The following is a 109794-nucleotide window of genomic DNA, read 5'->3' on the forward strand; positions in this document are numbered from 1 at the left end:
TATGTATTATTTATAATAAATATCACATGATATTTATTTTTTATATTTAAAATAGTGTATATTTTAAGGACCTAATACACATGTCACTAAAAATTTAAAATCATTCAATATGTAAAATCATTTTGATTTGGGGATAACTTAATTAAACAAAAATTTAAAAAAAATATCATCAAAAAGTAAATCTAGTCTATTTGTTTTCGCAAATAATAGAGGGTCCGAATTTTACAAATAATAGAGGTAATTGCAATTCGGACCCCCTACTATTTACCTCTATTAAAATAGGCTAGATTTACTTTTTGATTAAACGACAAGAGACTTATATAAAAAGCACATTATACCTAACTTACGTTCAAAAACGATATTATACCTGTACTTTTGGAAACACAAATCTCACCACCTATCTTTACAACGATACGCATCTCCTCCGTTGAATTCCGTTACCTTCCGTTAAAATATTCCTCCGTCTCAATTTACATGTCCCTTGTCAAATTGACTAATTTTTGACCAACTATTAAAAAAATATTTATTTATTATTTTAGGAAATAGAAAGTTACATATTAAAATATACTTTCTAGCCTGTTTTAATAGAGGTATCTAGTCTATTTTAATATGTAAATTTTTATTTTCTAAAATTATAAATACATATTTTCAACTAGTTGGTAAAAAATTAGTCAATTTAACTCCTCAAAAAGCAAAAGGGAGTAAATTGAGACGGGGGAGAATTTTAGCGGAAGGTAGCGGAATTTAATGGAGGGGGTGCGTATCGTTCCTGAGATGTAAAAATAGGTGGTGCGATTCGAGTTTTCAAAAATATGGATACAATATCGTTTTTGAACGTAAGTTAGGGGGTCCGAATTGCAATTATATATATACTGACTTAACGGAGTGGACTGAGTTAACGGAAGTTAACGGCAGGGGGTGCATATCGGTTTTGAGAAGTAAAGATAAGGGGTGCGAGTTGAGTTTCTTAAAGTATCGGTACTCTATCGTTTTTGAACGATACTTAGGGGGTGCGATATGCAATTACCTCTATATATTATCAAACATTACCTTTCATTTCGAAACTCATTTGTGTATCGAGAGTAGATTACCTCCATATTTAGAAAATAACATTGTCATCATGTTTATAATTAAATGACGACGTGTTAGATGAACCAAAAACGATCGTATATTATTCTAACAAATGATACGGTTTTGAAGCTCAAGAAATTATATTAAAATTGGATTATAATGTTATTTATATAATTTATATATTTTTAAAATTTTCATATAAACTTAAGTTATTAGATTATCTTTTTGATTAATATAGACTATACCCTTACAATTGAGCATGTGTTCCTAGACATTCTCGAATTGAGGCACAATGGAATCCAAGATATGAGAAGATAAATCTTAGTCATTTTTATTATCCAATTATCAGACCATTAGTATTGTTGATAACATATTATCAATAATGGACCCGAAAAATAATCTAGAGAACATAAGTTAGACAACTAATTCTGATATTGAGTTGACAATTAATTTTTCGTATTCATATCTTATTCAATTAATTGTAGCTTCTTGCTTTGTTATAAACATAACCCGAAAGAAAAATCAGATAATTATGTGGCCGTTGTATAGACAAGTGTCTATCTCGTTTACTTTAAAATGAATGCGACGGGGAAGGATTAGAAGAAGTTGCTTCCAGAATTGCCTAGCAAATATGAAGCTCGTGTTTTGACCAATGACTAGCAAGTCGTTTACGTAGCAATTTGCTTGATTATCAGTCTTTTCTTTCCTCCACAATTTGTGGACAATATATAAAATTTAGCTATAAAAACAATTAGGGGTCGTTTGGTTCATGGGCATGTGGAATCAGGTATGGGGTTTGTTCATTCCAAACCCATACCTGGTGTTTGGTTGGTAAAAATATAATCTCAAACCCATACCTTAAACCCCCAAGGTATGAGTTTTTGATACCTAGGTGGGGAGGTGGGTATGAGATGGAGGTATGAGTATCCATTCATTTTTGATTTTTTTGTCTCTATTTAAGTAATCAAATATTAATGTTTTATACAAAATTAAATCAATGATGCAAAAATATATAACAATAATAATTTTATTAATTTTTTCAATTAATATAAATTAATAACTTATTTTTTACAAAAATTGCATATATTGATTCCAGCACTCAACCAAACACATGATATCATATATGATACCTCAAACCCATATCAGCTTAACCCGATTCCTCATTCCAACCCGATACCACTCTTCGAACCAAACGACCCCTTAGGAGTTTCAGTTTTATCAGATGTCTATGCAAATAGCTAATAGGGAGGCCTTCTAAACAACATAACGGAGAAATATGATTAAGGAATTACTAGTTTACGAGATATTTACTTAACAGCTAGATATCGATTGAATTGTATTGATGTTCGGGATAGTGAGTTTAAGTACACCATAATACTGTACCACACTACTCCCACCGTTTTTGAATATTATCTTTTTTATTCTTTTTAGTACACATTTTATGGCTACATAGTTAGAAATATTATTTTCAAATATTTTTTAATGAAAATATTAATATAAACTTTTTCCAGGGAAAGAAAATTTTAAGAATGATATTTTTAACTGTACGGTTAAAAATATCATTTTTTTTCTATTAAAAAAAAGAATGATATTTTTAACTGTATAGTCAAAACACTTTAATATATGTGTCAAAAATCAAAAAAACGGATATTTAAGAACGGAGGGAATATTGTTTAACGAGTCGAGTGTTCCTAAAAAGTTTTAGTAGATTAAAAATGTTCCGAATAATTTTTAAAATTCAGATTTACCCATTCTTTGATTTGAAAACCAATGTTGGTGTTGAGAAAATCTTATGTGAATTCTCAATCGACAGGTTAACCAATTAATTTCGATTTCTGATATTTATAATCATCAACGAGTGTGATAATTCTTGTTTTTTTCTTCCGGGGAAATAGGATTTAGCAACGTAAATCATGAAAATAATTATAGTAATTCTATTTAAGAAATTAAAGAATGTCAAACGAGTATGGGCCAAATCTATCGACGTCGGCATGCTTCTTATTGAAGCCTATTTAAATTTGGGCTAAACAACTATCAACCACTGGCCCATTAGAATCGGTCATCAAGCATTTGTTCATACTTTCTCGGAATCAACACGTTTTGCAATCCGAACTTTTTTTTGGTCAGGGTTTTGCAATCCGATTTAGTTTTATAAAAATCGGAAATAATTAAACAATCTGAAATTATGATTTCATTATCTTTAATTTTTTTTTTTTTATGGTCTACACAATCGTAGATGAATTGTATCAAAATACAATAAACCGCAACCGGGATTTCTTTCTTTCAAGAAAGTTTATCATCATCTAACCGAAAGCCATGCAAGCATAACTCCGGACGTTTAGACAATAAAGCTTAAATGAATGAGAAAAGAATACCCATACAGCTCGCTTCCACAGTATCCTGAGAAAAAACAATCAAACAAAATATAAATTAATATACAAGAAAATCTAATAAAAACAAAAACAAAAGAGTTTATATATATAAAAAAAATAGAGAGGAAATATATATATATATATATATATATATATATATATATATATATATATAATATGTAGAATTATTAGTAAATATCTAACCAAAGGAAAATCCTTTGGTTAGACACATTAAAATATAATAATTTAACTGAAGAATAAAAATTGAGTTTAACACGTAATTAAATATATTAAATGCAATAACCATCAAAATGGTAAAATAAGCCATAAAAATGGCACTAAAAGCCATTAAAGGCATAAAATGTCATCAATAATGACCTCCATAAATGGTACTAAATATTCATAAAGAATATTTATTCAATCACAATTTAAAACGTAACTAATACAATTAAAACTAATAAAGATAAATAATGAACAGCCAATAAGAGAGATCCCGTAATTAAAGTCAGTCCAAATTAAAATTAAATACTCCCTCTGTTTTTTTTTATATGACGCTTTGACTTTTGGCACACACTTTTAAGTGTTTTGACCGGGTAGTTAAAAATATTATTTTTTGAATTTTCTTTTTCTGAATAATAATATATAATCAAAATTTTTATTCAGAAAAAGAAAATTTAAAAAATAATATTTTTAACTACCCAGTCAAAGCACTTAAAAATGTGTGCCAAAAGTCAAAGCGTCATATAAAAAAAACAGAGGGAGTATTTGCCTAAAAATCAAACAATCATGATAAATTGTGAATTCATAAAATTTAAAATTTAAACCTTAAGAAGATAAATAAAGACCATCATAAATGTTATTATCTTTAATTTTAACATTCGATTTCATCTATTTTTAACTCAGAACAAAATTTATCGACACGAACCCAGCGTTTATGTCGTGCATGCAAAATACGGGTAAGGATGAACAGTGGTTCTTGATAATTTACGATTAGGATTTGGTAAGCTCTCAATTCTTGTTTCTTGTTTGATATCTCTTCATAATTGTACTATAATTCCAGCTGTTTTTCGATTAGGATTTGGGAGTACAATTTGCTGTTATACATGATTAAGATTTCGTAGTACATTTTATTGTTACAGAAGGATGTTTTTCCGCAACTCGACTAATTCAGGAGAACTGGTCCCTTGGACAATGACACTTAAGACTTGGTGCCTTGAGCTCACGTGTTCGATTTCCTTGGGCTAGTATGCTCATCCAGATTAGTCGAGGTGCGCGCAAGTTTGAAACAAAATTATAAGATGATTATGATAATCTTGATCTTAATTTACAATAGAAGTATAATTTCACAAATTAATGCTTAATTATAGCTGGTAGAATACAATGAATTGTTAACATGATTCTTCACTACATTATAGTGTGATTACTAAGCTTTGTTGCACTCTGCTGGTAGGACTTTGTATCTAGAAGTATCTTTGCAATAAGAATAAAACATGTGTTTCCTCCTTGCCCAATCCAGCCCTGTTGTCTGTTGTTTCGATAGCTTAGCAAACTCTTGGCCTTCGACAGGGTCTAATGTTGAAGGGCCAGTGGAACATGATTGAGTTGAGTCTGTTTTTTGTTGGATGCAGCCTCCCATTTCGATTTGGCCCAGAGAGGCAACAAATGGTGCGTACTTGTAATTGACTGCGTATTTTCCTCCATGAGTAGCCCACTCTGATGCATCCCATATAGTTGCATAGACTGACATCGGCTTTGATGGATAAGCAGATGCAATGGCGGCATTGTGAACTACTTCTCTGACTGGCACGTTATCTACCAAGAATCTGCAGAAGTTCATTGACAATTTCGGAACTACGAGTAGGAAATCTAAAAGACCGTTTGACTGAGTTTAAAATTGTGACTTATAGACTTAACGTGACTTGATGTGATAAACGGGGAGCTTAAAACTTTTGTTTGGGTAATTATGACTTATTTCTGGCTTTAAGTCAGTTTTTTGGCTTAATTCTGACAATAACTCAGTTTCTGACTTATTACATAAACAAACATTTTTCAACTTAAAGTTAGAAACAAATTTAAGCCACTGACTTAAAGCCTAGACAAACAGGCTTCTAGTGTCGTACTGCTGTTAGTATGTAGCTTAAGTACTTCAGTTTGCGATTATTAATCTTACACGGTGTGATGATTGTTCCAGAGGATGCTGTATTGATGGGATTCGGCAGTTGGATCAAACCAGAGGTAAAATTTCTCCTCTCTTCCTGTTTTGACACTTCCATTTCCGTATATGTTTGTTTGCAGCACCCAATCTCTTCTTTTTTCATGTCCAAGTAATTCGAAGTCTATCTCATCATGGTTATGGGGATAAATATCTGAATTCGACAACTGAATATGGCGTAATATTAGTACTAAATTTATCTGGACATCATAAGCACAAAAGAATATCACAACAGCATAAGAATGTATCATACTGTGCATGAAAATTGCTTACATAAAAGGCTAGGACAACTCCTGATGTAAAACCAGCAGGCAGTTTTATAGCCGCGCTGAAAAATCCATAATAGTATCTGTTCTTGGAAATCAAACCTGAACCTGTAAAAATCAAATAAGCATTCAGAGTTCTGCAATTTTGCTTAAACAGATTTAAGCAGTTGCTAGGAACATAAGTACCTGAGGATTTATCCAAAATGATATTGACACTCGAACCATTATTGAGTTGATGAATGTTCTTGTCTCCATACAAGTTAGAGAAGGCTGCATCAACTGATTTATGAGCAAAACGATCTGTTAATCGCTCTACAGGTGGCGGTTTATAAACCGGACCACGAGAGGAAACTGCAACTACAAAGCTGCAGATAAAGAGAACTAGTAAGAATGATCTCATTGGCAAAATGCTCATAGTCTGATACTTTCTGCACTGGATAATTAAGATTGTTGTGTGTAGTAAAGGTGTTAAATTAGAGGTATTTATTTGTGGAAAAAACATGAGAATAATCCATGATTTCTAATTTGCTTAGTTGTTGCAAGCTGGCTGTATCTACCTAGAATCTTAGTAATGTTTGTTGATGGAGATTAATGATTTGAAATTCATGTGGGGTTGAGTTGGACATATTAGGAGAAAGCTCTTTACTCCTGTCTGGTGGAGGTTCAGGAGGGTAGTTTACTAGTTCTACACTTTAAGATTCATGGGACCAAATTGCAAATTGCAACTTGTAATGTGTAAAGTTGACTCTTCACAAAATATGGTAAAAGTCATCATAAAACCAAAATTTGTAAATTTTAACCAAAATAGACATATTTCACACTATTTCAGCTGTCTCAACCCCTATTACGGTCTGCCCCTGTCACGAAATATGTCTTCTACGAAAACAACCTCGAGAACGTGACATACTAAAATCCGCGTGTGTCCCTGCCAGGACTCTACTTCGGAATGTGACATAATGTGTTTTATTGATTTAATTGATTTAGGCTTATATACATTTTATCGCAAGTTGCAACTCCATTATTCATGCAATAAGACAACATTATTTGTGGTGTAAACTTGATCAAGTTCCATAATCCGGGTGTCGATTTCATGATCTAATGTGTTCAAGCATACCTACAGGCTACAGCTGCAAGATTCGAATGCAAGTAGCACCTAAAACTGTCAAATACTAAGTATGAAGGGAGCCCTGTATTAGCAAGCATTTATGCAAGGCCAGCTTAGTCTCATGCGCTGGATTGGAAACAAGTCACTATTCATTTCATTCATAGACATCTGACAGTTGGGCGCCACCTTCCTGCTCTTGTCATCACTATAGCCTATAGGTAGTCCACCCGACTACTTAATTAGTCACTTTAATCGACTCGTACTAACATCTTAAGATTTTAAAACAGACTTCGTTCATGTGATTTCAGATTTAGAGCGTATTTTCTCGGGTTCAAGCCAAAAATTAACTTAAAATCAGAAATAAGTTGGAAAGGAACTTAAAGCCGGAAGTTTGTTAAAACTACTTTTTCACTGACTTAATTTTTTTAATTTTTTTTATAAAAATTACCTGTAAGTCATAAGTTACTCATAAGTCATATTTATTATAGTTTTAATAACTTATAAATCATTAATAAGTGAAAATTATCCAAACAAATATTTTAAACTCCCAATTTATCATATTGAATCACGTGAAGTCATAAGTGACGGTTTTAGTCCCCAGGCAGTGAGCTGAGTTCTGGTGCTTAATGATCTTGATATAGTTTTTCTAGGAAATCTGTTGATAACATATTATTTTTGCAACACTATAAGACAAATATAAACATGCCAGATTATCAGAAACAAGCATGTAGCAGGAGAATATTGAAATTCCTAAGAAGATTGTGACCAGAGTGTTTGCATTTTTAAATTATTTCATGTTGCTGCAACTTATAGACATGATATCTACATAGAAGATCGGAAGGTGGAGCCTTATATGAATAGATGGGCTCCGGGCTCGCCCAATATTCACAAAACTGGGCTGTTTTGATGGATGTTAAATTGGGTATCTGTATGTGCAGCCCATTCAGAACCCTCTTGTTTATGATGAACTTGTATTTGGAGACCTTAAAATTTTCAGTTATCCTCCTCAACTCAAATGACTATCAGCAATAATTATAAAAAGAGCCCATTCATGGAGCTTGTTGGTGAATAGTTGATGGGCTTTTAGAAGGAGAATGGGCCTGTGATTTGCTCAGAACTTGGTTGATTACATGGTCTATTTAAGTGTCTGCATATATGGGTTTATTTTTCAGTGATTTATTTATGTTTTGTCTAAATTTACGTTTTGTTTTGAATTATGTGATAAATAGAATTAAACACACTTTTATGTATCGTGCTACATATTTATTAACATTACTTATATTATTTCAAGAGTAATAATATACGAATAAATATCTAATCTAATTTTATTACTTACTCCCTCCGTTCCACAATACATGTCTCTTTTGGAAAAAAAATTTGTCCCACAATACATGTCTACTTTTAGTTTCCAATGCAAATATATTGCAAATATTTCAAAATTACCCTTCTTGAAAGTTGTATAACAATTAATGGAGGTTGAATAAGAGTTTACATTCATGCATTTATTAGCGGTAGAGGTGAGAAAATTTTATCTAATCAATGCTTTCTTAATATGCGTAATTTTTTCAAAAGAGACATGTATTGTGGGACGGAGGGAGTACATCTTACATGATATATAATAAATTATATCGCTCATGAAATAAACGAAATAATAAGCTAGTTCGATTCATTCAATAGACGGGTTAAGTAAGTGTCAACATTTCTTAAATTTTAAGTTGTTAAGTTGGTTTGGATTAACCGTTTTATGTTAAATATTTAATCAAAAATATGATCTTGATGTTGATTGCTACTATTATTCGTAATTCAAAATCGACAATCCTAAATTATTTATTATTTATTTGATATCGAAAATGACAAATATCAAGCACAATGGAGATCTCAATCGATAATCGTAAATTTAAAGTGAGACAAGCCTTCTATACAAAAACTCATAATCTTTTGAATATCTTTAATTAATCATTTAAAAGACACTATTCATCCATAGACTCTATTTCACTAAAGAAAAATCCCATTGCATGTTGTGCTAGCATTGTTGACCATAAATCCATAATTGATCCACCAATAATGAACAAAAAAGAAAATACCAAAAAAAAAAAAACTAGTGGTTAATTAAGCACCCCTCTTCATCATTCACAGGAACCTACATCCCACTCCACATTAAAATTCCAAAAACAGTCGGCTGCAAAAATTCAAACCTCATTTATTCCCACGCTTAATAATTGTCCCAAAACTAACTTAGTACTCCCTCGGTCCCACCAGAATGCTTGCACGCATTTTGAGACTCTCGTAAAGTATAGTTCTATGACGTATTTTTAAAAATTTTTTTGAATAAAAGTTTAAACGTCAAATTTTTTTCTGAAGATTTTTTCAAAAATAATATATAATGTAAGTATACTTTATAAGAACATTAAAATGCGTGCCAAAAAATAATGTAAAAAATCTGGTGGGACGGGGAGAGTACAAAATAAATAAATTTACCCAATTTTATACTCCCTCCGTCCCACTGGATTGTATACAGTTTCCTTTTTGGGACGTCCCATCAATTGTATACATACCAAAAATAGTAAAATTTTATAATATAAAAAACTTAACTACATCCACTACCTTCTTCCACTACACCCACTTTATACATTAAATATTAGGAGGTCCCACCATTTTACTAACACCACACTCATTTTACACATTAAATATTAATGAGTCCCACCACTTCACCCACTTTTCTTACTTTTCATCACCAAATTACACTTTTTCTTAACCTCCGTGCCACTTCCCATACGTATACTAATCACTGGGACGGAGAGAGTAGAATTCATGTAATTTCACGTCTGCAAGTCGGCTACGCCAGGTCACGTACCACGAGCCCCACCCGCATTCAACGCCTTACGTGTCACCCCACCATTCGCTTCATGTAACTTCCCATGAAGCCGCCTTTTTCACCTCCCCAGATCTCTCCACGTTCTTCACTTCTCAGCCGTCCGATCCTTCTCTTACAGATTTAACTCCTAGATCCTCACTCGTGTGTACATCTACTATCTCCCCGTTCTATAAATCTAAAATCTCGCATATCAAATCTTCACAAAAACCAAATCTTCCTCCCTTTCTCTCAAAAAAATCTCGAAATATTATTTTCCGTTGCATCTTTTATAACGAGATAACAAAAGCCTTCTTTCTGAAAAATTATTCGAAAAGTTATTTCCGCTTCATTTGTTATCGGTTTATCTCGTGTATTTGAAAAAATATTCGAAAAATTGTTAAGTTTCATAAATTGTTACCCGTTTATCCAGTACATTTGTACAAATTTATAGATAACGATTTTATTTTTTTTTGATTTTTTTTACATTTTTCGGATCATGATCAACAATTCCGATGTTTATACACGCCGGATGTTAAGAACACCGGCGATTCGTCCCTGCGAGTCTGTAAATCCATCGACTCTTTTGTCCTCTCTGATCAATCTTGCTCAAAAAATAACATGCAACTACAAATCAAGCACCATTTCGAGTAACAAGCGAAATTTCAAAGAAGTTACTAGACTCATCACTAATCTTCTCATGTTTTTCGAGGAAATTAAAGAGGGTTCATCGAGATTTTCGGATGCATTGGTCTTGAGCTTCTCGGAGCTGCATTTTGTTTTGCAAAAGATTGAGTTTTTGTTGAGGGATTGTGGGAATGATGAGGCTAGGGTTTGGATGTTGATGAAGTGTGAGTATGTTTATGATCAGCTGAGAATGCTGATGAGGGGAGTTGGTGTGGCCTTGGAGGTTTTCGAGCTCGAAAGAGTGGAGGTTTCGGTTGAAAGTAAGGAATTGGTGGAATTGGTTAAGAGGCAGGCATTGGGAGGGAAATTTGGAGTTGAGGAGGAGGATAGGGAAAAATTTGATGAGGTTTTGGAGATTTTGAGGGGTTTTGAGGCTGGATTGGCTCCGGGATCGGGTGAATTGAGAAGGGTAGTTGAGTATTTGGGGATTGAGGAGTGGAGGGAGTGTGATCAGGGGATTAGGTTCTTGGAATCTGAGGTTTTGGTGGAGAGTCAGAGTGTTGAGAAGAAGGATTTGGGGCTTTTGAGTAGTTTGGTTGGGCTTATGACTTATGTTCGATGTGTTTGTTTCGTGTCTGTGGGAGATGCTAGAGTGGTGAAAGTGTCTGGTAGTGGTAGAGGTTGTGACAGAGAAGGGATTAGTGGTTTGAATTTGGGTAATTTGGATGATTTTCAGTGTCCGATTTCTCTGGAGGTTATGGTTGATCCGGTGACTATTGCCACAGGGCATACTTATGAGAGAGGGTCGATTTTGAAATGGTTCAGAGCTGGGAATTCAACTTGTCCGAAGACTGGGAAGAAGCTGATGTGTAGAGATTTGGTTTCTAATCTGGCTATGAAGCAGCTTATTGGAGAGTATGGCCTGGGAGGCGGCGTTGCAATGGGGGAAACAGGGAGACAGAATCGACAGAAAATGAAGACCGTTGGTGCTGGAAGTGTGGCAGCTGAAGGGGCTTTGAAATTGGTTGCTAATTTTGTTAATGGCAGGCTTAAGAGTGGTACTAATGAGGAGCAGAGGAAAGCTGCTTATGAGATCCGCTTGCTCGCCAAATCAAGCAGTTTTAATAGATCTTGTTTGGTTGAGGCTGGTGTGATCCCGAGTCTGATGAATCTTCTTTGTTCAAGAGATTCAGTAAAGCAAGAGGATGCTAGCGCGGCACTGTTGAATCTTTCAAAGTATTCTCAGACAAAGAGGATACTGGTTGAGAGCGGAGGCTTGGAACTGGTTCTTGATGTCATACAGAATGGGCTAAAGATGGAGGCTCGCCAGCACGCTGCTGGTATCCTGTTCTACCTTTCTTCTGTGGAGGAGTATCGTGTTCTGATTGGGGAAATTCCATGGACTGTCCCAGTTCTAATGGAGTTGCTCCTGGAGGGAACTTTTCGTGCCAAAAAGAATGCACTGGTGACGATCTTAGGTCTCCTCGTGTACCCTGACAACCATTGGAGGGTATTGTCAGCTGGAGTCGTCCCTTTGCTGCTTAATCTCCTGAGATCCCTTCAAAGGGAAGATCTCATTACTGATTGTCTCGCGGTTCTGGCAACTCTGGCAGAGAATCAAGAAGGAGCCATGGCCATTTTAAGCGCCAGGGCATTACCTCAAATTGTGGAAGTTTTTGGTTCTTCCACTACAAGATCAGTGAAAGAACACTGTGTTTCATTGTTACTATATTTGTGCATCAATGGCGGAGCAGATGTGGTTCGCGTTTTAGTAAAGAACCAGGCTCTCATGGTACCATTGTATGATGTATTGGCTGATGGATCTCCGAGAGCAGGCAGAAAAGCCGGTTCACTCATCAGAATCATACATGAATTCGATGAGAAGACCTCCTCTGGCTTGATGAATCTACCTCTTCAACGTGATCGGTTTGTCCATGTCTGATTACAACTCTTGTCAATTTCTATCATGTTCATAGATTTTCCTCTGTAGATACGCTTAGGCAGAAATTGCCATTTGATTTTGGTTGTGTTAGCTCGTCTTTTTAAGAGCTAATCACTTGAGACAGCTTCTGTTTTTTGGAATGAAGCTGTCAACATGTATGTATAGCTATATAATTTCATGGTAATGACAATAAATTTCCGGGTTTGATATATTCATGGTAATGACGATACAATGTATCGGGTTTTATATCAAAATGGTCACTCGTTACGTAAAACTGTCCACCAAGATTCCCCGTCTCACTGAGACCTGTAAGACCATCCTTCCCAAGGGGAGGGGGTTACTTTGTCTACTATCAGTCTCTTATATAAGCATTAGCAACAAGATTTCTTAGAACAAGATACCTATAAGCTTTGGTACATGGTAAACAAGACAGTTTTGCTGTTACATTTCCTGTATATATTGATAGAATAAGCAACTCCTACCCCCTAAATATAAAAACCGAAAACCAAACTGAAATTGTCAACCTCTCTTTAATTCCAATGCGAAGAATTGCATTCGTCCAGAAAAATGAAAGATCTATGATTACAAACTGCCACGGCAGTTGCACCTCATGAAGGTGGTGTTATGTAAATTGCTTAAAAAGGAAATTCCAAAAATTCAATTGTGCAACAGATTGTATTAAGCCTTCGGCCTTGCAGCAAGCCCTGTCTCTACTTTCTTGATTTCAAATATAAGCATCCTCCACATCTTCAGCACAAACATCTCAGCTTCGTCGTCAAGAATAGTCTGAAGTCTGTCTAGCACCTCAGATGCGTTCACGTGTTCCTGGGTGGTGGACACGATGTAGTTTACTAGTGACGTTTCTTCTTCACCCAAAAACTCGGTAATTTTCTTAGAGATCCATGGTCTCATCCTCTCATGTAGTTGATTCTGCAAGTGAAGATATAATTAGAAAATGATAAGTCCAATTAAACCAGAAACCGAATTGTTACTTGTAATTTTGAAACTTTTTAACCCTATTAATCCACAACAAAATGCAAACTGGCTCAAATACCAACTTACAACCCACCCAAACTTCATATAAATTTATAATCACTTGTTCTTATAGTTATAGCATATTATCCACCAAAACTGAACATCAAGTGTATAAGGATCAGGTGGACAAATTGTATACAGCTATAAAATTTCTACATTCCTCCTATGTCAAAGATACCAAATTGTAGTTTTAGGTATATTGATAGCATTGCTAATAAGGGCTCAACTTGCTTTATAGTGATAACATGCTAGATTAGTTAGTCTGGGTGGCTGCTAATAGGTGCACCTGAATCAATAAAGCTCTAATGCAGGTGGAGACGATACCTAGGCACCTAGATATTGACATTAAAATTTACAAATATAAATAAGTGTGTGCCTGAAGCTTAAAGAACACTGCTATACAGACTGGGTCCTCTACCATGATCCTATGACTTATGCAAAGTAACACATCTGTAACAAAAAAACTTACGGAGAACCATAGTCAACCCTATGATTGAACCAGGGAACCAAATTAAATTCATCTGATCCAGTCACAACACATTATATCTAGTTGCTTAAAGCCCTAGGTTCATGTCTAATCAGGTATGTATAAGCAATTAAGCACTCCTAAACAGTAAACAGAACACAATTTAATGATCCAATATTTGCAGAACACACACACACACACACACATATTCAAGTTATTCAAGTTCAATATTAGGAATTAAAAAATGTCACCTTATCATAAATGGCCCAATTGATCTTATACGAGAACAACTCATCCTTTGTCTTCGGAATTGTATCAATCAACTGCTTTGCATCAAGAAGCTTCCGGTTTTCTTGTGTTTTTACTTTATCTGATTGTCGTTCCTGGTCCTTGTCATGGTCAACAGTATCCTTTCTGTAATCATCTCTAGTGCGATTGCCCCCATGAGCATTCCACTCTTGGCCACGGTGGCTAGATTTTTCATGTGAACGTCTACTTCTATCCTTTTCAGCCTCAGGCTTCTCTTCTTTTGAGTTGACACCTGTAATGCGCTTGGCAAATTCGGCTGCTGCAGCCAAGTCTGGAGACAATGACCCAGAAGGACCACGTTGGACAGCCTGTAGTTCCTCATGTGAGTAGTCAATGGGAATCAGGGGCCGCATCTTTTTCTCCTTCTGTGCATCCTCATCTTCCTCATTGAAAACAGAGGGAACTGTGGTTCGTTTTCCAGATGCTACAAGACCAAAACCCAATTTTCTACTTTGAACATTGCTGCTCAGCTGTGTATCTACCGCACCAATAGAGTTTGTACATATTTCATCACCAGTGCCATTTTGTTGGATCCTGTCAGCTGTCATATACAAGTACAGATTAATAACTTAAGCAAATGACCAACAATAATGGAAGGTTATAGGAACTTACTAGTACGATTTTCATGCCCCATATCATTGTTGGGAGACCGACCAATGACTTCTTTGCATTCAGCAGCGACTTCATCAACAGCCTCTTCAGTTTTTTTAGTTGCAGAAGCAGACAAAAGCCTCATAGCGTCTTCTTGCTCTTGTTTCTGCTTTTTTAGAACCTCTTCCTCTCTCATCTTGGCCTCAGCAATTTCTTCTTCTTCTTTTAACCTGTCAGCCAAGTCCTCTTCCTTCTCTCTCAGCCTCCTTTTCCTCTCCTCCCCACTACTTCTGTGTTTCCGCTTCTTGTTATAATCATCATAACTTTCATGCTCTTGATCTATAATGTCATACTTCCGATCATCTGCCCTTTCTTCCTCTTTTTCTCTCTCCAGCCTCCGCATTTGATCCTTTTGTTTTTCTCGAAGTTCCCAATCATCAAGACGCAGCCTGTATCGACGCTCCTCCTCTCTAGTCTTGTACTGTCTTTCTCTGTCTCTTTTAGCCCGTTCTTGTTCCCTTTCTAACTCGTTCCTTTCAAGTTCTTTTTCCCTTTCCCTTTTAGCATCCCGTTCGCGATCTCTACTCCTATCACTTTTTCTGCTCCTGTGAGGTGAACTTGTATCTTGTTTATCATGCTCACTAGGAGTTCTGTTTGCACTTCTCATATCATCCTCATTTTTGTCATCTGCTGCATCTGCTTAGAATCAAGGAATAGAAGAGTAAGATGCGTCAACACATGGTTATAAATCATCAATTAAACAGTGCGACATCATCCTACAGTTCACATCATCAAGGTATCTCCAGAAAATTCAGCATATGTCAACAGTATATTGCAGAAGTATACTAATTACAAATACAACAAGACTTACCATTTTTCATTATATCCACATCCATGTCGCCTTCCTTTAATCCAACATGACCTTCTGGGGTTGAAGTATCAAAAACAGTGGTATCCACTGATGGGGGTGGGGGTGGTAATGGATGCGTCTTCAATCTTTCTTCAATCATGCCATTGAGTTTCTCTAAAGCACCTCGGTCAGCTTCCTTGTCTTCATCAGTCACAAGACCAAACTTAGTAACATCTTGATCTTTTTGGTCAGTAATGTTGTCATCTTTAGACTCCTCTTGAGTGGACTCTGGAGGAACACCTTTCTCACTACCTGTTCCATTTCTTTCCTCTTTCTCAGTCACTTGACCACCTTCAGCGCCAACTTTTTCAGAACTTTTTGCATTTTCCCTTTTCTTTTGAACATATCGCTCCAAGTACTCTTTAGTTGCTGAGTTAAAATTTAACTGTAAAGGCAATATTAGAGCCAATTATACAAATGAAAGATCAACTCAATATATAAACTAATATAGTGACTCTGGTAAGTAGCATGCAAAAGGCTGTAAGTAAGACCAATTATATATTTATATCTGCTAACAAAAAAGCTCAAACAGAGTGTGAAGCCTATATATCAATCTAAAAAATATATCTGCAAGGAGCCTAATATGTCATTTTAAAGCAAACATCATTTCTAATCGAGAAAATTTAATATTTGGCAAATTAATATAAATTAATACCATCAGTTCTTGTCCATCAATATTTAATTTGCTCAGCAGCCTAATTGCACGAAGAATCCCCTCTGCAGAATCGAACTCACAAAATCCATAGCCTTTCAGAGTCCCAGACGTTGGATCTTGAGGACGTTTCCAGCTCTTTACAGGCCCGCAGAGCTGCACCAAATGTAGACACTTATAAAGTTAAAATTCGTGTGTCTATTTGATTCATAGATAAGTGTAAAAAAGAGAAAAGATATGAATCAGTCGCCTGGAAAAATACTTACTTGCAGGACTGAGAGGATGAAATCATTGTCTACTGTTGATGCTATCTTGCCCACATAAACTGTTGTTTGCGGCTTCTCTGTAGGTGTAACACTTGGAATTCCACCTGGTCTGATAGCAGGAGGGATTATTGGCGGACCACGCACTCCAGGAACAGGAGGTCGTGCCAGTGTAAGATTGGTGCCAACTATTCCCAACGGACGTGGAGGAAATACTGGTCGAGCCATTACTGGGTAGACGCTGGGATAACGAGGAATTCCTGCACAACAGTAATGCAGATACTATGCAAATTTGTTAGAACATAATCAAAGCAAATTTCAATAGTAAATCTTTAAGAAAAAAGGCACAAGTATTTAATCATATTATGAAGTTTAAAGTATAATTAATCGCTCTTACGACATGGCACAATCAATTTGAATAGCAGCAAAGGCATGTCAAAACGCACCAGTTGAACATAAAGCCTGAAGTAAAACAATGAAACATGGAATTCTGGAAAGAAAAATGGAAACACAAATTGCGAGTAAGGTTACCTCCATTTCCACAGCATATCAGTAGTCTTCTTAGACTATCCAATGCACCAATTGAATGATTGGAATGAAGTAATATGAGACCCCTTGTGTCCCACTCAAACTGACGACATAAACATTCTATTTCTACCCACAAACTTTAGTGTAATTATACTTTTTTATTTTATCTTTCTTATTAATAAGGAAGGAAGATACATGCTTAGCATAGAAAAGAAATACTGGATATTAAAAGATTGCAATACCTTGGTATACAAAGGCAAGGAGCAGTCAGTTGCAAGCATGGTTCTGCTGCCGCAAAATAAAGTAACGAAAACCGAAGGGCAAGTCCACTTAGGACTACATTACAAGCCCTACTAAAATGAACATGGCACAAACCAGGTATTATTTAGCATAAAAAGTGGCAATAGATTATAGTCGGCTCACTTCAAGTCAACATAATCTACAGAAATTCTATCTTTTTCCACTTCAAAAACTATTGAACAACGACAATCAAGAAGTACGTATATGCATACCAAAAGCTTTGTTGATAGTGGTAGTCTCTAAATTGGAGCCTTCCAAACCATTCTCATCGTTATCTCAATCAAGTAGACACTGTAGGAGAAAACATCTGGTCACAGATATCCCTGAAACCGACCGACCCCACTCTCCTCGCCAAACACTCGCACTCTTTGTCGCAAAAACCATATAAAAAGTACAACTCATGCATCCTAATCCTATAATTCATTTATTTAAAACCACATTCATCTCCATCAACATATTAACATCAAAGTTCCGATTTTTGTCATACATCTACCATCAAAATTTTAATAACAAAGTTTCGATTTTTTATGACATTCCCATCACTAAAAACCCCAATGCACAAGAAATAACATACAGAAACTTATATAATCATAACAAAAATTCAGCAATATACAAATAACTCAAAAAATCTTAAAAAACTGAAATTAAAATTTAAACCCACCAGGAGGCGGCAAGGGCAAGTACCCATTAGGCATCGGCATATACGGAGGCCTCTGATTAGGCAGCTGTGCATAAACCAACCCACCGGGTACGGGTCCTGACCCGGTTCCGGATCCGGGTACAGGCGGAACGCCAGGAGGCTGAACCGGCGAAAACTGCGGCGGTAACGGCAATGGAACCGGCGGCGCTGGTGGCCGGAAAGACGGGGGTAGCTGAAGCAGCGGCCCGGTGGGCGCAATTGACGGTGGTGCAATTTGGGGTAAATTAGGGGTAGGGTTTGAAGGAGGGGCTGCCGAAGAAGATGGGTCGGGTTGCGAGATGGGGTTATCCGGGCCGGGTTTTTGAGGAATCGGGTCAATTGGTTTTTCAGGAGATGATGCAATTTCCGCCATTGAAGCTGAATCAAGAAATTGAGATTGAGATTGAGTTTGAATTTTTTGTTAAACTACACCAACTTCGAGCAGTGTTCTAGTTCTATTTGTTTTGGTAAATTTCAGGCTTTCGGGGGAGTCTGTAAACCCTCCTCTAGTATTTATAGATTTCTCGTCCAGCGTCCGGTATCATTCTCTATGGTTTAAATCCTGGTTCGTCGAAGTGATTAAATTTCCGATCTCTGATCAGTTTTTCGATTAAAATTTAATTTATCAAACACTTTTCTGTAATTCATCGGACTGATACTTCCAATCATCTAATAATCATCTCATAAAAATTTAATTTATTATTTTCCGTTATTTCATCGAACTGATTATATTTACGATCATTCAATGAATTTTCTGATTCGTCTTTGTTCTGTTCTTAGTCAATCATATCTAATTCGCGCTTTTTATGTCCAATTCGCGCTATTTACATATATCAAACTTTCACATAATTTAATTGAATACGAATCTAAACTTCTTTAACTTGTATATGATTTTTTCTTCCTCTTTTACATTTTGATATTTATAAAATTACCAGTTTCTTCGATTTGGATAAGAGCGATGATCGGATTTTGACAAATGAGTGTATTTTCGTGTTGTTTTAAAATTGAGAGGGTTTTTTCCTTCGATCGAATGTTGATACAAATGAGGATATTCCCGCAAAATTTTAAAATTGAGTGAGTATTTAATATTATTTTCTCTATTGAATATTTATTTTTTCAACAAAAATTAATTTTCATTTTGATCTATTTGATCTTAAAAAGAAAAAACCCTAATGCCCTTTACATGATGTAGCACTTTTATATGATATTTGAGTTCATATTTTCAGGTTGATATATCTAAGACATTTTAACTTCAAATGAGATACTAGGGCATATCTTACAAATTTTACTTACACTTGCTTTAATTACAGACTCGTGTGAATTGACCTAATTGTAATGTACCATAATATATGAGTTCAAAATCTTTGATTTCGATATAGTTAAATGTTATATTTGGTATGTCATATGTATAATATTTGTTCTTTATAGTGTAACTAGAGATACAAAATTGTGTATCTTTCGTTTATATTAGTTTCTTCCTTTTGGGTAGTTCTATGGTTAATGGCTTTTTCATATATGACAATTTTATTTTGTTCTTAATCAACGATCGTGTCATTGTAGATGAATTTGCTTCGGTGCCTGACATAAGCCTCTGTGCTTGGTTCCATCTATATCCCTCCTTTCCTTCTTCGTCATTCTTTTTTTCCTTTTTGAGGATCATACACCTTTAATTAGTCAGTAATTTTTTTGATAAAACTTCTCTTTTCCTTTCTTATATCTGCGGATTTTGCTCTTTCTTTTTCAAGTATTTTTTCCAAATATCATAAAAAAATATCCAATTTTTCTTTCTTTTCATAATTGTATTTCTGTAGAATACATACCCCTGAAAGTCTTATGACAAAAAACAAAAACGATTGATGGCAAGAAATTTAAATATAACTGCACACACTTAGCTTAAGTCAAGAGAGGCATACTTTTACGCGACCAAGACTTGGCTTTCTCTCGTATCTGATGTAGGTTGATGCAAAAAAGATGAATGAATTTGGATCACTCAGCTCCCCTGCTCCACTCAGTCCTCGGTTTAAATCATGCAGGTTCGAAACTATGGTTTACTCTTTATCAAGTTTCGCAAGTTTTGTGGCAAAAAAAATTAATCAGACACATGATTCAGTTTTAGTTATCAATACAACTCTGCTAAGTCACATATCAAACATGCATTGAGATATTACTGATGTTGTGGTCCTGTCTGATTCACGATACAGGGGAACGTATAATTGCACAATTTTTCTAATCGAATTTGCTGCAGTTTTTGCTTTCTATTTAAATCAAGGAATTTATTGGTTTTGATGGACAAAGAAAAGTATCATCACAATTCTAGATAAGCTTAGCCAGCAGGAGCTTGATACGAAACTGGTTTGCATTCTGCTTAGTATTAAGCTGACTGGAACCGCGATAACCAAATCAGCCACTCGATGATAGGAGATAAATAAGACATAAGAGCTATAAAGCTGGGGAAGGGTGGAATGATGTATGTTAATAAAAGCTATCAGGCTATCGATAAACATCTGAAATTCTACGCAGTTTTTGGCCAATTGCATTTTCAATACAGGTTCTTTCGGAAGAAAGGTTCTGGTAACAAATAGAATTGATGACCAGAACTTTTTGCAGACTTCTCCGAGCCATGTGTAATAACACGAGAGAGTGGTATAATTAATGCGGTATTCGGAAGGTGTCATAAATTTGCTTCAGAGTGATTGTCATCTTTGTCAGTTGCTGATCCTTTCATGCACAGTATTGAATCAGGACAGGACTAGTTTCTGGTCCAGGCTCTTAAATGACACAGATATGTATGTATAATGTAGTATTGTTAAAACTGAAACAAAAAACATCACCAAGCGTTTGTAGTCCAACGGTTAGGATAATTGCCTTCCAAGCAATAGACCCGGGTTCGACTCCCGGCAAACGCATCCTTTTCTCAGTCACTGATTTATCTTTTTTGCATTTTGACACAACATTTGTTAAGTAGCTTCAGAAATGTAAGCAAAAGTTTTTTTTTTTTTTTTTTTGACAGAAGAAATGTAAGCAAAGTTGTAAATATGAGAAACATCAGAAAGTCATTGAACCAACACAATGCTGGTCTGTTATAGGTAACAATTATTTCATAATTAAAATGAGGTGGATTCAGCAGAAACCTATATTTTCAGTTCGAAAATATAATATTCTTGCACCAAAAAGAAAAGCTAAATTGACCCATCTTTACAATTGTGATCCTAAATATATTATTTTGCTCAAAATATATATTCACATTTGCAATCGGATCGGATTCTGCAAATGGACCATTGTGTCAGCACTAGATCAATCAGCAATAGCCCAGTTCATGTCATTCTGGAAAATCCAATGGCAAACCTCAATTTTTCCGGGAGCTGAGCCTAAGGCTGCAAATGCGCCATGACTGGCACTCCAGTCCGACGTGTCCACGTGACAGATTGCTACGCCATGGTTGATCTTGGCCTTAGATTTTGAGTCCAGAATATCAGCTTCATAAACGCGAACCTTAGGAACTGAATGACAGTAATACATCAAATAAGGATACAAGCTCTGATGGCATGAGACTGACTTGGTGACTTTGCCACCATTGATCCCCTTGACTTCTCCAATCATGATATCTGCCTTTGACCCCTCTGTGTTCTCTGTTGTCCGGACAACAACGTTTCGTCCCAACACCGATGTCGCGAAGTCAAGCATATCTTCAATTGAACCAACACATCGCTTTGTCTCACCCCGGCTTGGTGCCCTCTCACACTCAGTCAGAGTGTTGGCTATCATCGCAGCCATGCTAGAGTTATCACCCGCGTGAAACAACTTCTTCAAGTCATCAAGTTTTGCTGTCGAAAATGGTAATTTTGACGACAATACACGAGGCAAAAAGGCCCTCTCAGGCATCTTGTCTTTAATATCAGGCATTGGCATAACCGTCCCGCTCTTAAGCATCTTCTCCCTGAAAAATTTGCCAGGCTCGACCCATTTATTTACAATTTTGGCATTCCCCTCTTTCAAAGAAGCCAGCTCTGCAGAACCTTTGGTCGCATATGTACTAAATTTAACATCCTTCTTGTTAGCATAATCTTTGAAAGTATTATTAACACCATACTTCTTGAATCCAATATCAGAAAACGAGCCCTTTTTACCATATCCAGTAAATTTATCAGTACCTTCATTGAACGAATTACCATAATTCGTGAAAGTAGCCTTAGCAGCATTTGAGTTTTTAGCATACGATTCAAAAGAATCATCACCCACATTGGACTGATCTCTATAACTTGTAAATGTTTCGACAGCACCATTACCTGCAGAAGCATAGCCACAGAAAAAATAAATTAACAAATACATCGATGTCGACTTAATTAATATATATAATTGCAAGTTCCACAAGTCAATTGAATTACCTGTATCACCATAATTCTTGAATTTGTTCTGAGGAACATTGCTATCAAAGGCATAAGAAGTGAAATTATCCGCGACACCATTAGCATTTTGTCCGTAGCCAGAGAAGGTGGAGCCAATTACATTAGAATCTCTACCGTAATTTTCAAAATTGTTGGGCTGACCATTCCCATCTTTTCCATAGCTTGCAAAGCTCTGACTCCCCGAATTAGCTTCTTCGCTATACGCCTTAAATGTCTGCGATTGACCATTACTTTCCGCTGAGTAAGAATTGAAGTTCAGATTAGGCACATTGGTGTCTTTGTTATAAGCACTAAAGCCACTAGCTCCACCAGTTGATCCCGCGGCATAAGAATTAAAACTCTGGTCAGCCACATTGGCATCGGTAGCATAAGTATTAAAATCCGTGTCGTGTCCAACCGAGTCTCGCCCATAACGGCGAAACGTGTTGACAGGGATATTTTCCTCGTTAGCATAATTCTGAAAAGAGTCCTTGTCACCGCCTTTCAGTGTTCCGTAATTTGTGAAATTCTTGTCCTGGTACGAGGAAAACGCGACATTTTGGTCGTGTTTCTCCAGGCTTGGCGATAAATCAGGGAAACACAGGAGTTTCGCCGAGGAACAGAATGCTGGGAGCTGTGCTGACAGGGTGTTTTTGTCAGCGAGTTTCGAGAAACTCGCTGACTGAACAGCTGTCAGTGGAGATGCCTTCTTTAGAAGGAAATCTGGTTGAGGCAAGTCATTAGATACTTGCCTTTTCCAGTACCGGAGCAGTGACCCTTTCGGCGAAAATGGGCTTTCTCCGGTGGCTGATTCCAGCAGATTCCGGCGAGCTCCGACCACACCTAACTGCAATAATAATTACAACAATGTACACAATTATTAAATGAAGAATCTCCATAGGTCATTTAAACATTTCATAAAACCGTAAAACCAAACCAAACATGCACAGTATATCTGACTCGTACTCGAAAACATAACCAAACATACACAACATACAAAATGTACAAAATTTATTGATATGTAATAAGATCAAAGGACGGAACCAAAACCAAACATAGTCGGTATATCTCACTCGGAACTCGTAAATTAATCAAACACAAACACATATATTACTAGGAATATCATAATGTACATGCTATAACGTAAATGCAAGTAAAAGTAGGAATCAAGACATGAAACTTACATTGAGGAAGAAGAATATGGATGAAAACAAGATGAAGAGATGAGTGATAAGCTTGAGTTCATTCATATTGAGAGAGAGAGAGATAAAGAATGTTGGTGGATTTTTCGTATGGTTGGGAGGTGAGAATTATATACTAGAAAGCTTGTGACTTGTTGGGCCCGATTTATATTATATTTTCCTTTATTTCGATACCTTTTTATTCTTATCATACTCCGTAATAAATTAAATTTCTTCTACATGTTTGCCAAAGTAAACTTGGCAAGTGAGAGCTTGTAGCATCACTGCCAAGAGGCATGTCATGAGATTTCTACGGCAATGGCAATAAGTTTTCTGTGATTCTGGAAAAATAGGTGATAGATGAGCAGTCATATTTATGAGGTATTGACTTTTACTACGTTTTGGCTAAAATTAGAATTCGGCTTTATCTTTGCGAGTAACAACTTAAGATGAGTTGGCTAAAATTAAAACCCGCGTCTTGTGTCAGTACTTGACTTTTCAGGTAACAACGTAAGACGAGTTGGCTAAAATCAAAATCTGAAACTTATCTTTCTGATTGACAATCCCAGATGAATTGGCTAAAAATAAAATCCGAATCTTATAGTAATTATGTCAGCGCTTGACTTTCCAGATAACAACGGAAGACGAGTTGGTTAAAATCAAAATCTGAACGTTATCATTCCAAGTAATAGCGTACGAATGTTCTAAAAATCAACGATTTATAAAATATTTTACCAATTTAACCATCATACTCTGATTTATCGAAAAAATTTCCGCCGAATCATCAATATATCATGAATCAATAAGCTAAATGATTAATTCCTATTTCCAATTTCTATAACCACAAGTGAGATGAGTCGGCTAAAATCGAGTCACGAATTTTATCATCTTATCACAAAAGTGTGAAATCGAACCTCGATCGAAACCATAGAAATGTCCCTATTAAACATTCAGTTACCATGTAAAATACCAAACAATTAGACGAGAAAAAGAAAGGAGTGAAGTTAAACGAAGAATGACAGACAGGTAAGTGTAAGAAGCCGCGTAACGAGCAACAAAGGAAATATCACATGTCCTTATCGTATAATATAGTTGGCTAGCTAGCTGAGCTGGGCTCAATGTTAAGTGTTTGTGCTAAAAAGATTGGATTCTAACGCGTTTACAAGTTTGTTTTATTTTGTTTTACTTCGTGAATTTATGTGCAGAAAATAAAATAAAAAATAAACGAAAAACTTTTCGTGAACCACTCTTCTCCACTCACTCTCATGAGAGTAACTCGCTTTCCAACATTTCTTTTCTGCTATTATTTGTCAACAAGATGATAAAAACATCTCTTGTCCTCGACAAAGTCCGTGATTATATATGTCAAGTTCTTCGTATATCTATTATGAATGTGTATTTGTTGTTTTCTTCACAAGTTTTGTACACACCGTTTAGTTTGCATGTTTTCTGTGTTTTTTAACTTTTCGCACTTTTCGGCTTATAAGTAACAAGTTCAACCGGAGTATATTCAGGTCGGTCTGGTTTCTTGTAGTATCATAATCGAAATTGAAATCATAATATAATTCGAGTTCAGTTTTAGAAATTTTGGATTAGTTTCAGTTTTAGAATTTAAAGAAATAAAAATATAAAAAATATTGGAACCTGGTTTCCGGTTATCATGTGGTGGGAACTCTTTAATCAACGCACATCTTTTTCGATTGTTAGACGGTCAGATTGAAATATTTTGTTTTTAACACGTTCCGCGATTATAAAGCGTTAAACATGTTAAAAAGATATAATAATCACGATTGCTGGATATTCATCTAATTTTTGAAAAAGATGTGGGTTGATTAAAGCGTCACAGCATGCCATGCTCGGGGACAAGATTCATCAACTTTAAAATTTGTTATTTCGTGATTATAAAATAAATTTTAATAATAAGATATTTTCTTATTTTTGAGCAAGCATCAGTTTCTTTGAATTCGGAAAAAGAGTAAGATTTTGATTTCCCGAACTGAAAATCAAGTTTCACGTGAAGGCCTGGACAATCCTCACCTTTCTCCCTACCACCATCTTGAGTGATATTCTTTACTTTCAACATCGACCGTTTGAATTTGCTAAAAATATAATGATGGCATGAAAGGTTTAAAACATGTTTTACGATTTATAAGCATGCACATGAACACATAAGTAGAGATCTTGAAGACTACTACTGTATATTCTGCTCCTCGAGCATCAAAAGTTTGTTTATTTTATACCGACTAGCTCAAGGAATAAAGAACTATGGGGCTAGAATGCTTTTAAATATGTTATATGCTTATCTTCATCCTGTCTACAAGGACCATTCGTGGACATCAATGCTTTTCTCATATATACTCTTGTGAGTGTAAACCCAACTTGAGTTGTGCTTTTCTAATGTGCTTTTCTTTTGGATGGCATTTTCCAGAATTTTTTTTTACAATACAGACTTATATGTATTACAAATTAGTATCTGTTCTAATAATTTTCGGATTGAGCCAAAGTCGAACCTGGGTGTATACCTGGGTGTAGGGATGAGCGTGGTTCGGTTTGGTTCGGTTTCGACTGAAAACCAAACCGTAACCATATTTATTCGGTTTCTAAAATGAAAAACCAAAACCAAACCATACACCGTTGGTGCGGTTTCGGTTTTTAATCATGGTTTCGGTTTGAAAATGGTTTGGTTTCGGTTTTAAACCAAATTAAAAAAATTCTTGTATTGTTTTTCTAATTTAATTTTTTTCTTGTTATTTTTTTTTAATATTAGACGATGTTAGAATTTGAGTACAAGAAAGCAAGATGCAACCAATAAATAAATGAATAAGCTTTATCAGATTGATAATACAGATTGATAATACAGTTGACAAATTGGGGGAGAGTAAAACAGACTTAAAAATATTAGCAAGCATGATTGTTTGGTTTAGCATAGGTAAGAACATCAGTACAGAATTTAAAAGATTAGTAGATGACATAAACCTTGAATAAAGTAAGTTAAGACCCAGTAGATCAATAACTAAAAGCACAGAATAGAACAGCAGACTCCAAGGATCAGAAATAAAAGCATAGAACAGAAAAGCAAACAAACACTAGCCAGAAACATAAATAAAAAAATTATAATATAATTTATAAATTTAAATTAAGATATTATTATTATATATATAATTTAATATATATATATAATTTAATATATATATATATATATAATTAATTCTATTCGGTTCGGTTCGGTTTTTATTCGGTTTGGTTATTAAATGGTTCGGTTTTTAATGGTGCGGTTTTGTTCGGTTTTTTATGGTTTCGGTTTCGGTTTTTGGTTCAGTTTTGCTCATCCCAACTTGGGTGTATACGTGTAAAAATTAAACATATTATAAAATCAATAAAAAAAATTGTGTGTATACGTGTCACTTCAAATCTTACACTTACATTAATTTGTTAAAAACACCTCATCTCCCCATATTATATTTAAAAACTTTTATGCATTTAAATTATATATAGGAAAAGAAGATTGAAAAAATGGCATGGAAGTATTTTCCCTACCTCAGAATACATGCACAAAGTCAAAATAGAACAATGCTGGTTATTCCGAATTCTATCCCAATTCTTTTTTTTCAAATGACGTGATAGACGAAATGTTGATATTAGTTGACTCGTTTATATCCGATACTGGGAGGTCTCATTGTTATTTATGTAAGCAAAATCAATCATACATTAATAATTAAAATTTGAGAATAATTTAATAGTTAACATTTTTTGTGAAATACATTATAATAAAATATTATGTTTAATAGTGACTTCTAATATTTTTGTTATGGATTGGAAATGACAAATGAAAAAGACAAAGCACAAGGAATGACACCAAGCATGGGAATAACATAGGATTGTGTGGAACACTGCACTATGAGTATACAACCATATATATGCAGCTATTGTTAAACCACTAGCAGGTGAAGTGGAGTTGATGGTAAGGCTGAATTCCATTCTGCACCATATTTTACAAAATTTAACATATAATGGGATAATTCATAATAGAATGTGGGGTTGACAATGATATATATTCGAGATTGTTAAATCGTGTAAAGAGTCGAAGTGGATAGGGATGTCATGCATTGTCGGCAAATGGGCAAGTCTGATGTTTCGAGTATTTTCGTTTATTATTTGTGCTGAATGATTATTTCATAATGGAATGAAGTAAATACAATGATAAGTTGACAAAAATTTGAACTAGAAAACAGGGAACTACAGATGGCAAAGTGGTTTGCTGATTGATCTTGAATCATCTAGCTTGAGTCTTGATCGGTAGATTAAAAGAAAGATGGTTGCTTATCCCGCTTCAAGGACAGAAAATAAAGTCGGATGGGGGTCCTTTCCCACACTCTAGTACGAAATCTCGATCCTATTCTCGGAGAACAAGGGATTTTGGGGAGTATGTCGAAGAATGATGAGAATTTTAATGGATCATATATTGTTTTAATTTTATACAGATTTTGGATAAAACATTATAGGACAGTCAATGAGATTTGAACATAATAATTCAAAATACTGTGGATTATACTTTCAAAAAAAAAAAAATATCGTGGATTATGGTATGATTTCACAAAACATGAAATGTATCGGACAATCTTAGAAAGATCTATCGTATGAAGTTCAAAAACATAATATTTGAATAGCATCGTATTTTAATTTTAAATAATCTCAATTGAATATTATAGGATTTTTTAAGTATAATTTAGAATAGTACTATTAAATATTATCAAAATTTATAGAATAATTTAAAATTTTAATTAAATATTTTTATATTTTTTAAAATCCAAATTAAATATATTTAAACGAAAAATAATAAACTAATTTCTGATCAGGGGATGAGATGGACTGGGGCAAATTGTGAAGACATTGATATTCCCTCCGTCTTAATTTATCAGTATTGTTTGACTTTTTGTAGTCAAACTGACTGAACTTGATTGAAATTTACCCATATAAAATAATTAAAAAAATCATGAAAAATATTTTACTAGAATCTATATATATTCTACTTTAAAATGTATTTTTTTTCAATTTCAACATCATGTAAGAATAATTATTAATTACAAGTCAAGGTCAATTTAATTATAAAAAATCAAGCAACAGATAATTTGAGACGGAGGATTAGTAAAATAATAAAATGCACGTATAATTTATTGACATTTGACTTGTGAGTCGCACCTATAAATTTTTGATATTCGAAATTCTCAGATACACCACAAAAGGTCAATTTTAGCCGACCTTTATTTTTATATAATCCGCAAATATGAACGTAAAAGGAGAGTCTCCATGGAAGGTAGGGGCGGGAGCTTGTCAGATACTGAGATGGACCTAGAGAGAATTAACTTATGAGCACAGTGCAATGGTGGTTGGGCAGTGAGTATCAAATCTCAGGTCATCAATGCCCCCATAAATTTGTGTTGCTGCAGCTATCTAGCTGGGAGCCTCTGAGGATAAGATGAAAATAGATGTCACATACAACTATACATGACCAGTTGGTCACTGTGGTTGGCAGGTTTCCATATTTTTGAAAATTTCCAAACTTACCTATCTAGCAAATTTAAGGGAAATGTGTAAAAGTATGTAAAAGTTGTATTATGTCTAGAGCTGTAATTCGAGTCAGGCGGACGGCTCGCTAGCTCGCCCAGCTCGAACTCGTTTAAGTGGGCTCGACTCGACTCGTTAAATGAGCCGAGTTCGGACAAAAGTTTCGGCTCATTTTATTAAACAAGTCGGTTCGATTTGACTCGTGAAATTAAACGAGCCGAGTTCAGGTAAAAGTTTAAGCTCAATTAAGTGTAAAATTATACGAGCTGGCTCGCTCGACTTGTTGAAACCGGCTCGTATAGCTAAATGAGCAGGCTCGACTCGACTCGTGAAATTAACCGAGTATGCATACCAATCGCCCAATTAAAAACAATCCACGTCATTTGATAAAACATTTTGGAAACAAATTTTGAGATACATAGCGATAGCCTGAATTTAAACCTCATTAAGTTTGCACACTATGCAGTACACTAATAAATGTATGTAATCTACCTTTTTCTGTTGCATACATGCGTGCCTTCATGGCCAACTACCATATTTGTATCCATACGTATGGTCGATGCTTGTAGCAGGCAGTAAAATGTTTCTTCAAAACTGATCTCAAGGATTTATGGAAACTCAACAACTCTTTCTGTTAAAATTTATTGAAACTCTTTGTAGCATATTGTTCGTCTTAAAAATGGCTCACAGCGAGCCTGGTCTCCTAGTTTTGAACATTTCGGTGATACAAACACATGATTCCTGACAGACAATGCTTATCTTCGTAGCACTCAGTGACGGAATCAGGTAGAGGCTAATCTAGTTAAAAACACGGTTAAATTGGAAAATATGAGAAAATTATAATCAAAGATCCATCTCTTTCGTGAATAACCGATCAAAAAAACTACTCTAACTGTTATGAAATATATGTTGTTTGACTTTTTAACACGCAATCTAAGTTCTTTGACCGCATAGTTAAAATCCTGATTCCATCACTGCAAGCACTCGAGGTCCATAAATCTGGGACTGGATTCCATTTCCAGAGACATGCATCTACAAACTACACTCCATTTTTGTATGTATATTAAAATCTTTGAACTCACTGAGTTGCATTTCAAAATTTATTTATGGTCGTTTGTATACAACTCAGCCTCACAAGTCACAAGTGCACCACCTACTACCACATGGAAGTTGAGCTGAATACATATACACTGTGTCCATAAAACGAAAGCACTCAAATTTCATATGTATTGAGTTTTAAAAACTCAGTTCGAGCAGGTGGGGAATCAGACATTGACTATTTGAAAGGAACATGCGTTTATGCAGTTGAAATTCAACTCTTCATATGATATGTGTGCAAACAAATAATACTCCATCACATGCGCATCATAAAATACATAAATGGTTTTTTTTTTTTTTTTAATAAGCTCTGTTCTAAAAGTCAGTGATTAATCACGATTAATCATCGATTAATCAATGTTCCGTAACTCGCCGAATTGATTAAATTTCCGATTAATCACCGATCAATCCGATTAATCCCCGATTAATTATTGTTCCGTGACTTCACTAATTAAGTCCGATTCTCGCTTTTTACAACACTGGTAATAAGTACTTATTTTCGTAGATTAGTGCACGTTAGACACCCTCTCGATATATATCCAGCTCAGAAATAATTGTACATATAGTAGATTTAAAAGTTTTTCAAAGAAGATCCATATCTTAGTTGATCATCAACATAATTATAGTTAATTAATTCAATAATGTTGAAGATTCCTTGTGTGCATTTCTTATAAACGTATCTAAGCTTGGAATTTTAGTGTTTTATACTCCCCTTGTTACAATGTGCAAAGAATTGTATTCTATTCCAATACTGTATTCACAAGTTCAGTATGAGTTTCTCTTATCATGCTCTGTTTTAAAGTCGTGAATATACATCGATTAATCCCGATTGTAACTGATCAAACTGTTCAAGCATTATGATTTTTAATAGAGCGTGACCTTGATTTCTTGAAAAACAGTATAATGATTGGACTATCCATGTTTGACCCAAAAGGAATGGTTTTACACCTCAAAATCAAATACTATCCGTATTGATAATTTGATATCATTGTAAGACCGCATGAATGAGCTTTTAGCCTTTCTATCCCCTGATTTGCTGTCAGCACCGATCGCCAAAACCAAATTTCACATGGCATGCATATAATTGCCAATTTGTCACACCCGCACTTCAAACATCTTCGACCGTACTGTCTATAATGGTTGACTATGATACATACAGTTCAGAACGGTATAATCAAAGGTGAAAAATTGTGAATGATTTTAGTAATTACGTACGTCTCTGATGTTAGGCAATCGAGTGATATCAGAAGTGGGCAAGCTGTGAGGCACAATGAGTCGGGACCATAAGAAGGAACATTACACAAGAATTAATATGGACAGGAAATTGAATTCTACAATAGTATGATCATGACCATTCACCAAGCTATTCTTTTATTGACAAAACAGGTCATGTTAGAAGTGAGATCGAATCAAACACTGTGAATGGCAATCATCTTGCTTCGTTGACAAATCCCAGCCCACGCACATTTCCTTTCTTTGTATAAGAGACACACTTGTTGCCCAACTTGGCTACTCTATGATAATTCATATTACCGAATCTACGCGTACAAACAAACAGTGGCGGAATCAGAATTTCATCATTAGCTCCGTCATAGTTAAATATCGCTAATCACAATTATTTAACGAAAAGTATAATAGTCACTCAATATCTCAAAATGATCACAAATTATCGAATCCACACGTACAAAGAAACAGTCGTGAAATCAGAATTTCATGATTAACTCGTAACTCAGGCATAATCAATTATCACCGATCACAATTACTTAACTAAAGAGTCACTCAATACCTCAAGATGATCATAAATTATACATAAAACATATATTGTCGGAATCAGAATTTCGAGACAGTTGGAGTTAAAAGAAATTACTGCTAACGATGCTCGTTTAAGATTTAAAATATATGTTCTTAGACTCTTAGACCAGTGAGTAGCGACGTAGAGATATCGTAATCACTGCATCACATTTTTTTATTTTTATTTTGACAGAATCACTGCATCACATTGAATCACCCAAATCATCATATTTTATTCCAGATTCTTGAATATTTTTGGACGGTTTTGTTCTTCTTTTCATCGATAGTGTTCATTATTTTACCAGATTTTTAAAAGGAAATATGTTTATCTGGGGCCGGTCTCTTATTTGTTTAGCAGTGAAGGCCTGGACCCGGGAGGCTGCAGCTGGTGCGGGTACGGATCATAATCAAATTTATCCTCTCATTTTTATACCAGCTGGATATCATTAGTTCCAGCATCTATCATTTTTCGCATACGTCATAATTCGCGTCATCGATGCATTTTTCTTTTCTCGAAAATTTCACGTGCATGATATTTGTCGGTTTATATACTCTCTCCGTCCCAGCCAATTGTTTACGAATACAATAGCAGAAAAGAGAAAGCTAAGTGGTTGAAGTGGTAGAATATATCCATTGTTGAATAAAAGTAGCGTGTGAAAAGGAAAGAATAATGAGAAGGAGTAGTATTTATTAATTATTTTTAATAAATTTTGAAATATAAAGAATTGGACGAGACATGTCAAAAAAAAACCGTAAATAAATGGTTGAGACTGTGCGTTTTGAAATTTGTCGGTTTGTATTCTACTTACTTTATCGACGAGTGCTAAATTTATCGATGAACATCGAACAATTATAATTGGCTCAGAACATATGAAAGTGCTTTGATCATGTCCCATTCTAATTTCAAGCTCTTGAAAATGAGATTACTCAAGAGAAGAAGCCACTTGGGAGACAAATGACAAGTACTTGTCGAGTTCTCTGGCTTCCTTAATTATTTAAGTGGATAATGCAAAAATCTTAAATTAAATCAGAAATAATGATGTCGTTATTGTGCGATTGCGATTCACCTACTCTATTGAATAAATTCTACATTTTGACCCACCTTCTGTCCTTTACTAATCATCCTGTTCTAACTTCGATTAATCCAAATCATTTTTATGCATTGGATTCTTCATTGATAGAGTAGTATTCTTTATTTCCCTCCTTGCAGATGGTATCAATATTTTGCCCAGGAAAGCTTAATAATTCTGAATTATGTTGAGGTTTATCGGAACCGGAAATTAAAATGACCCGAAACCAAAATCTGAAATTTTAAATTTTAATCTCATAATGGCATTCTTAAAAGTTCATGCTGACCCAAGATTTGGAAATATTTCCCAGGCCTGACACTCACACAGTCACACGGCTATACTGTGAATGAATGTGTTAAAATATAATATGATCCTGATAAACCTTCCTCTCAAAATCTCGAGATTTTGGGAGAATTGGTCAACATCAGTCTTAATGTCCTATGTTAAGTTAGTAACCATGATTGGATAATATGGAACTAGACATGTATTCATGCATTCACTTATACAGTTATACTGGATTTGATTGATGGAAAACCAACTGGAGGTGTTTCGGAAAGAAATGATTCAAGCGAAGATTCATGTGTAACGTTGGATTAAGTTCTAAAATATAGGTCTAATGAAGTATGAACGTAGAACCTGAATCTCAGGCATTCGGAGCTAGTGAAGCACAGATCATGTGATATACAAGTTTGAGGCAGATGCACTGGTACAGCTAGATCGCGTCGTATCAATAAAATTCTGGAGGTTAGCGTACCCCTCACCATTTTTAACCAAGTGGGAAGCGGTCGAGGGTTTAAACCTCCTCAGAGGCAAGTGCAGTATGTGAGTTCAGTTATAGAAAAGAAATAACAAACTGAAGATCTGAGACGGGGTAAAGGTTTAAAGTTTAAACCATGAGGATATAAAGACTAGCATTATACAATCTATCGACAAGTCCATTAGTTTCCAGCTTCAAAAACCTGTTAACTTATAGGTGTACATACACGGGCATCCTAGGCAAGTCAGGGAAGAGCAAAACGTTTCAGAGAGTATACTCTTGTGTCTTGAACAAGAATCAGAACCTGCTCAAAGGTCACTATTCGATGGCATTCAGAAGCTCGTACTCAATCAAGGAGAGGTTGTTATCTTCCTTCACAGAAAAGGTGGCTGGCTCAGTAACTTCAACACGCCCCCATTTGTCCACTGCAAGCCTCATTGATCCTTTGAACATGTCAATTTTTGCATTACGCAGAATCACAGTACTGCCCTCTTTCATCAACTCCACTGAAAATAAGACTTCTCATCAGTGTACAGCCATATGTGCGAGATTTGAATTTGAGAAAGTATGGATTAACATGTTATATCTTGCATCAAGTCCATGGCATTTGGAAATTTTTGTGGGACTCAAGATTTTGCAAGAATACGTTATTTTTTAATGCTCTTTCATCAAGTCCACCGGACATAAGAATCTACACAATAAAAGAGAGCTCATGTCTGTTAATATTAAGTGAAACTCAACCTTTTCCTCCGTGCTTACATGAATAGTATTTACATAGCAATTCTCTGAAACGAGTGTTTCAATACTATAAGACGATAAACTCCTATTTAATGTAATCTAAGTTTTAACATATCACTTGCAAGTTTCCTCCTCTATAAAATGTCAAATTCAATGCAAAACAACAATATTCTGCAACTATATAGTAGATAAGGAAAAGACGATACCTTGATCATTTCTGGCTGTGAAGATAACCATTCCCGTTTCATCTCCTACCAAGCATTCAGCAAGGCGCATTTGGCGTCCCTGACCTCGCTGCATTATTATTTTGGAGCTAACAACCTTTACAGTGAGATTAAGGCCATTGGCTGCAGGTCGAAGTTGTTCAACCTTAATGAAAACTGGTTGCGTCTTTTTTAGTTCGGCCATATAGATGCACACCTAAAAAACATGTTTTTAATATTACAGGATAATATCAAACGACCAACATATCCAACATAAATTTTAAGTACCACCCAACATAGGTTTATCTAACTGAAAAGATACAAGACATAAATGAGTTAAGCTTTAAAGATTTTGAAGCTACAAAGGAACTAATGTTCAACTTGGAAAGGAAAGGAATGGGCTGAGATCAGGATCAGATGTACTCCTGTTCGACATACAAGTTTTATTCATTTGCCCGTTCCATCTCACTTTACTCCACAAGTTTTAGCTATACCTCGATCCTTCTGATCATCAATGCAGTGCAGGTAAATTATAAAAAAGGTTTAAACTTTTAACAATTTTCCATTCCCCTCATCTCCATCCTCATCTTCCACCCATCAAATTGTAACATAAGGCCTAGTTCCACACTACATCGAAAATAATCACAAATTTCTCAAGAAAAACTGGACCTTCTTTTTTCTTGAACTACCAATTCTTGAATTACCATTTTCTTGAACTATCAATTTTTGAATTACCATTTTACTTCCTAAAAACTAAGCTGAACATACACATGTGTGCAGATATATAAATCAAAAGAGCATATAATTCTAAATTGCTACAAGAAATCAGCTCCACAACTATTCATCAATCTCATATAGAAACTAACAACAATCTCATATTCATTCACAGGCAAGAGCTTAAGATACATATATAAACATACAATTGAAATTAATAATTGTTAATAATTATAAAAAAGATTGCAAGAATACTAACCTGGGTAAAGAGGATGAGGTGAAAATAAAATCAAGATCTGGTGGCTAGTCAAATTTATCTACTAGTAATTCATAAAATTATAGTCAACCACTCAGCCCTAGCTGTTAGGATTCAATTTCTTGAACCGGGTTGCTATCCTTTTCATAACTCATAAGGCCCATGAAAAAAACAACTGGGCCTATCAAATTTTAATCAAGAACTGGCCCAAGCCAAGTGCCACAATAACCATATATTTGAGACAAAGAGATAAACTTGTTAGCATCAAACCAACACTTGCAACTCATGGAGACTACACTCCTCAGCTCCACACCTCTGCAACTCAAAAAACTTGACAAATCTTCTCTCTTTTTGTCATCTGCATGCAAATTTACCAACAGGGTGTGCCTTAAAAGTAATGTTTTAAGTACTAAAGTGTCACATTTTTGTAAAAAGTCCTTAAAAGTGTCAGCCAGCTCACAGGCAGCTCCTGCTACTGAGACTGCAACTGCTAGCTCTGTTCCTTCTGTGATGAAGGCTTGGCTGTATGATGAGTATGGGGGAGTTGAGGTCTTGAAATTCGATTCGAGTGTTTCGGTGCCTGAGGTGAAGGATGATCAGGTTCTGATCAAGGTTGCTGCAGCTGCTCTCAACCCTGTGGATTTTAAGAGGAGACTTGGGAAATTTAAGGCCACTGATTCTCCTCTTCCGGTAATTTTTTCGATATCGAAAATTTAGTAGGATTAATTTGTGGCATGTCACATGTCCAAGGAAAAGCTTTCATTGTGTACAATCCTTGTTAAAAATCAACTCTAAAATTGAAGAATATTACATATTTATCATCTTAGTAGAAATGTGTAGCTTATCACTGTAATCGAACATTACATATTTATCATCTTTAGGTGTTTCAAGATAGTAGTCCAGTTTGACTTTTACGCATGTATTTTAAGATGCATTGAAAAAAAGCTACACAAATATTTTTTAATTTTTTTTCTAAATAAGAATTTAATTGCAAAAGTTAAACCGGACTATTATTTTGAGATGGAGGGAGTATTATTTAATAGTTCGATTGGATTGTTAGTTAAACTGGACTACTATTTTAAGACGGAGGGAGTATTAGTTAATAGTTGGATTGGATTGTTAGTTAAAACTGGACTACTTTTTGGAACGGAGAGAGTATTAGTTAATAGTTCAATTGGATTCTTAGTTATGCATGTTAAAGGGTTGCGTTTGTTGTAGACGGTGCCAGGGTATGATGTTGCTGGTGTGGTAGTAAAGGTTGGTAGCAGTGTCAGTAGTCTAAAGGAAGGGGATGAAGTATACGGAAACATAAGCGAGTTTGCTCTGGAAGGACCTAAACAATCTGGTTCGTTAGCAGAATACACTGCTGTCGAGGAGAGACTGCTGGCTTTGAAGCCTAAAAATCTGTCATTTGTTGAGGCTGCCAGTCTACCTCTTGCAATTGAGACTGCTCATGAGGGTCTCGAAAGGTCTGCATTTTCAGCAGGTAAATCGATTCTTGTTCTTAATGGATCAGGTGGAGTTGGTACCCTGGTGATTCAGGTATCCACATTTCTTTCTTGGAGCAAAGTATTCTATTTTTCAGAGACAGTGTCCAAGTCTTTAGTTATGCACACCAATCAGGTTTGTTCATGTTATGCAGGTAGCTAAACAAGTGTTTGGTGCTTCGAGAGTTGCAGCTACATCTAGCACAGGCAAGCTTGAGTTGCTGAAAAGTTTGGGGGCTGATTTGGCAATTGACTACACCAAGGAGAATTATGAAGAGCTAGATGAGAAATTTGATGTAGTCTATGATGCAATTGGTAAGAGATCATGCTATATCTTCTTTTTAATGCAAGTCGATCTGCAGAATACTATGCACCTATATGTAACTCTTGTATAGTTCTAGATATGACAGTCTATTTTACCAACAAAATGAACAGGACAAGGTGATAAATCACTAAAGGTTTTGAAGGAGGGAGGTACTGTGGTGGCTCTGACTGGTGCAGTCCCGACGCCTGGTTTCAGATTTGTTGTCACTTCTAAAGGATCAGTTCTGACAAAGCTGAATCCCTATCTAGAGAGTGGGAAAGTGAAGCCTGTGGTCGACTCTAAGGGGCCATTCCCATTTGACAAGGTTGTCGAGGCCTTCTCCTATATTGAAACAAATAGAGCCACAGGAAAGGTAGTTATAGCTCCAATTCCATGAGATGAGAAAAATACTACCTATTTAGGCATGTACTCTATGTACACTTCAATAAAGATTGCTTGCAATGGAAATATGTCAAGTGTGTTGTACTGCAGAATTGAGGTGTAGATAATGACCTGGCACAACTCCTTTCCAGTAAAAAAATAAACTTGAAAGTTTTCTAGAAAGTTCTCTCCGGCTATTAGATTAACTATCTTGTGCATAAACTGGTTCTGTTCTTTCAAAATCAAGAAGATAACAATGGCAAGTGCTTCTCAACTTTGGTTTTACTATGTTTTGCGACATGTTTGAGTATGTTTACTACTTGATTTCATCACTCGCTACATCTGCATTGAAGAATACATCACTCGCTACATCTGCAGCGATACACATGATCAAATAAACTGGAAGCCACACAAGGTAATAAAACCACTGAAATTAGATTCTCACATTACAAACATCGTGGCCCAAGTCATATACAAGCAAAATGACCTTATTTAATGATCAGCATAATGGACATGTACAACATGAAAAGAAACGAAGACTTTTACAGACGAAAGGAACGGACATAAACATGGAGGTTATCAAACAGTTAGAGGGGGTGAAAGGCCAAAATCAAGACTCCAGAGCTCAAAAGATCCGTTGATGAAATCATAGTGCCCTCCTTTAACAGATACAGTTTTCTTAGCTACAGCATCTCTAACAAACGGATATGTTAACAGATTTCCCAGTGATACATTCACAGCCTCCTGCAATCAGACCACCACAAGGGTTTCAGTGTATTAACAATATAAAAGAAATCACATAAAACACAGCATCCTTCATATTGGCTTTTGGTGCACTTGAACAAGCTGCATTTTGTAAATTTAGCCTGAAATTACCTTCTCCAGGCTTGTGCACTGATCTGTGAAGTCCAGATGCTGGCTTTCTGCTTTCACCTTGGCCTTAGCCGGTGCACCAATTTTCACCCAGTTTTCAATAAAATCACTGACAGTTGAAGAGAAGATGAAATATTTAGTCTTAGACAACAAAAGGTGTAAATGATTTTGATGACTACCAGAATAACTGACTACAAGATAGAAGGGATGTTGTAAAATGTCAGATGGATGGAGTTATTCACGAAAACAGTCTCTCTGTAATAGGTGAAAGGTGCACCTAACCATTCTCATTCCCTGCTTTCGAGTGGGATATACCAGGTACGTTTGGTTTGGTCTTAATAAAGTCATCTAATACTAGTATCTAAAATTATTTGTATTACTAATATAAAGCCAGGTGACTTATGATTCTTAATGCTGGAGGAAGTAGTTAGCGAGAAGACTCACCTAGCTGTCGTGTCATCATCAGAGCAAGACATGAGGCCCTTTATCCCTCCACAACAGCTATGTCCAATGACCAGAATATTCTCTACCTGAAATACATTATCTCCAGTAATGTGCTTTTTGTGTTCTAAATTTATTGGAATATATACCCCCAAATGAAAAATGATAAATTTGATCCCAGATACTACACATTTTACTGATACTTTTGGTTCTTGCTAATCCAATCACTGGTAAACCATCTTCCAAATTCGAAGAATAACATTAAAGCTTACTTTACATAAGCATATACACTGACTTTGAGCTTACGAGATGAGTATCCACTAGGCTACAGTGCTAGGGATTTACGACACGTATTTGAGTTCTTATTAAGGACACTATATCAAATATCCATATCAATACTGTAGGAGTGGGGACTATTTCACCGACATTGTGCATCTCCTCCACTACAACTTTCTTTGACTTACCACCACCCAAAATTCTTTATTAAAGAAGCACCAACTAGACTAATTATATTCTTGGTGTCACAAAGGCAATAATGGTTTCTACCTTCAAGTGCAATACTGCATATTCAATTGCTGCCCCAGCTCCAGAATACTTTGTCTGCAACAGATAGGAAAAGCAACTGAACTTAAACTTTTTCATTCGATAAAAGAGAACAGAAGGTAATAATAGTACTAAAGACTATTAAGATGCTGGTTTAGTATGTCGCGGTGTTTAAGATAATTAGGAAGTGGTCACAACTTTCCAATTTTATGTGAAGGCAAAGATGCAAACTTAAATGCTGCGGTACCAAACAGAATGAGATTCTCAAAGAAGCGACTTTTTACTTAAAAAAGAAGACGAAGAATCCAGATGATGTTTTCAATGTAGGATTAAAGTTTTATATTAAGCAAAGAGTTCATGTGCAATCAATCATCTTGCCTTGTCAAATGGAGGGACCATGTTCGCGATGTTTCTGACAATAAAGGCCTCCCCTGGCTGAAAGTTGAGGATATGTGAGGGGCAAACTCGCGAATCTGAACAAGCAAATACCAAGAACTGCAAAAAAAATTAAACCAGAGAGTATTTTATAAATAAACACATACAACATCTTGAATCTGATCAAGGTACATGAAATAAAGTTGCATGGTAGATTAACCAGTAACCACCTACATTTTCAGTTTTCAATCTGTTTCGTAAAAGATAGTCATTTACAAACTAGCAGTGAAGCATCATAAAAATACTGACCTTAGGGCTCTGGCCCTTGGCAAGTTCATCGAACAAATCAGGATTCTTCCTGCAAATTTGCATAAATAAAAAACTTTTAACTGTCTGCAAAACATTTTGGCTTATAAACGTCTAAGCTCCATGAAAAATAACAGTCCTTTAAAAAAAAACTATTAAAATAAGAATTTATCTTCAGACAAATAAATGAGCTTTAAGCAATGATTGACACTTGTAATGCATTATAATTACGTAGTACACTATTCGGTAAATAATTTGGGATCTCTGGCATTACTCATAACGCGTAAAAGAAGTCTAAAGAAACTTACTCGTAGATTTCTTTTTTAAACTGCGCAAACCCATTCTGAATCTTTTCAACAGGGTCAAACTTGTCGGTGACCTCCAACTCAGCTGTTAATTGCTTGATCTTAGCAATGGCAAGATCACCAAGATGGTCATTTTCACTAGCACATCATGTAAACAAGTCAATCAATCAACTTAAAAACATTAATTATCTAGTAACAGAGTAACTAACTATAATTTAGCACCTGAGAAGTTTCTTTAGTCCTGCAATGGCGGCCTCATACGCAGCTGATTCCATTTCTTCTGGCAAAAAAAATGTTCATAATGCAAAACTCGCAAAATAGCAGACTCAGACTTATGGCTACTTGCATGTGTGGTTTTATATGATGATCAAACAATATAGAATCTTTTATGTAAATGACATAAACGGAAAGATTCATCAAAACTAAAGAAAATAAGAAAGAATGATAAGTGCATTAAAGATGATATGTACGGACCTGCTTTAGTTTGGATGATGAAACTTGAAGTGATTCTGCTATTGCTGCTGTTTCAGATGGCTGTGTATCCCCCACCTGATCCTTGCATTGTTTACACATGTGCTGTTGATGCTTATTTATATAGGCTTCTCAAGTCCTTAGGGTCTTTTTTTTTAAACATTTTTCAATAGTGTCCCTTCAGTTCGATTACAGCTGTTTGGTCCAGGACAATCGATTATCGGTAACATATGTCGAGTGAGAAAAAAATGTCTGACGAAAGAAACTCTAAATTGGATCAATTTTTTGCTGGATGACATGTATGGTCAGTTTTCCGCTGGATGATACTGTACCACTCATATATATGCATTAAAAACTGAGGAGTGTATTTAATTAGGATTTTAAATAAATTTTTTTCGTTCATGAAATCTGGACGTATTCAACTTGGATTCAAAAAAATATATTCAATTCTTATATAAACTGGTGAAATTTTGTTTTTTAATATCAAACTTTTGGTTTAAGCTTAACTAAACTAGAATAATTTGATCACCTTTTCCTCTTCAGATTAGTAAAAGATTAATTAGCTAAAATTCTCCTGTTTTACGCCATGAGCACATGGTTTTTGTCCCTTTGTCTTCCTCATCTTTAGGAGTCCTCATGCATTCAACAACCAATGTAACAGATTTCTATGTTAGATAACTTGCGTTCTCGAGTATTATTTAATCTTGAGGCCTATCTTATGATTTTCACATGGATCAACTGCAGCTTAACTACTTGACCTGGCAATCATGACACTAGCTAGAAGCTGATTCAGTGTCGAAATTCGGGTTGTGGTCCAGCCGGTCCATATTCTATATTACCCGGACTCGGCTAAAAGTGTCTAACAGACTAACATGGATATGTGTCGGAGTGTTGGACTCGGCAATAATTTGAAATTTTTATGTGTTTTTTGTTAAAATAAGAGTCAGAATGTTCATACCCATGTCCTAGTGTCGAGTGTCCGACACGGGTACTCGAGATAAAGTGAAGAGTTTGGGTAAGGTAGTCCATATTTACAAGTATAAAATAACTCAACTAACTTCTGCAAGTGCACCAACTGGCTCCTCTGAAATGCCAGATTGCCAGATCCTAGGAACTAGTTGATAGAATATATTTTTATATATATTCTATATGATTTTATTCTCATATTTCATTATATTTTGCATTGATTTGGATTGTTATTAATAGATTTTAATGTTTTATTGTAGGAAATAAAGAATTTCTAAGTTGAGAAGGATTTGAGCAAAAAGATCTATTTTTGGAGCTAAATTCTATGAAAAATCGGATTTGTTGGGCTCTACCCGGTTTCTGCACTGTTCGGGCCATATCTTGAGTTCCGGATGTCGGATTTGGATGATCTTACAGCCCACGCGAAGCTTGGGAGATTTTCTTTAATTTAGAGATAGCCCAAAAAGCAAAATCCTACTGGAAAAGCCCAGAAACAGAGAGGAAAAGACAGCTGCGAATTTTGAAGACTAATCCTACTTTGCTTTGGAGTTCTATTTTAGATATTGGTTCAAAAACATTAAAAACAATTATTATTATTGTAGGAATAGAAAAAGATATTATTTTAGTTTTTATTATTAGTTGGGAGAAAAAGGAGATATAGAGGACTTACGTTAGTTAGGTTTGGCCATCATCTTTTTCCTCCCGTAGACTGCAGCCTTTTGGGTTTTAGCTTGGATATTGAGTTCTTGATTAATACAAGTTTAAGGTATTCTTATATATTCTCTCTACATGTCTTTGATGATTGTTTATGTTTCTTCTATTCTTAGCATGAGTGAGTAATTCTTTTCTAGGGCGTAAGGAGAATCCATGGTTACACCATAGTATTGGCATGATGTTCACAGTAGTTTGATTGATTACAAGTAATTCTAGTCGATATGTTTTAATGCTTAATTTCTGTAATTGGCCAATATCATTGATTAAGTGTATGCGAATAAGGGTAATAAATCGAGAGATAAAATACCCATTAGAGGCACACATACGATTAGCCGAATGAATGTGAATGTGAGAGCATCATTGGAATTCTGAGAAAGTTAATACTCGAGAGAGATTAACACATGTTCTAATTACTTGATCAGTTTAATTACTAAGAGTTGTTAGTTGTGTCATCATGTTTCGAGAGTGTTAGTACTCGAGAGAGACTGACATACTCTAGCTACGTGACCACTTTTATCATCTCAGTTTAGAAGCCAGTTTGGTGTAAGCATGGTGAATCCGATTGCCCTAGACCTTTAGTTAATTGATTTTCAAAACACATTTATTTGCATTGTTATTTATATAAAAATCTTCAAAACTCATCTTTCTTATTCCGGAAGCAATTTGTAATAATTAGATTGAATTTCTTGAAACCTGTCTCCCTGTGGATACGATCCCGTACTTGCTAGTCTCTGCTAATAACAGACACCGTGCACTTGCGGATATTAATTTAAAACGCATCAAGTTTTTGGCGCCGCTGCCGGGGAGACGGCTAGTTTTCTATAGATTTTAGTTTGATTATTTAGATTGTTTCCATTGTCTCGTTGGAGCTTTAGTTCCAATTGAGACTGTTTTTACTGTTTTCCTTGTTTAGTTGTTCATGCCCAGGTCTACAGGAGACGTGGAATCAACTCCTATTGATCCTGATTTTGACACTACTTTACAACAATACCTTGATCGACAAAAGAAGGGGAAACAGCAGTCAAAGATTAAAATGGGTGATCTTCCTGTTAAATCTTTGAAGAATTATTCGCAGCCCTCTCCGAGTGGTGTGCCTACTGGCATTGCTATGCCAAATATTCAAGCAGCAAACTTTGAGATCAAACCGGCGTTGCTCACTATGATCCAACAGAATCAGTTTGCTGGTCTTCCAACTGAAGATCCTACACTTCACTTGCAAAGGTTTCAACAGCTCTGCTCTACCATCAAGTTTCAAGGAGTCACTGCAGATCAAGTGAAAGTTATGTTGTTCGGGTTTTCTCTTCGTGATAAAGCTCAGAAGTGGTTAAATGATATCAATGTGACCGAGTGGGATGCAATTGCTCAAGCCTTTCTCACTGAGTATTTCCCTCCCAACAAAACTAATGATTTGGTTGACAAGTTGACCACTTTCAAACAAGAATATGATGAAACTCTTAAGGATGCATGGGACAGATTCAAAGATATTCAACGCTCTTGTCCTCATCATGGTCTTGAGAAGTGGTTTCTTCTCAAGCGCTTCTATTATGGTCTTGACTCCGAAACGAAGAGCACAGTGGATAATGCTGCAGGTGGTGTTTTTCTAGACAAAGGAGTTGATGATGGTTATGCTTTTCTTGCAAATCTAGCTGCAAATCACTTCAATAACCCGAGAGCACCTAAGAAAGGGGGTAAACTTGAAGTTGATGCTTATTCTCTTTTATCATCTCAACTCGCTACATTGACTCAGGAGATCCATTCATTAAAGACTTCACAATCGGCGGCTACTCCTCCTATGAGTATTAATGCATTGTCATCCATGGCTCCTATCAACAATACTTTTTGTGAAGTATGCGGAATTCAAGGCCACATGGGTAACGAATGTTCCTACAATGTTCAGAATTCACAAAATTTTCAGATGGAGCACGCAAATGCTTTTCAGCAGAGACAACAATACAATCCCTACTCCAACACCTACAATCCAGGATGGAGAGATCATCCAAACTTCTCATACAAGAATAATAATGCTCAGAATCCCCCTTCTAATCAGTCGCAGCAATATCAACAATCATATCAACAGGCTCCGCAACAGCAATACAGGCCTACTCAGGGACCTACAAATCCACCTGGATTTCAAAAACCCCCTCAGCAACAGATCCCTCAAGCTACACAGCCTGATCAAACCAATGATATGATGAAGATACTAATGCAAATGCAAAAAGGTCAAGAGGAAAGCATGCGACAAATGCAGGAGAACATGAGAGAGATTAAGGAGTTGAGGACCCATAACAAGATGATGGAAACTCAGATTGCTCAATTGGCTAGCTCTTCAAATACAAGGCAACCTGGTTCTTTACCATCTCAACCAACTCATTCCAAAGAGAACTTGAATGCTATTGCTCTTAGAAGTGGTCGCACATATGATGGTCCCCCAATGCCTACTCAAGATATTTCTACTGAGAATGAAAAGGAAAGCACTAAAGATGACAAGGTGGATGAAGTTGTTGATCAGAAAGATAATGGTGGAACTGAAGGAAGCAAGAAAATTGATAAAGAGAAGATTAGTAGTGCTCCTCCACCATTCGAGCCTAAGCTACCATTCCCTAGCAGGATGAACAAAACAAAGGTAGATCAGCAATTTGGTAAGTTTATGACCCTTGTCAAAAATCTGGAGGTAACTGTTCCTTTTACTGACTTGATTTCTCAAGTTCCTTCATACGCAAAGTTTTTAAAGGATATTCTTACAAAGAAGCGATCTTTCGGTCAGGTGGAGACAGTTGCTTTTACTGAAGAATGCAGTGCTGTTTTACAAAATAAGTCTCCACCTAAACTTAAAGATCCCGGAAGTTTTTCAATCCCATGTCATTTAGGTGCATTGTTTATTGACAAAGCTTTATGTGACCTAGGCGCTAGCGTCTCTGTCATGCCTCTCTCTATTTTTCAAAAGTTAAACATGGGAGAGCTAAAATGCACACAAATGACATTACAAATGGCAGATCGCTCTATAAAATATCCCTTGGGTATTTTAGAGGATGTGCCTGTCAAGGTTGGAAAATTTTATATCCCTGTGGACTTTGTGGTATTGGATATGGAAGAGGATAGTCAAATACCTATTATCTTGGGTAGACCATTCCTTTGTACAGCAGGTGCTGTAATTGATGTTAAAAATGGGACTTTATCTTTAAGCATTGGTGATCATACAATTTCTTTTACTCTAACCTCTGCTCTTAAGTCCCCATTGTTGGAGAATACTTGTTGCAGGATTGATGTCATAGATGAAATCGTCGAGGATGAGCTACCACAAGTTTTATTGAATGATCCCTTAGAAGCAGTTCTAATGCTTGAAGCTTCAGAAGGAGAAGGACATGCCGAAATTGATTCATTAATTCTTGAGTTGGATGGTAAGGTCGATCCGAGGAATTGTGAGGTAACAAACTCTATTACTTCCTGTGATAAACCTCATGTGAAGAAACGAGAGCTAAAACCTCTACCACCTAATCTTAAGTATGTGTTTCTTGATGATGATGAGTCTTATCCTGTGATTATTAGTTCAAGACTTGATGATAATCAAATTTTTAAGCTTCTCACTGTGTTGTGTATGCATAAACAAGCTATTGGGTATAGTATTGATGATCTTAAAGGGATTAGCCCAAACTTTTGCATGCATAGGATAAATCTTGATGATGATCATAAGCCTTGCATTCAGGGACAACGTCGCTTGAACCCTAACATGCAAGAAGTAGTTAAAAAGGAAGTGATAAAACTACTTGATGCGGGCATCATCTACCCAATTTCTGATTCTAAATGGGTGAGCCCGGTTCAAGTAGTTCCTAAAAAAGGAGGGACCACAGTAATTAGGAATGATAAAGATGAATTGATTCCCACTAGAGTTGTCACAGATTGGCGAATGTGTATTGACTATCGTAGGTTGAACACCGCCACTAAAAAAGATCATTATCCTCTCCCATTCATTGATCAAATGCTTGAAAGACTTGCAAAACATAAATTCTTTTGTTATTTGGACGGGTATTCAGGGTTCTTTCAGATCCCAATACACCCCGATGACCAAGAAAAGACAACATTCACATGTCCATACGGTACCTTTGCTTATCGTAGAGTGCCTTTTGGACTGTGCAATGCACCCGCTACTTTTCAGCGTTGCATGACATCCATATTTTCTGATTTCATTGAGTCTATTATGGAAGTTTTTATGGATGATTTCAGTGTTTATGGATCTGATTTTGATGAGTGTTTGCATAATCTATCTAAAGTGCTTAAACGATGTGAAGAGGTTAATCTGGTTTTAAATTGGGAAAAGTGTCACTTCATGGTCAATGAAGGAGTGGTACTTGGTCATCTTATTTCTGAGCGTGGCATCCAAGTTGACAAAGCAAAAATTGAGGTGATCGAGAAACTTCCTCCCCCTGTCGATGTCAAGGGCGTCAGAAGTTTCTTGGGTCATGCGGGGTTTTATCGGCGTTTTATTAAAGATTTTTCAAAAATTGCAAAACCCCTCACTCAATTGTTGCTTAAGGATGCCACTTTTGTGTTTACTGATGCTTGTTTGGATTCCTTCTACAGGATCAAGAATGCTTTGATAACTGCACCTATCATACAGCCTCCAGATTGGAGTCTCCCATTTGAAATTATGTGTGATGCAAGTAATTATGCTGTTGGAGCAGTTCTTGGCCAAAGAAAAGATAAGGTGTTACATGCAATCTACTATGCAAGTAAAACCTTGGATGAAGCTCAAGTGAATTATGCTACTACTGAGAAAGAACTCTTAGCTGTGGTCTATGCCTTAGATAAGTTTAGAACTTATCTCATTGGTTCTAAAGTCATTGTTCACACTGATCATTCTGCGCTGAAATATCTTTTGGCTAAGAAAGAAGCAAAACCAAGGCTCATCAGATGGATTCTACTCCTCCAAGAATTTGACTTAGAAATCAAGGATAAGAAGGGTGCTGAGAATGTGGTTGCTGATCACCTTTCACGATTGCACTTCAAATGCAATGTTGCTTCTGACACTCCCATCGATGATTCTTTTCCAGACGATCACTTATTTGCTATCACTGCAGAAACTCCATGGTATGCAGACTTTGCTAATTTTTGTGTGAGTGGCTCTCACCCTCCAGATTTGACCTTTCAACAGCGGAAGAAGTTTTACCATGATGCTAAACAATATTTTTGGGATGACCCTTTCCTGTATCGGAAGTGTGCTGATGGAATCTTTCGTAGATGTATCCCGGAATCTAAGGTTAATGACATTCTTCAACATTGTCATTCTTTGGCATGTGGAGGACATCATGGTCCATCTAAAACTACTGCTAAGGTACTTCAATCAGGTTTCTTTTGGCCTTCTCTATTTAAAGATGCCCGTGCCTTTTGTGTTGCTTGTGATGCTTGTCAAAGAACAGGGAATATATCTAAACGTCACGAGATGCCACAAACCGGTATTTTGGAGGTTGAGTTATTTGATGTATGGGGCATTGACTTTATGGGGCCTTTCCCAACTTCTTGTGGAAACAAATACATCCTAGTTGCAGTTGACTATGTATCTAAGTGGGTAGAGGCTATTGCATCACCAACCAATGATTCCAAGGTTGTTATGAAACTTTTCAAAAAGATTATCTTCCCACGTTTTGGAGTACCAAGGGCTGTGATTAGTGATGGTGGTTCTCATTTTCACCAGCGACAATTTCAAACTCTACTGAAGCAATATGGTGTTACTCACAAAGTTGGCCTAGCTTATCATCCTCAGACAAGTGGCCAAGTGGAAGTCTCAAATCGTCAAATAAAAAGTATCTTAGAGAAAGTGGTGGCCAAGTCTCGAAAAGATTGGAGCTTGAAGCTAGATGATGCTTTGTGGGCTTACAGGACAGCTTATAAAACCCCCATTGGAACTACTCCGTATCGGTTGGTCTATGGCAAGTCATGTCACCTTCCAGTTGAACTTGAACATCGTGCCTTTTGGGCTATAAAGGAGCTAAATATGGATCTAAAAGCTGCGGGTGAAGCCAGACTTCTCCAGATGAATGAATTAGATGAGCTTCGTTTTGATGCTTATGACAATTCTCGGCTTTACAAGGAGAGAACCAAAAGAATGCATGATAAGATGATCCATCGCCGAGATATTCAAGTTGGTGACAAGGTGCTTTTATTCAATTCGAGACTTCGACTTTTTCCTGGCAAGCTTAAATCTCGATGGTCTGGACCGTTCACGGTAACTGATATCAAATTTCATGGTGCTGTTGAAATTATGGGACAAGATGGGACGAGGTTCAAGGTCAATGGTCAAAGGCTGAAACTATATGTTGATGGTGCATTTGTTGGTGGAATAGAGACCTTCTATATCCCCAACCCCCCTACAGACGTCTAAATCAAGGTTAGAAGTCAAGCTAATGACTTTAAAAAAGCGCTTCTTGGGAGGCAACCCAAGCCCATAGTAAGTTAGCTATTAAAAAAAAAAAAAATTCAATTAACAAAAAAATTAGATAGAGTTTTTGTAGAATTTTTGCATTTTGTATATTTTTTTTTATACTCCCAAGGTGCCTTGATAATTTTTGTGTGAAGTGTTTTCAGATATTTTAATAGATTACTCGTGGGGCTCAGGCTGTAGATAAAGAGAAAAAAATGTTAAGGCAACAAAGACCTGCAGGTCCGTCTTACATAGTCACGGCTCAAATTCTACTGGTTAAAAGTTATTGAGGAGATAGTCATGAGAGCTGCAGCTCCGCTCTGCCTAGCTACGGCTAAATTCCTACTGGTTAAAATAATTATGGAGCTGACTTGGGGAGCTGTAGCGCGCTGCAGGCTAGCCAGCGCTCCAAACCTTCTGGCCAACACACATACATCACGTCCATCTTCAATTTTTTGGTTGTTTTCTTTCTTTTCTTTTTTTTTTTTTTTTTTTTTTTTCTTTTTGTTGTTTTTAGGTTAATTATTATCTATTGTATTATAAATTATGTTATTATTATAAATTATACTAATATATAATTATTTTTAAATTATCATTATTGATAATTATATAATTATTTGTATATTATATATTATATAAATATTTATATTGTTATTTTACTAATCTTATTTATTTATTTTATAATATATGTAACTAATTTTTTATTATTATTATTATTATTATTATTATTATTTATGTAATATTTATATTCTATATTATTATTATCATTATTTATGTATAATTTATTATCTATCATATTCTACTATATATTTATTTATTTTAATTCTCAATATATTATCATATTATATGTATGCCACAACTTGTATTATTTTATTATTATTATTTATATAATTATTTAAAACCCTTTTTTTTATATAATCTGAAAAAGAAAACAAAAAGAACTTTTTGTAATAATTGTAAAGTATTCTGTTATGTGTACGTGATGTTCCATGTGTGTTTTAACCAAACCAGAGCAGCTGTGCTTTTCACCGGAACAGGGGAAGAATTTTAAACCCTAATCTTGGAACACGTTCTCTCTTTAGCAGCTTTCGATCGCAGCAACACAAGTCAGTAGACTCAAAGGTCTCAAATCAGCCGGCCAGTTACAAAACACAAGTTTTCTCGGTGACTAATAGTTGTATCTGACCTGCTGCGCTCCATCATATGCAGCCTGTTTTTATCGCTAGCAAGCTACAGCTTTACAAGTCTCCTACAACCGTTCTTTCTTATCCTGCAGATGTTGTTGGCCTAGAGATTAAGCAGAGTTCAATTGTTGTTCTCGCGGTGTTCACCATGACTCGTATCTCTGCACTTGTCTCACCTCCGAAGAAGAAACAAAAACAGAGCTTTGAAACGGAAAAGCCTGCTGTTGTCAAGTACCCTGCAGTCAAAACCAGTGGAGACACCCAACGGAATCTCTATGCAACATTATCCAAACGTCCGGTGTTCCCAAACAAGTATGTTGATTCTGATGCCACTTATCGCTTGAATATTACCAAAGAATTGACATATAAGCTTGCTAAAGTTGGATGGCGTGGTTTGTTATTGATGGATGAACCTTCTTATTCTACCCTTACATATGAATTTCTGAGCTCATTCACGGTGACGACAGAGGGTTTGTTATCTTTCCGGATTGCTAATACAAATCATCAGATCACAAAAGCTCAACTAGCTAACATGTTTGACTGGGAGTTAGTGGAGCCGCAGCAACTTCCGGCGGACTATGCTACCCCTTTTTGGCTTAAAATCACAGGGTTGCCTTCAACCACAAGATATATAGCTCACGATGCTTATGCTTCTGATATTATAAGTCACTGCTATCGCTATTTTGCTCGACTTGTCTCATACACAATCTACGGTCGCCCTGAGAGCAACAACAAAATTCGATCCGGGGAGCTTGCTTTGTTGTATTATTTTGACGCAAAAATTCCAGTGGATTGGACGAGTTTATTGATTGAAAGGCTATTATATCAAGCTAAAAAAACTACAGGTGCTCTTGTGATAGGAGGATTTGTTACTCGAATTGCCGAGAAATTGGGAGTTTTTGATCGTGGCACGACGAGTCTCAAAGTCGTGGAAGGATGGTCTCCTAGGATTGATACTGAGTATGTAGTATGCATGAAGATGTTAAAAACACGACCATATAATCCAATACCTCACAAACGCCTTGCGGTGGCGCCTTTAGAGGAAATCGAGCTTCCAGCCTTAACACTCGAGCAACAGGTTGATGAGTTAAAGAAAAATCAGGTTCAAATGATTCAAACTCAAGAGAGAGTGGAGAAACAATTGTCTTCCATGGAAAAACAATTGTCTGACATTGCTGCTTCTATTACGAAACACTTTTCACACCATGCATCTTAATCCCAGGGGAGTTTTCTTTCTTTTCTTTATAGCGTAGGTCTGGTAATTTCTATCAGTATGTGAGTCTATTCAATAGTTTAATTGTTCATTGAGGACAATGAACCACTTTAGTGTGGGGATAGGGTCTCAATGTCAAGAAAATCAAAAATCAAAAATCAAAAAAAAATTATATATTAAAAACATCAAAAAAATTAAAAAATTGAAAAAATTATATATTGCCATGTCTCAAATTTAGGAAATTCATGTTAGTTGCATTTAATTTAGAGCATATAGTTAATTAATTTGACATGCTTTTAGGTTGCACTTGCATACTTCATGAAAGTAAATAATACCAAGTTAATTTCTCATGATGAGTTTATTTGCATAATTTCTTGGCTAGTAATCTTGATCATGTGTGATGTCTTGCATGCTTGGAAATTGTTTGTGCGGAAATTTTAATTACACTATAAAATGCTCTAGAGACAAGACTTAGGCTAACTTAATTCTTGAGTTTTATCTATGAGTCGAGTGTAGAATTTTGACTATTCCTTTTTGAGCTTAGAGTATGTAAATCTTAAGTTTAGGGGAGCTTTAGGATGTATATGCCTTTCAAAAAAAAAAAGAAAAAAAATAGAATACTGCAAATAAAGTATCGAGTACTCCTTTGAGATCAACGGGTGGTAAATTTTGAAAAGGACGATCCATGTACTTGTGCTGGTATTAAGTGCAATTGTACTAGAAATAAATTTTCTTGGTGACTTTTCACAACCCTTGGTTACTGGAGAATTACTTGACTTAAAAAAAAAATAGAAAAAAGATGAGATAGCGAAGTCTTATGGTGGTCGTAACTCACTTACCCTGAGAAGCGTCCCGACCTTAGACCGAGCATGAAAAAAAAAATTATATATATAGAAAAAAGTAAGAGAGGCATAGAAGTTCTTTTGCGACCCTGAGCTGTAGTTGACTCTAATGTAACGAAGCGTTTAAGCATTATCCTGATAAACGACTCATGTTTAAGACTCTGTTGAAATTTGTCAGTCTATGTTTTGTTTCATTAGAGAGTATGTTGAGCACACACGATGCACTCCGTACTTGCAGTGGAAGAGTTGCTTGACTAATGTGTGAGATAGATGAAATCCTTGATTGTTGCTTATTCTGAGGATTATCTGTTGACGAGGTTGATGCTTTCATGATTGTATTTCATGTATATTCATTTAGTTTGCATTCATATTAGTTGCATATTTGAGACTTGGCAGAAAAATGGATTTTGTGGGTATATTCACTATAAACCCTCACGAGACAAAACTCGTCCTACTAGGGCTGCCTAGGGGTTTAACGGCTTGTTGCATACGCTCAATGCAATCGTGTCATCTACGAAAGTGGTGCTAGTTAGTTAGAACTTAGTTTATTTCGCTTATTTGCCCGAGGACGTGCAAAAGCTTAGTGTGGGGATGTTTGATAGAATATATTTTTATATATATTCTATATGATTTTATTCTCATATTTCATTATATTTTGCATTGATTTGGATTGTTATTAATAGATTTTAATGTTTTATTGTAGGAAATAAAGAATTTCTAAGTTGAGAAGGATTTGAGCAAAAAGATCTATTTTTGGAGCTAAATTCTATGAAAAATCGGATTTGTTGGGCTCTACCCGGTTTCTGCACTGTTCGGGCCATATCTTGAGTTCCGGATGTCGGATTTGGATGATCTTACAGCCCACGCGAAGCTTGGGAGATTTTCTTTAATTTAGAGATAGCCCAAAAAGCAAAATCCTACTGGAAAAGCCCAGAAACAGAGAGGAAAAGACAGCTGCGAATTTTGAAGACTAATCCTACTTTGCTTTGGAGTTCTATTTTAGATATTGGTTCAAAAACATTAAAAACAATTATTATTATTGTAGGAATAGAAAAAGATATTATTTTAGTTTTTATTATTAGTTGGGAGAAAAAGGAGATATAGAGGACTTACGTTAGTTAGGTTTGGCCATCATCTTTTTCCTCCCGTAGACTGCAGCCTTTTGGGTTTTAGCTTGGATATTGAGTTCTTGATTAATACAAGTTTAAGGTATTCTTATATATTCTCTCTACATGTCTTTGATGATTGTTTATGTTTCTTCTATTCTTAGCATGAGTGAGTAATTCTTTTCTAGGGCGTAAGGAGAATCCATGGTTACACCATAGTATTGGCATGATGTTCACAGTAGTTTGATTGATTACAAGTAATTCTAGTCGATATGTTTTAATGCTTAATTTCTGTAATTGGCCAATATCATTGATTAAGTGTATGCGAATAAGGGTAATAAATCGAGAGATAAAATACCCATTAGAGGCACACATACGATTAGCCGAATGAATGTGAATGTGAGAGCATCATTGGAATTCTGAGAAAGTTAATACTCGAGAGAGATTAACACATGTTCTAATTACTTGATCAGTTTAATTACTAAGAGTTGTTAGTTGTGTCATCATGTTTCGAGAGTGTTAGTACTCGAGAGAGACTGACATACTCTAGCTACGTGACCACTTTTATCATCTCAGTTTAGAAGCCAGTTTGGTGTAAGCATGGTGAATCCGATTGCCCTAGACCTTTAGTTAATTGATTTTCAAAACACATTTATTTGCATTGTTATTTATATAAAAATCTTCAAAACTCATCTTTCTTATTCCGGAAGCAATTTGTAATAATTAGATTGAATTTCTTGAAACCTGTCTCCCTGTGGATACGATCCCGTACTTGCTAGTCTCTGCTAATAACAGACACCGTGCACTTGCGGATATTAATTTAAAACGCATCACTAGTGGACTCAACAAGTGAGTATATCACAAAATATAAAAAACAATTTACCTCTGGATGGTGGACAAGGGCGGATTCAGGATCTAATCTTTCGGGGTGCACCAAGTAAATTTTAAAAAATCGCCCTTATATTTCTAATCATAAAGAACCACCCTGGTGGTGGATGCTTCTGTTCTTGTTGAATATAATATGATCCAATTACACTATCGTCGTAATTAATGATCCAATTACTCAACACGACAACACTAATAAGAAATAAATGGTTCGAACTTTAATATTAATTTCTCTATATCCCTACTTGAACTTCCTGATGAATCACTGTACTCAGACTCTTCTCTTCATGCATAACATCTGACTTTGATCTCCAGATTGCAAGCAATGATTCTTTCAACTCGTTTGGTTCGATATCCTCTTGGTTTACCTTTATAAACAAACAATGTTAAGACCTTGTAGCCAGATATCTAAAAATTATAAAACTTCTTGTAATTGAATTGCAGTTTTTTTTAATTTTTCGCCCTCCTGCAATCTTACCTCCATCTTGAAAATGTTCATGACTTTTCCCTCGCATGTTGTAACATTTATGTCCACAACTTGAAAACCGAGACAATGTATAGCCTCCAGCAATCTCAAGACTCCAGCTTGCTTTCGACTGTGAATGAATTTCAGAAGGAACTCCCTCTTGCCAATCCGAATTATTTCCATTTGTACCTGATACAACAAAAAATTGGGATATAACTGATAGTTCATAGTGTAAAAATTTGGGATTTTATCTATTTGTCTATCTTATAACCTCGGTTTCCTGGCATTCCTCAGAATTAGGCAGACCTTCATGTGACTGTTTTATTGGACTGGTTTTACTGTATTCTGCTTCTTCCAGTTCTTTGAGTTCAGTCTGGAAGCATGCAATCATTTGTTTCAAATCCGCGATGTAATCAACTGCATCTCCAAGTATTGATGCCCTGTCCATCTAGTAAATATAGAAACCATTGTCAGGATATTCGTGGAAAAATTGAATTAGTTACTGCAATGTGAAGTTGTAAATTACGACTAGATATCAGGACCTTTGAAATCTTGGGGACTAAAGCACGTAGTGTAAAGAGCCCGTCTTTGATTCTCTGCCTTCTATTTCTCTCTATAAGAACATTTTTTGATTGGTATGATTCCATCTGTGTTCTCTGCCTGCTCTTTGGCCTATCTTGGCGATCAAATGCACGTTTGGAGCACATCAAATTAGCTTTAGTCTCTTCTTTCTTGGACAGTTTGCTCTTCGAGTTCAATTCCCAAGATTCTGATGAGTCCCTAGTTGATTTAGGACAATCTAAAGGGGTTGGACCAGTGGGTGATCCATCAATGTTAAAATTTGGGGCCTCATTCTGTAGCATAGGCATGACGCTTAAGCACTCGTTAACAAATGGATCATGAGACCTTTCCTTGATGATATGATTCGTATTGCAATGTCCTGTCATGATTTCGTGTTCCAAGGACATGTTATAGTGAGCTGTGATGTACTCTACTAGCTTCTGATCTTTCAGTACCTAGTGAAATTAATAAAAGGATCATCATTGACTCATTGTTCATAATAACATTAGTTCAATACTGCTAAAACAGAATGCATCTCGGGCTTGAAAAATTTACATGCTTACGTTCTTAGTACTGAAGAGCTCAATGAGGCCTCCAACAACAGGAATTATAACCTGAGTTCCTCCTGGTTTCTGCCAATGCAAGAAACGATATTCCAACTTCACTAGTTTATCATTTTCTTTTTCTCATTCATCTTAATCATAATGAAGAACGAAAGAAGAACATAAAAGAGATAGAAGACTAACTGGATTGGAGGCAGTTGCATTACTGGTAACCCACATTTGTGTGTTTGATATTGCCACATCTCCATGAATCCTGTTTGGAGTCATCGTTATTAGCCATTAAAACCAGATAACTAATCAATCTGCATACGAGATCATACCACTGCAACGAAAGAAAGAAAAATACCCAGAGTACAATGGCATCGAAGCTGGATACTTGGCAAGAGCCTCACAAGCTTTAGTCTTTGCCAGATGAGGAAAATAAATATCTTTGCATATAGGAAATATATGTTGCTGCACATCTTCACCGCTTTCTTCTTTCGCTGTGGCATGCCCATTAGCAGCACCACCACAACAACAGCAGTCCACCCATTTGATAAAGCTAAACAGCCATAGCAAAAAAAAATAAAAAATCACATTAGTCCCACAAAACAAAATTAAAAAATTTCTTTGCATGAACATAGGTTACCTTGAAGGATCATCCCCTAGTTTCCAAATTACACAGTAGTCCCACTCCTTGTTCTTGACAAGTGGTCTTAGCAACTCCACAACTCTTTCCAGAGCTCCCATTTTTTTGAAATTTTTCTACAAAATATTCTGTCTTGGGACAATTTCTCAGGTGGGTTTATTATAAATTTTAAATATAATATATGCTTATGAATTCTTTGTCTGGTTTACATGCAGCTCAATTCAGTGATTCATGTAAACAAGTACTACTGTTCTCCCTTAGGCTGAGAATATGATCTTGATTTCAGAAGAAAATCTGTGTCAGAAGAATCCGATACCTCTGTCTCTGTTTTTCTTGATCTAAAGTACTGTTTTGACTGAAGAATGCAGAATAGTACAACTAATAAAGACAGATTTGTAACATCCTCTGCAGCCATGTGTCACTTTGGTATTACTCTTTTGGTTAGGGAGTCAATTGAACATTTAAGAAATTCCTTTATTTTGTGTTCTTTTTTCTTTCTTTTTTTATGGTGTGCTTATGTGACTCATGGTATGGTTCTTAGCATGTACTACAAAAACGGTTTATATGTTTTACAGATTAATGATACGTTCGTTAATGTTGAGCAAACAAGTATCTATCCAGAATAGGATTAAATGCTATATGATCTCGACAATAGGTAACATAGACTTGATCATGTTAAGATTTCTCAGTTTTTCAATTAAAGGCTGAGACTTTCTAGTTCTTTTCAGAAGCATCTGATAGTGGTCCATACTAAATCAACAAGAAAATACAGATAAAGAAAATTCTGAAATATACAAAGATGTCTGTACTACACACATCAACTGTGACAATCAACTTGCTGTTGATTTCTGCAGTTCTTTAAACTTAACCAGACCAGTATACCATATACCATTACAAAGCAGACAGATAAAAAGACCATTATCTTACAATTCTTCTTTTCACACACCAATGTTAGTTTATGAAACAGAAATTTAATCGAAAAATAAGAAAATTTAAGAGATATTAAGGCTACATGAGGAAGATCTTCATGCAATACTATGAAACACCAGTAGTTAGTTCCCATCACCAGCAAACCTTGTTACCCTTTTCGACTGGCCATTGTGAATGGGCTTATGCCCTCTTATTCCTTCATTTGCAGGCCCTTTTCCACTTGGAAATCGCTTATCAAATCCGAATTCTATGCTTCCTTCCCCTCTACTAGTTGCAGCACTGTGAAACGTCGTAGGGCCCCTCAGTTCTTCGTTGGTAGCTTCTCTACCACTTGGAAATCTCTTATCAAATCCAAATTGTGCACCTCCTTCACCACCATCTGCACCATTGTGAAATGCTTGAGGCCCTCTAGGTTCTTCATTAGCAGGTCCTTTACCACTTGGAAATCTCTTGTCAAAACCAAATTTCACATTAGGCCCTCCAAAGTCTTCGTTTGCAGCAACCTTAGAACTTGAAAATCTCTTATCAAAACCAAATTCTATATCCCCTTCTTTAGGCTGAGAATGGTGGTTTTGCCTAGGCTCCTTATCTCTAGAACGATAAGCACCTTTTGGATGACCTTGGCGTCTGCTGCATATCCGTCCAAGAACACAAGCTATTGCAGATATAACAACTATAACAGCAAGGACTATGAACACCGTCCCAAACGACTCATGTGAGTGGTGTGCAGCTGCAGGCCTTGTCATGACCTGAGTAGGGAAAGGCGGCGAATAAACTTGTAACACTGGTTGTGACATTATCGCAGAAAAAATTATTCAGACTCCTGATCTAGTATAAATGTTCACAGGAGGAGCTGTTCTTTGAGTACACACTAAGACAGAGCTGCTTGAATTTGATTAGTGCAAGAGTCAAGAACATTATATTGCGTGCCGAATTGAATTAACCAAACAATGGTTCTTAAATGAGGTTTTTCAATTCAAAAAAGAGGAATTTTCTTTAATAAAGACACAACTAAAGATATTCCCTCCATTTCACTTTGCTGCAGAAGAAGGGGAATTTCTTGTTGCTTTTTATGTGGAGAAAGTAAGATTTTGGCTCCTTTTCACATCACTATTTCAAGACCCCATCAAACAGCTTTGATCATCATTCTTCTGTCCCTAGCATAATGGTGGGATTAGCAATTTTGCATTATGTTTTTTCAAGTAATGATTAGGCTGCATTTCGGGTGGGGTTTAATTTTCGACAATGATTACAGCATTCAAATTATCTTAATGATCATGGATCATTACAAAACCAGCAATGAAACAGGCATTGCTAAATTTCAGGAATAATAAAAATTTGTGTAGTCGCATATATTCTCTCCTTTTATCCATATGCTGGGATACTTTTCCGCAGCATCAAAGCAATGCAGACCTCAAGGAAAGTAGAAATGACCGAATTCAAGCGTGGCAAGAAAGAAGCATCAAAATATTCACCAACCCCAAATGACTCAACAAAATAGTCCTTTATTTTTTTCTTGTATATTTTTCGCAGAAAAAGATGCCTCACTGTAAGGGAAAAGAATCTTACTGAGATGTTTAAAGCTCCGCGGCCTCTAATAATCTACTCAATTCTTGTTAAATCCCGTGTTTAAAAGTACTAATCCATTCATTAGTTGCTAGATTTAGGTTGGGTGCACCAATGTTGCTGGTCAAAATTTTATCTGCAACACGAATTGCATTCTTAATATTGAAGCAAGCTCTTGGATAAACTGTATCAGTTTCGAAGTCATGTCATTCTTTTTTACCATACAAAGCAGAGCCAAAGCCTAAAGTATGATAATCAGGTGCTTTGCATTGATCCATTAACTGGTTCCAGAAGCAAAATAGATCCGTTTCTCACGATCTGCACCGACCAAATGATTTTAAAGTAATAAAGCCTTAACGGCTAATTCAACAGAACAAATCTCAAGACAACCATTTTGAACCAGAACCAGACCTAATCCCATTAAAAATTAAGCCCTAATCTTCTTCTACAATATATATACTTGTGTCTGTTTCGAAACCAATCACAGTCTCAGTCTCTGTATTTTCTCCGAAAATGTCACGTATGGTGATGAAAATGCAACATCTTATATTTTTCGTCTGTGTGCTTGTCCTTCTGCATAGAACAGGTTTTTAGTGAAGTATTTTATTTTAGTATAAATACCCGCATGCATGTCTTTACTGAAATTCGAACTGTCAGTGATATACGTGGTTAGAATGCTAAATTTGTGACACTGAATTTTTTTATTTTTTTATTTTTTTTTGTAGTTGCTGCACCAATTGGACTATGTTATGGCAGAGTTGCAAACAATCTGCCACAGCCCTCAGACGTGATCAACCTCATAAAATCAAACGGCATTTCAAGAATTCGTCTTTTCAACGCGGACCCTGAAGCATTAGCACCATTTGCAGGCACTGGAATCGAGCTCATGATCGGAGTCCCTAACGAGAACCTCACTGCCCTTGCTGCTGGAGACGTCAACTATGCGCTAGAATGGCTTCAAACGAACATTCTAGCCCATGTTCAGCCGAATCAAATCAAATATCTCGCGGTTGGAAATGAAATTTTACTAAAGGATCCATTTTACACGCCTCATCTTCTCCCCGCAATCAATAATCTTTATCAAGCTCTTCAAATCCTTGGCCTTACCGAAACAATTAAGCTCTCCTCTTCTCATGCAGCTTCAATTTTATCAAATTCTTATCCTCCCTCAGCTGGTGCATTCGACCAAAATGTCGAATCCACCATGACCCCGCTGTTACAATTTTTACGTGACACGGGGTCAGTCCTAATGGTCAATGTGTACCCGTATTTTAGTTACATAAATAACCAACAATACGTGTCACTAGATAATGCCTTATTCCGTTCACAAAGTGATCAGGTCGACCAAAACCTCGTCTACAATAATCTTTTCGACGAGACGGTTGATGCATTCGTGTACGCGATGGAGAGGCAGGGGTTTATGGGGATCCCGGTGGTGGTGACGGAGACGGGGTGGCCTACTGCAGGTGGTGTAGCAGCCAGTCTGGAGAATGCATTGGCTTATAATGGGAATGTTGTGAGAAGGGGACTTGACAATGTTGGTACACCAAAAAGGCCAGGGGTTGGTGTTGAGGCATTTTTGTTTGACTTGTTTGATGAGAATGAAAAGAGTGGGGATGAATCTGAGAAGCACTTTGGTATTTTTCAAGTGGATGGGAATAAGGCCTATGATATTAGTTTTAGTTGATCATCCACTATAATTCTTTCATTATTTGAGACCCTCCGGGTTTCTTACAAATACTTGTAATGTTCTTTCCGTCTCATTTTATATGTTTTTTAGAAAAAACAGATTGAATATAAGATACGTAATGTTTTTAGAAAAGACATATAAATGAGACGGAGGAAGTAACATATGTATCGATATGTCTCGAATATCAGGCGAGTAGTCAACGTTAAGTAGTCAAGATTATACTAGTGGTTTATGACATTTTGGTAGTGGGTTTGGTTAATCATGCATTCTAGCTCATGTGAAGGCAGGGGATAATATTATACCAACCCTCAAGGGATGAGTTGATTAATGTTTAATTAGCTTTGATGCAAGCATGTACACATGTAATTTGCTTATCTCAAAGGCAATGTCGGCAGTGGCCAAGTAAGAAAATGGGCAAGCCCACAGGCCATGTGTCTCTTGGGCGGAAAAGCATGTACTTTGGGCCTTATCTTTTTGGTACTTGTAAATTTGTAATTTAGTGGGGGGTTTGGGATCAACTTTTAAGCCGGGCTTCTCGGTTTATAAGTTGAAAGCACTTATTCGTACCGTTTGTGTAAAAAGTCAAGAAGCACTTATAAAAAGCTAGGAATGCTAGCTTTTGTTTCACGACTTCTACTTATTTCCCAAACACTTTAATCACTTATAAGTCTTATCTTGCTTCTAACTTCTACTCCACTTATTTATTTTAAGCAAGAAGCACTTATTTTAAGCTCACCCAAACGGCCCTTTAATCTCGAGTTGGTAACTTCGTTCACGACGTCAGGACGTAGACCAAATAAAGTCATCCTCCTTCCGTCCCACCTCTGGTTTTGTACCGGTCAAATTTATCAAAGTTTGACAGAGATTTATTAATATTTTATCAATTGAAAAAATAAAAAATATGTGTTACTGGATCTATTTTAAAATGTAATTTTCAATTTTTTAAGAGAATGAAAAAGTGATTTATAATTTTTGGTCAAAAATTAGTCAATTTGACCAACAAAAATAGAATTATGACAACTAAAATAGACAGAGCGAGTATATTTTTGTAATGTTTCAAATTGATTAGATAAAAAATATTTAAAATTTAACTTATATCTTAAAAAAAATAATCTCTAGCATGTGTCATAACACATATTAATAATTATTTTTAATTTGATAAAAAATTAGTATCTACAAAAAATCATCATTGCCAATAAAATTGTAGTTAAAAAAATCCACCACCCATATATAACAGCCTTTTTAGAATGATTTATTGTTTGATGAAGCTAATAAAAAAAAAGCAAATTAATATATTTTATTAATAAATAAAATCTCGGAATATCAAAAGTACAACTAAATCTATATCATCATATAAATTTTGAATTTAAACTTATATTTGTTGACATTGAATATCTTTTCAAATCAACATTAACAATTTTCGACTTAAACTAACTCTTAACAAATCTTGCAACATCGGTTAAGATAAATTCTAGTAATTTATATTTATTAATATTGAATTATTTTACATCTTTATAAATATTACCGATAATAATTTTTGATCTTATATTAATTTTAACAACTTTTACCACATTAATTAATATATAGTTCTCTGATAAAATCATCGCAGTTCATAAGCTAGTATTAGAATTAGAAATCCTTAAAAAAAAAAAATCCCTCCATCCCAAATCAGATGAGCTACTAATTTTGAGCACGTAATTTAAGGTGTATTGACCTTATAGTTCCGAAATTTATTTTTTAATTTTCTATTTGTAAATAAAAATTTCATATTTAAATTTTCATTTGGAAAAATAAAATTTCAAAAATAAATAATGTAACTATGCGGTTAATGAATTTTAAAATGCTTCCCGAAGTCAACGAGAAGGTCATCTAATTTGGGACAAAGGGACTATTAAAATTAGAATAATACTTATCTATGGATAATCATATAGAGATAGAATGACAGATTTTCTGTTATCTCATAGGGTAACTGTGTAGCCGTGAACTTTATTTTATTGGCACCGTCCGTGGACTAACAACTATTATAAACTTGCCTACATATAACGCTGCTGGGGTGTTTCGTGATTTTGATCAGCTGAAGAAGCTTCTTGGGCGTCTTTTAATCTTGTAAAATGGTGTTTGCAAGGCTAGATCTCTTTTGTAAGCCAGCCCATTTCTCTATTTTTCCAAGATTCTTGCTCATAATCTTGTTTGTATGCATATTTGTGTGTATCTTTTTGGTATAGCCATTAGTCTTTAATCTTTGTGTTAAAAATTGTATCTTTTTGGTACATGGGTACATAAATTTGTGATTAGTTATTGTGGATGGTGAATTATCTTCAATTGATTGAGTAAGTCTTTTTTCTTGAAAGTGAACTTGGATTATGGTCATGTATGTGTTGAATGGTTGGTTGATATTTGGTTTTACATGGGTTTTATTTGTTGGGGTATCCTATTTTGATGTGTTATATGAAGAATTGTTATTTTCAGAAATTGGGAATTGAGGTGGAACTGTGAAAATAATGTATTAGTTTGATCAGGTTGTTGATTTAGTCTCGAAGTTCTTGGTCTAATGTTCTGTATATGTGATACCTTTGTGCAGAGAAGTTTTAGATAATATTTAGGTGTTTGGATGGGAAAGGAAATACAAATTGGGCCTCGGGTGACGGGTCAGGGTTTAAGCTGTACCTTTGAATAATTCATTGACAAAATTTATTAGTGTCTGACAGACTTATATAGTTATATACCCCAATTTGGCATATTAAGGATTCCTTTTGTTCTACTTTACAATTGATGATGTGCTAATAGATATTTGAATTTTAGCTATAGTTCATTATGTCTCATACTCTACCTTCAATCGAAATTCATCTTTTGTGGAATAAAAGCTAAATACAAGTGTCAATCTTTAGTTAAAAAGTAGAAAATGTGCCTCTCTGTTTGGTCCATCTTTTGTAGCCAGTTTTATCTTGTTTTTTTTCCAAACATTACTGCTAAGAACAAAAGCTTTCAGTTGAGAACTGTACTTTTTAAGAAGGTGGATTTCTATTGATATTGATTGAACTTGGTATCTGTGATTGATGTAGGATATCATGGGTAAGATAAAAATGACAAGAACAAGTTTTAATTTTCAAAATAAGGACAGGAAGGAGCGTCCGCGGGTAACTCTTCAGGCATTTTGTAGCTTTATTGTGCGGCTTCCTGAAGGACTTAATAATAGACTGAAGGTCAATCATTCTTCCTAATTATACCGGGTACCCTTTTATTTTATGTCGCGAGTAACATTGTGTGTGTCCTCGCAGAGAGATTTGAAAAGATTTATTAAGAATAAGCAGGATGCGACATCAGCAATTGCCATGCGGAAGCATAAAGAATCATCTTCCGTCTTTGAAGTTAGTCTGGAGAAACAGTTACAAGCTTGGCATGAGAATCCAACTTGGGTTGATCAACCACCAGTTATAAAGGTAGGCCAAGTTATCTGTACGATATAGGAGTTATGATGCACAGCATTGTTCCAAAAGTGGAATGATAGTGCACCATGATAATTACACATCCAAAATATACATTTCAACTAGCAGAAGGATGAAGATTAATTTGTTTGTATATGTCTTTGTTACATGCATTTTGTTGTTCTTTTATTACCTTTCCCTAGTTTGTTGAGCAGTAATTTATTCAAGAACTAAAAGTTAGACATACTTTTACTCCGTGCAACTCATAATGGTAGAAATTTAAATATTTGTACTTCACAGCAACACTTTATTCTGAGTTCTGGTATGGGATGAAAGTCTACAAATTTTTATTTTATTTTGTAATTTTGTACAGATATAATGCATTCTTTGTTAGACAGGTACCTTAACATTTTTGGTATTGAATATAGGAACGTGTACATATATAAAAATTAAAAAGTATGATTAATATTGATAACTAGAGTAACTAATATCGCTAAGTAAAATACATGGCTGTAAAGAGTTGGCACCATGCACCAGAGAGCTGAGTTTAATCATAGTGAATAGATGATTTTTTTTTTTTGCCAATGTTGTATATATCTATCATGATTTATTCAACTGCTAGTACTTGTAATAAGAAGTAATTTTTTGCAGGTCACCGTTCCTAAAGGTTCTTTAAGTCATCTAAGTGTGAAAGTTAATGTTGGGTTTCCTCCAGATGCAGTATACAACATTGTCACAGACCCAGATAATAAAAGGGTCTTCAAAAACATCCAGGTAAAGGTTTAGTAAGCCTCTGTCAATTTTTTGTTTTGTAAATAGCTAGAAATAACTAATTATTCTCATCTATGATGAGATGTATATAGAAAGTATTGCTTCTTATATACGTCCACATGATACTGACAGGAAGTAATTTCACGACGAGTCTTGGTTGATGAAGGAACAAGGCAGGTGGTTGACTTAGAGCAAGCAGCTTTGTGGAAATTTCTTTGGTGGTCAGGAACAATACCAGTTCACGTTTTAGTCGATCAGAACAGGGAAGATCATTCGGTAAGAACCAAGTTGTCATCTGTGTTTTTTCCTTGTTTTAAAAGTTCAAACACAATATTATTAGCTGATTACCGCTTAGGCTCGAATTGAAAGCAAATAAGAACAATATCTACATTAACAAGATACAGTTCATTGATAATGCAGTCTCTTAGTAGAGGTAATAGTTAGTACTTGTTAAAAGTCTGACCATATATTATTTTTCTTTTCCCATGTCAATTAGATGAAATTCACACAAGTGAAAACAGACTATATGAAAAAATTTGAAGGTTGCTGGAAAGTGGAACCGGTACTACTTGATGAAAAAATGTGTCACCCGTTGAAGCCTAAAACATTGAAGGAATACATGTCATGCACTAAGGGCAAAGGAAGGATTGCATCACTGGTGAGCTTGGAGCAAATCATAGAGCCGGCGGTTATCCCTCCCCCGCCCATTTCATGGTATCTTAGAGGTATCACCATTAGAACCACTGAGATGCTGATAAATGATTTACTTGTCGAGACAGCCAGAATGAGGGGAGTATCTAGTTCCGGTATCATTAAAGAGCAAATTTTACCCGAGAAAATACCTGACAAATGCAGTTTTGATGAGTTACATGACATCAAGGAAAGATGGGAATTGCGAAGAAGAAGTGCTAGGCAACGCTGCAAAAGGTTGTCCTTGCCTCTGAGATGACAAATATGACTTGTATAACTTATCTCTGTATTCTGTCTTGCATTTGCATTTCAGGTGATTGTATATATGTAATAACTCACAAGTGCAATGTTCTATATGTATCCAAGAAATTCACAGATTTTGTATAATATTAAAATATGATATCCATGTTATCAAGTCCAGGGTGAGGGTGATCTTTATCTAGAAGTTGACATAGAGAATGGTTTCATGAGCTTATAATTTGATTCATGCTCTAAGCATATTGAGAATGGTGTCATGAGCTTATAATGGCTGGTGCGCGAGGTATATAAAATCTTATTTGAATCGGATATCAAGTTTCGGATACGAATACGATACACAGATTTCGATACACGGTTGTTATAAAGACAAAATCGAGAGATAATTTTTTTTTTAGACAATTGAGATACATTTTTTCTGCAAGGACAAAATCGAGAGATATTTTTTTGAGACAATTGAGATACATTTTTTTAACCTCATTAAACATGGAATTAATTAAAATTTACAGAATTAAGTAAGGTTTTATTACAGGTGTTGTACATCATGTCCCTGTGGCGGCAACGGCACGACAGTTCTCCAATTCCGTCCAAAGGCGCTCAATACAAGTAAGATTACTAATGAGCTTAAATTCACTATTTAATTCACAGTTTTACAGTTTATTATTGATCATAAGTATAATGCTAGTATGATAATCAGTACTTTTATCTGTCTTTTACTGAAATATTTCTGTTCACCAAATTGAGTAGCTCATTGCGGTTCTATACTGTTTGCATGCCTTTGAATTGATCTCTTATAGATATTTTAGATCTTAATCGAATCGAGAGATAACAAAATTTAGCACTTGTTTTGTTTTTGATAACTAAATATGCACACGCACGCATCTTGTTTTTGACAAGATTCGAATCCTCGATCTCTGAAGCGGAGCGAGAGATACCATTCGACCAAGAGTTCGATCAATATTTTGTTCTGTTTTCATATTGTCATAATCAAACATTGTCATCATCAGTGAAATATGTAAATGTCAGTAAATAATTGCATCACTATGGTATTTGATGATCGCAAACGGATGCATGTATACATCTATTTATTTATATACACAAAACAATCAAGCTTTCTTAGATATTGTCCGTAGATCCTTCAATGAGGTCAAGAAACCTCCCTATCAAACTATGAGCTAATATAGTGTATGTATAATTTTACACAATAAGAACCGCGTCCTACTAAAGATGAATGCCTACAAAATAACATCTCCCGTCGTTCCCTCTGGGCTAATGGTATGGAAGGGGTCAGGAATTCGCGCTGACCACACAATTAAATGTGAATTGAGCTAGTGTTTAGCATAGATCATGATTTGATTGAATCCGGTTGTTTGATGGCTTGCCAACCTCTATACATTCTATTGGAGGGACAGTTGCGGAATACAACTCTCCAAAAGTACGCCAGCAGAATGGATCGTACATGTGGTATTTTTCTTGTATTGGTTTTAGGTTGATGGCGTTTAGGGTGACTTCCGTGCAGGGAAGGCTGTCGCTGCAGGCAAAGTGCACGGGTTTTACAGTGTATGTTCCTCTTATTCTTTCATAGGTGATACCTGATAGAGCCACAGCAGTTGTTTGATTCTTGCATTTGGCTTTGTCGCAATAAAATTGGTCAATTATGATTGGGAATTGGACTTCTGAAACTTGAATATTCGAGAATAGTACTCCTTGTACGGAACCAGACCCACCCTGCAAAGGTAATATTTGGAACTAAGTAAGAATTATGTTTTCCTTTTCATTTTTTTGAGCTGCGTAAGAATGTTACTTGTTCATTAGGTAAACAAGCAGACTGACTGATTGAGAATTTTTAGGCTTGAGCCGAAAATGAAGGACTCTGTCCATAATTCTTAGAAATTAGCTGCTTTGTGCTTCAGATTTAGAGCTAGATGCTTAAGATAGTGTTGTTGAACTTAAAACAGATGAAGAGAAACTGGTATGCATACCTGCCAGGTCTTTATCCTGACACCATTCGTTGTGTTATGCATATTAACGTCTCGAACAGTAATGTTTGAGACGCAAGCTTTTGTGTTATCTCTTCCAAGCCCCCCAATGCTGATTCCATGTCCCGGTCCACAGTTCACATTGTGCACATATACATTTGAGCATCCCGTTTGTATGGAGATGCAGTCATCTCCTGCGGATGGAGTTCAATTAGTGAACATAGTTATTGTAGTATAATAAAGAGACTGTTTCTTTTGTTTCTACACAATGGTATTCACCTCTTTAGAATTGAAAAAGAAAAACAGACTCAAAGGGAATTACTAAATGACTGAACCTAAATAGTTGACTGCTGAAACTGCAAGTGCCAGATTTTAAGGAACATATACAATCAGTAAAAGACATGACAAACGTACTTACCGCAAGCAATGTTGGCAGTACGGATCAAAACATCTCTCGAATTTTGTAAGTGAATGCCGTCTGTATTAGGACTATCACCAGGGGATGACACTGATATATTGTATACAGAAACTCCCAAACAATTATCAAACTTGAGGTGGCATAGAGGGCTATTCTGAATAGTTATGCCAGTTACTGTTACATTAAAACTCCCGTAAAACCTCAGTGCCTGCACAGTACAATTAGTTGTTAGGTTACATGATTTGTATGGTCAAGAAACTAGATAGAAAGCGGTCCTTACAGTTGGCTTGATGCTTGGCATCTGTCCGAGTGAGCTGCTTATCTGCCACAAAAATTGTTATGGTAAAACTGAATTAGACAACTCACACTATAAAAAACTACATTAAGTCGGATGCAAGAGGAAGGAAATTATTACTGGAACTGGTAGATGTTTCTTCACTGTGCTATTTAATGGAACAACGAGTTCTGATTCATTATCTAAAGGGTCTTCTAGTGAGGAATCTTGCCACCAAATGGACCCTCTTCCATCTATGACGCCTTTACCCTGAACTGTGATTCCTACCAGTTTTGTAAATTGAATCCATTGAAAAAGACCTGAACCAAATGCCTTGAAGTTTGTTGGAGCAATGATAGTACCATCAAGCTGCAAATATATGGCGATCTTTTAGTATTAGAATAATTCTGATGGCATTTGTCTGATTGAAGTTGGGACATGTTAGAGCAGCCAATTTTATAGGTAATCAAAACTTATTACTATAACGAATCTGTTAGTAAAGGTAAATTTTTTTGTCAATTTATTGAATGTGCGAAATTTCATAATTACCTGAAAGACGATGTCATTTTGACAGTAAGGACCAGAGAATGAGACAGGGCCCACAACGAACACATAATCTGACGGGACGACTATGGTGGAAGCCTCAACTTTGCAAGCTGCTGCCCATGCAGCTTCGAATGCCTGTGTTGCAGAGCAAGAACATTTTATAAATCAGTAATTAAACTTCATTCTGTTAAATATCTTTCTAATAGTCAAATTCTGGTTAATCTTTTGCTACTCATGGTGTTATTTACGCTAAACTTATATAAATTACTCATGGAGTCTGGAAAAACTGTAGGGACAAGAATCACTTGCATGGCCCCCTCCTGATTTTGTGGTTAAGCACCGTGTAAGTTCTGTTGTCTTTCTCTTTGTTTGGTTTTTTACATTTTCTAGCTTTAATGCACCTTAGGTTATTTCCCTATGCATTTCTGAATTTTTTTTTTTAACTTCTTTAATTGAAGGAATGTGTGATGTAACATGTCATAATTTAGCAATGATATATTCTCTACAACTAATTGGAGCATTTTGTACTTTAATTACTCAGGCAACCTTGAATCCTGATAAACTAGTATAAACTCGCTAATAAGGAAGTATTTAGGTTCCTTACGGGTCATGCTTGTTCCTATGCAATGCTAAGTTGATGCAAGGTTGAAACTGCATTTAAAGCTATGACTTGTCTGGCTACACCATATCAGAACGAATTTCACATTTCTTACAGAATTGTATTGACATGTTTTGAGAAATATGATATCAGTTGGCGAGTATAAAACAAATGTTACCTTCGTATCATCGGTTTTCCCATCCCCTTTGGCACCAAAATCTAATACATGATATGTTGAAGCTGCAATATAGTTGTGGTCTTTTGTTGGCGGTGCTGGTGTATTATCATCCTTTGGTTTAGTTGCTGGAGGTGCTGGTGCTACTGGAGATGGAGTCTTTGGTTTTGGCTTGTTGCCATTACTGTGGTGATGACTACTAACATGATTCTTTCCTTTCTTCTTAGACAAAGATGTCGGAAAATTTCTATTATGTCTCCAGTGCTTGCCTCTTCTAGCATCGCAGGTTTCAAATGTGGAAGACCAACCAAGCACAAGAATGAGAAGTATAATTGTGAGGCTTCTGAAATTAGAAGAACTCATTTTCTAGGAAACAATCAGAGAGGAGCGATATTGCAGATAGCCAACAGAGCAGCTAGTTTGCAGTTTAAATAGGAAGATTACTCTAACCCCCTGATAACTGTTCAGAATGAGTCGAAATATTTTAATATTGCTCTTATTTATCTTCTACTCTACCTTATTTATAATTACCAACTATTCTCTATCCCTTTTTGTGAAATTTGGTTGGCTTTTCATTTGTCCCACAAACAGGTCATATCACGCCATGTGGCGACATGTAGTAGTCTATCCAGATGCTCGAGGCTATACGTTCTATGCAGTTCAAGGAACTCTGTACGTAAAACTGAGAATTCTATGCAATTCTTGAAATGTAAGTAAATTTTTACCCCGTCCTGCATGTCATTACTCGTCAAAATTTTTCTGCATTTTATTACTCATCATAATTTTTCTGCAGACAAGATTTTGGGTATATGAGATACATCATACATTTGTTCTGCCATTAAACCAGAACCAAAACTCTGTTTCGTTTTTGCATGTCCTGAAAAACCTTTCATTCTCAATCTTCTGATTTCGATGTTTTTGCTTTAGTGATTCGAATTCTACTGCCTGCCCCTTAAATGAATCAACTCCCAGCACCATTCTTTATGTGGCTTCCCTTTTCATGATGTTAATGTGTAAATTCTATTGGTTATATCATCTAGTTGTTGCAATTTACAAATTGCAGTTGATGTAAAAGCCAAAAAAGGACACGTGAGTGGGTCTATAATTTGTCAATACAAGTGATTATAACAGCTCTTGTATCATCACATGCAACATTCACGGGTTAGACTTCTGTACTTTTGTCTTCTCAAACCAGCAACACTAGCTTCAACCTCTTAATCCAGTTTCTCCAGCCTCTGCCTTTCCTTTTTTCATTTTTTTCGACATGTCGATAAAATTTCTAAAAATTTTAATGGTGGACCATTGGTGAGACCTTAGCTGCCATATAGAATCGAGTGATGAAGTCGACATGGACCATCTTAAGAAACATGAGGAAGATGTATAGGTAAATGTTTCAGGTATTTTCGTCAGTAAACAGAAATTACGATCAGAAGACTAAAATCTACATACATTACATTCTCGATATGAGGATCGTAAAACCAAACCAAACGTAACCAGTGTATCATAACCAAACCAAACGTGGCCAGTGTATCATTTCCGCCTCATAAACATGCACAAGTTCTAACCTAAAAGGGGCAAATTATGTAACTTGGCGCTTAGCGTTTTAATAATGATCAAATGTTCAATTAAGCCATCAGAATTAGTACAGTGAATAAAAAATAGAGTGATGCAGAAGAAACCTAAATACGCCCATGGTTTTGACATTTTAATATATGTTCATCATTGGTTGGTAGTAACAAAATACACTTGTCAGAAGAATTGTACAATTTACTGTACGTGATTTGCTGATGAGATTTTACAAATGTCAAGAGCAATAATTTAGTTCACAAAAAATCGTAACAGTCTTTGCTTCTTTTGCTGACATAATTAAATTCATCAAGGTATTAGGTAATTTAAGTATTGAATTTTGTTAAAAGACATATTGACAAATGTTCGACACTTCCTGTCCGAGTCCGAAAAACACAGCTAATTATATGTTTTTTATTCAAAAATAAAAACAAATTAAGAAAGTAAAATCTAAAAGTGTGATGCTTATTCATAGTGTCAGAAGTTTCCTGCTCAACTTTTTGCAACAACATTAGAAGCAGAAAGGAGGATAGAATCCTGGAAGTTTGTTGTAATGCTTGGTTATATGTATGTGTTGGAATTTGTGCCAAACAGGGATAATAATTTGAAAATAAAAAATATGCCAACATACATCAAAGGTTCACTTTCAATAAAAAACATATTTTAAGTTTTAACATACGTCTGAAGTCTGAAGTGCAGAACAATTGTTTTCACCGTAAAAATTATTACCAGCCAAATCACTATCAAAGTAATATTTTTGATAGGTCGGTAGGTTAGTCGAGCTGAATCATATACGAATACAACATGCACAAGTTGTGATATGGGAAGTGCAGGCAGTGCCTGTAAGTCCCCCACAAGTTGGGTGGCCACTGCCTGTTAGTATAAACAAAGTAGCTATTTGATTAATGCAAGAGTGTCCTGAGGAAGCCTTTAATGAATACATTATAGACACTTGGAACCGAGGGACTGATTGATCCTGGTGAATACGACACCGTGCAGCCGTCTTTTTGCGCAGCACCCTCGTGAACCTCCTCTCATCTACGCTTCTCGTGAGCATTATGCTTCTATGATTAGAGGGTTTTTTTGTTCTTCATTCATTATCCCTTGGCACCACTCTTTTGTTGCCAGTTATTATTACTTGATGGCCTCAAAGGTTTTATCATATCTGAAGGTCAAACAAGTAGATTTATTTTCCGGGATGGTCCCGACTCTAGGCGGATAATTGACAATGAACGATCATATGAATTCGAAGAACATGAGGTGTATATTTAAACCGAACTAAATATAAATCTGTCGTTCGTCTTAATGATTTCGATTAATACTCTTCTTACTAAGAGTTAGGCTAGAGCTGTGTTATCTGGACTCTTCATTTTACCTCGAATACTTGTGCCGGATACTCGACACTCGGATATGGGAATAGACACTCTGACATTAACTTTAAGCTAAAAACAGTTTCAAATTATTGTGGAGTTCAATACTTGGAGACATAATCATGTGGGACATTTTTAGCCGGGTCTGGGCAGGGTAAAGTAGGACTAAGAGAACTAGGTATATCATGTGTACATTGTTCACTAATACTACAAAGTTTTTCACGGGTGCTAGTACTAATTAAGGGATTGTCAGGTGTTTAACCACTTGATTAGTAGGTGAGATTAAGATTCATCAAGTTATTAAGTACAGATTATGTTCTGTTTCCGGATAAAGCAAATAGATAAATACAGCTGATTAGCACGTGTAAAGCTTAAGTTCTAGTTAGCTCTCGACAATGTAAAATGTGGTTAAGGTCACGGATGATTATAGAATGTAAAGATGCCAAAACATCTATAAAGTTTAGTATTCACAAGAAACAATCATGTCCTATCTTAGCCTTTTTCAATATATAGAATTTTAACATCACTATTTAAATTATTAAATTTTGGTGATTTAAATGTTTGTGGCTCTGTTGCTGTGCATGTGAACTTGAGCTGAGGGGTCCTGGTTTTCTATGTGTTTCATCACCACTCATCTTTATTCCAAATAGGTATGGCAAGTCTTTATTATAAGGTTGTCGATGCCTATTCGGTAAATATATTATATCACATTAATTATTAATAATAGATGATAATATGCGAGATATATCACAACAAGTATCAGTCACGTATCTCGACTCTATATATATACAATTATCAATATACTTATATATCACAACAAAAATCATGTATCTCAATCTTATGTATATACATAGTGATCAATGTATCATAATGATCATGTGCCAAGAGCGTCTCACGTATCTTGGTCATAAAATTATCAATATTTCAGAATAATTATCTGTCGGGGTGTTTCGACCTTAAACATAGACATACATAAGTTATAAAAATATCTCGTTGACAGCCTCTACCGCATCATCTCATATACTATTATTCTATTTCTTCTCTCATTCATCTCACTATTGGCAATCTTTATAAAAAATCTACCCTAATAGTTGACAATTTTAAGAATTGTCAATATGATTATGTTCATAAGTGATGATAATATGAAAAATATAGAATTGGGTAAAAATATATGCACTTTTGAGAAAATATACATGATTTTATTATACGGAAGTTGTCAATTTTTGACAATTTTAATTGACAACCATACAACTCCAATAACTGGGTAACCAAAGTTATCATGCCAATGTACGAGCTGGCAACCTCTTAACCATCCTTATTGGAGTTGCTCTAAAAAATACAACAAATAATATACGAGAACAATCATTTGTCGGGTGCTCGATCGAGTGCATATACAAGCAAAGGCAATTATGTAGAAGTGTACATGACCCTGCAGTGGGCAAGAAAGAAAAAGGGGGATTAAAGGGTTCACGGATATCTAATCTTTTTGTATTCTTGAGGCCCAGAGTGATTGAACACATTATCATTCTTGGACAGGCAAGATCTAGGAGTGAGAGAGCACTCTTCTGTTGGCTGTACTTTTCCATTCCTACATGGCTCTGCTCAATAATTCAAGCTATCCACCACATGATCATCATCTCTAATCCAACAAGTTATCTACTCGAATGTGGCTATCCTTTCGATACGTAGTTTTCGTCCATGTCTTACTAGCAAGATGGAATGTCGTTGGTCCTTAGTTCTCTACTCTTTGTGCATTTGCAGAAAACCTGTGGATATGATTTTTGTTACCGCGGTATAAATATTTTAGCATATGGGAATGGATATGATCTTTATTATTGTACTAAGTCGAGGTATATATTAACACATCAGAATGGGTATAGATATGATTTTTGTAAGAAAAATGTTAAGTATCTCGAAAATTCTTCCCAGATTTTTTTCCGAATTCTATTTGCCAAAATCTAATTGGTTCAACTCACATTAATAATAATGAGACTCCCTGTATATATATCAATCACCCAATTAAAATTAGCCACGTGTCTGGCGCGTCACTTGAAGAAAATATTTGGAAACAAAATTTGAAGTACCTAGTATTACCTTTTTTGTAATCATATTAAGTCGAGGTATAAATATTTTAACATATCGGATATTAGATATTTTATTTATAACAAAGAAATCGAGTATTCGAGCGACTTTTTTAAGTGACATGCGGATAGTTTAATGATTGGAATAATGTGGTAGCTGTGATTAAAATGTTGGCGCAGTCCGATTTATTTAGAATAATTTTAAGGAACGAGCCGCTATGAAAGTGGCGGATAGTAGTGGTAGTTCGATTATCCGAGCTCAGCTCGAACTCGAGCTCGGCTCGATTATTACCGAATCAAACTCGAATAATTTTCGAGCCGAACTCAAGTAGCTCACGAATAGTTTGGTTTGTTTACACCCCTAGTTCGATATCTCTCGTAAAACAAAAGGCTTGTAACTTTTGTCACGAGATACAAATGAAAAAAATAATGCAACATTAATTATGGATGATTAGATTCTTTGGAGGTATATGGCATCCGAATTTGGTTAATTAGATTCTGTGCGAGTATACTGATAACGCCAAATCCCGTTCCGGTGCTTCCTCCGCCGTGTACTGGTGTCTTGCGGTGTAGCTGCTGGACGGGTGTCTGCAAAACAACACCGGAGGGGGGTTTGAGCCCCGCGGCGCCTCCGGCGTGAGAATGAGTACAGGCGTCGGAAAATATATAGACGAGAAATGAGTTATCTATATATGTGGTGGGTGAAGATGTATGGCTGCTGTGTATGGTGGCTTAGAGTGTGTGAGAAATATGAGAGTGTGGAGAAGAAGATCCTTAAGCCTCTCATCCTTGGTCTATTTATAGGCCAAGGATTAGGGTTTAAGGATATGTACCTTGGATCCTGCTGTCCATCTGTAGGGCTTGGATGCTTAACACCTGTCCAGGTGTCAGCTAAGGAATAGTATTTTGGAGTGTTATGAGGTTTGTCTTCATAGTGTCAGTAGCTGGCATTGGGTATTGTCCTTGTCATGTCAGACTGCAACTTGTTCAGGTGTGGGCTTGGACTCTTGTGTCCCGGTCCGGGGGAAGGATGGATAGGTTGCGTCTGGGTCCGGGATCATCTCCGGGGTCCGAGATCATCTCCAAGGTCCGGGATCGTCTCCTGGTTCTGAGATCATCTCCTGGGTCCGGGACCATATCCGGGTCATATCGTGCTCGGGTCCGGATTAAGCCAATCCAGAGTCCGGGTTAAGCCAATCCTTTTCATGTTAGAATGTGGCTTGTTCAGGTGTCGGCTTGGACTCTTGTGTCCCGGTCCGGGAGAAGAGTGGATAGGTTGTGTTTGGGTCCGGGACCATCTCCTGGGTCCGGGATCGTCTCCTGGGTCCGGGATCGTCTCCTGGGTCCGGGATCATCTCCGGGTCATATCGTGCTCGGGTCCGGATTTAAGCCAATCCAGGATCCAGATTAAGCCAATCCGGGTTATACCCTATCATTTGCCCCCCACTCCCTTATACAGATTTTCTGTGTGAGGGAGTTGAGTGTATTGTCCGGTGCGGGCTGATTGCGGAGAAGGTGGAGTTTTTCATTTGCCCCCCTGTCCGGGCTAACCTGGACAAGGTGGAATTTTTGCTTTTGCGCCTCTATCCCGGTTAATCTGGTATTAGGCGAAGAATCCTGCTTTTGCTCCTCTACCCGGGTTGACCCGGACTAGGTGTGAAATCTTGCTCACCTATCCAGGTGGATCCAGACATGGTGTGAAATTTTGCTTTTCCCCCCTGTCCGGATCGATCTAGACGAAGTGGTGGGATTCTGCTTTTTGCCCCCCGTCTGGGTTGATCAGGGTAGGATGTGAGATTTTGCTTTTTGTCCCTCGGCCTGGGTTGATCCGGACAAGAGGTGAGTCTGGTTAGATTGCTCGGCATGAGTCCGGACGGGATTGCTCCACATGTGTCCGGACGGGATTGCTTGACATGAGTCCGGGTGACTGCTTTTTTTTTTTTATTATTTTTTTTGCCTTAGAAAAATTTTTCCAAGTAAGATAGCTCATGATTGAACCGGGGTACTCAAAATTGAACCGGGGTAGCTTTTGCTTTTTTACCTTAGAAAATTTTTCTAAGTAAGAGATAGGTCATAACTGGACCGGGGTAGCTTTTGCTTTTTTGCCTTCAAAAAAAATTTTCGAAAATTTTTTCTAAGTAAGAGATAGGTCAAACTGGACCGGGGTAGCTTTTTGTTTGTTTGCCTTAGAAAAATTTTTCCAAGTAAGATAGCTCATGATTAAACCGGGGTACTCGGGTTCTCAAAATTGAACCGGGGTAGCTTTTGCTTTTTGCTTTGGAAAATTTTTCCAAGTAAGAGATAGATCATGATTGAACCCGGGTAGCTTTTTGTTTGTTTGCCTTAGAAAAAATTTTCCAAGTAAGATAGCTCATGATTGAACCGGGGTACCCGGGTTCTCAAAATTGAACCGGGGTAGCTTTTGCTTTTTGCCTTGGAAAATTTTTCCAAGTAAGAGATAGATCATGATTGAACCCGGGTAGCTTTTTGTTTGTTTGCCTTGGAAAATAATTTTTCCAAGTAAGAGATAGCTCATGATTGCACCCGGGTAGCTTTTTGTTTGTTTGCCTTGGAAAATAATTTTTCCAAGCAAGAGATATGTCATAACTGGACCGGGGTAGCTTTTTGTTTGTTTGCCTTAGAAAAATTTTTCCAAGTAAGATAGCTCATGATTGAACCGGGGTACTCGGGTTCTCAAAATTGAACCGGGGTAGCTTTTGCTTTTTGCCTTGGAAAATTTTTCCAAGTAAGAAATAGATCATGATTGAACCCGGGTAGCTTTTTGTTTGTTTGCCTTAGAAAAAATTTTCCAAGTAAGATAGCTCATGATTGAACCGGGGTACTCGGGTTCTCAAAATTGAACCGGGGTAGCTTTTGCTTTTTGCCTTGGAAAATTTTTCCAAGTAAGAGATAGATCATGATTGAACCCGGGTAGCTTTTTGTTTGTTTGCCTTGGAAAATAATTTTTCCAAGTAAGAGATATGTCATAACTGGACCGGGGTAGCTTTTTGTTTGTTTGCCTTAGAAAAATTTTTCCAAGTAAGATAGCTCATGGTTGAACCGGGGTACTCGGGTTCTCAAAATTGAACCGGGGTAGCTTTTGCTTTTTGCCTTGGAAAATTTTTCCAAGTAAGAGATAGATCATGATTGAACCCGGGTAGCTTTTTGTTTGTTTGCCTTGGAAAATAATTTTTCCAAGTAAAAGATATGTCATAACTGGACCGGGGTAGCTTTTGCTTTTTTGCCTTCAAAAATTTTTCGAAAAATTTTTCTAAGTAAGAGATAGGTCAAACTGGACCGGGGTAGCTTTTTGTTTGTTTGCCTTAGAAAAATTTTTCCAAGTAAGATAGCTCATGATTGAACCGGGGTACTCGGGTTCTCAAAATTGAACCGGGGTAGCTTTTGCTTTTTGCCTTGGAAAATTTTTCCAAGTAAGAGATAGATCATGATTGAACCCGGGTAGCTTTTTGTTTGTTTGCCTTGGAAAATAATTTTTCCAAGTAAAAGATATGTCATAACTGGACCGGGGTAGCTTTTTGTTTGTTTGCCTTAGAAAAATTTTTCCAAGTAAGATAGCTCATGATTGAACCGGGGTACCCGGGTTCTCAAAATTGAACCGGGGTAGCTTTTGCTTTTTGCCTTGGAAAATTTTTCCAAGTAAGAGATAGATCATGATTGAACCCGGGTAGCTTTTTGTTTGTTTGCCTTGGAAAATAATTTTTCCAAGTAAGAGATATGTCATAACTGGACCGGGGTAGCTTTTTGTTTGTTTGCCTTAGAAAAATTTTTCCAAGTAAGATAGCTCATGGTTGAACCGGGGTACTCGGGTTCTCAAAATTGAACCGGGGTAGCTTTTGCTTTTTGCCTTGGAAAATTTTTCCAAGTAAGAGATAGATCATGATTGAACCCGGGTAGCTTTTTGTTTGTTTGCCTTGGAAAATAATTTTTCCAAGTAAGAGATATGTCATAACTGGACCGGGGTAGCTTTTTGTTTGTTTGCCTTAGAAAAATTTTTCCAAGTAAGATAGCTCATGATTGAACCGGGGTACCCGGGTTCTCAAAATTGAACCGGGGTAGCTTTTGCTTTTTGCCTTGGAAAATTTTTCCAAGTAAGAGATAGGTCATAACTGGACCGGGGTAGCTTTTGCTTTTTTGCCTTCAAAAATTTTTCGAAAAATTTTTCTAAGTAAGAGATAGGTCAAACTGGACCGGGGTAGCTTTTTGTTTGTTTGCCTTAGAAAAATTTTTCCAAGTAAGATAGCTCATGATTGAATCGGGGTACTCGGGTTCTCAAAATTGAACCGGGGTAGCTTTTGCTTTTTGCCTTGGAAAATTTTTCCAAGTAAGAGATAGATCATGATTGAACCCGGGTAGCTTTTTGTTTGTTTGCCTCGGAAAATAATTTTTCCAAGTAAGAGATATGTCATAACTGGACCGGGGTAGCTTTTTGTTTGTTTGCCTTAGAAAAATTTTTCCAAGTAAGATAGCTCATGATTAAACCGGGGTACTCGGGTTCTCAAAATTGAACCGGGGTAGCTTTTGCTTTTTGCTTTGGAAAATTTTTCCAAGTAAGAGATAGATCATGATTGAACCCGGGTAGCTTTTTGTTTGTTTGCCTTAGAAAAATTTTTCCAAGTAAGATAGCTCATGATTGAACCGGGGTACCCGGGTTCTCAAAATTGAACCGGGGTAGCTTTTGCTTTTTGCCTTGGAAAATTTTTCCAAGTAAGAGATAGATCATGATTGAACCCGGGTAGCTTTTTGTTTGTTTGCCTTGGAAAATAATTTTTCCAAGTAAGAGATAGCTCATGATTGCACCCGGGTAGCTTTTTGTTTGTTTGCCTTGGAAAATAATTTTTCCAAGCAAGAGATAGCTCATGATTGCACCCGGGTAGCTTTTGCTTTTTTGCCTTCAAAAATTTTTCGAAAAATTTTTCTAAGTAAGAGATAACTAAAAAGTGAACCCGGGTAGCCTTTTGGTTGTTTGTCTTAGAAAATTTTTTCCAAGTATGATTGCTTGGTCCGGACTCATTATTGAATCAGGGTTAGTATGATTGCGTAGTCCGGACTCATCTAAGTCAGGACTAGTATGGTTGCTTAGAAAAACTTCTTGCTGATTGCTTCTTGAAGACATCTCATATAAGCCGAGAGTGCCTCATTATCATACTCCCGTACCCGGAGTCCCTTCTAACTTTCTTCTACAGCTCTTGGGTTGGCTCATTCCTAGATCGTTTGGAGCGGGACTTGCTCATGAGCCTTTCTTCTTATAACTGGATCCTTCTTTGAATTTTTTGCTCTAGCTTTTCTTCTTCTTCTCTCCGGATGTGTTCTTTTTTTTTTTTGGCCAGGATCTTTCGCCTTGTGGCATCACTTTCTCTCTGCTTCTTTTACCTTACTTTGTCACCAATCCGGTCAAAGACGGAACCCCGGGATTGGCGGGAATTTTCAAAGTCTTCGGAATCAGGAATCAACCTGGGTCCTTTGAGGTTTTCGGCTCGTTGTTCCTGGTATAACCGGATTGCTTCGGCCAACTCTATGTTGGTTAGATATGTAACATGGTCTGCGGTCACCGGGACATCGATGCACTTTAACTGGTTCATTTCAATTGTGACCCGGGCATCGTCTAGGTTGATCCGGGTCTCTTCTGGATTGATCCCGGTCAAGAGTGGTTTAGAGATGAGATCCTGATGTGGATTGTCCTGGTCCACCGGGTTGAACTGCTCGGATCGGGTTGATTGGGTTTGGGTTTTTCCACCCCTTGTCATGATTATAGTGAACAACTCAAACAAGAACTACCCAGGGAGTATGCTTGCTTTTTGGTGAAAGTGTATGTGTGCAGTATAGACAATAGTGGAATGATAGAAATAGTGTAGGCAGATAGTCAACTTACTACTTCAAGAAATGCTAGAAATAGTTAAATGACAAAGGTGTAAGGGACTACAGGACAAGGTGTCTTGATGTACTACAGACAAAGTTAGGGTGCTTCTAGACAGGGTTTGCTAACATGCACACAACAAAGAGAATCATGGCTGAGAGGGTTTTGAGTGCATTTTGAAGCTTACAGGGTTGAATCGGGACTCCCTTTTCGGGAGTTTGCTGATGAAGATGAGTCCAGTGGCACCGTGACCACAGGACGGAGAATACAACCTCCCCCTCCTTCTAGCGCCAAATGATAACGCCAAATCCCGTTCCGGTGCTTCCTCCGCCGTGTACTGGTGTCTTGCGGTGTAGCTGCTGGACGGGTGTCTGCAAAACAACACCGGAGGGGGGTTTGAGCCCCGCGGCGCCTCCGGCGTGAGAATGAGTACAGGCGTCGGAAAATATATAGACGAGAAATGAGTTATCTATATATGTGGTGGGTGAAGATGTATGGCTGCTGTGTATGGTGGCTTAGAGTGTGTGAGAAATATGAGAGTGTGGAGAAGAAGATCCTTAAGCCTCTCATCCTTGGTCTATTTATAGGCCAAGGATTAGGGTTTAAGGATATGTACCTTGGATCCTGCTGTCCATCTGTAGGGCTTGGATGCTTAACACCTGTCCAGGTGTCAGCTAAGGAATAGTATTTTGGAGTGTTATGAGGTTTGTCTTCATAGTGTCAGTAGCTGGCATTGGGTATTGTCCTTGTCATGTCAGACTGCAACTTGTTCAGGTGTGGGCTTGGACTCTTGTGTCCCGGTCCGGGGGAAGGATGGATAGGTTGCGTCTGGGTCCGGGATCATCTCCGGGGTCCGAGATCATCTCCAAGGTCCGGGATCGTCTCCTGGTTCTGAGATCATCTCCTGGGTCCGGGACCATATCCGGGTCATATCGTGCTCGGGTCCGGATTAAGCCAATCCAGAGTCCGGGTTAAGCCAATCCTTTTCATGTTAGAATGTGGCTTGTTCAGGTGTCGGCTTGGACTCTTGTGTCCCGGTCCGGGAGAAGAGTGGATAGGTTGTGTTTGGGTCCGGGACCATCTCCTGGGTCCGGGATCGTCTCCTGGGTCCGGGATCGTCTCCTGGGTCCGGGATCATCTCCGGGTCATATCGTGCTCGGGTCCGGATTTAAGCCAATCCAGGATCCAGATTAAGCCAATCCGGGTTATACCCTATCATTTGCCCCCCACTCCCTTATACAGATTTTCTGTGTGAGGGAGTTGAGTGTATTGTCCGGTGCGGGCTGATTGCGGAGAAGGTGGAGTTTTTCATTTGCCCCCCTGTCCGGGCTAACCTGGACAAGGTGGAATTTTTGCTTTTGCGCCTCTATCCCGGTTAATCTGGTATTAGGCGAAGAATCCTGCTTTTGCTCCTCTACCCGGGTTGACCCGGACTAGGTGTGAAATCTTGCTCACCTATCCAGGTGGATCCAGACATGGTGTGAAATTTTGCTTTTCCCCCCTGTCCGGATCGATCTAGACGAAGTGGTGGGATTCTGCTTTTTGAACGCCAAATCCCGTTCCGGTGCTTCCTCCGCCGTGTACTGGTGTCTTGCGGTGTAGCTGCTGGACGGGTGTCTGCAAAACAACACCGGAGGGGGGTTTGAGCCCCGCGGCGCCTCCGGCGTGAGAATGAGTACAGGCGTCGGAAAATATATAGACGAGAAATGAGTTATCTATATATGTGGTGGGTGAAGATGTATGGCTGCTGTGTATGGTGGCTTAGAGTGTGTGAGAAATATGAGAGTGTGGAGAAGAAGATCCTTAAGCCTCTCATCCTTGGTCTATTTATAGGCCAAGGATTAGGGTTTAAGGATATGTACCTTGGATCCTGCTGTCCATCTGTAGGGCTTGGATGCTTAACACCTGTCCAGGTGTCAGCTAAGGAATAGTATTTTGGAGTGTTATGAGGTTTGTCTTCATAGTGTCAGTAGCTGGCATTGGGTATTGTCCTTGTCATGTCAGACTGCAACTTGTTCAGGTGTGGGCTTGGACTCTTGTGTCCCGGTCCGGGGGAAGGATGGATAGGTTGCGTCTGGGTCCGGGATCATCTCCGGGGTCCGAGATCATCTCCAAGGTCCGGGATCGTCTCCTGGTTCTGAGATCATCTCCTGGGTCCGGGACCATATCCGGGTCATATCGTGCTCGGGTCCGGATTAAGCCAATCCAGAGTCCGGGTTAAGCCAATCCTTTTCATGTTAGAATGTGGCTTGTTCAGGTGTCGGCTTGGACTCTTGTGTCCCGGTCCGGGAGAAGAGTGGATAGGTTGTGTTTGGGTCCGGGACCATCTCCTGGGTCCGGGATCGTCTCCTGGGTCCGGGATCGTCTCCTGGGTCCGGGATCATCTCCGGGTCATATCGTGCTCGGGTCCGGATTTAAGCCAATCCAGGATCCAGATTAAGCCAATCCGGGTTATACCCTATCATATACTTATATAGCATGTATAATTTTTTGAAACAAAAGTGTTAATCTAATAATAAAAAGTCATACGATATCTACACCAATGGTCAAGTTGAACAAACAGTTCTCACCAGAGAGAGAAAACAACCTTATATCTGAAGCAGAACCACAGAAACAAGAGAAATCGGACTGAAAATTCATCCGCTTGAAACAGAGAAGAAAGACAACAAAATTTTCGATGATTTTAAATCTAAGAATTCTCCGAAAATAGATCCGGAGCAGAACCACAAAAACAAGAAAAATTATACGTAGCTTTCAAGTGTAAATTAATTATTGTTTGCTATGCATAATTTACTATGATCACATATAATCGGATATCAATAAGCTCTCCTTTTATCGCTAAATTTTAAGAGGCATATAATTTGAACATTCATAATATTTTATCCTTTTTTTTTCTTATTTATTTTATATATTTTTTACATATTTTTGACGAGTCCTGTTAACAATAAACAACAAAAATCAGATACTTAATTTTTTAAAGGAACGGATACGATTTGTTTTTATTGTATCGCTTCCCATCCATGAGTTAATTATACTAACCAGTAACCACTGACTAGACTAGAGCCGGTAAAACAGACGGTTCGTGCTGTGACGCGTCGGGCCGGCTGAAGAAGAACCATAACCGGCACCATGGATTGGGGTTGACGAATGAAAAGAAATTTTAGTCACTATTACAGACAAAAAGACTATCATCTATACAAGAAATTTTGCTCAACAAATTATGAGAAGAAACGATAGTCGCTGTCACACCTCCAAAACTTCTAAAGATCGGGACTCACTGTTGTGTTCAATGCTATTTGGTTTTATATAAGCCTTCAACTACTACGACTTTTCTTGCAATGTTGAAGTAACTGGATTCCATGCTTAGCGCTATGGCACCTCGACTTCAGTTTTCCAGCACTCTGAGTTCTGTCACAAAAGTCGCGGACTGGGGCTTTGTCTAAGGCATTTCTTTGCAAGTCAAAGAAGCTCTTTTCTATTGTGCAGACTGAAAAGCGTCTAAACTGAAAACCAGATATTTAACTGATTTTATGGCTTAAACCTCAGTGTATTAAAATAACTCTTCACATATGAGTTATCAGTTATTAAGTTACCAGTTCAGTCAAGAGCTCATCCACTTCTCAAGAATCTGTCAAATTCTTCTTCTGTTATCTACCCGTGGTTTCTTGGAGAGTCCAGCTTCTAGATGGTCAGCACTTGATTGTATCTAAAGCAACATTGGAAAATATTGTAACTATCTATAAGATCAGATTATACAAGTGCATAGTGTAATATTTTACCTTATGAAGCTTTTCCCTGACTAACTGGACCGTCTGGTTCATCGATTGAGATGGAAAATAAGCCTAAAAGTATATGCAAGGAAAAAAATTATTATTATTTCTAAACTTGATTGTACCTAAATACATGCCATTAAAATCTAAGAACTACTAGTGAAAGTTCCGATCACAAGTCAGTAAGTACCTCGTCTGAAGTAACTAACATGCTAGGAGAGGAATCTTGATGGTAAGAATTATTTGTTGACACTTTAAGGTCCCTACATAAATGAAAATTGTCAAGCATTTAAAAAATATGTAGAAGAATGTTAAAGCTGAAATTGGGCGAGTAATTATAAAACTTGTGCTACCTTTCTCTGGGATTCACTGTAGGGGTTGCATAGTTGTTGGTCTCTGATGAAGTTCCATGCAATAAAGGCTCACCCGAATGAATGTGGTTCTGGGTTTTCGGTCTTTTAGAAATTCCAGCTATAACATAAACATAGGCGGAAAGGAAGGGGTCAGATTTATCCCACGGGAGCACAAATAACTATAATATCGTAGCCGCTCATGGTTATTTTTAAAAGCACAAACCAAGCTTTAAATTAATCAGATTAGAAAGACTATTAACAAACCAGATTAAAATGTAACTTACGGTTCAGTCGAGCAAGAACTTCCCTTCTTCTGCCTTCTAACTTATCTTTGGTATCAGAAAGGCTTTCAAACTGCGGAGCATAAGATACTTGAAGCCGATTCCCGAAAAAGACATGCTCATCTAGTTTCTTCTTGGCAAATCTGTACCCATGCAATCAGCATATATGCATAACAATCTCTAATTAATATATTATGTGTAGAACTTTGAATTCCATCATAAATACACCAATACATGGAGAAACTAAAACTTTATTTGTAATACCTAGCATTATTGACCAGACAGAATTTAATCCAGAAAACGTCAGTGTATTCCTCACACTCTTCAGCATCCATTGGTTTACATCTACAGCAAATGCAAGACACACAATGCAACCTATTAGAATTGGTGGGTATATATATATGCACAAATATATGAATCTGAATAAGGGTCAAACTGAAAGCTTCAGCATGTATTTATTTATGTTATAACTTACAGAAGGGCTGAAATTTATACAAGGTCAACAAGCAGAATATGCTTTGGAAACTTCTAGTGTGCGTCTAAACTCCTATGCACAATTGCAGCCATTTGACTAAGGATTCAAGCATAGACACAAACATGTATTGATTCTAAAGGCTCTAAATATCTACTATTAACTTTTATTACTTGCAACAGTTTAATTCAGTCATTTGTTCATTAGTTTGTTAACATTTACTACCAGCTACCAACATACAAAAACAGGAGTCAAGCTATACAACACGTTCATAGTTCATACTTCATATTCAATCCTACTTCTTAGGATAAAAATCTGTTATAAAACAAGTCGTGAAGACTGAATCAGAATCTTTTAAGGAGTTTGCACCCAAGAACTTCAACATTGTGCTCCCATGTTGAAAATGAGAGAGAAGAGAATAGAAGTTTTTAAAAAAAATTCCCGTAAGTGTACTCCCGAGTTATTTTGATGACATTTATATTCCAACTTTTTTTTTCTATCAAAAACTTAAAAGTGTAAACACCCTCCCCTTCTACCCTCTTCTGTTCTTTCCTCTTCACTTATTCACCTAAAAAATCGGGAGCACAATGTAAATATATGAAAAATGCCCTCGAGTCCAGATATCAAACATGTCTCGCAAAAGTTCTGGGGTATTTAGGTTGCTTGCATAGTTCCATTCTTGCGCTTGAGTGCTTAAATATATTACTAACTTTTCAGTTACTTGTAATCCCGTCACCCAGCATGCATCTGATCCTTGTGTTTTGCTGGAGTTGGGTAGGTGGCATTGATACTACTTTACTTTCTCTAATCATAATTGTTTTCTTACTTTTAGGCAAGTGTCAAACACTTAAAGGGTGGAAAGGAAACTAAAATGGATCTGACAGTGATAGAGAATCTATTTTCCAGAAGAAACATATCAAGAGCCTATGATCTTAGGGGCTCTACACGGTATCTGGTATCGTTACAATTCAGATACTACCAGAGTAAACAAAGTGTTGCTAAACAATGCTTATACAACAATCACATTATATATCTAACTGCAGGCTATATAAACTTAAACCATGATCAGCAACAAAATCTGAGGACAGGATATCTTTAAGTACACAACTATAACTTTTAGTCCAAACAGAGAAATAAGTAAGGTTATGTCAACAAGTAACAAGTGGAACCAACCAGTACAATTCATTTGAGTAAAACGATCTTTATTAGAAGATCAAACTAAATATGAACTTCAAACTAAATCATAACAAAACAAGTTCAATTCCACAAACTAAACAGCTCATACCCTCATTGTATAAAACGACAGTCTGTGCAACTTTCTAAACCAATTTGAACATTACTTTTGCGTACAATCTCCGGTTCTTATTTTGAGCATAGTTCTCATTTAAATACAATTAAAATAGCCTCAGTACCATATAATTTCATCAATTTATCAGGGTCAAAAATATAGTCTCTATTCTATAATGCCGCGACTAACAAAAAATTGAACCTATCAAGGTCATAACTTTATCATTGAGATAAATTCATCAAGGCTAATATATATCTTAGTATGCGTAAATACGTGGCCCGAAAAGATTAAGGCTTACTCTTCAACTTCTCCGTAAGAGCCAAACAATTTGAGCAACTCATCACCACACCCTAAAGCTGGAACATTCCTCACTATCAAATATCTGTACCACAACACATCCAAACATCCAACTTAACTAAATTAACAAGAATTTAACAATATATGAGCCAAGAATCGAAAAGGGTGTATTCTAAATTACACAAAGAATGCATCTAACAATCAAAAACAACATAAAAAACAGTAATTCAAGAAACAATACAAACTCATTGAATATATAGAGACAAATACATGTATGTATATGTAGAGAGAGAAAGATTCGAACTTTGATTCATCAGCGACTGTATAAACACGAACTGCAGGTGGGTTTTCTCGAGTTCGAGGCATAGTTATAAATTTCTTACAGAACTTCAAGAACAAGAATGTAATGTAAAAAAGTAAAAAATAAAAAATATAAGGTGTGATCTTGAAATAAATTGAGGGTAATATTTGGGCTAAAATGAATCAGTTAAGTCCAAAATACAGGCCCAACCGCCCAAGTGAGTAAAATTAGAGGGCCAGGTGAGTAAAATTTTATGATTCGTTAAACATTGACTTTGTTTTATATTTTTTTAAATTGTATATTGTATTAGAAATGTGAAGAGTGTTTTGTCAAAAAAAAAAAAAAGAAATGTGAAGAGTGTGACAAAAAAAATGTGAAGAGGAATATTCTGTTGTTATGGGTAATAATTTGAGGGCAGGTATAAAGTTGTTGGAAAGTATTTGTCAAAGGCTACTTGGATTTATTTTTGATAACTTAAAAAATTGAAAATAATGTATTTGAAAAAAAAAATAGAAAGAATGCATGTGTTAGTAGGTTTGTCTTCATAACACATAATAAAATTTTTTATTTTTGAATGGAAATGAATTACTAAAAAAATGATTTTGTAATTATTAAAAAAATATCATCTAATTATCGAACATGAAAGATTTTGTTGTTAAGGAAAGTGTTGATCATAAGTTCATATTTCATAACAGGGAGCAACACTGATCCTAACTATGATTCCTGTATGTAAAATAAGAGGTAACCATTTTAGAAATGTTATATTAAATGCTCATAGGTGATGTGATTAAATGTTAATGGTAGTTCAATTTAATAATAACTAGCCTTTAACCCGTGCAAAGCACGAGCGGGTATATAATTCGTAATTTATTAATTATAATTTAAATTCTTAACACCATTTTATAGTATTTTAGTGTTAATGAATTGGATTTTAATTAAATTATATTAACCAACTGATTATATCTTCTAACAAAAATTTAGTTTTCACAATTTATTATCTATCTATAAATATTGTTCTGATATTAATACGTGACAATTTATTATTCAATTAATTTTAAATAAATTTTTCATATTTCTATATATCTTCATATGTTACGTAATGGTTTGTGTTTGTAATGAAATAAAACACGTTGGAGTTAAATTTCGAGTAGAATAGGTTATAATTAAAAAGTAGCGACTCTAATTATTTATATGTATTTTAGACAAAAGATATTCAAAATTGTATATTTATAATTAGTTATACATTTATCTGTAAGTATTTTTTAATATTAATATATATTATTAACAGTAGTTTCACCTTTTTTCAACTAATTATAAATTATATTTAAAAAGATATTAATATATATAAGGGGTGTTTTTAGTATATGAAACTGTTTAATAGATATCTACATGTTGTAGACTTTTAGTTTGAGAGAAGAGTACCAAACCAAAATTTTGTACGACTACAAATTATACCCATGTTGGCTTTTTATAATATAGTATAGTATATATTCCTGAATTAGATATATAAAGTTACTACAGTAAAAAATTAATTTTTTTTGAGTTATCACAGTTAACTCCCTCTATCTGATTCCAGATTGTCAAGATCAAATGGCACGAGAAGAAGAAGAAAATGGCATTGTTGAAATTCCAACATGTTAGGTCAATTACTGGACTATGGAGTATGGGCTAGGAGCAACATTTCAACACCTAAGTAAAGTTGCCAAGTGGGTCAGTAATGTGACTTGCTGAACTTGAATTTAAATGTTCAGTGAATCAAATTTAGGTCCTGTTTGTTTAACAGAATCACTTTGTGTGGCTTCTTTTACCCGTGTAAATAAGCAGAATTACTTTTAAGAAGTAGAGAATGTTAATTTTTCTCTCCCACTGCTTCTTTCTTAAAACACTTTATTAACTTATTTACTTCTCACTTCTAAACCACTTTTTTATTGGGTTTTATATCAAACTGGTCACCCGTTACGTCAAAATGTCTCACTTTACCCACCCATCTCATCGGGGACTCGTTTGAGCCACTGTAAACAAAATATATATCATTTTACCCACAATACTATTCATACTTTTTTATTTAATCATTTATCAAAAATTAACCATTTGTTTTTTTGCTACAAAACCACCTCGAGTACCTTCATAATTGTCTCTAGTATTTATCAAAATAATTTGGAAATTAATAAAGCCACATAGCTATTTATTAAAAAAAATATTTAGAAATAAATATATATATTTATGTGATCACCCTAAGTATGTTGCCTTAGAAATTTCTAAATTATTTTGATAAATAATAGAGACAATTATGAAGATACTCAAGGTGGTTTTGTAGTAAAAAAAACAAACGGTTGATTTTTTATAAATGATTAAGTAAATAGGTATAAATAGGGTTGTGAGTAAAATGATATATATTTGGTTTATAGTGGCTTAAACGAGTCCCCGATGAGATGGATGGGTAAAGTGAGACATTTTGACGTAATGGGTGGCCAGTTTGATATATAACCCCTTTTTTATTTTAAGCAAAGAATCATTATTTCCTGCGTCAGCATGAAATAATTGATACTTTGACAGGACTAAACTAAACATCAGGATCTTCGAATCAGCTTTTGTTGTGTGAAAGGAGAAGGTAAAGTCAGAAAAAAATGGTTGCCAAGAAAGCCAATCTTTTGGCTTAAAATGCTTAAAACATTTTCAATCACATAGAGGAATCTCTCATTTTCTTTGGAATTTTTATTTAATTTCAAAGATTCAAAAGTATTACAAATTAAGTTAAAACTTATAAGTTATTAGAGTGTTAAGAAAAGAAGTAGAATTTCTAAAAAAACCCTAACATTCTCCAATTTATTTAAAACTTATAAGTTATTAGAGTGTTAAGAAAATAAGTAGAATTCCTGGAAAAAACTAACATTCTCAAATTTATATAACTGCAAAAAAATAAAAGCTGACTTCTTACCAAAAGAAGTGTTTTATTTGTTAGCCAAACATACTCGTAAACATATTTAAAAGTCCAAGATATACCTGTATTATATTTTTTGTGTTCAAACACATGCCTACTTTATTTTTGGGTTGGTGCTTTGATATTGCAGAGAATTTGTACTGATTTAGTAAAATAACATAAAAATAATCCAGAGATTGTAGACTGGAGAATATTTCATCTCTCCCAAAGCGACAAAAATGCCCTTGGGTCTTGAGTTTGATTCTAAGTTTGGGCTTATCAAGGCCATTCCCATTACAATAATATTACCCTGCTGCAACTATAGTTTAACACTAAAGTTATCGCCCTACATTGTATATTCTTTTTTTCATATTTTGAGTCTCTAGTTTCTTTATGTTCCTGTTTAAAAGTAGATTATTCTTTTTGTTTCACTTATATTTAAATCGGACAAGATAAAAAATGAAAACCTGTAGATAAGTTGGTGAAATTTTTTCAAGTGCCCAAAATAAAGTAGGATTAAATTGATATTAACAATTAATGAATTGATCGAGAATATTGGGTAAAAAGTACTAAAAATTATCAAAATCATAACTAATGTATGTACTTAAAATAATTCAAACTTGTTAAACATGTTCGGCTCGGCTTCAGCTCAAACTCATCTATGCAAGTTGAAAATATGTGATAGCAATTCGACAAACATAATTTTCAGAATTTAAAAAATCAATTTAACAGGATAAATATATTAAATAATTACTATTTTTTTATGGAAAAATAATTACTATTTTAAATACTGTATGTGGAACAAAAATTTACACCTCCACAGTCAAATCTGTTATCACAATAACACAAACCATGAAACATGCAACCTCAAGAAAGACAACACAAATGCAAGTTTGATTATTATTTTTATTGGTGGGGGCATGGATTCTCAATCTCCATCTACCACTTTGAAAACAGGGAGCCACATTTTAAATGATTAATAACATCATAATAATAAATTATGAACAAAAATGTACAATTTAGATTATAATAATATGACAAGGGAACAAAATAATTTTATATGTGCAGAAGAAATAATTCAGAAATGCAAAACAACAAGACAAGCCAAGCACGTGATCTGCCAAAACTTTTCTGCAAATTTTTGGTTTGCTTTATAGACATCCCCCATTGTTCTTTCTGATCACACCCCTTCAGTCCAATCACTCAATTATTCATCTTTATAAAAAAAAAATATTAGTAAAAAAATTATTTTTTTAATTATATGTTTAAAAAATAAAAAACCAATAATTTAGCTGTACTTCTCAGTTCTCAGTGTCTATCTATCTCTATCATCTTTAGTTGTAAAAGGTCTGGCCTTTTTTGTGTTTCTGAATTTCTCTGATACACACACATGAACACACACTACACATAATAATATTAAAATATTTTAGGAATATATGAAGAGGGTCATAAAGTTTTGATTTTTAGCTTGAATGGCTATGGTTGCATGATTGGAAAAGAAGATTTGAGCTCAAGAACTCATGGATAGAGAATTATAAACATAGCCCAGTTGGAAATTGTTGCAAAAACACACAGTAGTAGGTGAAATTCCCAGATCTCTAGGTTCTTGAATTTCAAGCTCTAGTGCATTTTCTTGATTTTTTCAAGAAAATTCCATTCTTTTCTTGTTTTTGTGTCTTTTGAGCAAATGGGTTGGTCAGGTTTGGTTAAAGATTGAAACTTTATCACATATCTGGGCTTTTGGGTTCACTTGGATTTATAGAAAGTGAAGTTCAAGATTTCAAGTTGTAAAGATAGTGGCTTTCTTGGATAAGGCTATTTATATATATGGTGGTGGTATTTTTCTAAAGAAGGTGATTGATTGAATGGGTATGGATAGTTTTGGAACTGTTTTTGTGGCTATTGCATTGCTTATTTGGACATTGTTGGAGGGCTCTACTGCAACTCTTTCTCCTTCTGGTGTAAACTATGAAGGTCAGTTGTTATTTTAGTTTTAAGTTTCATTTGATATGATTTTCTTTGATTTCTTTATTCAGCATTTTGATATTGTGATGTGGAAATGAGTATATATGTCAAAATGTCAGGTATGTATATATTGTTGGCAATGTGACTAATTAGTGTTGCAATGGAGATTTATTTTTTAAATGATTTTATTAGTTTATTTCATTGTAGTTAGTAGTTACCCCGAGAAACAGATTTTGGGTGATAAGAGTAGGTCTTTAGTTATTAACTGACATGTGCAATCTATAAAATTTGATGCAGTTGTAGCTTTAATGGCGATTAAAAGTGGTTTAGTTGACCCATACAATGTTCTGGAGAACTGGGATATTACTTCTGTAGATCCGTGTAGTTGGAGGATGGTTACCTGCTCCGGTGATGGCTATGTTTCTGCCTTGTGAGTTGCTTTCACTTCTTTTCTGCTGGTTACTTCTTGCACCGGATTATAAGAATGATTTAAGAACTTTAATGTTTTTTCAAAAAATTATGCAGGATAGGATTTTACAAAACAATTTCGAAATTTCGACACGCGACTAAATTATAATGTGAAGCAGAGAGTTTTAATTAAATTGAATTGCATACTTTGGTCAAAACGATCTTCAACTTGTTTATAAATGCTTGGTGATCTATTTTCAGGGGCTTACCTAGTCAGAGTTTGTCTGGAACGATATCACCAGGAATTGGCAATTTAACCAACTTGCAGTCGGTGTAAGTTACTGATGTAATTTTCATTCTGGATTTGATTTTGAGCTGGCTTTCCATTGTTCAGTCTTTAATATCCCACTTAACTTTGCATTCTATAATTGTTAGCAGTGATGCCAAAAGACCCAACTTAAAGTGATTGTTTATGTTGTCTTGCATTTGTAGGTTGCTGCAGAATAATGCTATTTCTGGTGTTATACCCGCCGCCATTGGAAAGTTGGAGAAACTTCAGACTCTAGATCTTTCCAACAACAAGTTTGGTGGCAATATACCTAGTTCCTTTGGTGACCTCAGAAACCTTAATTATCTGTAAGTTGTAGAAACTTTATCTACTCTGATGTATATACTTATATTATATATTTACTTATTTGGAAAGAAGACCATTCTTTTATTTTATAATAATTCGTCAATACATTTGTCTTTCTTTGTGCAAGTCAGGCGACTAAATAATAACAGCCTTAGTGGAACAATTCCTGAATCTCTGTCTAGAATCGGAGGGCTCACTCTTGTGTATGTACTTTATTCAGACTGTTTTAGAAACCTGTTGATAGAACTAGACAACATTTCTTCTTATTTAGGCTGCTTATTAAAGTTTAAATTTCTTGCAGGGACTTGTCTTTCAACAATTTCAGTGGTTCCCTCCCCAAAATATCTGCAAGAACTTTCAAGTCAGTCCGCAATAATACTCATCATCATGCTTACCACACTCTGAATTAGCTATATTTTATCTTCTTTGTCAAAGTTTATATAGTTTCTCTCTGGTTTCAGAATAATAGGGAACCAAAACCCTCTGAATTGTGGCCTGAGCACAAAGAATAATTGTTCTGTTGTCTATCCAGAGCCTCTTAACTTCCCTCCAGATGGTGAGATGTGTTACATTGTTATCATTGTCCATGCACATTTTACCAGTCTTATTTTGAACTTTTTGTAACATATTGATGAGATGTGATGATTGTTTTATAGACAATTCTGATGCTGGTGGTAAAGGACACCGTGTGGCTATTGCTATGGGTGCGAGTTTTGGTGCTGCGTTCCTTCTCATAGTGATTGTTGGATCCTTCATTTGGTGGCGATATAGGCACAATAAACAGATTTTCTTTGATGTTAATGGTCAGTTCCTAATTACTTTCCCTTTCATAAAACTAATCTCTGTTATGAAGTGTTGATATATACTATATAGTCCTGCACATAGCTACTCAAAGGGGTAGCATCTAGGTCTTAAGTTACACATTCCGACAGAAAACATGCATAATACAAACTCACCATCAAACACTAATGCATTTTTTCCAGATGGAAGAAAAAGGAGTACTTAAATATGTGTCATTGATGTTGTAATTTAGATATAAGCGTTAGATGCTCGTGCTCAAATATTTAATGCACTCTGCACACATGCTGAGCTGTGATTTGTAACTTGGCAGATCAATATGATCCTGAAGTATGCTTGGGACATTTGAGAAGGTATTCTTTCAAGGAACTGCGTACTGCAACTGACCATTTTAATTCGAAGAACATTTTAGGGAGGGGGGGATTTGGAATCGTGTACAAGGGTTGCTTAAGTGATGGGACTATTGTAGCTGTCAAAAGGTTGAAGGACTACAATACTTTTGGAGGTGAAATACAGTTTCAGACAGAAGTTGAATTGATAAGTTCGGCACTGCATAGGAATCTTCTCCGTCTTTGGGGATTCTGCACAACTGAGAATGAAAGACTTCTTGTTTATCCGTATATGTCAAATGGGAGTGTCGCATCCAGACTGAAAGGTGAGTGAAAGGCAGCTAGTCTTACATAATGTAAATCGATTGAATGCAACACGTGCTATAAGTATGCTAATGTAGTTTCTCCCATGTATGACTGTGATTTGTTTTTTACTCATAAGGGAATCTACCACTTGCTAAAATAAAAAATATCACGAACTAGGTTTACTTTGGTGGAATAATCCTTAATTTCTAAGAAATATAGGTGATATCATCAATTCCAGTAAAATTTTTGCTTGAAACCTCTGCTAAAAGCCACTTGATCAACTTTTGGACCAGAATTAGTTTTAGCAAGTAATGTCCACAATTCATAATCATCTTCCTTCTTCGTAGTAAACCATTAGTTTACTCACAGTACTGTTGCTTAGTATTTGCAAAATACTTTGTGGCTTGGAAATTATTGGTTTTGATGAATGATAACGTCCGAATGCAAAACCATGTATTATCACCTTGTAAGTTAATTAATTAATAATATTGTTCCTTCTAAAAAAATTATCTGATATTGTTAAAACTGCTTTCTTGTCAGACCATGTCCTTGGTAAGCCTGTTTTAGACTGGGCCAGGCGGAAAAGAATAGCACTAGGAACGGCACGGGGGCTGTTGTATTTACACGAGCAATGTGATCCTCGAATCATCCATCGGGATGTTAAGGCAGCCAACATCTTGTTGGATGAGGAGTTTGAGGCTGTTGTTGGTGACTTTGGTTTAGCAAAGTTGTTGGACAACCGAGAGTCACACGTGACCACAGCTGTCCGTGGTACTGTCGGCCACATTGCGCCAGAATATCTATCAACTGGTCAATCATCAGAAAAAACTGATGTATTTGGATTTGGGATCTTGCTATTAGAGTTGATCACAGGTCAGAAAGCTCTGGACTTTGGAAGGGCAGCAAACCAAAAAGGTGTAATGCTTGATTGGGTATGTTATCTCTCGCTTACAATCATATCTTAATTGGTGTTTCTGAAAGTTCTTTACTTAACCTGTAATGAGAGTGTTGTCTGTCATTGTAAGATGTCTCGTTTATACTGTGTTTAGGGGAATTTTTAGTTTGAGGAAACATCATCTTTATTTGTCCACTACTCAAATCTATCTCCATTAATGCCGAGTACAATACCTGAAAAGTCTTGGACTCTGAGCTGCATATTTTTTACTTCATTAATCAGCTATCTGCTGAGATATATACATATATTTTACCTACACTTGGGAAGATGGCCTAAAGAAATTTTGTAGCTTAGGCCTAGTGATCATACTCCAAAACTTGTAAATTGGTTGTGCAATCTTACATTACGGTACTACAACTATGTACAGGTTAAGAAGCTACATCAGGAAGGAAAGTTAAACCTAATGGTGGATAAAGCTTTAAAGAAAAACTTTGACAGGATCGAGTTAGAAGAAATGATTCAGGTTGCCCTTCTTTGTACCCAGTTTACGTCCGCTAATCGCCCAAAAATGTCGGAAGTACTGAGAATGTTGGAGGGTGATGGGTTGGCGGAAAAATGGGAAGCCTCACAGCAAAGGGCTGAGACACCAAGATACCAAGGAGGATTTGACACTCCTCAGAAATACTCAGATTTTATCGATGAATCCTCTCTCGTCGTGGAAGCCATGGAACTTTCAGGCCCCCGGTGACAGTCATATCTCATACCTTAGATGATATCGATATTAGAAGGGTGAAATATGTAGTGATTGAATGGTAGTGAAAGGTACTTTATTCATCTGTAAAAAGCGTAAAAATGGAAACAAGGAAAGCACAGCTGCTCTGTCATTAAGTAGAGTTGAGTTGCTCAAAGTCTTATATTGAACTGTTTATATAACTCTTTTCCTGGTTTTTGAGCAGCTAGAAGAGAACTAAAGTAAAATTTAAATTAGCATTGCCAAGTTGATGAATACAGAAAACAGCTCTACCTTAATCCTAAAAAAATGTGAAGACTCCTTTACTCTCACGGTCTTTTTTTAGTTGTCCAGTTTTAACTTTCGACCAAACTTTGACTGAATTATATATATATATATATATTATATAACTGAAAAAATATTTAAAATTATAACATTATAAAATATATACAATCTGTTTTAATATGTAATTTTCAATGAAAAAATTGCATGTAGTTTTTAGTCAAAAAAAAAAAACAATAGTGGACAAATAAAAAGAGATGGAAGGAGTAACTAATTTTCACATATAAATAATTGTAAAATATTCTTAATAATCCATAGTTCGTTCTTCAATTGTTAATATTATTAATAATTGATAATTCTGAATGAGAATCCGCCAACTAAAAAATGTCGATGTTTTAAGATTTCTGATCAAGTTTAGAAAGAATTTATTAATTCCGATTTAACTGAAAGTCTGAAACTCTCAAATTCACCGATTAGCTCCGATTTGGCTAAGGATTTAAAAACATGTTACTCATAACTGGCACTGCATTGATTAAACTCAGATGTCTCTGTAGCACTTGTGAGCTAAGTGGGCCACCTGTGTTGGTCTTCTCTCATGCATGTATACTGCCGACAAAATATTCGTAGGTTGAATGTCAGACATTTGCCATGCCCCAATAATTTGACATTCTTATGTGGGCCGCCTCAAATGGTCCTTCGCTCTGGTCCAGTTGAATCATTACAATTTAGTACTACTCTTTCAATTAAATTTTCTGAAATTTCTTGAGCTCTAAATTCTAATCGTCTTATTTGGCCCGAGGGATTCAAGAGGTTATGGCGGGATAGATTCCTCTTTCGATAACATTTTTATGCTAGGTGAGTATTGGACTATTGGGTGCTTTTTATCGAGCTCGTAATTATATTACCGAATAGTTAATATTATGTTTGTGTATCATTTGTGCTGACTTTTTAAGATGCTCGTAATCATATTACCAAATAGTCATATTATATTCGTGGATGTAGCACTTTCCGACCAATCTGTGATGGGTTGTTGGATCCGATATTCATTTAGTTGTGGGTTTGAGATGTTATAAATGGTATCAGAGCTCTACCTAGCTAGAAGTGCAAAGGCACTGCCAGGCAAGCATATAATAAAGGATCCAAATACTCTTTAACTAATCATTGCAGGATGTTACAACTTAGTATGTATTTTATTTAATAATAAGTGGTCCATTTATAATTTATTAGAAAATTTAAGGAACAATATTACTTTCTTAAAATTATATCTACATATTTGTTATAAAATTGTATGAGTGATGTCTAAATGATTTACACTTAAATTTATATATTAACAAAATTATTTTCATATATAAAAAAATAACTGTTCGGTCCGTAATATGAGTAGAACAGAACGCTAGTTATATATAATTTTTCCGCTAATATTATAAAGTTATGTGAGCTTTGTGGTGCCTCTTACTCGTATTATGTTCGCGTGGACGATTATTCGACTATTTAATCAGGAATCGACAAAATTTAATTTGCACCACAAACTAGCATGAACTAGGTGGGCTGTCCAATTTATATAGAAATCAACCGGCCCAGATTAGAGCCCTAAGACCTAGACGGACTTAAGCCCATAACGAGACAGCTCCGAACCCAAATAATTCAACCATCCGTTGAGTGGACCTAAGGAAAACAAAAGGAAACATATTAGGTCCGGTAATTAAATTAATCAATTAATTACTATAAGCGCAATTATAAAATGAGTTAATTAGATCTGGATTAGATTAGAGAGGTAGTGGGAATGTTGTTCCTCAGGTGTATGATTAAGTTAATAAACATTTCCAAATCTGTGTTTTGGGAGAAGATTATATAAAACAAGTTTCGCCCGAAACGGCTAAGAGAATCATAACCTATTTTGACCACCCCCAACACTAATATTTTGTGACCCACCTCATGTGCTTGCCTTTTTGTTAGAGTATTTTTGTAATTTGGAAAACATCATTTTTAGGTCAAGATAATGGTTTATAATGTCGTGGTGGTCATTTATGTGCACACATTCCACCTACATATATCACTCACTCTTTAGTTTATCACGAATTTTACAGAAATCTCTATATTCTTTCTGTCGTTGGATGGTTCGGATTGTATTTTATCTGTCCCAAAATAGGAGTTGTATTCATTTTTAACACGTAATTTAAGGGATAGAAAAATGTTATTTTCAAAGTTGTTTTTTAATTTTCAGAGCTGAAAAGACGAAATTACTCCTTCACATTGTTTTTTATTCTTTTGCTATTGTATATGCACGGGGTCAGTTTTGTCTTTTCAAGTTTTGTTTGCTCTGGAAATTAAAAATCATCTCTGGATTTAACATTTCTCTAAAAATATAAATGTTAAATTTTTATTCAAAAAAGAGAATTTGACATCCAAATCTCCAAGGTCGATCTTGGTCATGCTCATAATTTATCAAAATTACAAACATAGATACTAAACTTTCATATATCGGGTAGTGTAGTGTTATGTATTAAATTACATATACCTTATATTTTTGGTATCTTATTTTGAGTCGACACTTTTTATATATGAAACCCCGGTTGATTAACTACTAAAATATGAGAGTTGAGAATTATGATTATGCCGATAAAAAAAAAATTACAAGAATATACTCAAAGACTATACAACTTGAAATCGATTATATAGAATTATGTTCACGACATGGAATCATAATCGGCCTCACACGGAAACTAAACATACTTTGCGCTGGTCTAAAGCCAAAGCTAATGAGATAATAAATTTAATTCAAGAAATGTGCTTTATTACACGCATTCTACTGGAAAGCACCCAACACACATATATTTCTTTAACAAAACAATCGATGACAAACAGGATATATTCTCTCAGTCCTGTAAACAAGGCTCCATTGCATAAGTATGTTTATTATCTTTTTTTAGAAAAAACTCTTTGATGCCCTCGTTTTAGGGGTTGTGGATTAAATTTTGAAAGTCGGTAAAGACAGAGTAAAAGTCAAATCCGATCTGATTCCGTCATGATATATATTGTACTGGATGCTGAAGAAATAAATTTGTGATGAAACTGAAGTGTTCGACTTGAATATGTGAGATACTTTTAGTTTTCGAATGCACTGAATGTAAATGCTACACAGGAAAAATATTATTAATTTATTAAGATTATTAATTAATCGTGACATTAAATATATTCTGTTGTAGCTATATTTAGAAAAAAATATGTAGCTTTCAAATACTAATATATTATGAGTTATTAATAAATTGAGATTTCAAATACTAAATAAGTAATAATTAATTAAAACCGAAAGCCCATGCACCAAGGGTGATCCCAAATAATCTGGTAATAATTTAATTTAAAGAGTGATTACTTTTAAATCTCGATAAGATGTTCTGCTAAGGCGACAAAGACTTTTTAGGGTTCTAAACGTGGCCTAATACTTGACTAGTTTCGTGAACTGAAGTCAACTACGTAATAATACTTTATTACTATCGCTAATTAACTGCTTAGAAAGTGAGTATAAATTCGTTTATGATGATGATTAGAATGTACTAAGCTTATAATCCATGGCCACGTTACGATTTTGACTACGAATACTAATCAAGAAATTAAAAGCATGCAATGCACCATTTGAGGCTGCTGCTGATTTTATGACCACCGTTTGACTTATCGGATAATTAAATTAGATGCTGCGGCCAGAATAACGGTTCGCAGCCACCTACTCGAGTTTTCCTTTAAATAAATTTTAAATATTCACATAAAAAGTCGGATTTAAAGTTTTCAACTGTTCCTTGAGATGAATAAAAATAAATATGAAATTATAATCTTTAATATTTATGAGAATAAAAAAATAATAAAAAATTTATTATTCCAGCAAACGTGTTCTTAGAATCCTAAGTTTTAATTTAGATATATCTTAGGAACTCCTTAATCATTTATACGGGTTTTGCATATATGAATGCATGTAAAAATTTGCAATGCGTCCCATATGAGCCATAGGCCCATATATGCTTGCATTGCATGTACAAGGGTTTTGGATAACTCAAATGGTTAAGAGTCTGTCTCTTAGATCATATATAATTATATTTATAAAAAAAATAATTTCAATGCAGGAAATCTCCAAAATTCGTTTGTTATTAAAATAATTTTTCTCTTATACTCTATAGTCTATACGTAGCAGAAAATAACATTAGACTTCTGTCGGTTGGAAAATCTTGACCTGAGTGCATGCATACGCTGCAAGCAGGGACGAAGCCAGCAAACATCTATAAGGGGGCCAAAAAATTTTCTCCAACACAATGAAATTTTTGGTCAACACAGTAAAATATTCAATATAAAATAAGTACAAAAATACTAGTAAAAAAATTATAGTAGAACCTTGCCTTCTTTTAAACCAGGAAATTAAATATATAATTGTGTCAATTAAAATATTTAGCTATTTGTCTTTAGATATATAAGAGTATAAAATACCAGGAAACGCATCATAATAACTCTAAATTATACGATAATCTTTAATTAGCAAGTAACACACATTAAATGAAATTGTACTTCAAAAAAATGATATTGTATTTTAAACAAGAGTAAGTAAAAATTTTACAATATCTCAAAAACTAAATATTATGCTTATTAACCTTAAAAAAAATATTATACTTATTTACAAGATGACAAACTATAGTTTAAACAAGTAAAAATATTACCTGGATGATGAAATTTGAATTGACGATGAGTAGAAAAATATTAATATTAATTAAAAAACTGATAAAAATGAATAAGTGGGGTATAAGTTTCTCAGGATAAGAAAATCCTCCACCAAAAATTCTTATTTTTGTAAAAGAATTATATTGACGTTTACCTTTATCACATAAATCTTTTTCTTAAATAGTATAATTATATATATATATATATATAGGGAGGTTCAAAAGAGACCGAGGCAATGCGAGAGACTCGAGAGACCACCTACACAACCGTTGGATCAGTTTTAAATATGTGGCCAGATTCATTATACGTTAGATTAGTACAAATACTGTTTAAGTCGTATAAGGGCAGTAGACGGAAGGGTTAAAATCCTAAAAATTTAAATACGTATGTTTCATTGTATCAATCACATATTCATTACCAAACCTTCCTTTAATAAAAAGATTATGAATACAATCTATATCCCTGATTGATGCCTGCTCGTATTTGTATTTTTTCTACGTTCATGCTCAAGTCTCTCAATGGAGAACAATCGTTCTTATCAATCTTTTTCTGGTATGCATGTTTCTATCTACCAATCAAGTTACTGATTTGTTTGAAACATACAATGGACTATACATGTTATATTATTATTGTTTTGCAGATTCTTCAAGCAACAATCTACACGAGGGTTCTAGCCTTTTTAATGGTGTTGATCTACGGAACCTTGGAAAGGACTGGATCCCTGAATGTTCTGACAGATTCAGACCTCAATTGGGCCAACGTTTCAGTGGAATATATACGTGCCTAAATGTCTGTTTTGGATTCTTCGTTATGTTCCACTTCCACATATATAGAATTCTTCACTGAACACCTTTAAGAACAATTTAGACCCCAGTTTACAAAGGGCTTAATCAACTGTATACAATATTATTTGTGAATCATAATTAATTAGCAATCAATATAGATGTTATTATATAGAATGGAAATTGTAACCTATATCCATATTTAACAAATACTTTACATTTATGGCAATACATGTTGATTAAAGATATGTAAGTACACAAGAACCTTTATATTTTTGGTTATGAATCGATAACAATTTTTATATTTGTTGGTTATACTTTTCAGTGTTGCATTGATGCGAGCATATATCACGTTTCAATTATATATAAATATTTTGTAACTCATATGTTTCACTAACTTTTACGTAAAAAAATCTTAAATCTATTAAAAAAATTAAGAAAACGAGATTGATAAGCTGCATTCTTTAGTCCACCAAATTATATAATACTGATTTATATAGACTATTTAAAGAACTTAAAACAATTATAATAAATTTCGGTAGAATATAATAAACAAATTATATTTAAATTCTATAAACACTTACTCGATAAAAAAGTTTATACTGAAATTTAGTATTTACTTTATAAACTTCATTATAATGAATTTTGGTAGAATATTATAGACCAAATAATATATTAAATTTTATAATCCATGTATTATGTTAAAAAATAGTTAACTAAAACTAAGTAGATCACTTAAAATAAATAAAACCAGTCAAAGCACTAGCATGAGAACCAATCAAGATCCAAAACTGAACATTTAGTACACTGGAGCTCGGAGAAATATATGATCCGAGATCAACGGATCCATATCTTTTTTGATCACGAGATAGTGAGGACAAAACGTCTATGAGCATAAAAGGTCTAAACCTAAAAAACGTCCTCTCACACGTGTACAAACGATACATAAAAACATAAGATGCAAGATTCTTTATAGTGTTCTCTGAATAAATTTTATACATACTGTATTTCAGACCAAAAAAAAAATGCCATTAATAAGAACCTGGATATCTCAAGGGGATACTCCTTCAGTTCAAAACTTAGTACAGAACCAAAACCCGTCGAGCAAATCCATGATTTCTGATCCTGAGTTAGAGAGGACAAATCTTCTACAAGCAAACAAGGGTTAAATCTAACAATCGATTGATCATGCCTGTACATTGGAAAAAATGGAAAGTAACATACGTGATTCTAGTTAGAGTTCCATAAACAAGTCGTCATGAAAAAGGAACAGTATGCAGAATAGTGTTTCATAGAACGAACTTTTTTTCATCCATGTCTGTTTCAGTCGTCGATGCTAGGGTTCTATGGAGCTTTCTTCCGCGCTTGTAGTTTTTTTTTGTTTGTTCTAATAATATAGTTGTTAATTGAAATTAAACCTTCTAATATTACAGTTCCCATGATTGACGCTGGTGTATAATCAGTTCAAATCTTTCCTTTTTAGAATCCGTATAAAATTCATATTTTTTTTAGCCCTGTATTTTGCCACATGTTCTGACGAGCGTGCCCTTGTTTGTATACAAGTAGTACTGATGTAATCAACGGCTGTTAGAGGGTCTCTCAAGATGTGAGGTCTCCCTGGAACTCGACCATATATATATATATATATATATATATATATATATATATATATATATATATATATATATATATATGGGTCAAGTTCCGTGGAGACGCACCTTATCAAGAGACGAGAGAGACATAACACCAGCCGTTGATTTCATCAGTATTCTTAATACAACTAGAGGGGTACGCTGGGCATAAAAAAAAACTATACGCTGATCTGGATTGGAAGCATACCACCCATATACGTTTGTTCATAAGGTAACATGTATATTCTTCTAATTTGAGCTTCAATCATGGATTTTCTAAATTTGGCAGCTTTGTAAGTCTTAATATATACGACGTATATAACTCAGAATCAAATCTTTGAGTGCTGAAAAGATTTGCAGAGGATTCAATGTCAATGGAAGCTAACAGGGCGACACAAGGTTTTGTTCTTGCTTTTTGATCTCATTGATTCACCATATTCTATAAATCTCGTAGAGAACACCGTAAGGAACTCTAAATTGTTAATTCTTTATTGGTTCAGGCGTGAGAATGGTAGTGAACAGTTGCAGAACAGCGTAAGGTCAACGTCTATTCATCCCAACATTGTTCTCTCAAGGTTCGTTGTTCTTCTTAAATCTCTTTCAGGATCAAATACTTATATAGTTTTTTAAAGAATATCACGTGGAACACCAACTAGTCTTTGTTCTTGTTGTTTTTGGATCAGGAACGATAAGCCGATTGTTAGAATTAAACCTAGTATGCTTGTTGGGGTTTTGTCGTCGCTGTCTGGTGATCAGAAATCATGGATTTTTTCAACCGATTTTGGTTCTATATTAAGTTTCGAACTTGAAGAGTACCCCACGAAGCTTTCTGAATTTCTGTTATCATCTTTTGAACCAAATCCTGCAGTTTTAAGGATTAATGGAACACTATAAAGAATCGAATATCTTATGTTTATGTACTTTTTGTGTAGGGATGAGAGTTCGATTCTTTATGTGTTTTATGCTTGTATGTGTGTTCTCGCTTTGTTCTTGTGAGAGATCTTATTCATCTTATACAACTTACACTACAATGGTCCCCTGGTTAAAACCTCCCTTTGGTATATTGAAGATGGATGTTGGTGGTTACCGCAATAGGAGTAGATGGGTCATTGATTTGTGGTTATTATGGTATAGATTCTTCCGAAGATCAGGTGCATATTGATCTATTGGCTATATATTACGGGTTCAAAATGGCTGATGAAGAAGAAGCTAGGTATATAATTGTGGAATCGATTCGGTGCTGAGTTAATCTCGTAAATTCTTCCATGGGTAATTCTGAATACATTGTTCTATTGAACGAAATTAGGCGCATGAAAGATTTAGCTTCACCAAATTGTGTTCTCTGACATGTGGAATGATCATCCAACTGTATGGTTTATAAGAGTTTGTTGTCCAGATGAACTTTTTCCCAAGCTTGCAGCAGATTGAAACAACAATGGTGGTGAATATTTCAGAACACTGATTGTAATTCTTATATATGTGTTGTTCAAATAGGTGTTCTTACAGGTGTTCTTATAGAACCAGAAAATTTAAGGATAACATGTTTAATCTAAACCACAAAATTTCAAAAATTGTATTATTTTAAATTCATGACTTTGATTGCTATCATACTAACTCAAATCATAAATGATAATTTCAGAATTTTGATCTCTCAAAGATTCATTATAATATTCCTCCAAATAGCTTTCCATTTATTTTATTTAGTGGAACTTAATAATCCATTCCTCATTAGGAAACGTTAATAAAAACTAAATAATCCACGAACACCCATTAGATTAAAGAATAAAAAACACTTTAAAGAATCAAAAATTATAAAAAATTCATTTGACATAAACAATAAATTTATAATTAATAAAATTATTTTTCTTTGACAAAATAATTAAGGTGTTCATGAAGGGAGTGTTAAGAATTATCAATTTTCGTTTAATTTAAGTTGAATTCTTACTTCTAATAATTTCCAAATACAAAATAAAAGTGTACCTTTACCATCCGTTGAAAGTAGATAATATTTCTTCAAAAAAAATTTATATATTGACGTTATTAAATTTTAAAAAATAAATATTTTAATAGATATTCAAATTAATCTCTCATAAATTTATTATTATTAAAAATGTGAGAAAATTTATCTGAATCTTTTAGGAAGGTGAATAGAGATTTGAAAAAAAAATGTTTTAAAATTTTAAAATTTTAATTTATATGGAGAATCCATAACGTGTTCGTGAAAAATGAGAAGAATAAATATATTTTAATATTAAAATAAAAAATTTTAAAATTACAATAATATCAACAAAGTATAATTTTAATATTCGCAAAATCTCTTGTATTTATTACTGTTATGATTTAAAAAAGAATATCTCATTCTTTCTTTGCCGTTATAGTATATTTTACCTAATAATTTATATCTTTTTAATATTAAATTACCAATCAATTTTCACAGGATTCTATAAGGTGTTCCTTAGACACATAATCAAAAATCTTGTTTTATTAGAAATTATATGACAAGATATAAATATTTTGAATTATTTCAATAAGATTTATATTAATGCATGAGTTTTTCACCAATATAACATATCTTATTGAATAATTTATATCTTCAAATTTATTCTTTCTTATTGATTTTATAGATATTCTTTAAGAGATTACTTACGATAAAATTGTACCTTTGTGTTTTATTTAATTTTAGATGGTAAATTTTAAAAAAAAATTGATTAAGTGTCATGCGTGCCAAGTATGTGATATCTTTATAAATTATTTTACATACTAAATTAAAATTTTCGTATATTAATTCAATATGTTCTTTTGTTGAGATTTTTTAAGGTGTTATGTAGCCATATTACTAATAGAGATTTATTATTTTGATTAATATCGAGATTCACTAAGGTGTTCTACAAAATTACTAAGGTTCTAAAAAGAGATCTAGCAACATTATTTTTGCTCGTAATATTTAGAATATTTATGCATAATATATAAATTGTTCTAAAATATAAAATTTAATGTAAATGTTTTAAGTATATATTATGTAAATGTCGAGATCTAACAGCATTTTTTTTGCTCGTACTATTTAGGTTTGTGCATAATATATAAATTGTTCTAATATTAAATTTAATATAATTTTTTTGAATTTTTAATTTTATACAATTTTTATATTTGTTTATATTTTCATCTATCTTTATCATGAATTCATTTTAGTGTTCCGCTGTAAGATTCAATATTTAAATATTGTGGTATAAGATTAAATATTTTATTATTTGTTAATAAAAATTCTATTAAGCTGTTATTTCTTTATTTATTTGTTGAACTATGACATTAATCCGAAGAGAATCCTCAAAGAATGGAAAGTAGCTCACTTGTAGCAAGCAAATCGTACTACAAGATCATAAATAAGGAAACTAGTAAAGAAAATTTAAATTTCAAAATCATTAAATACAATGCATACATCATGGGATTGTAAACGTGTGCATTAATGTACACCTTCAATGTGAATATGGTAAAACTTTAATACAATCTCTTATTATGGTAAAACTCTAATACAATCTCTTAATAATATTAGAATCTCTATAAGAACACTAGGAAGAAATAACAAGCCTATCACACACATACACCCTACCGTATAAGCATTGCTGCCTGTTCTATTTCTCAGAACTTTTAACAGAACTTAATTGATAACAAAAGAATTATAAAATATTTTGATTAGTAGAATTCAACGATGAGAATCTACTTACAAACTCAAGACTTATCTGAACATTCTATAGAATAAGTTGGTGAAATATAAATTATGAATTTTTTTTTCTTTAAATCATAAGAGTGATAAATACAGGAGGTTTAAACCAGAGGTTTGCATGGGCAACATAAGACAACAAATATGGAGATCCACATTTTATATATTTTAGAAATAAAAACTTCAGAGATGGGAAAAGGGGCCTCTAACATTCCGTACTTGCATCCGCTAAAAATCTGGGGAAAACAAAATGGTGACGATATTCTCTTAAAGGATGGATGACTCCCCGTATGTTATTCCATGTTTTCTCATTACATTCAAAAACCCAACACAGGATAATTGTCTTACGCTGTTCTTCTTCTTTTGCTTTCTCTCTGAGTAAGAATTATCATTCCGCCTTTTTGGGAGCCACCTCCAAAGATGACGATCAAAATCAATGTAGCTGGTATAGGTCCCTTCAATCTATTGCAGATTGACGACGAAAATGGAATAATGATGATTATGAAGGATCATCGAGGGATATATTTTTTAAGAACACAAAAAGAACACAATAACGAACCACGCATCTGTACACAATAAAGAATGAAACGTGAAGGTCTAATCTCGTAGATAAGAATTCAACAAAAAGTAAACTTTTAACAGGAAACATAGTTCAAATCTCTCGATAAAAAGCAATCAAACCAAAATTCAACTGCACTTCTTTATTCCTGTTGATGTTCTCCATCAAAAGAGCTTCCCTTTGAGAGCAAGCAAACAAACGATTTTTACATGGACAACTGTAACGACCAGAAAAGGAAAAAAGATAATTTGGAGAAGAGAATCAATCAAGCAGAGTAATGAAGGTAAGTTTTGTAATAAATCTTAATTTGATACAAGCAAAGATACGTATAAAGAATTTTTTTGTTTAAAACATTCCGTATACTGCCCTTGTAGATAAGTTAATTGTATTTATACAGTATGTAGAGTATTTGATTAGATCACAAGATCAAGACTGATCCAACGGTCAGAATTCACGTCTCTCCCGTCTCTCGCTAATGCTCCGTCTCTTTTGAACCTTCCCCTATATATATATATATATATATATATATATATATATATATATATATATATATATATATATATATATATATAGAGTTAAGTTCTATGGAGTACACAAAAACATTGGAGTATTGGAGTACAAGTCTTAATTTTTTAGTTTAATCATAAATAATATATTTGATTATGCAAATTTATATACAATCTATTATTTATAAGTTGTCTTGCACATAATTGTCTATCAATCGTTAATATCTTTCAACTTTAACAAGTATTAACATTATTGTTCTGCTTATTAGTTATATTGCAGAACATAGAGTCTTGTAATTTATAAAAGTCATTATTCTACCTTTTGATTACAATGTTTATGTTGTAGAACATAATGTGCAGGTTATTAAATGTTTAGGAATATTATTGAACAAAAAAAAATTGAAATTTAGATGAATAGATTACATTTTATCCAACTTTGTACTCCAATACTCCAATATTTTGTGTACTCCATATAACTTTACACTATATATATATATATATATATATATATATATATATATATATGTTTATTTTTATTTATAAATTTGGTCTAATACATAAATTAGAGAAATCTAAAAATTAAACACTTCATCTTATATTGTTAATTATCTCATAAGAGTGAACAAATATTCTTTTGGGGGGCCAAATTTTTATATTTATATAAATATAAAGAGAAAATATAATTTTTTTCAA

At 35.3% G+C, this 109794-nt stretch overlaps 15 protein-coding genes and 1 non-coding gene across 24 annotated transcripts; 6 read left to right on the forward strand and 10 right to left on the reverse strand.

Moving 5' to 3' along the window:
• Positions 1-4722: 4722 nt before the first annotated feature.
• On the reverse strand, positions 4723-6476 carry LOC108197383 (probable xyloglucan endotransglucosylase/hydrolase protein 33). The gene is made up of 4 exons (XM_017364987.2): positions 6108-6476; positions 5929-6029; positions 5614-5822; positions 4723-5266 (listed from the first exon to the last, which is right to left on the reverse strand). Exons 1-4 carry the CDS (start codon positions 6421-6423, stop codon positions 4867-4869), a joined length of 1026 nt encoding a protein of 341 aa, XP_017220476.1. The 5' UTR covers positions 6424-6476; the 3' UTR covers positions 4723-4866.
• Positions 6477-10087: 3611 nt separating this feature from the next.
• On the forward strand, positions 10088-12655 carry LOC108197577 (U-box domain-containing protein 19). The gene has a single exon (XM_017365229.2). It carries the CDS (start codon positions 10377-10379, stop codon positions 12444-12446), a length of 2070 nt encoding a protein of 689 aa, XP_017220718.1. The 5' UTR covers positions 10088-10376; the 3' UTR covers positions 12447-12655.
• Positions 12656-12957: 302 nt separating this feature from the next.
• LOC108199500 (RNA-binding motif protein 25) lies at positions 12958-18699 on the reverse strand. Of its 6 annotated transcripts, none has more exons than XM_064083222.1 (9): positions 18162-18303; positions 17713-17791; positions 17443-17550; positions 16676-16932; positions 16413-16565; positions 15719-16142; positions 14869-15543; positions 14199-14797; positions 12958-13376 (listed from the first exon to the last, which is right to left on the reverse strand). In XM_064083222.1, the coding sequence occupies exons 4-9, from the start codon at positions 16898-16900 to the stop codon at positions 13125-13127; spliced, it is 2328 nt and encodes a 775-aa protein (XP_063939292.1). In that variant the 5' UTR covers positions 16901-16932; positions 17443-17550; positions 17713-17791; positions 18162-18303; the 3' UTR covers positions 12958-13124. The 6 variants fall into 6 exon arrangements, with proteins under 6 accessions (XP_063939292.1, XP_063939291.1, XP_017222820.1 ...); XM_064083221.1 differs by having other exon boundaries at positions 17443-17553; XM_017367331.2 differs by having other exon boundaries at positions 16676-17550.
• Positions 18700-21013: 2314 nt separating this feature from the next.
• Positions 21014-21085, forward strand: TRNAG-UCC (transfer RNA glycine (anticodon UCC)). The gene has a single exon. It is a non-coding gene; the product is annotated as a tRNA-Gly (tRNA).
• Positions 21086-21259: 174 nt separating this feature from the next.
• On the reverse strand, positions 21260-23902 carry LOC108199864 (polygalacturonase-1 non-catalytic subunit beta). The gene is made up of 3 exons (XM_017367865.2): positions 23749-23902; positions 22565-23411; positions 21260-22465 (listed from the first exon to the last, which is right to left on the reverse strand). Exons 1-3 carry the CDS (start codon positions 23812-23814, stop codon positions 21474-21476), a joined length of 1905 nt encoding a protein of 634 aa, XP_017223354.1. The 5' UTR covers positions 23815-23902; the 3' UTR covers positions 21260-21473.
• Positions 23903-34141: 10239 nt separating this feature from the next.
• On the reverse strand, positions 34142-36072 carry LOC108199587 (uncharacterized protein At4g28440). Its single transcript, XM_017367483.2, has 3 exons — positions 35941-36072; positions 34971-35184; positions 34142-34532 (listed from the first exon to the last, which is right to left on the reverse strand). The coding sequence occupies exons 2-3, from the start codon at positions 35170-35172 to the stop codon at positions 34345-34347; spliced, it is 390 nt and encodes a 129-aa protein (XP_017222972.1). The 5' UTR covers positions 35173-35184; positions 35941-36072; the 3' UTR covers positions 34142-34344.
• A 111-nt stretch (positions 36073-36183) lies between these two features.
• LOC108199585 (2-methylene-furan-3-one reductase) lies at positions 36184-38409 on the forward strand. The gene is made up of 4 exons (XM_017367479.2): positions 36184-36627; positions 37156-37479; positions 37580-37739; positions 37860-38409. The coding sequence occupies exons 1-4, from the start codon at positions 36223-36225 to the stop codon at positions 38123-38125; spliced, it is 1155 nt and encodes a 384-aa protein (XP_017222968.1). The 5' UTR covers positions 36184-36222; the 3' UTR covers positions 38126-38409.
• Positions 38410-38525: 116 nt separating this feature from the next.
• LOC108199586 (carbonic anhydrase 2) lies at positions 38526-41561 on the reverse strand. Of its 2 annotated transcripts, none has more exons than XM_017367481.2 (9): positions 41427-41561; positions 41175-41232; positions 40956-41090; positions 40651-40699; positions 40345-40461; positions 39970-40023; positions 39427-39512; positions 38986-39091; positions 38526-38853 (listed from the first exon to the last, which is right to left on the reverse strand). In XM_017367481.2, the coding sequence occupies exons 2-9, from the start codon at positions 41225-41227 to the stop codon at positions 38689-38691; spliced, it is 765 nt and encodes a 254-aa protein (XP_017222970.1). In that variant the 5' UTR covers positions 41228-41232; positions 41427-41561; the 3' UTR covers positions 38526-38688. The 2 variants fall into 2 exon arrangements, with proteins under 2 accessions (XP_017222970.1, XP_017222971.1); XM_017367482.2 differs by having other exon boundaries at positions 41175-41229; positions 41427-41531.
• A 13361-nt stretch (positions 41562-54922) lies between these two features.
• LOC135148208 (transcription factor bHLH90-like) lies at positions 54923-55640 on the reverse strand. The gene is made up of 3 exons (XM_064082424.1): positions 55486-55640; positions 55227-55403; positions 54923-55116 (listed from the first exon to the last, which is right to left on the reverse strand). The coding sequence occupies exons 1-3, from the start codon at positions 55603-55605 to the stop codon at positions 54982-54984; spliced, it is 432 nt and encodes a 143-aa protein (XP_063938494.1). The 5' UTR covers positions 55606-55640; the 3' UTR covers positions 54923-54981.
• Positions 55641-55684: 44 nt separating this feature from the next.
• Positions 55685-57185, reverse strand: LOC108199147 (transcription factor bHLH90). The gene is made up of 5 exons (XM_064083844.1): positions 56967-57185; positions 56685-56879; positions 56500-56591; positions 56339-56439; positions 55685-56230 (listed from the first exon to the last, which is right to left on the reverse strand). The coding sequence occupies exons 1-5, from the start codon at positions 57065-57067 to the stop codon at positions 55685-55687; spliced, it is 1035 nt and encodes a 344-aa protein (XP_063939914.1). The 5' UTR covers positions 57068-57185.
• Positions 57186-57733: 548 nt separating this feature from the next.
• LOC108198739 (uncharacterized) lies at positions 57734-58953 on the reverse strand. The gene has a single exon (XM_017366517.2). The coding sequence runs from the start codon at positions 58691-58693 to the stop codon at positions 58019-58021; it is 675 nt and encodes a 224-aa protein (XP_017222006.1). The 5' UTR covers positions 58694-58953; the 3' UTR covers positions 57734-58018.
• An 873-nt stretch (positions 58954-59826) lies between these two features.
• LOC108197858 (glucan endo-1,3-beta-glucosidase) lies at positions 59827-61676 on the forward strand. Its single transcript, XM_064082423.1, has 2 exons — positions 59827-60048; positions 60188-61676. The coding sequence occupies exons 1-2, from the start codon at positions 59976-59978 to the stop codon at positions 61147-61149; spliced, it is 1035 nt and encodes a 344-aa protein (XP_063938493.1). The 5' UTR covers positions 59827-59975; the 3' UTR covers positions 61150-61676.
• A 1397-nt stretch (positions 61677-63073) lies between these two features.
• On the forward strand, positions 63074-66458 carry LOC108197135 (uncharacterized). The gene is made up of 6 exons (XM_017364647.2): positions 63074-63291; positions 64215-64355; positions 64431-64592; positions 65229-65351; positions 65481-65624; positions 65845-66458. Exons 2-6 carry the CDS (start codon positions 64221-64223, stop codon positions 66295-66297), a joined length of 1017 nt encoding a protein of 338 aa, XP_017220136.1. The 5' UTR covers positions 63074-63291; positions 64215-64220; the 3' UTR covers positions 66298-66458.
• An 855-nt stretch (positions 66459-67313) lies between these two features.
• LOC108197235 (polygalacturonase At1g48100) lies at positions 67314-70795 on the reverse strand. Its single transcript, XM_017364796.2, has 7 exons — positions 70287-70795; positions 69514-69645; positions 69106-69333; positions 68971-69012; positions 68691-68898; positions 68276-68466; positions 67314-68021 (listed from the first exon to the last, which is right to left on the reverse strand). The coding sequence occupies exons 1-7, from the start codon at positions 70644-70646 to the stop codon at positions 67629-67631; spliced, it is 1554 nt and encodes a 517-aa protein (XP_017220285.1). The 5' UTR covers positions 70647-70795; the 3' UTR covers positions 67314-67628.
• A 13528-nt stretch (positions 70796-84323) lies between these two features.
• LOC108197814 (uncharacterized) lies at positions 84324-88099 on the reverse strand. 3 transcript variants are annotated; one of them, XM_017365519.2, is made up of 9 exons: positions 87941-88099; positions 87638-87721; positions 85844-85924; positions 85583-85722; positions 85299-85416; positions 85136-85208; positions 84955-85017; positions 84769-84881; positions 84324-84697 (listed from the first exon to the last, which is right to left on the reverse strand). In XM_017365519.2, exons 1-8 carry the CDS (start codon positions 88000-88002, stop codon positions 84807-84809), a joined length of 696 nt encoding a protein of 231 aa, XP_017221008.1. In that variant the 5' UTR covers positions 88003-88099; the 3' UTR covers positions 84324-84697; positions 84769-84806. The 3 variants fall into 3 exon arrangements, with proteins under 3 accessions (XP_017221008.1, XP_017221007.1, XP_063938544.1); XM_017365518.2 differs by having other exon boundaries at positions 84324-84678; positions 87941-88098; XM_064082474.1 differs by having other exon boundaries at positions 84324-84678; positions 87907-88019.
• A 4075-nt stretch (positions 88100-92174) lies between these two features.
• Positions 92175-97125, forward strand: LOC108199869 (protein NSP-INTERACTING KINASE 3). Its single transcript, XM_017367871.2, has 11 exons — positions 92175-92831; positions 93120-93252; positions 93492-93563; positions 93723-93866; positions 93996-94067; positions 94166-94225; positions 94326-94420; positions 94521-94667; positions 94976-95317; positions 95838-96229; positions 96620-97125. Exons 1-11 carry the CDS (start codon positions 92723-92725, stop codon positions 96938-96940), a joined length of 1887 nt encoding a protein of 628 aa, XP_017223360.1. The 5' UTR covers positions 92175-92722; the 3' UTR covers positions 96941-97125.
• The last annotated feature ends 12669 nt before the right edge of the window (positions 97126-109794 follow it).

This window comes from Daucus carota, chromosome 8 (assembly GCF_001625215.2).
Source record: "Daucus carota subsp. sativus chromosome 8, DH1 v3.0, whole genome shotgun sequence".
Classification (NCBI taxonomy): domain Eukaryota; kingdom Viridiplantae; phylum Streptophyta; class Magnoliopsida; order Apiales; family Apiaceae; genus Daucus; species Daucus carota.

Excerpts from the sequence above, each read along its gene's own strand:
- LOC108197383 (XM_017364987.2), bottom strand. The coding sequence starts at position 6,423 with ATGTTTTTTCCACAAATAAATACCTCTAATTTAACACCTTTACTACAC. Across the intron at positions 6,030-6,107 it reads CATTTTGGATAAATCCTCAG|GTTCAGGTTTGATTTCCAAG; the intron begins GTACTTATGTTC and ends TGATTTTTACAG. Across the intron at positions 5,823-5,928 it reads GAGTTGTCCTAGCCTTTTAT|TTGTCGAATTCAGATATTTA; the intron begins GTAAGCAATTTT and ends CGCCATATTCAG.
- LOC108197577 (XM_017365229.2), top strand. The coding sequence starts at position 10,377 with ATGATCAACAATTCCGATGTTTATACACGCCGGATGTTAAGAACACCG.
- LOC108199500 (XM_017367328.2), bottom strand. The coding sequence starts at position 18,552 with ATGGCGGAAATTGCATCATCTCCTGAAAAACCAATTGACCCGATTCCT. Across the intron at positions 16,933-18,161 it reads CTTGCCCTTGCCGCCTCCTG|GAATTCCTCGTTATCCCAGC; the intron begins GTGGGTTTAAAT and ends ACTGTTGTGCAG. Across the intron at positions 15,544-15,718 it reads TGTGGATATAATGAAAAATG|ATGCAGCAGATGACAAAAAT; the intron begins GTAAGTCTTGTT and ends GATTCTAAGCAG.
- LOC108199864 (XM_017367865.2), bottom strand. The coding sequence starts at position 23,814 with ATGAATGAACTCAAGCTTATCACTCATCTCTTCATCTTGTTTTCATCC. Across the intron at positions 23,412-23,748 it reads CCATATTCTTCTTCCTCAAT|TTAGGTGTGGTCGGAGCTCG; the intron begins GTAAGTTTCATG and ends TTATTATTGCAG. Across the intron at positions 22,466-22,564 it reads CAAGAATTATGGTGATACAG|GTAATGGTGCTGTCGAAACA; the intron begins GTAATTCAATTG and ends ATGCTTCTGCAG.
- LOC108199587 (XM_017367483.2), bottom strand. The coding sequence starts at position 35,172 with ATGGCCGAACTAAAAAAGACGCAACCAGTTTTCATTAAGGTTGAACAA. Across the intron at positions 34,533-34,970 it reads CACAGCCAGAAATGATCAAG|TGGAGTTGATGAAAGAGGGC; the intron begins GTATCGTCTTTT and ends TCTTATTTTCAG.
- LOC108199585 (XM_017367479.2), top strand. The coding sequence starts at position 36,223 with ATGGAGACTACACTCCTCAGCTCCACACCTCTGCAACTCAAAAAACTT. Across the intron at positions 36,628-37,155 it reads CCACTGATTCTCCTCTTCCG|ACGGTGCCAGGGTATGATGT; the intron begins GTAATTTTTTCG and ends CGTTTGTTGTAG. Across the intron at positions 37,740-37,859 it reads TGTAGTCTATGATGCAATTG|GACAAGGTGATAAATCACTA; the intron begins GTAAGAGATCAT and ends CAAAATGAACAG.
- LOC108199586 (XM_017367481.2), bottom strand. The coding sequence starts at position 41,227 with ATGGAATCAGCTGCGTATGAGGCCGCCATTGCAGGACTAAAGAAACTT. Across the intron at positions 41,091-41,174 it reads GGACTAAAGAAACTTCTCAG|TGAAAATGACCATCTTGGTG; the intron begins GTGCTAAATTAT and ends ATGATGTGCTAG. Across the intron at positions 40,462-40,650 it reads CCAAGGGCCAGAGCCCTAAG|TTCTTGGTATTTGCTTGTTC; the intron begins GTCAGTATTTTT and ends TTTTTTTTGCAG.
- LOC135148208 (XM_064082424.1), bottom strand. The coding sequence starts at position 55,605 with ATGATTGCATGCTTCCAGACTGAACTCAAAGAACTGGAAGAAGCAGAA. Across the intron at positions 55,404-55,485 it reads AGGAATGCCAGGAAACCGAG|GTACAAATGGAAATAATTCG; the intron begins GTTATAAGATAG and ends TTGTTGTATCAG. Across the intron at positions 55,117-55,226 it reads TGAACATTTTCAAGATGGAG|GTAAACCAAGAGGATATCGA; the intron begins GTAAGATTGCAG and ends TTGTTTATAAAG.
- LOC108199147 (XM_064083844.1), bottom strand. The coding sequence starts at position 57,067 with ATGGGAGCTCTGGAAAGAGTTGTGGAGTTGCTAAGACCACTTGTCAAG. Across the intron at positions 56,592-56,684 it reads TCGATGCCATTGTACTCTGG|GATTCATGGAGATGTGGCAA; the intron begins GTATTTTTCTTT and ends GACTCCAAACAG. Across the intron at positions 56,440-56,499 it reads TAGTCTTCTATCTCTTTTAT|TGAAGTTGGAATATCGTTTC; the intron begins GTTCTTCTTTCG and ends ATGATAAACTAG.
- LOC108198739 (XM_017366517.2), bottom strand. The coding sequence starts at position 58,693 with ATGTCACAACCAGTGTTACAAGTTTATTCGCCGCCTTTCCCTACTCAG.
- LOC108197858 (XM_064082423.1), top strand. The coding sequence starts at position 59,976 with ATGTCACGTATGGTGATGAAAATGCAACATCTTATATTTTTCGTCTGT. Across the intron at positions 60,049-60,187 it reads TGTCCTTCTGCATAGAACAG|TTGCTGCACCAATTGGACTA; the intron begins GTTTTTAGTGAA and ends TTTTTTTTGTAG.
- LOC108197135 (XM_017364647.2), top strand. The coding sequence starts at position 64,221 with ATGGGTAAGATAAAAATGACAAGAACAAGTTTTAATTTTCAAAATAAG. Across the intron at positions 64,593-65,228 it reads ATCAACCACCAGTTATAAAG|GTCACCGTTCCTAAAGGTTC; the intron begins GTAGGCCAAGTT and ends AATTTTTTGCAG. Across the intron at positions 65,352-65,480 it reads GGGTCTTCAAAAACATCCAG|GAAGTAATTTCACGACGAGT; the intron begins GTAAAGGTTTAG and ends TGATACTGACAG.
- LOC108197235 (XM_017364796.2), bottom strand. The coding sequence starts at position 70,646 with ATGAGTTCTTCTAATTTCAGAAGCCTCACAATTATACTTCTCATTCTT. Across the intron at positions 68,899-68,970 it reads TGCCAAGCATCAAGCCAACT|GCACTGAGGTTTTACGGGAG; the intron begins GTAAGGACCGCT and ends TGTACTGTGCAG. Across the intron at positions 68,022-68,275 it reads TCAGGATAAAGACCTGGCAG|GGTGGGTCTGGTTCCGTACA; the intron begins GTATGCATACCA and ends TTACCTTTGCAG.
- LOC108197814 (XM_017365519.2), bottom strand. The coding sequence starts at position 88,002 with ATGCCTCGAACTCGAGAAAACCCACCTGCAGTTCGTGTTTATACAGTC. Across the intron at positions 85,925-87,637 it reads TCTTACGGAGAAGTTGAAGA|ATGTAAACCAATGGATGCTG; the intron begins GTAAGCCTTAAT and ends CATTTGCTGTAG. Across the intron at positions 85,018-85,135 it reads TGTTAGTTACTTCAGACGAG|GCTTATTTTCCATCTCAATC; the intron begins GTACTTACTGAC and ends ATATACTTTTAG.
- LOC108199869 (XM_017367871.2), top strand. The coding sequence starts at position 92,723 with ATGGGTATGGATAGTTTTGGAACTGTTTTTGTGGCTATTGCATTGCTT. Across the intron at positions 94,068-94,165 it reads ATCGGAGGGCTCACTCTTGT|GGACTTGTCTTTCAACAATT; the intron begins GTATGTACTTTA and ends AATTTCTTGCAG. Across the intron at positions 94,668-94,975 it reads GATTTTCTTTGATGTTAATG|ATCAATATGATCCTGAAGTA; the intron begins GTCAGTTCCTAA and ends GTAACTTGGCAG.